Source organism: Lucilia sericata, unplaced genomic scaffold (assembly GCF_015586225.1).
Source record: "Lucilia sericata isolate MDLA Ls3-8-SP2 unplaced genomic scaffold, ASM1558622v1 Contig000028F_arrow, whole genome shotgun sequence".
Lineage (NCBI taxonomy): Eukaryota > Metazoa > Arthropoda > Insecta > Diptera > Calliphoridae > Lucilia > Lucilia sericata.
Window position 1 is genome coordinate 353,868 of NW_023994066.1, and position 144,179 is coordinate 498,046.

The 144,179-nt window shown below is 33.1% G+C and overlaps 2 protein-coding genes across 2 annotated transcripts; both read right to left on the bottom strand.

Moving 5' to 3' along the window:
* Positions 1-21,769: 21,769 nt before the first annotated feature.
* Positions 21,770-115,273, bottom strand: LOC119610506. Its single transcript, XM_037965756.1, has 5 exons — positions 115,176-115,273; positions 78,224-78,669; positions 42,808-42,952; positions 22,331-22,477; positions 21,770-22,113 (listed from the first exon to the last, which is right to left on the bottom strand). Exons 1-5 carry the CDS (start codon positions 115,179-115,181, stop codon positions 21,871-21,873), a joined length of 987 nt encoding a protein of 328 aa, XP_037821684.1. The 5' UTR covers positions 115,182-115,273; the 3' UTR covers positions 21,770-21,870.
* Positions 115,274-139,735: 24,462 nt separating this feature from the next.
* Positions 139,736-140,284, bottom strand: LOC119610411. The gene has a single exon (XM_037965593.1). The coding sequence runs from the start codon at positions 140,282-140,284 to the stop codon at positions 139,736-139,738; it is 549 nt and encodes a 182-aa protein (XP_037821521.1).
* Positions 140,285-144,179: the final 3,895 nt, after the last annotated feature.

Here is a 144,179-nt window from a genome sequence, read left to right on the forward strand (position 1 = left end):
TTGCTAGTATGTATTTGTTAAATGTAATATAATAAATTTCAAATAATAAACAGATATAAAAAACGATCTTTTCTAATGCATATTGGAAAATTTATACTGTCGTGTATTCGAACGTGAACGGTTGTGTTTTCTCTTGTAACTTATTAGTTTTCAAATTTGATAATAAAAATAGCTTTATAGCAAATGAACATTTTACATATTTAAAAAAGTTATAATAAAGATATAATAAATAATAAAAGGAAAGTTGTCTATTAACTATAATTAAACAAACATAAACGTATTAATATTTATTTACAATATAAAAAGATAAATGAACAATCTTTGTATTTACTCAAAAAACAATAACAAACTAAATACATCAACTGAGTTCAAAGTGTGAACAAAATAACAAGGAAAAAGAAAAGAGAATAAGAGTGCCAACAACACTGAAAACAACATCAAAACTCTAATATTAACATCAAAACAAAATAATATTGAAACTAAAACGAGGGTTCAGTGAACTTAACGTACATACTGCTCTCTATAGTGAATTACAAGAACAATAGTCGTTCAACAAGTAATATTTCATAAATCATAAGAATACAACTAACACACTAACTATGGCTGATACTCCCGCACAAAAACGTTTAAGAGAAATAAATAACTCTTTTATTGATAATGCATGTAAAACTCCACGTTTAGCTAATACAGAATCTCCACTCAGGTTTATAACAATCATGGATAAACGTTTTGATAAGCTTACTGAGCAATTACAAATAATGATAGAAACAAAATTTAAGGATTTAGCACGTTAAAGAGTAACTTGGAAGATGTAACTGAAAGAGTTAAACAATTGGAAACAGTCACGGTGGAAAATTAAAGTATGCAGGAGGAAATTAAAACTTTAAAATCGAAAATAAAACGGCAGGAAAACAATACTGTGGCGTGTGATATTCGTCTTAATGAAATTCCTTTTTATGAAAATGAAGACTTATATGGAATCTTTAACAACATTTGCACTACAATAAATGTTTCAGTTCCAGCAATCAAATCTATTTTTCGTTTACAAAATCAAAATAACAAGCATAAAACAAACTCTAAAGATGCTGTAATAATTGTAAAAATGTGGTCTCCATATAACAAAAACTTTTTTCTTAAATCTTTAGCTAATTTTCGCAAATCTAACAAAGATTTTGTATTCAAGCTTAGTCATATCGGATTCGATTCTGACAATTATTTCTATGTCAACGAAAACCTCACTTCTGATAATTTTAACATATTGCGAGCGGCAGTTCGACTCAAGAAGGATAAACTTATCTACAGTGCTTTTTCTATGCGTGGTTTGATATATGTTAAGAAAACCATTAATGATACTGGAATCCAAATCGATGATATCGGACAATTAAATAATTTATTTCATGGTTAGCGTTAATATTATTGTCTTTAGTATTCACTTGTCAAATCTGATTTTAATTATTATTGTCCTTACTGTTAAACTTTTTATTATTCTGTTTCTTAATCAACTTCTTACAAATTTGATCATATTCTATTTTGTACATTTCATATCTCGCATTATATTTTTTTCGTATTATTTGTGTAATTTGTTTGCAAAGGTAATATCAATCTTGTACTCAATTTTGTATTTAATAATGTTTCTTTTCTTTAAAATCATGTATATGTTATCGTTACTTTTGTTGAAACTGTCAGAATATGCGCAATTTGGATAATACTCGAGTTCGTTCTAGAGATGGCGTAGCTAATATGGTGAATATCTTGGCTAAACAGAGAAATGGTAGCAGAATCTGTCACATCAATGCTCAGAGTATTAAAAATAAAACCGATGAATTCCGTTATATTTTTGAAAACACAGAAATTGAGTTTATCTGTATTTCGGAAACATGGTTAGATGCCAGTATCTCTGATGCTTCTATCTCATTAGATGGCTACAATGTATGTAAAAATGATAGGAATGGTTATGGTGGCGTTGCTATTTATATTAAAAAGGGTATTCAATTTAAAGTTATTGGCAAATCTGGTGTTCCCGATAACTCTATTAACACTCATTTAGATGGTGTTATTGATGAAGAAAACCAAGTGGAATATATATTTATCGATGTAAGCAGTGAAGAACGTCATTTACTTTTATGTTGTGTTTATAGACCTAATAGGAACATACGTATGGATCACTTTTTTAGAAAACTGGAATTATTATCAGTGCGATATGATGATGTTGTTATTGCTGGTGATTTTAACTCCAACATATTAGTGGAACGAAATTTTTTGGACGTTATGAAATCGCTAGGACTTAGATCACCAAACTTAAATATGCCTACTCACTTCACCGCAACTAATAATACCCTCTTGGATCTGTTCTTTGTTAATAGACTATCCAAAATATTAATGTATGATCAACTTTCTGCGTCTTGTTTTTCAAAGCATGATCTTATATTTATGACTTACAACTTTCAATTACACATTGTTCCTGATAAACACGTAACATTTCGTAATTTTAAAAACATACATTTTAATTTACTTGAATATGAATTTCAACAAATCAATTGGGATCATCTTTTTTATATGCACTCAGTGGATGAGCAGATCATGTTCTTAGAATCTAACATTAATAACTTGTATGACTTATCGGTACCTTTAAAAACAATAGCTATTAGTCGAAAGAAAAAACCTTGGTTCTCTAATAACATAAAGCAGGCGATTCTTAGCAGAGACTTGGCATATGATCGATGGAAACGTTTTAAAACCACATATCGTAAACTCAGAAACGAGGCTAATAAACTAATTCGAAAAGCTAAATCTAATTTATATGCAAAAAAATTTACAAATGCTTTGAGCGCACAAAAAAAAATGGCAAGTAATTCGTGAAATTGGCATAGGTAAGGCGAACCAAGAATGTACATCAGTTAATCCCGATGAAATGAATGTGCAATTTCTCAATATCCCAATGGTTACGGCTGATCTTAATTACTACCGAGATTATAATAATGAACTTCGTAATAATTTTTCTTTTGCTTGTGTCTATCAATATGATGTTTTGTCTACCTGTTTCTCAATCAAATCGAATGCCATTGGAGCTGATGGTATACATCCAAAATTCATAAAAATAATCCTACCTAAACTATTACCTTACTTGACTTTTATTTACAATAAAATTATTACCACTAGTTGTTACCCTACATGTTGGAAGACTGCAGAGATAATACCCATACCCAAATCAAATTCTGACTATAGACCAATAGCTCTTCTACCATTTCTCTCGAAGGTTTTTGAAAAACTCATTCATGCACAGATAACGCAATTCATCGAAAATTATAACTTGTTAACAGATCGCCAATCCGGATTTCGAAAGAATAATAGTTGTTTAACTGCACTTGTGGATGTCGCTGAGGATATTCGGAAGGATGTTGATGACGGAAACATTACATTTTTAGTTCTTCTTGATCATTCTAAAGCTTTTGATACAGTCGACCACAATATCTTATGTTACAAACTGCAAAATATGTTCGGATTTTCGAGTACCGCCATAAATTTAATTCACTCGTATCTAAATAACCGATCTCAGTATGTCAAAACTCCAACTATTAAAGGTAATCCATTACCGATATGCAGAGGTGTTCCTCAGGGATCTATTTTAGGCCCCCTTTTGTTCTCGCTGTATTCAAACGATCTGCAAAGTAAACTTACAAAATGTAAAATACGTATGTATGCGGATGACATCCAGCTTTACATTAGCTGTAAATTTAGTTCTTTTGTCATATGTGCTGAAACGTTAAACAAGGAATTAAATGATATTTATCTGTGGGCTACATCAAATGGACTAAGCATTAATCCTAATAAATCAAAATGTTTAGTTATTGGTAAAACCGTTCACACCAGTTATGCATCATCTAATGTTAATATAATAATCAATAATCAACCTATTGAAATTGTTAACAGTGCCAAGAATCTTGGTATTATATTCAACAGTAATCTTTCGTGGCCTGATCATATTAGTTATATTTGTGGACGTACCATTGTACCCCATTGAATATTCGTATTTTGCTTGCTAAAACGTATCTAATACCAATTCTGCTATACGGTTGTGAACTTTTCGCTAGCTGTGACGCTGTGAGTACAAGAAAACTAAATGTTACATTTAATAATATAGTTCGATATGTATTTGGATTGAAACGTTATGATCACATCTCAGAATTTTCTTCTAAACTCTATGGAACAAGCTTGGATAACTTACTAAAAATTCGTCGATTGATCTTTCTACATAAAATAATATATACCCAACAACCCTACCACCTATATGAACGACTACGATTTGGTAGATCTAACAGAGGCAAAAGATTAATTGTTTTGAAACACCGCAGTCTCATTTCAAAATGGCACTTTTTTACATCAGCTATACCTCTCTGGAACTCTATTCCTCACAGTTCTCAAATGTTAAGTAACGGGTTTAACTTTAAAAGAAACATTATTAAACTATTCTCGAATTAACTTATCTAATATTCATGATTTTAAATATGATTAAATGTACACCTTATATGCGTGATTATACTTTTGTTATTAGTTTCATACTTTTGTTATTAGTTTCATTATTGTTAAACAATTTATGATCTCTAAAATTTTGAATAACTTTCTTACATAATTTAAATTAATATTTTATACCATTATTGTATTACATTTAATCAGTTCTGTACTGTAATATAAGTCTTGTGTGTGGAACAACAAATAAATAAATAAAATAAAAATAAATAAATAAATTTTTCGATAAATTTGAACTTTTAAAAAAAATTTCAAATTTATCCAAAAAAAAAAAAAACAAAATTAAAAATAAAACGTAGTCTATTGAATCATTTTTATCTGCAGTATCTTGCAATATTTGAAAATATAAATATATTTCGACACAACCTTTGCCTCAAAAATTGTGATTTTGTTCAATTTTAGCTGTAAAAAAATATTAAGGAGAAGAATGAGGCTATTATTTTGTAGACCTATCTATATCCATAGATTAGAACTAGTTGTGTATTAAAAAAATTAAATATATGGGAAATTCTTTTTCTGTTTTAGATTTTAATATTTGCGGCTCTTAGGTTATGCAAAATGTACAATTGAGAAAAAGTAGATATTGCAATTATGCTTCGTTTGATGTATGTACGTATATCTCCAAAATGAGCTCTATAAGGTGTCTCTGCGGGAGAAGCTTAAATATTGGAAAAACTAACGTGAATGTTTCGAAAAAAGGGCTTTTTCGCGAAGCACACTAACAGCGTAACTTCAATATACCCAAAATATCGCGTGATCGAAATACTTTTAAATTTTACATGTTGAAATCATAAAGCCGCGATAAAATATTAGCATGCAAAGACGCACAGTGGGGCAGAATGGAAATTTTTTGGAAATAAATCTGGCATTTCTAAACGGCTGATCCGATCGGGATAAAATTTGGCGTGAGCGTAGCCAAGGAGTATTCGAGTTTAAGTTTTGAAGATGAACCCTGCAGATGCCCCAGGGACGGCGCTGTGGCGGATCTAAGTAGGGTACCTACGACATGTAAAATTTTTAAACTCGTGCCATTTTTTTGTTTTTCACCCAAATACAAAGATTTTTATATTTTGTGAAAGCGCTCGACGAGATCTTGAAAAAACATGCGTGGACATACTACTTATCTCTTATAATATCCGAGTTATAGGCATTTAAAAATTTAGTGATACAAAATTTACCATACCTTGGTCCGCCTTTTTTTGAATACCGGGCGTAATTTTGGACCAAATGGACTCAATTTTTTCTTGTTAGTTAGACAACAAAATTTCCAATAATATACAAAAAATTTCAGATCAATATTGTTTACAGATCCAAAAATATACGTTTTTTAATTTAAAAATTCAAAAAATTTTAGATTTTTGGCGTTTTTTTGCCAAAAATGTGTCTTAACTCTTTTATTAATAAAATAAAATTTTTATTAAGAACATATAACAATTTTATAGTTTTCTAAAAGGTATTTTTACGCAGAACACTTTGGCGTAAAAAACTTGTCCTATTTTTTGAAAATGTTGCCACTGCGTCCTTCCGAATATGACCTATTTTTTATCAAAACTTCAACTTTGGGCGACATGTTCTAAAATCCCAAAGCTGGGATCAGAAAACTGAAAGCAGTTTTGGAAACCTCAATATGTTTTCTATTTACTCCAAAAGTATTTTCCCAGCCCTGAAAGAAATGTGGACCCTATGGGCAAAAAAGTAAAAAATCCCATTTTTGGGATTTTCATTCCTATTTTTGGGAATTGCGGGATGCCCTTTGACCTTTTCAATTTTTTTTTTGCATATTCTTATTTGAAATGACAAATTTAACAAGCGTTGAAAATTTCATTGAGTTTTGTTCATAAATAAAGATTTTGTCATATATTACATATTTGTTTAATTTCTAAAACTATGATTTATATCAATATTTTAATAGGATCGCAGATAGCTACAACAATTTAGTCCATATTTATCCCTTAATATCATTTTTTAGTTAGATATGGAAATTCTCGACCCTTTACAAAAAATTTCAAGCCAATATCTCAATTACATTCAAAAATATGTTCATTTAAACCTGTGTCCTTTAATTTCATCTTTTTCATATTTTAGTATTAAGTATGACAGCACATATTTAAATCTTATATTTACCTATTTTCTATTTGTTTGCTTATCCTTATAATTGAAAGGTCCTATTATGCTTAAATTTTCAAAAATTTATAACTATTTTTTACCTAAATTTTTTCGACAGATCATTTCGTTCTGTTTCGTTTATGATCATGTAGGTAAAAATATACAGGTAATGATATTTTCGATTCATTCACTAATAAGAAATATCAATGACTGAATTACAGGTTATAGTAATATAGTCCTAAATGTTAATAGGTAGACAATTCGTAATTTTTTACTTTGGAATACCTGTATCGGAAATGACAAGAATTGGTATATAAGTAAACTTCTCAGATTTTAAGTACCATATTTAATAAATCTACAATGAAGATTACATTAAAGTACGAAGAGTTGTGTTCCGTTTTATGGAGTATATCTTCAAAAGGGCCAGAAAGAATTGAAGACATTTCAAATTATATAAAAACTACATATAGTAGAAAAGTAGACAAAACAGGCATATCAAAAATTGAAACTTTTTTAAAACTTTTTGATGTAAAAAGTAAGTCTGTGGATGGAAATCAAAAGAAATTTCGATTAAAATTTTGTAGTTGGATGGAAACTACTACGGAAATCTCAACTTACAACACATCAACAGGAGCGCCTTGCAAGTCATACGAAGACTTATGTTCAAGGTAAAAAAAAGTGGGTCACACAAAAACTTTTTTCAATCTCAAATGAGGAAATTGCTGATACATTTAACGAAATGCTGAAAAAGGAAAACCAACATATGGATGTCGTACATATTGCAACTATTCTTCCTAATGCATCACCAAAACGACTTAAGCGAATTGTGGAAAGTATACCAACTCCAACATCATAATCAAATTTTACTGAAGAGGAAGCAATAGCGCTTATGTTGGAACTGGGTCTCAGTCGAAATAAGTACCAAATATTAAGGAAAGCTCTGCATGAAAAAGGACACAATATATTACCATCATACAAGGCGATCCAGGAAAAAAAAAACAAACTATCCTACTAAATCAACAAAAAATAATGAAGAATTGAAAGAACTGAGAGCTGCGGAAAAAAGCAGAATCCATGAAGAATTTAAAGTTCAGATGGGATTAAACATCGACAAACCACTTTCAAGTTGCGGTAGTACAAATGACGGTAATACGTCGAGAAGGTTTTTTCGTGATTTTGAAATTACTTCAAAAATAACTGGAATCGACAAGGAGTTGCTTCGAAGAGTTAAAACTATTTTAATGGCACTGAATAGTAAACATAAAATTAATGAAAATCGATTTGGGGAATACACATCTGAAATTTCTAAATTACTTGTATCTCTGTATCCATGGAGGGAACTAACACCAACAGTACACAAAGTATTGTGTCATGGTCAAATAATAATTGAATCGAATATTCTTCCACTTGGAGAGTTAACAGAAGAAGCCCAGGAAGCGAGGAATCGAGATTTTAAGCATGTTCATAAACAGTTCAAATAAAAAAAGCTATTATACTAACTGATGATATTGTATTAAATTGTGTTTTATATTTCGGTGGGCGGGAAAGGTAATTTGTGTGGGGTGATTTAGGTGTTGTTGTGCGTGGCTCATAATAAAATTATAATTTTTTTTATTTTATATACAATATTATAATAAAATAATTAACTAAATAATTTTTAAAAATTGTCCAAATATTTTATTCAACACCAAATGTATGTTCTGTCATACTTAATACTAAAATATGAAAAAGATGAAATTAAAGGACACAGGTTTAAATGATCATATTTTTGAATGTAATTGAGATATTGGCTTGAAATTTTTTGTAAAGGGTCGATAATTTCCATATCTAACTAAAAAATGATATTATGGGATAAATATGGACTAAATTGTTGTAGCTATCTGCGATCCTATTAAAATTTTGATATAAATCATAGTCTTAGAAATTAAACAAATATGTAATATATGACAAAATCTTTATTTATGAACAAAACTCAATGAAATTTTCAACGCTTGTTAAATTTGTCATTTCAAATAAGAATATGCAAAAAAAAAATTGAAAAGGTCAAAGGGCATCCCGCAATTCCCAAAAATAGGAATGAAAATCCCAAAAATGGGATTTTTTACTTTTTTGCCCATAGGGTCCACATTTCTTTCAGGGCTGGGAAAATACTTTTGGAGTAAATAGAAAACATATTGAGGTTTCCAAAACTGCTTTCAGTTTTCTGATCCCAGCTTTGGGATTTTAGAACATGTCGCCCAAAGTTGAAGTTTTGATAAAAAATAGGTCATATTCGGAAGGACGCAGTGGCAACATTTTCAAAAAATAGGACTAGTTTTTTACGCCAAAGCGTTCTGCGTAAAGATACCTTTTAGAAAACTATAAAATTGTTATATGTTCTTAATAAAAATTTTATTTTATTAATAAAAGAGTTAAGACACATTTTTGGCAAAAAAACGCCAAAAATCTAAAATTTTTGGAATTTTTAAATTAAAAAACGTATATTTTTGGATCTGTAAACAATATTGATCTGAAATTTTTTGTATATTATTGGAAATTTTGTTGTCTAACTAACAAGAAAAAATTGAGTCCATTTGGTCCAAAATTACGCCCGGTATTCAAAAAAAGGCGGACCAAGGTATGGTAAATTTTGTATCACTAAATTTTTAAATGCCTATAACTCGGATATTATAAGAGATAAGTAGTATGTCCAAGCATGTTTTTTCAAGATCTCGTCGAGCGCTTTCACAAAATATAATATGTATTTGGGTGAAAAACAAAAAAATGGCACGAGTTTAAAAATTTTACATGTCGTAGGTACCCTACTTTGAGCCGCCACAGCGCCGTCCCTGGGGCATCTGCAGGGTTCATCTTCAAAACTTAAACTCGAATACTCCTTGGCTACGCTCACGCCAAATTTTATCCCGATCGGATCAGCCGTTTAGAAATGCCAGATTTATTTCCAAAAAATTTCCATTCTGCCCCACTGTGAGATGTTAGAGAGAATACAAAAAAATTGCGAATTTTTCATTTTTTACTTTAGCGAATTTTCGCATTATAAACAAATTTTAAATTCCGAATTTTATCAGTAATCAATCTTTATACAGAAAGAATTGGTTTGCATCAAAAAAAAATTCATCAAGGCCGTTCGTGGACTGAATACGCGGGGTTTCTTTCTCAACTTAAATCGATGGGGACATTACACATCAACCGGTAGCTGACAATGATGCTAATACGAAAATCGATAAGCCGTTCAAAAAAAAAAAACTGCGTTTTTGCATTAAAAAAGTGTAAAAAAGTTCATTCTTGTAAATATATAAGTTCTTTATAAAATTTAAATTAACCGAATAGATTTTCATTTTAACGGTTTTTTGCGTTAATAATTCATTTAAAGTTAATAATGATAAAAGCAGTTAATTGTAGATAAGCTGGGATATGTTAACTGCAAAAGAAATTTCATAAAAAATTCTCTTTCACCGAAAACGCGGTGTTTCTTGTGTTACAAGACAACTCGACGAAGCACATCTAAACCGCTAATTAAAATTGGTAACACTTCACATTAATCGGTAGCTGAAAATGATGCTTATACCAAAATCGATAAGGCGTTAGAAAAAAGTACGATTTTGCATTAAATGCTGAAAAAAGTTCGGTCATGTTTCTCGTGTGCAGAAAACGCAGTGTTTTTCTTTTAAGAAAAACTAGTGAAGCACACCCTTCCCGCTAATTAAAATTAATAAAATTATATTCTTTTAGATTGATATTAATGAGGTCTATAGCAAAATCTATAATGCAATTTAAAAAAATGCATTCGAATATATGCATAAATAAATTAAACCCTCATAATTTTTAATCTACCAAATATAAATGCATAATTTTTTTAGTTAATGATTGTAAAATAATGTATTCATTCATCATGTTAAATATAGTCTATAAAAAATGTTTACTTAGTTTCATAAAATAATATATTTTGAAGAGGTTGAAAAAACTCCTAAAAAGCGAATTAATCCACGAATATTTAAAATATTTGGGTTAAATTAATTTGTATTTTGGATCCTTCGTTGTGGCTTTTGCTAAAAATTATTCACGAGAAGATAATTGTACTTATAAGATTTTAGACAATGTCCACACAAAATATCGTTGATGTGCTATTAAAATAATTTCACCATTTTTTTAACCCAAAATCTTAATTAAAAAGACAATTTCCCATATATGTATTTATTATTCAAATTGTAATAAAGGCGAAATAATTTTATTTTAGATCAAAATTATTTTTTAAATATTTTAAAGTTACGTAACTTTCTCACAAAAATTTGGCTACATATAATTTTTTATATTTTGAACGCATATAACTTATGAACAAGTAAAGATTTTTTTAGCAATTACTTTTTTTGAAGACTCATAAATATTTAATTTATTTAAAAGAGGATATTTCACAAAAATCGGAAAAGGTTGACGCCCGCAATTAAAAAGAAATCGCAATATATATGTGAAAAAAATAAATTAAAATTTTGAAACGCAAATATCTCGAAAACCACAAGGGTTAAATAAACACTATAAAACATTTTGTTGTAGGCCTCTAATAGTATGTAGATGTTATATATTCCAAACATTTTGTAATCGAAATAAAAATGGAACTTTGGAGAGGTTTTTAATTTTACATACATATATTAAAACTGCCCTATTTTGGAGCTGTGAATCGGCCCCTGTAGGACATTTAAAATGAAATTTCATCGAATTGATGGTAGGTAGGTAGGTCGATAGGAGGATGTATACTACATCAAATCCGAAGAAATACACCTAGGCCACTATTGGGCCTGTTGTGCACTCCTTATCAGTGTTCAGAAACTCAGTTTCCTGAACGTAATTCCTAAGAATCTTCCAATCAGTGTTAGTCAGGAATGTTATTTCCGGAATAACATCACTTCCAAGATACTTGGATCTAACTTCGACGAATGCCTGGCAGTGGCAAAGAAAGTGCTCCAGAGTTTCACTGTCTTCTCCACATGCACTACATTCGTCTGAATCCGCACGTCCAATTTTGCATAGATGTGCTCGTAGTCCTGTGTATCCACTCAGAATACGTACCATCATACTAACTTCAGACTTGCTCATTTTGAGGAGATTTTTCGTCTTGCTCTCATCAGGGTCACCCCATAGGATCTTCGTGGTTCTACCCACTGTTTCATTATTCCAAGAGGCCTTATGGGATTCTCTCACCCATATTTTTAGTTCAGCTTTTGTTGCGTCGAATGGTTTTGCGTTTGTCAGGTTAACTGCCTCGAGCTCCCTTCCCTTTAAAGCTATTACATTCGCCCTTTCGTTACCGACTACTCCCGAGTGGGCTGATGTGAACCTTACCTCTGGGAGAATATTCAGTTAAAGCTTTCTTACAATCCAATACGGTCTTAGATTTAGTTCTATCGCCTGATATCGCCCTAATTGCCTTCTGGCTGTCGGTAAATATATTAGGCGCTGTGGGCGCCATATTTATTCTAATCCAATTTACACATTCCGTTATTGCTCGTACTTCTGCCTGGAAGCTTGTGTTATGATTTGGTAAACGGTGGTATATTTCTGTTTCTGGGTCTTCAATATAGAACCCCAGCCCCACTTTGTCCCCCAATTTAGAGCCATCCGTGAAACAACGAATTCCTAATGGTATTTGCTCTAATGTTCCGCTTGACCAAAACATTCTATCTGGGATCAGCGTTTCAAAGTTTCCGACATATTCTGTGTCTGGTATACGATCAGGCACGTCCGATGATTGTGTATAACCTTCCAATGTGTCCAGTATACATTGATGAGGTGTCCTATAACCGCTTTTGGCCAGTTCGCCCAAAGTAAAGAGCCGTTCGGCTGTTAACGCCGCTTCATATCTCATATATGTTTCAATGGGTGGAATATCTAGCAACGTTTCCAGAGCCTTGGTTGAAGTAGTACACATGGCACCCCTTATACCCAAGCAGCATGTACGCTGAACTCCCTGTAGTAGTTTGATATTGCACTTTTTGTCTAAAGAAGTCCACCAGATTATTGAAGCATAAGATAGAATTGGTCTAATTACACTTTTATAAAGCCAATTTGTCATAGTAGGACTAAGACCCCATTTTATGCCTATAGTTCTCCAACATATCGCCCAGCACCGATGTGCCTTGTTGATCCTATCTTCTATGTGGTATCTCCATTTTAATTTCCGGTCGAGGATTACACCTAAGTACTTAACTTTGTCTGTCACTGGTATCTTCTTGCCCAGGAAGCAAGGTTCAGTATACGTAGAAATTTTTGTCTTTCTTGTGAAAAGACAGATTTCCGTTTTTGTCGGGTTAACATTGAGGCCTCTCGATTGAGCCAACTCAAGGCCGTATTAGAGCCACCACAGCTCTTCTACACAAGTAATTTGGATCCTTTCTCTTTAAAAGTATTACGACATCGTCTGCATAGCAGACAGGTCTTAGTCCTTTCTCAGTTAGGGTCCTTAGGAGGCTATTAATCATGGTAACCCAGAGTAAAGGTGACAAAATGCCACCCTGTGGTATACCGCGAAATACCTTTTTCCTGATTGTTATATCGTACATCTCGCAGCTTTTCCATCTGTTCCTTAGCATGTGGTTGATCCAGTTACGGAGCACCAGGTCTACATAAAACTGGTCTAGGGATTGGATAAGAGTATCAGTGTGCACGTTATTGAAGGCGCCTTCGATGTCAATGCATACCGCCAGTGTATATAGTTTGCTATCAAAGGATGCACCTATGTAGTGGACAACTTCGTTTAAAGCGGTTTCCACCGATCGTTCCTTTACATAAGCATGCTGCTTAAATTTTAGGTCTTTGTCGGGTATACTGCTTTTCACCATACTATCAACTATCCGTTCCAAAGTTTTAAGTAGGAAGGACGTAAGACTTATCGGTCGATAAGACTTAGGTGTCGAATAGCTAGGTTTCCCTGGTTTAGGTATAAATATTACCCTTGCATCCTGCCATTTAATGGGGGTATATGTGAATTTCAAGCATGCAGTGAATATCTGAGACAGATGTACGGAAACCAGTCCGCCTCCATCTGCAAAAGTGCAGGGAAAATGCCATCCGGCCCTGCAGCTTTATAGGGAGCGAAGCTCTTGATTGCCCCTTTAACCATATCAGATGTAATTACCGTGTTAGCCTCCCCTTTCTCCAATATCGGTTCATCTATGTTATTCGATATACCGGGTGGAAAATGAGAGTCCATTATTAGTTTCATTGTCTCCTCCATATCCTCCTGCCCGTATCATCGACCATTGATTCTGGTTGGACATGAGTTTTGGATAGGAATTTTTTTATCTTCGATACGTCATTTACGCTGTCTACCTGTTCACAGAAAAGTTTCCAGGAGTCTCGTTTGGCTTTACGAACAATTTTCTTATATTCACCAAGTTTACTACGATACTCATCCCAGTATAATGCGGTCTTTTTACGCCGTGCCCGGTTAAATAGTTTGCGAAGAGTCTTACCAAGGTTCCGGATCTCCCCGGTTACCCAGGGTTTCTCTTGGGCAGATCTCCGCTATCGCAGAGGACAGCTGTCCTCGAACGATTCAACCAAGGCACTTGTGAGCATTTCTACTTTGGCGTCTATGTCCTCTTTATTTCGACGTTGAAAAGTGTTCTGATATAAACGGTTCTTTAGTAAGGAACCGAACACAGTCCAATTAGTTTTAGACTTATTCCGAAACTTTATCGGCTTTGGTGGCGGCCCTAGCATTTTGAATCTTATGTACCGATGGTCAGAAAAGGAGTGCTCGTCCGAAACTCTCCAATCCTGAATTTCGTTTATAAGCTCTTCTGAACATATAGTTATATCTAATACTTCTTCTCTGATTCTATTGACGAAGGTAGCTTTATTACCTAAGTTTGATGTGATCAAGTCTTTAGTATTAAGGGAATCCATAAGGGCTTGTCCCCTGCGATTGGTATTTGTACTACCCCAAGCTACATGGTGGGAGTTGGCATCACAACCTATTACAATTTTCTTATTTTGCCTTTGTGCCTCTTCGACCAGTTTCATCAGCTCCGACGTTGGTGATAGTGTCGGAGAATCGAAGGGCAGGTAAACAGATGCAAGGTATATGTTGCCACGACCTTGCTTCATCCCTTTCAATCGGCACCTCCCCAATTTTGGAAAGGGCAGCTGTACCTTCTTTTGGCGAGTTAGTGGTATCTTCCTCGCTTTTAGGATTTGACTCCTTAACGTTATCAATCGGCACCTCCCCAATTTTGGAAAAGGCAGCTGCGCCTTCTTTTGGCGAGTTAGTGGTATCTTCCTCGCTTTTAGGATTTGACTTTGGAGGCGAAGTAAGCCCTATCTTTATTCTTGGCAAGACTAGCCATATATTTCTGGTCGATACCTATTACAAATAAAGTTCCCTCAGGTTCTTCTTTCCTGTAAAAGACATCCCATTTTTCCACGGCCAGCTCAGCATTTTGACCATCAAGAATTTCCAGTATATGTTCATTAGCCAGTTTACCACCAACTTTCTTTCCACCAAGTTCTTTAGGGTGCTCACACATTGGTGAAATGCCAACCTCATCAACATCACGCACATTCTGAACTCGCAGCTCACGCTCTCTATTGGTTGTTGGTCCTTTGAAGCGATTGTGTGGTCCACTATCTTATTGTTCACCAGATCTTCTACCTTATTCTATTGGTCTATTGGAATTTTGCCTGTCGGATTACCGGCATCGTAAACTGCATAACAGAGATCGTCCCGGTGTCTTCATTTGGCAACTTTGGCGTAAGATGGCGGCTCTTTTCCTTTTCCACTGTCAAGCCTATCTTTCCTCGCTTTTCGGGGTTTCTTTTGAGATACCCTTACCTTCGAGATTGATTTCGCCGACGCACAGTGTATTGTTTTCATATATTGACCGGCCAAAAATAGAAGGAGTTGCACCAGTAGGACAATCTTTAGTATACTTGTTTAAATACATAAAACATAATAAATTCGAAAATTTGGAAAATATCGGTGCAAGGATTTGTGTCCTTCCCATATAACCTAAAAATAATAATAAGCTAAAATGGAAAAAAATCAGTTTCATAAAATTTTTATACGAATTACTTTAAATGTCCATAATTTTACAACAAAAAATTGACTGGTCTCGAGTAAGGACAGGTACAACCCTAAAATGTACTTTTTTAGAAAAATAGAAAATATTTTAATTTTTAATACAAAAACACTTATTATTTATTTTTTTAGATAAATTTTTATTAAATATTAATAAAAGTAAATAGTATTTCGTATACATACATGTATGAACTTAAATTAATCATCGCTTTCATACTCAGAATCACTTTCTTCATATTCACTTAGGAAATTTTCTAACATTAAATTTGGTATATTGTCATCAGTGTTGTCCTGTTCAACTATGTAGCTTTCATCGTCTGGTACTGCTTAACTGATAAATTCATATCCATAAATAGAGCCAATGTTTTATCAACTGAAATAGATGTTCTTATTTCTGGATCTGAAACTCTCTTAAATGCACTTTTCAGAAGCTTTTGGTCTGTTGAAGCTACTAAATCGGTTACTTTCCTCCTTTTAGTTCGCTCGGAGCAATCATCAAAGTCTAGCAGTGGTCTACCCTTTTGACTGGTACTGGGAGCCTTAAAAAAATTTAGATAAAAACAAAAACGAACATAATATATATTTGTACTTACCAAACATAAGTTTTCATCATTTACAAAAAAAGATGTACCTAGCCATGAAGAACATTTATCTTCAAATCTATCTCTCATATAATGGCACTTTTCCCAATTGGTTTTTATTCTTAAAAGAATAAAATTAATTTCTTTAATTTTTTCTTTGGAAAGTTTTATTTTTAAAAGATCTTCCACATAACTTATCACTTCAGCCTTTGCTGCACCATGCCTGCTATGCTTAAGCCAAATATCAAACATTTCACGAATTTTAATTTGGGTTGTCACTGAAAATTTAAAAAAAAAAATTGAAGGGGGAAAGTTGGGGAAGCGAAACTGTATTTTTTTTTAATTTACGTACTTGTGAAAATATTATATAAAAGTTTGAAAAATATATTTTTTTATATTATTTTTTAATGGTCCACTAAAGTTGAGACTTTTTCAATATTTTAGTTTTTACTTTTGTTTACAATCAATGTAACGGTATATCAAATATGGATAAAGAATAGTATTAAAAAATAGTGTAACCATATTTTAATAATAATACTCACATATCGTAAGCAAACATTTACTGCTTTATCGACCTATTCTTTTAAATTAACCCACAAAAGTTTGCAACTTTTATTAACATTTTTTAAATAATAACTTACTTACCATAAACTTTCAACTTTGAATCTTAATAATTCTTTAGAAAATAAAGATTTTTAAAAAATTATTTAAATTTCTTTTTAGCTAAACTGTTGCCTATGAAATTGCATTATTAGTTTTTTTAGATATCAAATTCTTTTTTTTTTATTTTTGGCCGCCATCACTACACTGTGCGACGTGGTCATGTTCGGGATATCTATCTTGGCGTTGTCACCCTTACTCTCAGGATTCTGACTTGAGGTTCCTTTGAGTGAAGTATGGCTTGGCTACGACTGTGGATTAGAAGACGGGGAGCTCTTTTTCTTCTTAGGTTTATTCTCAGTTGTCAACTCTTCGGGAGACCTGATCCTCTTTTCCTCAGATCTTGTGAGAGAGTCCGATTTTTCCTTTGGAGTGTCGTTGGATTGACTAACTATGATTTCCTGAAGCATCTTTTTCAGCTTCCTCCTCTGTGCTCCAGATAGTCTTTTCTTAGTATCATCCTTTTTGGGATTTTCTATAATGGTGTTGTTATTATCTTTTGAGGATTCAGAGTCGGAACCCTCACCTATATTTAAAGGCTGAGGTAGCTTAGAGCTCTCTCCGAGTAAATCCTTCTCTTTCACCCCTATGTTTTTGCTAATGGCATGCTGTACACTTGACGCATTGTCCGCCACGGAGGCCAAGGTACCCACCTCCGTAGTAGTATTTTGCTCACGATTGCTGGATGACGACGACACGTGACTCGCGAGTGGATCAACACTTGCCGTCAGTACTGGATTATTTAGGCCCTGCACCGTAACTTTCATCTTTTAGTTTTATTTTCCATGTTGTTTTTTTCCAGTTTTTGGTCCGCGGGGAATATAATATTCCCAGGTGGTGGACAATCTGCCCTCCCTCATCTTGATTCAAACTAAAACTTGGGGGGGACAGATCGGTCATCGCCACCCGGGGACGCGCTCGATAGGAAAAACAGGAAAACTCCCCCGAGTCATCGAATTGATAATATATAACATTGTTTATTAATAATAAAGTAAAATTCACCATAAAATTACTATTTTCATAAAAAAATAAGACAAATTGATTTTAAACCAATGTGCATAGTCCTAAACTTGTTACCCTGGCATTGTTTGACTCAACATTGCAAAACACCGTAAAGAGCCAAATGGCGACAAAAATCTTAACAAATTAAGCAGAAGAAAACGAGAAGTGCTCCAGAAATATGCGACCCAAATTAAAAAACAACTGCCGAAATTTTAAACTGTCAGGTAAAAAAATATCAAAATTTAATATTTTTAATATTATTTTTTTACAAAATTTTTTAAAGACTTTTTTTACATATTTTTATCCCGACAGTATAAAATAAAAATAATACAAAATATTTAGCAACTCTTGTTGTTCGTTTGTCATAAAATTTTACATTGTTTGATCAGTAGAAGTATTTTAAAATATTTTTTGAAAAATGTACTTTTTAAAACTTTGAAGTCCTTTTAAAAGGACACAGAATCACGAAATGAAAAACTAAGAACGCAGTTTTACTCCATTTAATTTATAGTTTCAGACATATATTATTCGGTTCGTGTCTAATTTTGAGTGTCGGACGGTGTTGCTTACAAAGGACGAGCAGCAAAATCCACATTAGGTCAGTCACTTGAATAAATTTAAATAAGAATAAAAAAAATGTATACCTGATTTTTTAAATACATAATTGTTTTCATTCCAAAAATTGATAATATAGAAAGGAAAATGGGGTTTTTCACAATCCTCGTTCTAAGGGTATATAGTCACGATTTAGGTACATTGGCTTCATTATCACAAATTTAGTACTACTTACATATTTTTTATTGCATATAAATTATTATAAATTCTATCGGCTTCAATTTGATGCACCCAGCAGTTCGGCGGGACAGTCCCGAACTAACCACTTGACATACCACTTATGGTGGCCCCTAGCCACCCGACTACCCAGGTGACCAACCATTTTAACATGGGCTTGTCGTACGAGGAAGTCAATCGTCACTCTACAGTCTAATATGAGACTGTCAAGAGGTAATCAAAAGTAGTCAACGGATGGTAATCTCCAAATGGGTTCTTGTTAGTCGCATTACTAGAAAGTTTATTTTTTCCGTAATCTCTGCCAAAGTTTTTTTGTTTTAACTCATCTTAAATTTGACTATTTTTTAATTAAATTAAAAAACATTTTCTTATTTTAAAATTCACACAACAAAATTTATCGCGAGAACTGTCTTAAGCAACTTATTAAAGTCAACTAACATAAAAATAAAATAACTTAAAAAGTGATAAAATAGTATAACTTTGCACTCAGACAAAACTGATCATGTTTATTCTTTTTCTTTTCACCTTCAATTCTTAAGTTTTTTCAACTGTCCCCTCTCTCGTTTACTCGGATGACAGTTAAGTGACGACTGCCACTCTCTTGCTTACTTGGTGTACAGTAAAAGTGGTATTAGACGACATGTATTTTACATATGTACAGTCAAAATTTCCATCTGTAAAAGTTGTACATATCGTCTGATACATATGAAACATTGCATATTTAAAATACATGTGGAAATACATATGTAATTTATTCGACTAGAGCGTGCTCGTATGACAAACATAAACGAAACAGCTGCTTTGCTTTGAAATAAAATTTTTTGAAAAAAGTAAATTAAATAAAATGATAAAGAACACGAAAAAGTAAGTATTTTTTATTTTTTAATAAACTAATTTATAATTTTAACAATTTGTACACATTAAAAAGACAGCTTTGATTACATTATAGGTTATGTCATACGGAAAAACACAGGCAGGTGTGATAGCAAAAATTATGAATCATATGTAAAATAACAATTTTGACATACATTCGGAATTACATATGGATAAAAAAAAGTGACAGTACATATGTGAAAAACATGTCGTCTAATACCACCTTAAAGTGGCGACTGTCTTCGCTCTCGATTACGAAGAGTACATTCGTAATGAATGACAAAAAACATTCAAATAGGGTACAACCAGTGTTGCCAATTTAGTATTTTTAGTGCTAGATTTAGCAATTTTTAAACTCATTTAGCACCCAAAAATGTAATCTAGCACCTAGCACCTTTTTTAGTATTTTTCAAATGTTTTTTGGCACTTTTTTAGCACATATTTGTACATATTTTTGTATGCCAATTTTAATTGTTCTTCTGTAAAAATATGGTTAAAAATTAATTATTAATTACATAATTATGTACAACATAAAAATTAATGTTTACTGGTTATCTGTAGAAATATCGGTTCGTATTTGATGAGCTTAAGTTACATTTTAAAAGGGCCACTTCCTATATAAAATGACACAAAGCTAAACTAAAATCTTTGCTATCTTCAGATATAGTTCTAGAGAAGCTTTAGAGATTATATACACCTTCTTTAGAACTAGATCTTTTTCCACCGATTTATGATTCAAATTGTTGAGATTGAGATCAATTTTTGGAAACCGTCAATTATAATTAAAATTTCTTACAATAAATTCGAGATATTTTTCTACTGGTTTGATATAGTTGTTTTTATACCCACCATCAAAAAAGATGGGGGGGTATATTGATTTTGTCATTCCGTTTGTAACACATCGAAATATTGGTCATAGACCCACAAAAGTATATATATTCCGAGTCCTTATTAAATTCTAGGACGATCTAGCCATGCCTGTCCGTCCGTCCGTCTGACGGTAGACGATAGAGTCCGAACGGAGCGAGGTAGAGGATTGAAAAAACAAATATTCTCTATAGGTAAGTGGACTCTCCGAAAAACAGCTTTAACGGACATATCTATTTTAAAAATACGAGTATAGCGATGAAATTCGACATAAATAAGTTTCATGTGATCCAAAATCTCCCTACCAAATTTTATGAGGATCGCTCTCCTTGAAAAATGACTTTAATGCTCATTACTGGCTTAAAAATACTAGTGTAACTATGAAATTTGACATAAGTAAGTCGCTTATGATCCAAAACCTCTCTACCAAATTGTATGTTAATCGGTCCATAATTGACCCTACCCCCCCTATATAGTTTCCTTCAGAAAATGACTTTAACGCTCAAAACACGAGTATAGCTATGAAATTCAACACACATAAGTTTTATATAATCCAAAATATCCCTACCAAATTTTATGAGGATCGGTCCATAATTGACCCTACCTCCCATTAAAGGTCCTTTTCAGAAAATTACTTTAACACTCATTACTGGCTTTTTATACCCTACACCACTATAGTGGGGAGGGTATTATACGTTTGTGCTGATGTTTGTAACACACAAAAATATTGGTCCTACACCTTTAAGTATACCGATCGATTCAGAATCACATTTTGAGTCGATTAAGACATGTCCGTCCGTCCGTCTGTCCGGCTGGCTGTCCATGTAAACCCTGTGTGCAAGGTACAGGCCGCAATTTTCAAGATAATTTGATTATATTTGGACCAAGCATGTTTTTTGGCACAAGTCAGCCAAGCCCGACTATACTTTCTTAATTGTTTTTTCTTATTTTTAGCACTTTCTAGCATTTTTTTCAAACCAATATAGCACTTTTTCGCAAGTATGTATGTATGCATGCAGGTATGTATGTATGCATGTATGTATGTATGTATGTAGTTATGTATGTATGTATGTATGTATGTATGTATGTATGTATGTATGTATGTATGTATGTATGTATGTATGTATGTATGTATGTATGTATGTATGTATGTATGTATGTATGTATGTATGTATGTATGTATGTATCTGTAGATGTTGTTTACTTGATTTCCATTTCTTCTTCAGTAGGTAATAAAATGCATACAAAATCATACAAACTTGATCGACCAAAGTTTCAAAAGTTAAACTTTTTTGGCAATTGTTGCAACAAATAAAGTTTACTAAAAAATAATTTATTTATTTCTCTTAAACAAAAATTCCCAAACACAAGTACAGAAAGTTTTTAAAGTTACGAATTATTATTTGAAATATAAGGAATATACCCATTCATTAGTCCTGCATTGTAACGTTTATGTGACTCATGAAAAGCAAGTATATCGCCATAGTAATGTTTTGGCCACATACATTCACATCCAGATGGTATAACTCGAATCTCTGACTCCCAACACTGACTCGATTTGGATTTATTTCGTCTAATTAAATGTATTGTACGATTGAGTTGCATACAAGAAAATCCAGCTTCTGAACAAATCTAAGAATTAAAAAATAAACATTATTTTTCAAATAAGTCAGTCCCGGTTCTGACAATTACACTTTTGTAGCTCAAAATGTTCTTAATTCTTTTTTAATGTTAGTTTTGTTCTTACAGAGAAATTTTTATTTCAGCAACTATGAACTGATTTTGTTTTTATTCTATAAACTTAAAAGTTGAGCAACAAAAGTCGTTCGTGAATCGAAACTTTACTTACCTTGTTTTTATCATCGATATTCGCATGAGAAGGTACATAGCTATGGGCACATGAAACTTCGATATAGTGATTTGGTCTATATTCATATTCAATGGTTTCAAGCAAAACAGATTTTCGCTTAGTAGGACACAGCGATTGATAGCTTATCTGAAAAAATAGCATTTGCAAAATGGTTTAGAATATTGTTGCATTATACTAACAAAATTAGGGATGATGCCAAACGGGACTGGCTTTTACAAATCCCGGGATTCGGAATTTTAAAAACTGCAATACGGGATCGCGGGATTTTTCAGGATTACATAAATTTCATATTTTATATATCGTTAGCTTAGTACGCAAACGTGCCAAGTCCTATTCGATAAATTTTACATTAGACTCAGACTTCGTAAGTCTCCAATGGCACTATTTAAAAATTGTTTCATAACTCGTATTGAAAAAAAGACAAATCAAAGAACATTATATGATAAACAAGCAAAGTTATTACGTTTTGTAGCTTCTCCTCTAAAGTTTTCTGAAAAGGACTTGTTACGATTGCGTACTAAGCTAACGATATAAAAATCTATAATTACCCTTTCTTATGTTAGAAATATTCATGTTCTAAAATTTCATAATTCCTGAATTATGCAACTGATATTTCTTAACTGCTGACTTTTTAAGTAAATAAAAATAAATATTACATTACCGTTGCGAAATTTCACACAGGTAACATTTAAAATCGCATACTTTTCCATGTAAACTAATGACTGATTCCAACTCTTCGAGCATCAATTTCGATCGTAAACGACCCTTTATTTTGAAAGTGGAATGAGTCTACATTCGAAAATTAAATTAATTGAGAATGAAGTTTTATTCATACTAAGAAATGCGATCTTTTTATATTTAAATTTTAAATTTTAAAACAATAAAATAGATGCTGTAAAAAACATATGAAAGTATCTTTGGAATGTAATATCCCAGCAAAAGTTTAACTCCCAAAGTAAAGAATATTAAGAAGAATTCGAAGGAAAGACTACTTCTTTTTCTACTGCAAGAAATACTTATTTTTGTTCGTGATGTCCCAAAAACAAATCCTTTATTTTTTGGCTGCTAATAAGCTGTTTTGTAAGTTGAAGTTCAAATCCAGATCATGTTCATGTTTTTTTTATATATTTAGCCTAGAAATTAGGTGTTATAGCTGTTATTCTAAAAGTGAACATAAAAATGTGCGTAGCATGCAATCAATATCATATAGAGCCATTTTTAACTTCTGAGGTTAGACCTATTAATATGCCGAGTTTTATGTAAATCGGTTTAGTAATTATGTAGTGAAAGAGTGATAAAAGAGTCTCATATATACACTGAAAATAATCCATGCTTAACTTTACGAAAAAAAATTTCGTAACTACTTTTTTCGTAATATATACGAAAATTTCGTGTATAATACGAAATTTTGTTTAATCTACCCCTTTTCTAATTTTACGAAAGTACGAAAACCTGTCGTAATATCATGTAATATTTAACGAAAGTAACGAATTTTTTTCGTAACATGATTATTTAGTAATATACAAGAATTATTTTTGATTTCACTAAAAAAATATTGTTTATGCGCACAATGTATATGGCCAGTTACTGTTCACTGGCCATTCTATGTTTTTAATTCTTTTGCGCTTTTTACCCTTTTTCTCTCTTTTGAAGAAGTTCCACAAGCGACACGGTTGTCGGAAACTGAGGAATATTGTGAAGAACTTTACCGGTCTACTACCTATAGGAACCCCGATGGTCGCTATGTAGTTTCACTCCCGTTTCGTCGGGAATTTCTTAATGAAGTGACATTAGGAGATTCTCGACATAGTGCTCTGTTCCAGTTTAGGCGAAATGAAACTCGACTTTTGAAAAACCCCGATTTAAAATCACAGTATGATACTGTAATTAGAGAGTATTTCGAAATGGGACATATCCGAGCAGTTAACCCCCCGAGTTCAGATGCGACTAATTATTATTTACCGCATCATGCAGTATTTAAACCCGATAGCGTGACCACTAAACTTCGTGTGGTATTTAATGCCTCGAACCCATCCTCCAATGGCGTAAGCCTTAATAATGTTTTGTACCCCGGTCCTGTTTTACAGGCAGACCTAACGGTCTTAATCCTACAATGACGACTCTTTCGTTACGTTTTTAACGCTGACATTGAGAAAATGTATCGCCAAATTTTAATTCATCCCGAACAGACACAATTTCAACGGGTCTTGTACCGCTGTAATCCCGAAGCTGATATAAAGGACTATGAGCTAAATACTGTCACATTCGGAGTGAATTGTGCGCCGTATTTAGCGATTCGAACTCTTTTACAATTGGCCAACGATTGTGAAACCCTAAGTCCGTTAGCATCTGAAATTTTGAAAACCCAAATGTATGTCGTCGACGTACTTGCTGGCTCTCATGAGCTAGAAGACGCTTTTAGGAGACGTATTGAACTTACCCATGTTCTTGAATCTGCTGGTTTCGTTTTGAGAAAATAGACTGCCAATCACATACGTCTCTTAGAAGATTTACCCCGTGAGAATCTGCTTGATGCAGATTTCTTAAAATTTTCAGATGCTAGTACAACAAAAACCCTAGGCTTGCGATGGAATGCAGAAACTGACAGTTTCTACTTCCGACTCATATCGCAGCCACGCTGGGATATTGTGACTAAACGTGCTGTCTTGTCAGAAATAGCTAAGCTATTTGACCCCGCCGGTTGGCTATCCCCAAAAATCATTGTTGCTAAAATTATAATGCAACAAATATGGAAAGACAAGACAGATTGGGATGAATGTTTAAAACCCTTAACCCTTGTGCAATGGCACTAATTTTTAAATGATTACCCCAATATTGAGAAAATTAACATTCCAAGATGGGTTAATTTTCACCCGAGTTATGATATTGAACTTCATGCATTTTCTGATGCGTCAGAAAAGGCTTATGGCGCTGCTCTTTACGTTCGAAGTATTTCTTCGAATGAAATCACTTCACATTTACTCTCTGCAAAGACGAAGGTAGCTCCTGTTAAGCCTGAAACATTACCCCGTTTAGAACTTTGTGGAGCGGCTTTGATGGCAAATATGGTAGAAACCTTGTGTAGTCAATTAAATCTAGACAAGAGAAAGATTTATCTGTGGACTGATTCTACTATAGTTTTATCTTGGCTCAAAAAACCCCCGTGCCATTGGCCAACCTTTGTCAAAATCAGAGTTGCCCTAATCGCAAAGAAAGTTGGTAACGAGAATTGGTTTCATGTAGATTCCAAAGATAACCCTGCAGATCTCGCAAGTTGTGGAACTCTTGCTCGAGATTTAGTTGATAAGCCACTATGGTGGCATGGTCCCTCGTGGTTAAGGCAGCCGCGAGAGTACTGGCCACAAAATATCGTTACCGAACATCAGCATTTAGAAGTTCAATCTTTTTCTGTTCAGACAGTACCAACATTTGACATACTGGAACGTTTCTCAGATTTACCCCGTGCAATGCGAATTATTTCGTATTGGTTCAGGTGTTTACAATATTTAAAAACCAGAAAATGCTTGTACAACACCTTAGATTTAACCCAGTCAGAAATGAAATTTACTCGAGATCGATTGGTTCTAGTATGTCAAAAGAATTATATACCCGAATATTCTCTACTCTCGAAAGGTAAACCCATTTCGTCTAAGAGTAATTTACTCAGTTTGAACCCGTTTATTGATTCAAATGGTTTTGTCCGAATCAATGGTCGATTAACTCGATCCCCTGGCTTAACGTACGATGAGCGTTACCCTAAAATTCTGCCTTATGCAGCCCGATTTACCCGTTTGTTTGTTGAACATGTTCACAAATGCTCTGCCCATGGTGGCCATTCATTAATGCTCAGATTAGTAAGAAATGAGTTTTGGGTCCCCAATTGACTAATTTGTATTCTTTGTTTCTTTTTTCTTCTCTCTCTCTCTTTATTTTACCATAGCAAGATGTCAAGTGTGAACCGACGATTAGAAATCCACCGCAAACCCGTCGAGGCCCCCGGTACGTCTAAGGATGCAAAAACCACCCGTGACGAGATCCTTCGGGACTGTCGCTTATGCAAAAGCGAGCATGCCCTGCGTAAATGCCCCAAATTCCGCAAGATGTTGGTGGGGGAGCGATGGGAAACGGTGAAGAAGTATCGCTATTGTTTCAACTGCCTGGCTCACTCCCACATGAAAGACAAATGCACCAGCAGAGAGCGGTGCATCGAGTGCATGTCAGAGCACCATACCCTCCTCCACCGTCATAAGGTAAAAAAGGGGCACAAACCCGCAGCCCAACAACAAACCCACACCAGCGGCAGTCCCAAGGATCAAAACTCCTCCAAAAGAAGGAGAAATAAAAATAAGAAGCGGGGAACACCAAAAAAAGGTCGCCACACAGCCACAACAACATCATTGCTGCTCACTACCCCTACAACAACCCCAGCATTATGTGCAACCACAACAGCAGCAGTATCAACAACAACAACAACAACCCCAGCATTATGTGCAACCAGCACAGCAGCACTACCCTCAACAACAGCTTCAGCCGTATCAGCAGCAACCACCTCATCCATACGGCCAGCAACATCAAACCCCAGCCACTATTGTCATAAATGTTATGTCTGGCCGTATAGTTTGAAGTTTTTTTATCGAAAATGTATTTTTTCGAACAAGATGCAACACTACGTTGTGTCTAGGATAAGCAAATACGACTATAGGCTATCCATTCAAATTGAATGTTTTCATCGAAGTGATATATTATTGAAAATAAAAAAAGAACAAATAATAATTCTAAAGTTGTTGGCATTTAATAAATAAATTTATACAATTAAAAACGTAAGCTTGTATTTTTAATGTTTATTTTTTAATGTTTAATATTTAAATTTAAAAAAATGTTTATTTTCGTTATATGACAGGATTTGTTCGAAAATTCGAAGCTCAAAAACGAGTAAGCTCAGTGGAAACACCTCGAAGAGGTTTACGCAAATCTGCTAGATTTGAAGCCAATGGAAACATAGCATTAGCTTGAATAAAGTTTACTCCAGATACATTGAATTAATACATTTTTACAGCAAAATAAATTATTTCGAGGAGGACGAAGATATCCCAACATGGCACAATTATTCCAGGGTTTTGAAATTATCAGCATGAGAAAAGTTTAATTTTATATTTTATATTGAATTTGGATCTCACAAATAAAAGCAAGTTAACGAAATAGCAGGAAATTAAAGTTGTTAGAAAACAAAAATCCATCAGCAAATTTTTCAATCCGTCCAGATGTTCAAAATGGAATAACATGTGCGCTTGTATTAGTTTATTGAAATAAAATTTAAAGTAATAATTTCATACATTAATTCAATGGCTTTTTGTCCATTAAGGATGGTACTCTGTTTGAAGTCGTGAAAAATGTTTATCAACTTTTACAATTTCATTTGAAGCAAGTAAGAAATTATAGTCGGGCGAGGCCGACCATATAATACCCTGTTACAAAATTAAAATGTGATTTAATTTTCATAATAAAGCATTGTACAAGCAAGTTGAATTGTACCTTGTCTCAGATGTACTTAAACCATTTATTGTTGAAAAAATTGTGTTGTATAGAGGCAATGGTCAAATGAGACCCTATAATTATAAAATTCATGAGAATCATAAAGGCTAGTATAGAACTTGGTTTTGCAGCTTTTTGTCGAGATATGAGTATATTAAACATAATTATGAACTTAAGAGCCTTATTCGGCGGGTTCACTTGTATGGGGGCTAGATGAAATAATGGACCGATCTTAACCATTTTCAATAGACTTTGTCCCTGTGACAATAGAAGGTCATGTACCAAATTTCATTGAATTATCTTCAAAATTGCGACCTGTAGTTTGATTACAAGGTTTACAAGCCCTATTCGGAGGTTCAGTTGTATGGGGGCTAGGTGAAATAATGGACCGGTGTAAACCATTTTCAGTAGGCTTCGTCTCCGATACTATAGAAGATTGTGTGCCAAATTTCATTGAATTATCTTTAAAATGGCGACCTGTAGTTTGATTACAAGGTTTACAAGCCCTATTCGGAGGTTCAGTTGTATGGGGGCTAGGTGAAATAATGGACCCATCTTAACCATTTTCAATGGACTTCGTCCCAGTGACAATAGAAGGTCATGTACCAAATTTCATTGAATTATCTCCAAAATTGCGACCTGTAGTTTGATTACAAGGTTTATATGGACGGACAGATGGACGGACATAGCTAAATCGACTCAGAAAATGATTCTAAGCCGATTGGTATACTTTAAGATGGGTATAGGGTCAATATTATTATTCCCTACACCACTATAGTGGGAAGGGTATTATGCGTTTGTGCTGATGTTTGTAACGCACTAAAATATTAGTACTATACCCACCTTTAAGTATACCGATCGACTCAGAATCACTTTCTGAGTCGATTTAACGATGTCCGTCCGTCCATGTAAACGTTGTTTTCAAAGTACTGGTCGCAATCAAGATAAATTTGGCATACATGTTTCTTTTAAAACAAGGACGAAGCCTATTGAAAATGGTTAAAATCGGTCCATTATTTTACCTAGCCCCCATACAACTGAACCCCCCGAAAAGGGCCTTTAAACTCATAATTCTGTATAACATAAATGTATCTCGATAAAAGTTCGCACAACTAAGTTATATACAAGCCTTGATGACTTTGCCGAATTTCGAAATGATCGGACTTCATTTGACCCTAGCCCCCATACTAAGCCCCTCTTCGGAAAATGACTTGAATATCCGCAATTCACTTATTAACACTGTTAATAAGTAATTTGGCCAAAGTTGCCAAAAGAAGACACCGGGACGATCTCTGTTATGCAGTTTACGATGCCGGTAATACGACAGGCAAAATTCCAATAGACCAACAGAGTAAGGTAGAAGATCTGGTGAACAATAAGATAGTGGACCACGCAATCGCTTCAAAGGGCCAACAACCAATAGAGAGCGTGAGCTGCGAGTTCAGAATGGGCGTGATGTTGATGAGGTTGGCATCTCACCAATGTGTGAGCACCCTAAAGAACTTGGTGGAAAGTATCCCTCCTCCCTGGGATGGCGCTAAGCTGGGACTGGCAAAGAAGAGCGAGCTTCCGGTGCTCTTAAAGTCCACTGTCTACATAAAAGTAAACTGGCTAATGAACGTATACTGGAAATTCTTGGAGGTCAAAATGCTGAGCTGGCCGTGGAAAAATGGGATGTCTTTTACAGAAAAGAAGAACCTGAGGGAACTTTATTTGTAATAGGTATCGACCAGAAATCTATGGCTAGTCTTGCCAAGAGTAAAGATAGGGCTTACTTCGCCTCTAAAGCTGTCATATTCAAAATTGGGAAGGTGCCGATTGGAAGGGCTGTTACAACAAGCCTCGAAAAGGACAATAAAATACCTAAGACGACAGCATCAGTAGCAACTACTGATAACGTTAAGGAGTCAAATCCTAAAAGCGTGAAAGATACCACTAACTCGCCAAAAGAAGGTGCAGCTGCCCTTTCCAAAATTGGGGAGGTGCCGATTGAAAGGGATGTCAAAACCGGCCCCGATAAGGACACAAAAATCATTAGCAAGAACTGGTAATTTTGAGGAGTCAAATCCTAAAAGCGAGGAGGAAATCACTCACTCGCCAGAAGACAGAACAGCAGTGCTGTCCAAAATTAGGAAAAAGTCGATTAAAAAGACTGCTCTTCCTATGCCTGATAAAGACACCGCAGTGCGATCAATGGTACCCACTGCATCAATAGCCACTTCAGGTTACCCGGAGGAGTCAAATCCAACGAGCGGGGAAGTGATCACTAGCTCGCTGGAAGACAGTTTAAATGGATGACAATGATTGAGGTTATCCAAATAAACCTCCATCGGAGCGAGACAGCTACCAACGCTCTGATGGCTAAAATTAACACAGGTAAGATACATATAGCTTAAATCCAGGAACCTTGGACGATTCGCAACAAGGTTTCAGGATTAAATCACGTAAATTTCCAACTTTTCTGATACAGGGTCTCGACCGAGAACATGTATCTTATGTCACAAGAATTTATGTTTTCTCCTCTCAACAGGATTATCCACATCGGATGCAACGGTACTGAAGCAAGGTCGTGGCAACATATACCTTGCATCTGTTTACCTGCCTTTCGATTCTCCGACACTACCACCAGCGTCGGAGCTGATGAAACTTGTCGAAGAGGCACAAAGGTAAAATAAGAAAATTGTAATAGGTTGTGATGCCAACTCCCACCATGTAGCTTGGGGTAGTACAAACACCAATCGCAGGGGACAAGCCCTTATGGATTTCCTTAATACTAAAGACTTGATCACATCGAACTTAGGAAATATAGCTACCTTCGTCAATAGAATCAGCGAAGAAGTATTATATATAACTATATGTTCAGAAGAGCTTATAAACGAAATTCAGGATTGGAGAGTTTCGGACGAGCACTCTTTTTCTGACCATCGGTACATAAGATTCAAAATACTACGGCCGCCACCAAAGCCGATAAAGTTTCGGAATAAGTCTAAAACTAATTGGACAATGTTCGGTTCGTTACTAAAGAACCGTGTATGTCAGAACACTTTTCAATGTCGAAATAAAGAGGACATAGACGCCAAAGTAGAAATGCTCAAGGGTACCTTGGTTGAATCGTTCGAGGGCAGCTGCCCTCTGCGAGAGCGGCGATCTGCCCAGGAGAAACCCTGGGTAACCGGGGCGATCCGGAATCTTGGTAAGACTCTTCGCAAACTATTTAACCGGGCACGGCGTAAAAAGACCGTAGTATACTGGGATGAGTATCGTAGTAAACTTGGTGAATATAAGAAAATTGTTCGTAAAGCCAAACGAGACTCCTGGAAACTTTTCTGTGAACAGGTAGACAGCGTAAATGACGTACCGAAGATAAAAAAATTCCTATCCAAAACTCATGTCCAACCGGCGGGACTGGTTTCCGTACATCTGTCTGAGATATTCACTGCATGCTTGAAATTCACATATACCACCATTAAATGGCAGGATGCAAGGGTAATATTTATACCTAAACCAGGGAAACCTAGCTATTCGACACCTAAGTCTTATCGACCGATAAGTCTTACGTCCTTCCTACTTAAAACTTTGGAACGGATAGTTGATATAATGGTGAAAAGCAGTATACCCGACAAAGACCTAAAATTTAAGCAGCATGCTTATGTAAATGGACGATCGGTGGAAACCGCTTTAAACGAAGTTGTCCACTACATAGGTACATCCTTTGATAGCAAACTGTATACACTGGCGGTACGCATTGACATCGAAGGCGCCTTCAATAACGTGCACACTGATACTCTTATCCAATCCCTAGACCAGTTTTATGTTGACCGGGTGCTCTGTAACTGGATCAACCACATGCTAAGGAACAGATGGATAAGCTGCGAGATGTACGATATAAGTATCAGGAAAAAGTTATTTCGCGGTATACTACAGGGTGGCATTTTGTCACCTTTACTCTGGGTTACCACGATTAATAGCCTCCTAATGACCCTAACTGAGAAAGGACTTAGACCTGTCTGCTATGCAGACGATGTCGTAATACTTTTAAAGGGAAAGGATCCAAATTACTTGTGTAGAAGAGCTGAGGTGGCTCTGAATACGGCCTTGAGCTGGGCTCAACCGAGAGGCCTCAATGTTAACCCGGCAAAAAAGGAAATCTGTCTTTTCACAAGAAAGACAAAAATTTCTACGTATACTGAACCTTGCTTCCTGGGCAAGAAGATACCAGTGACAGACAAAAAGTGCAATATCAAACTACTACAGGGAGTTCAGCGTACATGCTGCTTGGGTATAAGTGGTGCCATATGTACTACTTCAACCAAGGCTCCGGAAACGTTGCTAGATATTCCACCCATTGAAACATATTTAAGATGTGAGGCGGCGTTTACAGCCGAACTGCTCTTTACTTTGGGCGAACTGGCCAAAAGCGGTTATAGGACACGTCATCAATGTATACTGTACACATTGGAAGGTTATACACAATCATCGGACGTACCTGATCGTATACCAGACACAGAATATGTCAGAAACTTTGAAACGCTGATCCCAGATAGAATGTCTTGGTCAAGCGGAACATTAGAGCAAATACCATTAGGAATCCGTTGTTACACGGATGGCTCTAAATTGGGGGACAAAGTGGGGCTGGGTTTCTTTATTGAAGACCCAGAAACAGAAATATACCACCGTTTACCTAATCATAACACAAGCTTCCAGGCAGAAGTACGAGCAATAACGGAATGCGTAAATTGGATTAGAATAAATATGGCGCCCACAGCGCCTAATATATTTACCGACAGCCAGAAGGCAATTAGGGCGATATCAGGCGATAGAACTAAATCTAAGACCGTATTGGATTGTAAGAAAGCTTTAACTGAATACTCTCCCAGAGGTAAGGTTCACATCATATGGGTACCAGCCCACTCGGGAGTAGTCGGTAACGAAAGGGCGAATGTAATAGCTTTAAAGGGAAGGGAGCTCGAGGCAGTTAACCTGACAAACGCAAAACCATTCGACGCAACAAAAGCTGAACTAAAAATATGGGTGAGAGAATCCCATAAGGCCTCTTGGAATAATGAAACAGTGGGTAGAACCACGAAGATCCTATGGGGTGACCCTGATGAGAGCAAGACGAAAAATCTCCTCAAAATGAGCAAGTCTGAAGTTAGTATGATGGTACGTATTCTGAGTGGATACACAGGATTACGAGCACATCTATGCAAAATTGGACGTGCGGATTCAGACGAATGTGGAGCATGTGGAGAGGACAGTGAAACTCTGGAGCACTTTCATTGCCACTGCCAGGCATTCGTCGAAGTTAGATCCAAGTAACTTGGAAGTGATGTTATTCTGGAAATAACATTCCTGACTAACACTGATTGGAAGATTCTTAGGAATTACGTTCAGGAAACTGAGTTTCTGAACACTGAAAAATAATTCTTTCAGTTTTTTTTTCATGATAAGGAGCGCACAACAGGCCCGATAGTGGCCTAGGTGTATTTCTTCGGATTTGATGTAGTATACATCCTCCTATCGACCTACCTACCTACCTACTAAAGTCTATATTATTTCATACAATTAAAAAAAAATTGCTGAAATGGTGTTAGAAACATTTCACATGTTTTCATCAATACAAACAGAGTACTAATTCAGCAACATTTTTCCATAAAATTTTCATAAAATTTTTTTTGTATGAAGTTGTTAAAAATCACGTGAAATTTTAAACAGAATACCTAGCTTTAAATAAAGAAATTTACTAGAAAAAATAATTCCGATATAACGAATTTCTCGATTCAACGAAAGGCCCTAACATTATAGCATTCGTTATATCGGGATTAACCTGTATCCGAAATTTTGTATTTAATTCATATGGGAGATGTCAAGGTCCCATTGAAAGCACGCCCATTTTTCTCTTAATGTTTACATGGATGTCAAAGTTGTTCATATACAATTTGAATTATCTAGCTCTAATAGTTTCTCCGATATACGAATTTTTGTATTTAATTCATATGGGTGGTTCCAATTTGCTAGTGTATTACCAAAATGTTCACATTAATGTCAATGGAATTTTGCTCTAATAGTTTCCCACACAGAACCAAAAATTTACGTAAATACTGCAAAATGAGATGTAAATATGAAGAAATTTTGTTATTATACAGCCAACGAAAATTTTATTCCAGATTACCGATTTATTCGTTATTTTTTTGTATTTTAGTATATAGTTAATATGAAGAAATTTCTTCATAAATATTTACTAATATCGTTTCGTTGTTTAGGGGTGGTAAATATGAAGAAATTTTAGTTAAATTAACTAATATTTTTTATTCATTATAACAAATTGAGGTAGTTAATTTGAATATATTTTTTAGTTGTTTTTGAAGAAATTTCTTCAATTTAACTAATGAATTTAGTTCTCATTAATAATATTTTTATTCATAATGAAGAATTTTTCTTCATTTTTACTACCATATTTTAGTTAATTTCTAAATCCCAGTAAACATTTTCTTTCATTATCTGAGACAATGTTTATATAAATTATTAACAGTAAAGTATTTTTATACCCTTCACCTTCGTGAGAAGGGTATATATAGTTTGTCATTCCGTTTGTAATTTCCAAAATATATTCTGAATCCTTATAGATAGCGGAGTCGATTAAGCCATGTCCGTCTGTCTGTCTGTCTGTTGAAATCAGTTTTCTGAAGACCCCAGATATCTTCGGGATCCAATCTTCAATAATTCTATCAGATATGCTTTCGAGAAGTTTTCTATTTAAAATCAGCAAAATCCGTTCATAAACAACGGAGATATAAACAAAAATCCGAGACAACCTCTGAAAATTTCATAAAAATAAACCACAACACTGCTTATTCATTACCTTTGTATTTTGTTTTTGTTTTCTTGAGTATTTGTTTCGTATGTTTGGATGGCTGTGTGTTTCATTGCCTTGTGTATATTGTTTTTGTTTCTTGGTACATTCAATTTCGTATGTTTGGATGGCTGTGTGTTTCATTGCCTTGTGTATATTGTTTTTGTTTTCTTGGTGTATTGAATTTCGTATGTTTGAATGTCTGTTGGTTTCATTGCGTTGTGTATTTTGTATTTGTTTTTTATACCCTCCACCACCATCAGTGGTGATAGAGGGTATATATAAGTTTGTCGTTCCGTGTGTAACACTAAGAAATATTCATCTAAGACCCAACAAAGTATATATATTCTGGGTCCTTATCAAATTCTGAGTCGATTTAGCTATGTCCGTCTGTCTGTCCGTCTGTCTGTGTAAAACACGCTCACGTTAAAACTAAGCAAAGGAAGTCAACCAAATTCACCCAAAAAATGTATTATTATCCTAAGCAGTTTGGTATTGAAAATCAGCAAAATCGGTTCACAACGTGAAAAGTTCAGACTACCTCGAAAAAAATTACGTTTTTTCATAATTCTTTTGAAGTTTTCTCAGAAACTACCAAAGACATTTCGATGAATTTTGTCACACATTATTTTTTCATGGCAGTGATAAATTATGTTGAAAATCTTTGGAATCGATCCAATATTTCCCATAGCCCCCATACAAATGTATACATTCCCGGAAATTAGTTTATCGTTAATACCTCCCTCAAATATATCGGTATCAACACAAAATTTTGTACATACAAATATAATATGAACAAAAATCATACCGTCAACGTAGATCTCAGTCGGTCAACAATTGGCCATAGCTCCCATACAAGGTCCACTTCCGAAAATCACCTAAACGCACATATTTCATTGATGAATAAAGCTATTGTGATAAAATTCGACAAAAATACGTTTTGTGTACATTCAAATCATTTCACCAAATTTTCTACGGATCGGTTCATTATTGGTCATAGCTACCATATAAGGCCCACTTCCGAAAATCACTTAAAAGCACATATTTCATTGTCAAATAAAGCTATCGTGATAAAATTCGACACAAATATGTTTTGTCTTTATATGAGTCACTCTACGAAATTTTTTCCGGATAGGCTCACAATTGGTCATAGCTCCCATATAAGATCCACTTCCGAAAATCACTTAAACACATATATTTCATTAAATTCTAAAGCTATAAGGATAAAATTCGACTTGAATATGTTTTGTGTACATATAAATCATTCTACCACTCTTTCCCCGGATCGGTTCATTATTGGTCATAGCTCCCATATAAGTCCCACTTCCGAAAATTACTTAAACGCACATATTTCATTGTCAAATAAAGTTATCTTGATAAAATTCGACACAAATATGTTTTTTGTAAGGTCATAGCTCCTATACATATAAAGTCCACTTCCGAAAATCACCTAAACGCACATATTTCATTAATTATAAAATCTATTGTAGTAAAATATAAGGACCATTTCCGAAAATTACTCAAATGCACATTAACAATCAAAGTTATCGGGATAGAATTCGACATAAATGTGTATTTTGTATATATAAATCATTCTACGGATTTTTTCTTCCGGATCGGTCCATAGGTTGTATTAGCTCCCATATAAGATATACTTCTGAAAATCACTTAATATCACTTAATTCGTAATTAAATGATTATATCCGGATAAAATTCAAAATGAGTATGTTCTCTGTACAGATAAATCATTATATTAAAATGTTTTTAAACTGGCCTATTAATATACATTTTTCTCGACCTAATTAAAATTAGTTTGACATATGCATAAATGTTAGTTAGTACCCTCAATAAGGAAACAAACATTTTGCCAAGTTATCTAAAAATTAGATAGTTAAATGGGTTTCAATAAAAAGTAGCTTGCTGGTGGAGGGTATTTAAGATTCGGCATAGCCGAATATAGCACTCTAACTTGTCTGTATTTCGTTTCGTATGTTTGGATGTCTGTTGGTTTTACTGCCTTGTGTATTTTGTTTTTTGTGTGTTTATTTCGTTTAGCGTTGTTGTTGTTAATTATGTTTTGCTATTGCTATTAGCGTTTAAACCTCTCTTGTATATGACTATAAAATATATGAAAATTTATCATTTTTGTATCACTTTGCTACTAAAAATTGCAGTCATATATATTCGTATTAATATAAAAATTACAACTCGTGTTTACAATTTCTAGTAGGCAGACATAATTGCAGGCCAACACAAATATATTTTTGTGCTTTAGCAGCGCACACTCAAATTTTTTAAACTAATATGGCGAGTATTGATGTTATTTTTGTTTGCGTTTAGTTTTTCCTAGCAGCAATGTAACCTTATTTTAGTTTTGCTTCTGCCAGTTGTAGTTTTATTTATTATTTTTTGGCAAAATTGATGCTGCAATGTATGTATGTATGTATGTATGTATGTATGTATGTATGTATGTATGTATGTATGTATGTTAGTATGTATGTATGTATGCTATGTATGTATGTATGGATGTATGTATGTATGTATGTATGTATGTATGTATGTATGTATTGTTATGTATGTATGTATGTATGTATTTATGTATTGTATGTATGTCTGTATTGTATGTATGTATGTATGTATGTATGTATGTATGTAGTAGTATGTAGAATGTATGTATGTTATGTATGTATGTATGTATGTATGTATGTATGTATGTATGTACTTGTATGTATGTAGTATGTATGTATGTATATATGTATATGTATGTATGTATGTATGGACTGTATGTCTGTATATATGTATATATGTATGTATGTATGTATGGATGTATGTATGTAATGTATGTATGTATGTATGTATGTCTGTATGTATGTACTGTATGTTATCGTATGTAGTTATGTATGTATGTATGTATGTAATGTATGTATGTATGTATGTATGTATGTATTTGTATGTATGTTTTATGTATGTATGTATGTATGTTATGTATGATGTATGTATGTATGTATGTATGTCTGTATGTATGTATGTATGTATGTATGTATGTATGTATGTATGTATGTATGTATGTATGTATGTATGTATGTATAGTATGTATGTATGTATGTATGTATGTATGTATGTATGTATGTATGTATGTATGTATGTATGTATGTATGTATGTATGTATGTATGTATGTATGTATGTATGTATGTATGTATGTATGTATGTATGTATGTATGTATGTATGTATGTATGGTGTATGTATCTATGTATGTATGTATGTATGTATGTATGTATGTATGTATGTATGTATGTATGTATGTATGCATGCATGCATGTATGTATGTATGTATGCATGTACATATGTATGTATGTCGATATTAATATGTATATTTATTATCATCCATATATCGATGATATTCGACCTATAATATCCTGTACTGATTGACATTATTAATTTATTTAAATATAGTTTAAATATTCCCATATTTAAAACTATCATTTGGTTATAAAATTGTTATAAGTATAAGCATATTATCTTACAACTACATTGCTCAAAAATGTTTATTCATTAGAACAAAATAATAAAAACATCTAAAGAACTCTTTTAATTTGAGTTGTGTTTTATGCGGTAGCCATATTTTCAATAACATATACATATTTATTTAATTCATATGGAGGTTCCAAGCCCCCTAATAAAAGTCTGCCCATTTTTTCCCAATGTTCATAATGAAGTTAAAGTTTTTCGTCAAAATTAGAAGATTCTGACTCTAATAGTTTCCGAGAAAAACGATTACTGTATTTAATTCATATGGGAGGTGCCACTATGTATATTTTACAAACTATTTTTTATGTTGCGAAAACTAATTATCCTTAATTAGAGATTGTGGTAACACTGGTATAACTGTTTATTCATAAAATAAAATATAAAAAAAAAACAATAAATACATTTGCAGCTAGCAGTTGCAAAACAAAATTTAATTGCTGCTAGGAAAAACTCAGCGCAAATAAAAATATCATCAATACTAGTCATATTAGTTTGACAGATCTGAGTGTGCGCTGCTATAGCACAAAAATATATTTTTTTCTTGTACAACAAACAAGAGATTAATTCTGTGCTGCTAGAGATTGCAGCACGAATGAATGTTATTTAAATGTTATTTAAATCCGAAAAAGTTTAAATATTTTTAGTATGACGAGTGATAAAAATGTGTATTTTGCGGCAAATGCTGACTAATATATTAGTAAAAGTAAACACTGATAATAATGATATAATCGGGAAAATGAATTTTTAAATACACTATGGTGAAGGGTATATAAGATTCGGCACAGCCGAATATAGCACTCTTACTTGTATTTTTTTTTAATTCTTGTAATTTTTCTTTACTGTTTATAAGTTATATAATATTGTCATTGATAGTAAAAGAAAATGTTTTTTTACAAAATAAAATTATAAAAAGCTAAATTATATAATTAAATTAAAAGTACAAATTTATTATAAGAATTAATATAAATAAGTAAATTTAAATTTAAGCAAATATTGTGAAACAATTTTTAAAGACGTTTTAAGTAATGAGTAAAAAAATACGTTTTTAAGGTTTTATATCAAATGTTTTGATAGGTGTGAACTAAATATGTTTTAAACATAAGACATCAATAATAAAGCTTCGTTGAGAGTCTCGTTGTACACGTTTTTGTTGACGGTATAAAAAGACAGTTGTAAAAGGTTGAAGGTAAAAAATACCAATACAACAACCATCTGGAAAACAAATTAAATTATATTTTTTTAAATTATATATATATATATATATATATATATATATATATATGGATAAAATATTTGAACACTTACTTTCACTCACACAGTGGCCTCCGGTAGGTTAGTGTTCTAGTCTGTTAGACCGGAGGTGGTGGGTTCGATTCCTATCTGAGGAACTGGTTAAGGAGCGTACAGAAGGCCTGATAGTGGCCTAGATGTATTTCTTCAGATTTGATATACTATATACATTCTTCTTTCCAACTAACTACTTTCACTTATGTTATCCTTTTACTTCATATTTTGCGATAAATGCTTACAAGATTGTTCCTTTATGCTATCTGTAAACACGGAGTCAATTTTTAAGGAGAAATTTTCACACACTGTTTTTGGATATAATTGAATTCCTTATCCACCTACAAGAAATAAACAAACATGACATTAAATGTATAAATATGTTGTTGAATTTTATAGAATAACATACCTGTGACCATTTGTTTAATATGTCAGAAGTACATTTCGCATGTCACACAACGTGGAGCCGGTCATGTTTTGTTGCACCCAAATAGAATTTAAATTAGTTTGTATATATCCAGTATTTGAATAAGGCCTCTCTTGGACAACGCCATATTATTTCAGCTTACGCATTATATTCAAATATTTGTTGTATAATTTATCTTGGGGTTTCTTCCAGATTGCTTTATGTAGTAATATTCCTAAATAACAAAACAAATATCAGTGGTATATGTATGTATATTTATATAAAAATACAACGAGGACTTACCAGAGATTTACAATATTTTCAGATATTTTTGTAGATAAATTGACAGAATATATTTTAAAAAAATATAAAACACTTCATATTAAAAAACATTTAAAATTCGTATTTATAAGCACAATATTTACACGTATATATTATATTTAGTATTTTGTGCAATCAAATTTTCTTAACTTTCAATCTTATTTATTAAAATAATTATTTGATAACACAAACACTTTAAAGGGAACCACAATGTGAAATAATGTACACAAGTATTCTTTTAAATTTTTTCTTTTATATTGCGAAAAAAAACTTAGAAATTTCTTCAGTTCTACATGTCTTTATTCAATTTAAATAAAATAAAATAGTTAAATTTAACGAAATTTCTTTAAAGCTACATCCCTCTTTCATTATTTCCTCTTCTTTGTATTTTATTATTTTATGTTTTTTTGTGAGAAAATTTCTTCAAAAAAAATTATTTTAATTAACGATATATTCTTCAAGTTAACCACCTTCAAGGGTGTAAAATTAACTATTTTAGGTGTAGATTTGAATAATTGCGATTTTACTATTTTACCGCTGTTTTAACAAAATTTCTGTTGATTTAACAAAATTTTGGATGTAAATATAAAGAAATTTATTCAAATCAACAGATTAAATTGACTAAATTTTTTAACAAAAATTAATTACTAAATATGAAGAAAATTCGTTTATATGAATAAAATTTCTGTAGATTTGAATAAAAAACATGTAGATTTAACTGTTTTTTTCGTTAAGGGTTTACTAAAAATTTTCGTTAATATTACTTACGATATTTTTTCTATTTAATTCATATGGGAATGTTCAGATAAATAATAAAGTTCTTCGTGCAAAATTTTAGGAAGCTAGCTCTATTCGTTTCTCAAAGAAACAAATTTTTGTATATTTTATTCATATGGGAGGAGCAACGGCACCCATTGGTAGTCCGCCAATTTATTACCCAAAATGTTTACATGGATGTTAAAGTTCTTCGTACAAAATTTGAAGATTCTAACTTTAATAATTTCTCAGATAAGAGAATTTTGTATTTAATTCATATGGGATGTGCCACGCAAATAAATAATCATATTGCCACTAAAGTAGTTCCTACAAAATTTGAGGACTCTTTCTGTTATATTTTCTCAGATATACTTATTTAATATTTTCTTTATATGGAAGGTGCCACGCCCACTATAGCCATTCCGCCCGATTTGTCGGAAAATATTCTTATATATGTCAAAGATGTCCATACAAAATTTGAAGACTCTAACTGTTGTACTTTCTGAGATATGGGACTTTTAATACTAAGTTTGTATGTGGGCGTGTCACCTGTTCCACTTGAAATTTTTAAATAAAAAGTAGCCTATAGTTCCTTCCAAACATACAGGAAGACACTGTGAAAATTTCTGTTCAGCCGTTTAGACGTCTATAAAGCACAAACAAACATACAACATACATACATACATACATACATACATACAGACATACATACAGACAAGACAGACATACAGAAGACATACATACATACATACATACATACATACATACATACATACATACATACATACATACATACATACATACATACATACATACATACATACATACATACATACATACATACATACATACATACATACATACATACATACATACATACATACATACATACATACATACATACATACATACATACATACATACATACATACATACATACATACATACATACATACATACATACATACATACATACATACATACATACATACATACATACATACATACATACATACATACATACATACATACATACATACATACATACATACATACATACATACATACATACATACATACATACATACATACATACATACATACATACATACATACATACATACATACATACATACATACATACATACATACATACATACATACATACATACATACATACATACATACATACATACATACATACATACATACATACATACATACATACATACATACATACATACATACATACATACATACATACATACATACATAACACACATTAATTTTTATATATATAGAAGACATATATGTAAATCATATATGTAAATCAAATCAAAAATACCACAGCAAGACCTTGTACTGCGTGAACAGATGTTAAGGAATATGATATTCTTTTTTCGCGATCGTGAAAAAAGTTCCCGCACCAAAAGCAATGAAATTTTGTATAAATTTTACTTTTTTTTATGAGCGAAATAAGTATTTTTGCCAACATTTTTGCATTTGTATTACGTTATCATAAGAGAACATTGTTCTTTAAATCCTTGTTATGGAAATTTTAACAAATCTCGATAGTATTGCATGTTATAGAAAATAGTATACTTTTATATGAAAATTATTAAAATAATTTTTGAAAAATAAGGATCGAAAGCATTTTAGAAATTGGACAGTATTGGCTATAAGGCAGTGCTATGATATTTTGCCGCCCAAAAAAGTCATTACCCTAATGTACATATTATAATAAAATTCAATTATGTCGACCAAAGTTACTTACATTTTTATTTCGATATTCGCTTGATCGGCGTATTTTACTACTTTTTATATTTTCAATATGATGTATTAAATTGTTGCCAGATTGATAGTTAAAAGTGCTTATATTTGTGTTGACTCTATTATAAACCATGCTTTTATAACTAGGGCTGAAAAGAATGTTTAATGAAAGAAAACTTTATTATTAAGAATTATCGTCTACAAAATATAAAATTGAGTATTTACGAAATATTTTTAATTTCAGTAAGATAATTTTTGAGTATAGAAAATCTGTTAACGTTAATTATTTAAAATAAAGTAGTTTAATAAAAAATATTACTAAAGCCCCCTTCACAAGAGCACACAAGTAATATTATCTGTAAAAATTTGGTGTAGAAGAATACGGATGGGATCGTCTAAACGCAATATGTAATGAAATCACATTATGAGAAAATACGCATGGAAAATGTAACGGTTGTATGGCTCTCTTCATTTCTTGAAATTATTAAAAAAACAGGTAAGAGTTCTATATTCGGCTGTGCCGAATCTTATATACCCTTCACCATGATATGTTAAAAAATAGTAAGTACGAATTTTATTACAAACAAGTAAGAGTGTTATATTCGGCTGTGCTGAATCTTGTATACCCACCATCAAAACATTGGCGAAAAGGAATGCTTCCTTATAAATAAACTTTGATATTTAAGAATCGATGCTTTTGTTATTATGAAAACAATTTTCTCATTCATTACCTCTTTGTATAATTTTACCATCATACATATTATGTATATCGATAGGATCAATTATGGACTGATCCTCCTATAATTTGGTAGAGAAAATTGTAACAAATTTTGTCGCTGAACTTGCATTTTTAAGGTAGTAAAAAGCGTAAAGCGTTACTAGGGGGGGAGGTTTGGTCAATTATGGACCGATCCTCGTCAAATTTTCTAGAACGATTTTAGTTTAGGCTAGTAATGAGCGTTAAAGCCATTTGTGAAGGGGACTTTATATGGAGGGTAGCGTCAATTATGAACCGATCCTTATAAAATTTTACAAAGCGATTTAGGTTCCTAGAAAATATATTTATGTCGAATTTCATCGCTATAGATGCTTCTTTTGGACAGTTATGAGCTTTAAAGTAATTTTCTGAAGGGGTCAGTTATGGACCGATCCTTATAAAATTTTACAATGATATTAAGGTTCCTATAAAATATGTTCATGTCGAATTTCATCGCTATAGATGCTTATTTTGGACAGTTATGAGCGTTTAAGTCATTTTCTGAAGGGGATCTTATATAGGGGGTAGGGTCAATTCTGGACCGAACCTTATAAAATTTTACAAAGCGATTAACGTTTCTATAAAATAGGTTGTAATTTCATCGCTATAGATGTTTCTTTTAGTCGGTTATAAGCGTTAAAGTCATTTTCTGAAGGGGGGCTTATATGGGGGATAGGGTCAATTATGGACCGATCCTTAAAAAATTTTACAATCATATTAAGGTTCCTATAAAATACGTTCATGTCGAATTTCATCGCTATAGATGCTTCTTTTGGACAGTTATGAGCGTTAAAGTCATTTTCTGAAGGGGACCTTATAGGGCGGCTAGGGTCAATTATGGACCGATCCTTATAAAATTTTACAAAGCGATTTAGGTTTCTATAGAATATGTTCATGTCGAATTTCATCGCTATAGATTCTTCTTTTAGACAGTTATGAGCGTTAAAGTCATTTTCTGAAGGGGACCTTATATAGGGGGTAGGGTCAATTACAGACCGATCTTTATAAAATTCTGCAAAGATTTTAAGGTTCCTATAAAATATGTTTATGTCGAATTTCATCGCTATAGGTGCTTCTTTTAGTCAGTTATGAGCGTTAAAGTCATTTTCTGAAGGGGACCTTATATGGGGGCTAGGCGAAATCGTGGACCGATATTGCCCATTTTCAATACCAAACGAACTGCATCAACTAAAAGTATCTATGCAAAATTTCAGCTCTCTAGCTACTTCCGTTTGGACTCTATCGTGTTTTCAACAGACAGACGGACGGACATGGCTAGATCGTCTTAGAATCTAATAAGGACCCAGAATATATATACTTTTATGGGTCTTAGACGAATATTTCAATGTGTTACAAACGGAATGACAAAAACAATATACCCCCCATCTTTTTTGATGGTGGGTATAAAAATCAAAAAATACCAATTGTAAAACGGTAAGGTACCAAAAAGTCTCCTTTTATGGGTTCTCACTTGATCCGGGCTCTACATGCAGAATTTAATATTTCTAGGTTCAATATTATAGGAAATTCAAAAAGTACCCTTTGAAGAACGACAAAGTACCCTTTTATAGGTTCTCACATAATCCAGGATCTACATGCAATTTAATGTTTCTGGGTTCAATATTATAGAAATTTCATAAAGTACCTTTTGAAGAACGGAAATAGTACCAAAATGTGCCCTTTTATAGGTTTTCACATAATCTGGGCTCTTTATACATAATTACATGTTTCTAGGTTCAATGTTATAGAAAATTCAAAAAGTGCCTTTTGAAGACTGAAAAAGTGCCAAAAAGTCCCATTCTATACGTTCTAACTTAATCCGGGCTCTACATACTTAATTTCATATTTCTAGATTCAATTTTATAGAAATTTCAAAAAGTATCTTTTAAAGAACGAAAAAGTACCAAAAAGTCCCTATTTATAGGTTCTCACTTAATCCAGTACCCCGTTTCTGTAACTTTTAGTGAGAAGTTTTCACATCGAGAAGTGTGAAACATAAAATCCATCGTTTCTCGATTTGTGAGTAAAAAGTGTTTCTGTAACTTAAAGTAAGAAGAGGCTACACGATTTACGTTTTAATTGAAAATTTCCAATTTTCCACATTTTAAAACTGTGCGGAAAGGAAAATTTTAATTAAAAAAAAAATTTAAACATGAATTCTCTGAAATAATGAAAAAGTAATGTAATATTTATAATTAATTAAGATTAAAATAAATATTGTTCACTAATTTTTAGAAAATAGGAGGAATTTCGGATATACAGAAGCAAATGCTAAAAAAGTACGTGGGCGTAAACTTAGAATTTGCCAAGGGCGAATTTAGTGGGATAATATTTCGAAAAATTTTCATTTAATTTCTATATTTTTTGTTTATTTATTTTTCGTTTATAAATTTGTTCGGCAATTTCTGTTTTCTTCTTTTAATTTTTTTTTGACAGCAGTTTTATTGGAAATTTCCAATTAAAACGTAATTCGTGAAGCCTCTTCTCACTTTAAGTTACAGAAACACTTTTTACTCACAAATCGAGAAACGATGGATTTTATGTTTCACACTTCTCGATGCACAGTGGTATAGGAAAAAAAAGAGGGAAATAATTCGGTAACTTCTAAACGGTTAATCCGATTTTTAAAACGATCCTATTTCTTCATTTGAGTTCCGATTTCGGGAATATTTGGACCCGCTATTATCAAAAAACTAAAGTAAGGACGGTAAAAATGTTAAAATTTTAATTTCCAAATGCGAATATCTCCTAAACTATAAGAGATAATTTACTGCTACGACGACATTTTTTATAGTGCTCGATGAGGAGATTCTATATACGAAATCGGAACTCAAATGAAGAAATAGGATCGTTTTAAAAATTTAACATAGCCGAGGTTTCCTAATTTAAGGACCCCCCGCCGGGCCCCTGGTTGGCCTATAAGGTCCAAATTCAAAACCTAAACTCGACAACACCTCCTCTTTGTGCATACCAAATTTCATCAAAATCGAATTAACCGTTTAGAAGTTACCGAATTATTTCCCTCTTTTTTTTCCTATACCACTGTGCAGAGGTTGTCTCGGATTTTTGCTTGTTTATGAACGGATTTTGTTGATTTTAAATAGGAAACTTCTCGAAAACATGTCTGATAGAATTATTGAAGATTTGGATCCCGAAGATATCCCGAAGATTATTGAAGATTTGGATCCCGAATAACTAAAATTAAAGAACCAAACCTGATAGTTATTGGCTTATCATTTAAGCCTGTAGCACAAATTTTTCCCGAATTCTATTCCTATCCCTAAAAGAGCTAGTTGAAGGACAGATATCTTTCGCAAACCTAAATGTTTTCTCAGGTTTGCTTTTCTTATCGGTAAACTAATTAAATATCTAGCTGGATCCTTTTCACAAAAAGATGCCCCATTAATAATATACTTGATTAAAAATAAAAATGGTGATAACTTAATCTACAGGTTTAAAATACATTTCTTAAAAGTAATTCCAAACTTTAACCTAATCCCTACAGCCACTGAGAACAATATGTTTGCTTCCCTTTTTTCTATATTTCCAACTGGGATTTCTGTTTTCTCCACAGTTAACAGACTTGGGTTCAGACTCTTACTAAATAAAAATTCAAAAAAGCTTTCTTGGAATTGAACTTTTAAAAGCTTTTATTTTCTTGGAGAGAGCTTATACTTCTTGGACAGAGCTTTTATTTCTGCACAATGAAAGCTTTCTCTAATCTAGGGTCACCCAGTTTATGACATACTGATTGTGCTGCCACTTTATAAAAATCTAATGTAAATTCAAATAAATAATAAAAAAAAACGTTACCTTTATGTATCTTTTGAAATAAATATATATGCTAATTAAACATCTTACTGGTTTTGCACTACCCAATGATGACTCTACGATGGTTTCAAAACTTAGTTCCGGTCGACCAACAATTTCTTCTCGCTTCAAATCTGCTGAATTTTAAGATTTATTTTCAAACAAATGCTCACTTTCAACAAAACAGTTCATGTTATAACTTACTTGTTTTATATTTTTTCTTATATTTTTTAAATTTTTATTATAAAAAATATATAGGATAAATTAGAATTTCTTAAAATGAACATTACTTAACGTCTGCCACTTTAGTATTAATTCTTGCTTGTTTATAAAATTTCTTCTAAGCTATTAATAAATCTCAAAGTTAAAACAACAACAAAAATTATGACAAAAACAAGTAAGAAATTATAGTCGGGCGAGGCCGACCATATAATACCCTACACCTTTGACAAAAATATAATGTGATTTAGTTGCCATAATAAAGCATTTAAGTTGAATTGTACCTTGCTTTAGATATACATACTTAAGCCGTTTATTGTTGAATAAAATTGTGGACATTTAAGTGAAGTTTTGATGGGTACTTTTCATAGGGGCTAGAGTTATATGAGAACCTATTATTATGGAATTCGTGACGGTCATCAAGTCTTGTATACAACTTGGTTTTTGCAGTTTTTTGTCGAGATATGAGTATATTAAACATAATTATGAACTTAAAAGCCCTTTTCGGCGGGTTCAGTAGTATGGGGGCTAGGTGAAATAATGGACCGATGTTAACCATTTTCAATAGGCTTCGTCTACGATACCATAAAAGATCATGTGCCAAATTTCATTGAATTATCTCCAAAATTGCGACCTGTAGTTTGATTACAAGGATTACAAGCCCTATTGGGGGGTTCAGTTGTATGGGCGCTAGGTGAAATAATAGACCTATCTTAACCATTTTCAATAAGCTTCGTCCCTGCAACAATAGAAGATCATGTACCAAATTTCATTGAATTATCTTCAAAATTGCGACCTTTTAATCAAACAGGTTTACATGGACGGACGGACAGACGTACGGACATAGCTAAATCGACTTAGAAAATGATTCTGAGCCGATTGGTATACTTTAAGGGTATAGGACCAATATTATTGTGCGTTACAAACATCAGCACAAACCCAATATACCCTCACCACTAAAGTGGTGTAGGTTATAAAAACATATACCCTCCCCACTAAAGTGCTGTAGGGTATAAAAACATATACCGGTGAATAACATGACAATACACTACACACAAGTACACGAAGTAACATAAAAACAAAAGGTCAATATATTTTTCTGATGGCCTTGCATTTTCCAAACCTTGAGAGAAATTTTTCATACTAAAAACTGCTAAAAAATACAACCTTACCAATTGATTTCCAGTCTGCAAATAAAAACTTGTTTTTTTTTTTCTTTTTGACAGCTGGACATTATAATACTCATAAAACAAGCAAAACATAAACAATACAAATAAAAATTTTTAAAACAAACTAAATCAACAATTTATCACAAGAACAACCGCCTTCTACATCCAAACACCACAAAACAAAGTAACTCACAAGGACACAACCACAACATCAACACCAAGAACAAACCAACACCAGCCAAGAACACAACAACAAGCAACAAAACTCCTGGAGCAGCACAGGAAAACAACAAACGCAACAAGACACCACTCTTGAGACGATGCCTCCAGAACACCGTGAATAAAACACCGGTATTTTGTCCAATTATCCTAATTTTTCTCGACACACAACAATTCACTCCACCAAACGAAAACCATCAACACGAAGGCAAATAATCATCTATAAACATTTCCACCATCGCAACAAAACTCCGGATTCGCTGGCATTAGCCAGAGGAGACGGTGTGCGACTCCATATTTGCTTTAAAAAGCCCAACGTGGGGAATTCTCATGGCCTTGAGATTAAGGGTCCCCTCCTACTACAAAGTTAGCCGGGCAATTCTTAGGTAACTACATTGTTATTCTCCAAACATACAGCAGTTTCCCCTTTTTTTATCTACTATGAACCTCGCAACTCTATATGCAACTAGTTGATGCACTATTACTAGTTTCCCCAAACACACAGCACTCTTCCGAAATTCTTTCTTGGTGGAAAGAAATCGTAGAGGCAACCCTTAACAAACAATTTAAAACTAAATTTCTTGTTACTGAACTTTAATCAGTAGATCACAACAGTGTACATTAAAACGAACGCCCATTAGGCAAAATAAAAATAACTAATAAAAAAAAAAAACAATTGGGTTACGCCTCCATTAATTTTCCACCGTTCTTCACTTTGTGTCCAGAGCTAGTAAGACTCTCTGAATTCTTTTTATTAATAAAAAGTTCAGAGATTTCATCAATATACCAGCGACATTTTACTTAATAGTTACGGGAAGTATTTTAATTTTCAACCTATATAAAATAAGCGTTTACTTTGTAAAAATATCTTCTTTACAGGTAAACGTCACTGAGGAATGGATTTTCGTAACATCGATAGATAACCTACATTGCACCGCCCCTAAATTAATCTATATAAGACAACACCAGGGAGAGACAACAGATTTTATCACAGGTTTTGTATTACACATTTTCTATTATATTTTTTACGTATACTAATAACATAGCTAAGACACTTATGGTACTAAACATTATGGTGTATAATTGGAAAAGTTTATCACAGCCAAAACACGAATGGGACAAAGAGAATGGTGTATAAATAGGAAAATAATCAACATAAAAGGACGAACTCAGCTTATAATCTAATGATGAAATAAAAAAAATATTGCACATGTGAGTAAAACTAATCCTAATATTGCATGCTTTGCCATTACTTCAAACCATTTGATACTGTTCTTTTTCTTTCTGACATTATTGTCGTATATCTTTGGCATGATAAACTCCAAGAGGTTTTCCATTTAGTGTCTCTAGCTCATACATGTTGTTTCCCAGGACTCTTGATACTCTACATTTTGAGAATTTCTCACAAAATTTTAGATTTCTACTAAAGTTACTCAATACGAAATTTCTCTTAAAAACTTCTTGTCCTGGGATAAAACGCGTGATTTTAGCTCCCTTATCATATTTGAGAGAACTTTTCTCATATTGTTTGTGTATATTCTCCTTTATTGTTTCTCGTATTATTCTTAATCTATCCCTATTCTCTAATAACACTAGTTCGCTATCATCTAAAGATTTAAGTTTCCGAGCTAATTTATAATCAATACCGGATGTGAACATATTTTGACCAAATAATGCCAAAGAAGGGCTAACCCCTATAGCTGAATGGACTGAATTTCTTAATGCCAGTTCTATTGACGGTAAATTCAAGTCCCATTCTCTATGGTCTTCTTCTAGGTGTATTCTTATCGCCGATAATATGTTTTGAAACTCTTTAGACGTAAACTGTTGTCCATTATCTGAGTGGATTGTTTCCGGTACTCCGAAATTATGGAACACTCGTTCTTCTAAAAACTTAATGACATTTTTAGCTGTAGGTTCTCTCAAACTTTGTTAAATGATCTAACACTATAAAGATATATGCGTTTCCTGTTTTTGATCTAGGATATTTACCTAGAAAATCGATATATAGTTTTTGAAAGGGACGATCAGTGACAACTTCATTTCCTATTCCTGGAGTTAATCTTACATTTACAGACTTACATTCTTTACATTTAACACAGTTATTTACAAAATTTTTAACCCGTAGAATCATATTCGGCCAATAAAACTTACTTCTTAAGGATTCCAACGTTTTTCTTATTCCTCCATGAGATTTTTCGGCAGATTCCTGTGCAAGCCTGATTAGCTCATGTGTCAAAGAACCTGGGACCCAAAGTTTCCATCGAAAATCTTCTAAAATGTCAGAATCCGATGAATAACTCTGTTTTTTGAATACCATTCCATTTTCCACTTTAATGTCAGGGAGCTTATCAATGTTTGCTAAAATAGTGTTTCTGAATTCTTTATATTCTTCAGTTTCAAATTCTGTTGTTTTAAACCCTAATAAATCTTTTGGGGAATAATATATTTCTTCAATAGCTCGAGACAAAGTATCCGCTACTATATTTTCAGATCCCTTACCCTAGCCACTTCAAACTGGGGTGGTCGGTGATGACCGTGAACGGTATTAATTCAATGTACGGACGGAATTTGTTCACTGCCAGAACTGCGGCTAAACATTCTTTTTCCGTAACGCTATAATTCTTTTGCGCCGGATTAAGCTTTATAGAGAAAAAAGCTATAGGTCTCTCGTTATTAGCCTCGTCGTTCTGAAAGAGCCTTTTTCAAACATTCAGCTACTTTTTGTAATAGAACTAGATGTTTTTAAAAATCAGCTGAGATTACCAGTAGATCGTCTAAGTAGACGAATACGTTAGATTTTAGTTCCTCTGGAATCACTTTATCCATAAGTCTACACAGCCTTTGTGCCGCGTTACATAAGCCAAATGGCATTACTGTATACTGATATAACGGGCGACCTGGTATCGTGAAGGCTGTGTAGGCTTTAGATTTGGATTCCAAAGGAATTTGCCAAAAAGCAAACTTTAAATCAACACTACTGATATAAAAGGTTTCATCTAGCCTGCTTAGTATCGCCTCAATGTTTTGAATAGGATAGGCGTCTTTAATGGTTCTCTCATTCAACTTCCTAGCATCAAGACATAATCTATTTTTGCCTGGTTTTCTGACGAGAGTACATCGACTACTCCAGGGGCTTTGACTCTCTTCTATCACAACTAATCTTAACATCTCATCAACTTCTGCAAAGATTAGCTCTTGTACCGCAGGCGATACTGGGTAATGTCTATCCTTTACCGGTGTAGCTCCTTCGACTAGTTCAATTATATGCATTTCTGCCTCAGTTCTACCTAAACCATGTTCTTCAAAGGACCTAAACTTTCTCTTTACTTCCTCCAATTGTTTCAGTTCATGATCTGATAACTCATGTTCTACATTTTCAGTTTCAAGAGGAAAATCTTCCTTCAACTTATCTATGTTAATTTCATCACAATTGAAGATTTCAGGTGCCAAATTAAATGTTTTCCAGAAGTCTACTCCTAGATAGGCTTCTTGGACTAAATCTGGACATACATAGAATTGCACTGTCTTAATCTGATTCTTATAATCTACCGGTATGCTTATTCTCCCTAACACATTATATTCATTGCCACCTGCTGTCCTAATGCTAACATAAACTGGATCCATATCTAAATCTAAGTTATTTATAATTTCATGACAATTATGACCTAAAATACTAATCGATGCACCTGAATCTAATAATCCTTTAACTTCTATTCCTTCTAATTTAATATTGGTAAATGCTCTTGGATCTTTTGTGATTCCTTTTTTTGCTTCATTACACATTTTAATTGTTTATCTTATTTTTCCACATAGTTTCCGTTTCCGGCGAAACATGTTTCTTACTTTTCTTATCCTAATTAATCTATTTATCCCTATTTCTTCATTAAATATTCTATTTCTTACTATTTCATAGTTTCTTAATCTTTCCTCATACGACTTATACTTTCTATTCTTGCCTAATGATTTTCCTTTTTCTATAACATCATTTTTCTTCCTATCACTGGTATCTAACATCATATTTTCATAGTCTAGTGATTCCCTTACATTGAATTCATTTGGCATAACCTGTACTCCAGCATCTCTCAATTTGAGAGAGTTGAGTTTTCCAAACATTTTGGACATTTGGGTGTATTTATAACAAAATAAATTTCGTTGAACTGATGGACAATCCATGAAAGAATGACCTGGATATTGGCAGTTCCAACAAATCAACGACGCTTGATTCGATCCCGTTTAGCAACCTTATTCCTATTCACCCTTATTTCCTCCACCTGTTCCCAATCTTTAACTTCTATCTCATTTTCATAGACCTCTTTTATTCTTCTTGGCCGAACAAATTTAGAAGCTTGCATAATATCTAGTTCTCCTCTTAATTTCTATACATTTGTCGCACAACTGTTCTACGGTATAAATTTTCATCGGGTACAAAATCTGAGACAAGTTAGTTCGTAAGATTCTCTTTATTATCCTTACGACTTCAAGCTCCGGTAGAGGTGTTCTCAATCTTGCCCTTAATTTTATCATTGCAGAAAAATATGCATTTATGGATTCTCCTGATCTTTGGCGACGTTATTCAAAATCTCTCATGAATTCGTATTCACTACGGTTAGATCGGTATTGTTGTAAAAGAGCACCTTTCAGATCGGACCAATTCCTAATTTGCTTTTCCCTAATCACAGACCAATACCATTCTTTTGCCTCTCCACTTAACAACCTATGGAAGTCTCCCATAACTTCCACCCAAGGACATCCGTGGTGTTGTTGCAGGTACTCTATCCTGAATATGAAATCTTCCACGTTCATTCGTCCATTTGTCGATTCTTATTGAGGAAACTGGCCTATTATTGTTTGGCAAAGGATTATTAGGAGCGTTCATATTCGGATCTGTTTCATATTTAGTGACACATATTGAAAATTTAACCTCCTAGGCATTATATGTTGAATATCAGATTCTTCTTTTTCGATGTCTACCTCATTGTTTCCGTCGCTTTTTCTTCTCTCCTCATTCATGTCGCTCGAACCTTCAGAAGATCTATTTAATCTGGCTATTTTTTGTATTTCCTTCAGCATTTTTGAAAAACCTACTCTCAAACTATCTTTTATTTTCAGCTTAATTTTTTCTTCTAGATCTGATCGATACTCTGAGTTAGATTCTCTTATCAAGTCCTTAATCAGATTGGCGTATTCCCTGGCATTTTTCTCCGTTGGCGGATGAATTTTCGGAATTAAGGGAGGTGGAATTGAAAAATTTTGGAATTGCTGTGGATTGGTGGTCTTTGGAATTGCTCCCCTAGATGTTGTCGTGGCTGTTTAGTTTTTCTGAGGTGGGTTATTAGATGGAGTATTAATTGTCTCTGACATATCTATAATATTCCTATCCCTTTCCTCTCTTTCAGGTCTATTATTTGAAGGCTTTTTTGCTGAATGACCAACGAACATGTTGGTCATCAATTCAATACTAAAACTAAACTCAAATTTGTCAAATCAAGTATTGAATTATATAGATTCAGATGCAGTTAAAAACAAGTAAGAGTGCTATATTCGGCTGTGCCGAATCTTATATACCCTTCACCATAGTGTATTTAATATCAATTTCATAAAATTTATATTTATTTCATTTTCCCGACTATATCATTATTATAGCAATCGCAAAACAAAATGAACAACTACACCGCTAAACGTAATAACCACACAAAAAACAAAATACACAAGGCAGTAAAACCAACAGCATCCAAACATACGAAACTGAACACATCAAGAAACAAAAACAATATACACGACGCAATGAAACCAACAGACATCCAAACATACGAAACTGAATACACCAAGAAACAAAAACAGTATACACAAGGCAATGAAACACACAGCCATCCAAACATATGAAACGAAATACTGTTGTTGTTGTTGCTTATATCAAAGCATGAAAAAAATTGTCTTTTTTATAAAATTTTCAGAGGTTGTCTCGGATTTTTGCTCATATCTCCGGTATTTATGGACCGATTTTGCTGATTTTAAATATCGATCTTCTCGAAAGCATGTCTGACAGAATTATTGAAGACATCTGGTGTCCTCTAAAAACTGATTTCAACAAACACACAGACGGACAGACAGACAAACAGACAGACATACGGACAGACAGACAGACGGACATAGCTTATAAGGATCCAGAATATATATACTTTATGGGGTCGGAAAATTATATTATAGAAATTACAAACGGAATGACAAACTTATATATACCCTTCTGACGAAAGTGAAGGGTATAAAAATTGAATTTTTCTGCAATTGTGTGCTTAACAGATAAATTTCAACTATATTGTACATACAATTAACACACAATAAACAAAACATTTATACAAAATTCTAAACACAAACAATTACTACATTTATATGGATTTCAGCTCAATCTTGTTCTTAAATAATGGTCAAAATTATTTTATACATTAATTTAAATTTTTGTTATTGTAAATTGTTAGTAAACATTCGACGATTCCTAATTGTGTTTGCTCTGTTTGGTGTACCATACTAGTAAAAAAAATCTTTTGGAACTACTATAAAATTTATTTCATAAGATTCCACTTTCGGTTGTAACATTAAGATTAAGCAAACTGATTTCATCGTGTCAGGACATAACCATTAATATTGTCATTAACTTAAATTTTATTGTTAATGCAAACAAGCGATATTTGCTTGGCCACTAACTATAAACTTTCTATTGTTCAGAAACTATAATTTTACTGATTTGGGTTTATCTTCCTGAGATACTCTTAATATGCAATAAGTATAAAGCAATTCACAATCAGCACTATAAGTCTGTGCTAAACTACTAATTATACTATTACATACTAGGAGACATTGTTTATTTTCTATGGATTTCCGGTCTATAGTTTGGGCGCCATTTACTGTTACGAAACCTCCGCTTGGGCTTGTATGTGGGTTGCTGGCTAGCTCAGAATCTATCCAGGGGTGGTCTATCGGAACCCGCACCACATAACTGCTTCACACAATACAACAAAACAACAAAAAAAAACTACCAAATAAATACAAATGCACGACTATTAAAACACCCTACAGTACACCAACTGGAAACACCAATAACCTGGGACGGATGTGATACCCAGACTCGTCGCTGCCCTAGTCCCAACCTATGTCATCACGTTAAATTTACATGACCCCTTTATTCGGATAATGTTTACCAACAACTTACCCTTTATACCCTTTTGACCATCTTGAACCAAGACGGCTAAAATCCCTTTTTAAAATTTAACGAAACATAATTTATTAAATCTTACAAAACTACATTAAAATAACTTAATACTAGAGTGGCTTTTTATATATTGAATTTATATTTGTTCTCTCTATATTTCCGTTTCCGTTTTCCTGATTATTGTACGAACAAAGATATTTATGTCTCGACTATTTGCTTCTTAAGAAGCAAATTAATACTGACTTTAATGAAATTGTTTGATTATCATTCAATACCAAAAAAAAACTCAACTTATAAAAAAATAAATAAATGCTAAATTAAATCTATAATTATAAACTATTATTGATTTACAACAAAAAAACTAAAATTAAAGTACCAAACCTGATAGTTATTGGCTTATCATTTAAGCCTGTAGCACAAATTTTTCCCGAATTCTATTCCTATCCCTAAAAGAGCTCGTTGAAGGACAGATAACTTTCGCAAACCTAAATGTTTTCTCAGGTTTGCTTTTCTTATCGGTAAACTAATTAAATATCTAGCTGGATCCTTTTCACAAAAAGATGTCCCATTAATAATATACTTGATTAAAAATAAAAATTGTGATAACTTAATCTACAGGTTTAAAATACATTTCTTAAAAGTAATTCCAAACTTTAACCTAATCCCTACAGCCACTGAGAACAATATGTTTGCTTCCCTTTTTTCTATATTTCCAACTGGGATTTCTGTTTTCTCCACAGTTAACAGACCTTTTTTTTTCTTCACTTGGGTTCAGACTCTTACTAAATACAAATTCAAAAAAGCTTTCTTGGAATTGAACTTTTAAAACTTCTTGGACAGAGCTTTTATTTCTGCACAATGAAAGCTTTCTCCAATTTAGGGTCACCCAGTTTATGATATACTGATTGTGCTGCCACTTTATAAAAATCTAATGTAAATTCAAATAAATAATAAAAAACGTTACCTTTATGTATCTTTTGAAATAAATATATATGCTAATTAAACATCTTACTGGTTTGCACTACCCAATGATGACTCTACGATGGTTTCAAAAATTAGTTCCGGTCCACCAACAATTTCTTCTCGCTTCAAATCTGATGAATTTTAAATTTTTTTTTCAAACAAATGCTCACTTTCAACAAAACAGTTCATGTTATAACTTACTTGTTTTATTGTTTTTCCTAATATTTCAAAAAAAACTTGTTTTTTTCTTTTTGACAGCTGGATATTATAAAACTCATAAAACAAGCAAAACATAAACAATACAAATAAAAATTATTAAAACAAACAAAATCAACAATTTATCACAAGAACAACCGCCTTCTACATCCAAACACCACAAAACAAAGTAACTCACACGGACACAACCACAACATCAACACCAAGAACAAACCAACACCAGCCAAGAACACAACAACAAGCAACAAACCTCCTGGAGCAGCACAGGAAAACAACAAACGCAACAAGACACCACTCTTGAGACGATGCCTCCAGAACACCGTGAATAAAACACCGGTAAGTATCCTTTATTTTGTCCAATTATCCTAATTTTTCTCGACACACAACAATTCACTCCACCAAACGAAAACCATCAACACGAAGGCAAATAATCATCTATAAACATTTCCACCATCGCAACAACACTTGCTTGAATAATTAGTCGGTGTTTTTATTAAAACAAAACGATCCACACACATACATAGAAATTTATTTTCCCTTTGCAACACTTAAGCAAAAAGTGTCCGTCCTTTTCTAATATATGCGATTTTTTGAAATTTGTTGAAAGCTATGGACTACAGACTATTTAACAATTTATACAATTTTTAAAATTTAAACATAGAATAACGTTAATTATATAGATTTTATAATATATTTCTTTTTATAACATCAACATTTAAAGAAAAATCAACAAAGTTAAACATTTCGTTAAAACAGCAACATAACTTTCTAAACGGATCTGCCATAGCGATATTTGGATTATTAAATCGTAATTGACGTTGAGGAACATTTAAAGAAATTTTACTTAATAGTAATTCAGAACATACAGTTCCATTTAGAAGATTCATCATAAATGACACATTAAGCATCGTCCTACGACTTTTCAGTGTTGGTAGATTTATCAAAGCGAGTCTTGCTGCATACGGTGGCAGTTCAGATTAGTTCCCATATATGCTCTTTAAGCAAAATAATGAAAATTGTTTTTGCACAGATTCAATATGATCAATATGCACATTGTAATACAGGTCCCATACAACTAATCCATATTCCAATATCGGCCGTACAAGAGAAGCAAATAGTCGTTTAGTTATAAGTGGATCATTAAATTCTTTTGCCCATCATTTAATGAAGGCTAAAATGCTACGGGCTTTATTAACAATCATTGTTATATATGTTGAACAAAAGTCAATTTTGCATTCAGCAAAATTCCGAGATCCAGAATGGTGTCAACAGAATCCAATTTGGAGCCATTAATGGTGTAAAAAATTCTAGTATCAAATTTTCTTGAAAAATTTATGTGTTTGCACTTTGTTAAATTTTGCTTACACCAGACGTAAAAATTATCTAAGTCGTTCTGAAGGTAAATACGATCTGATGGATGTTTAAAGCTTGCAAATATTTTTACATCATCCAAACAAACATTAATATTTTAGAATATTTGATAGCTTTTGGCTTGATAAAGATTAAGAACAAAATTGGGCCAAGATGACTTCCTTGAGGAACACCAGATGTAACCAAAAAAGTTTTGCAGGTTGACGTTTTAAATTTTACGGATTGTTTTCTAAATAATAGATACGATTTAAACCAGCTTAGATAACTATCCTTAAATCCTAAAGCATCCATTTTTTTTTAGCAAGAGTAGGTGATTTACTTTGTCAAAAGCTTTGCTAAAATCGGTGTAAATAACATAGGTATGTTGACCATTTACAAATCCTTCATTAACTAAAGTTGTTAGCTGTAGAATATTTGTCATATCAGAGAATCCTTTGCGAAAACCATGTTGAAGGGGTGTCAATAGGGGAGAAACTTGGTGAACCAGTGAATCGGTTATACATTTTTCGAACAGCTTTGGGATTGCGCTAAGTTTAGCTATGCCTCTGTAATTCATTACATTTGATTTGTTTCCAGACTTGAATAGACGGATTTTAAAAGATTTTTTCCAAATTCTAGGAAAATAACCATATTTTAACAATTTATTAAACAAAATGGATAAAGGAAAAGCCAGAGAATGTGCGCAATTAGTAATATGCAGCTTGGTATACCATCCGGACCATATGCGAATGATTATTTAAATCTTTTTAAACATTTAACGATGTTGGTAGTGTCAATTAAACATGATGATATTAGTTGATTTGACTGAGTATTAAGTGGATGCATAGTGCTATCATCGTATTGGGCATTAGAGTAAGTAGTGGCAAAATAATCCGCGAATAAATTGCTGATTTCCAACTCATTACTAGACATGTTTTCCTTTTTGAATTAACAAAAGTGAAAAACGATCGAGGATCCTGTTCAAAATTTCGTTTCATCTTATATAAATAATTATTGTACAATTTAACATTCAGCAAGTTATATTTCGCCCTGAGGAGGGAGTATTTAGTATAATCGAGAGCCGTGCCAGATTTTTTGTATTTCTTATAGAGTTTGTTTTTTCTATGAAGCTGTAACATCCAGCATTCAATACTCCTTTTTTGATTTTAAGGAATGTGAATCGCCCACCGTCAAAGACATTTTCAATATTCTAAAAAGTTTAATAATTGAAAAAGGTATTCCATTTCAAAATTTAATGCTAATTCAAATGATACACCCAATGTAATGTTTGGACAGTATAATTCGGTAGCTAAATTGTTGAAAAATGAAAAGCCGGACATAGCATTAATAAAATGTTCTTGTCATTTAATTCACTTAGTAGCTTCGAAAGCCTGCTTAAAACTATCCACATATTTAGAAGATTTGTTGCGCAACTTGGGATCTTATTTTAGTAGAAGTTATATTCGTCAAAAAAAAAACTTGAAGAATTTCAGACGTACTTCCAAACTGGAGTACATAAAATATTAACACCAGCAATTACCAGATGGCTTTCGATACATTCTTGTGTAAGACGAGTTTTGGAGCAGTTTGGTCCTTTAAGAAGTTTTTTAAGGCTCGAAGTTTTTGAAGATCCTTCAAAAGTAACGGAGTCTATGCTACGTACATTAGACGACCCAAAAACCAAAATTTATTTAGAATTTTTGTCATATGCTTTAGGTATTCTAGTTTTATTTAATGTCCTTTTTCTATCAGAAAAGCCAATTTTATATAAAATGAAAAGTGAAGTTTTTAATATATTGCAAATATATTCTTCAAATTATATAAAAATGGATGAAAACCTATTTTCAAACATAAATGATATTTATATTGGAGTTGCTGCATATGAATCATTAACTCAGATATCTGCATCAGAAAAAACAATCATTCTTCAAGATTGTAGAGAATTTAACATGGAGGCAATTCGACAAATAAAATCAAGATTTGATTTAAGTGATCAAATGTATTCTATTGTAGATATTGTATATCCAAAAGTTGCTCAGTCTTTTGAACCAAAGACATTATCCCTATTTAAAAAAAGATTTCCGTCATTCGACACAGATTTACAACAACTTGATAATGAGTGGCGACAGCATGCTCTATTAGACTTTGAAAAATTTGAACTTAATGCAAGTCTACTGGCCTAAAGTTTTTAAATTAAAAAATTCTTTAGAAGAATGTTTGTTTCCCAATCTACAAAAAGTAATTCAGTTTATTTTAATATTACCCTTTTCAAATGCTTCTGCTGAAAGAATTTTTAGTAATTAGAAAAATTGCAAAACTGATTTAAGAAATATAATGTCTTCTGAAACAATTGCATCAATTTTTTTACTAATGAAGGAATTTCAAGAAACGGTAAAGAAAACTATGAACCTAGTCAAGAAATTATCAAAAAGAATAGGAAATAGTGATCGCAGTTATAACTATATATGTATATATAGAGATATTTTAATTATCTAATTTTATATTTTGTTTATAAATGAATTAATTATAATTATTTAAATATTCGTATAGAATATTTATGATTTATTTTTGTTTCATTATTTTTTATGTTTAAATAAAAATTAAAAAAGGGCATGTGTATTTTTTTTAAATGTGTAATTTAGGAGTCGATCAAGTGGATTTTCTAAATTTTTTGGTGGTAACACTTGTTGAGAAACTTTTGATTTTGTGGGTGAGAGAAAGAGATAGTTGATATAACTTTCTCTTTCTCTCACACACAAAAATCAAAAGTTTCCCAAAAAAAGTTTTCCTGTGTGAACCGGCACTAACACGTAGTTTCTGAAACAAAAGTTTCTATGTGAAGATATTAAGGAATCTTTAAAAGAGAATTATGAAAAACTTTCTCAACTAAAGTTTCCGTGTGTGGACCGGCAGTAAATAAATCAAAATAATTAACTACACTTTAATTAGCAATAAAATTATAATAATGCTCAGATGTAAAATAAAAATTCAGGTCGATGCATCCACTATCAAATAATTTACCCCATCAACGTTTTTTATATTTTCTTCCCATGCTCACTATCTGTGGGCCCATTCATGCCTAGAACAGTCAAATATACAGAAATAGATTTGTATAAAAGCATATTTTTTTAATAAAATTTATGAGCTAATGGCTTATCCGGAAATTACAAAATAATTTCATAAAATTTGGCACATCTTGGACCAATAAATAAATTGTAAGCGATTTTCGGAATATAATACTATATTTGACCGCGGTTTAATCAATCATACTGAATTTCATATATTTGTATATCAATAGTTACATAAACATCAATACTATTTTCGAAGTAGTGCATTCAATGGGGGTAAGAACATTTATAGACCGATCCACATAAACATTGGTAGTAATATTTTGGTTTCTTTAATATTTATTTATGCCGAATGAACCGAATGAACAACATTTTTAAATCTGTAATGAGTGTTAAAGTTATTTTCTGTAGGAGGTGAAGGTCCTATGGGCGTAGTGTCAACTATAAACAGATCTTCATAAAATTTGGTAAAAAGATTTTGGTTCCTACATAATTTGTTTTTTTTATAAGTTAATTATATCTCGATCCTTTCGGTCTCTATCATGCTTTCAACAGACAGACGGACGGACATGGCTAGATAGTCCCCCATTTTTTCTATGTCTGATTAACGATAAATTGACAGTTTACAAATAAAAAAAATTTTTATAATATGTAATCTTATAAAAATGAAAGATCTGGCAACACTCTTGTTGTTCGTTGTTTTATCTTGTCATTTATCTTATTTATTAAGATAAATTAATTTATCTTTTCTAATAATCATATTTTCATTTTTCCGCCATATTGGGCCCTTTTCATATAATATTCTTGGGAATATTATATTAATATTATTATGGAAGATTTAAATATTATAGTAATTAACATTACAAAATATGGCTTTGAAGTTTGGTGTTTACAAGCGAAGGCGCTGTTGGAAGGTATAAATGCTTGGAGCATTGTTGATGGTAGTGAGGTGAGGCCGGCATGTTGCACAAAAGGATTTTGATATAAGATGTGGTATAGCGAAAAGAATTCTAGTTACTTCTTTGAAGCCTTCAGAGCTAAGAAATATTTTAAACTGCGTTACATTGTACCAGCAAAAATATGAAAAAATTTTTTAAGGTTGGAATTTTCAAGCAACGTTAAAATTTTTTTGGCAGACATCGAATATCTATTTGCGCAAATAAAAGCACAGGGCGAATATATAAAAGATACAATGATTACACTATGCGACAAAAATAAATACCTGGGAAGTGATACTATTTTTCTGAAAGATGGATCCGAGTAGAACAAGAATATGTTTTTGAAATTTCCCAAACACCTCCAAAATCTGGAGTTACGGGTAAAAAACCGGGTTTTCGTACCTTTAGTCACTTATTAGTCAGTAACTTAGTTAAATCTGAACCGATTTTAAGTTTCTCCACGGATTTAGAAAGCAGAAGCATCCTTCAGAAAATCAGTTTATGAACAAATTTGTATTAAGAAAATGATCAATAACGTCGTCAATTGCTAACGGATTTTTAAAAACAAAGTTGCGTTTTTCTCATGAATAGACATGGGTTTCTAATCAATTAATAAATAGTACGGTTCCTATATAAAATACTTTCAAAAAACATCTCCATACTTGGACAACGGTGCAAAACTAAATTAAAAAATATGTTTGCTGATGAAATTCACACATATCTCTCCAGGTTACTTAAACGTTATATACATCATTATAAAGGCCTCAGCTTCTGCTTTCTAAATCCGAAGAGAATCTTAAAATCGGTTCAGATTTAACTATGTTACTGACTTATAAGTGCCTATAATTTCAAGTCTTCCTGCATCATATTCAAATTTCAGATTTAACTATGTTACTGACTTATAAGTGTCTATAATTTCAAGTCTTCCTGCATCATATTCAAATTTTAGTACGACATGGGAGAGCAGCTGAGAGAAATTTCAATAATTTAACCAGCCGACTACTTAAGGTAGAAAAAAAATTCTGTAAGTGAAAATGGTGCTTTTCGATCAAGTTTGCAGTGATTGTCCTGAAATGAAAAATTTTCAATGTTTCAATTGCAATAAATTTGGCCACTTATCAAAATAACAAACAGCATGGAAACTACGGTGGCGGTAGCAAAATTAGTGGCGGCGGCGGCAGAAATGGTGGTGGTGGTAATGCTAATTGTGCTGATATTAAACCCTATTACATTCAATTGTAAAGTTGCTGAAGATGAAGGTAGTGAAGCCAAGGTTACAATGTCAGATACATTTATTTTGGATTCTGGAGCATCAAATCATATGGTGAATGAGAGGTGGTTTAAACATATGAATTATGTACGGAATTTATAGCAGCCATCCAAAATAGATATTGCAAAAAAATTTGCAAGACCAGAGGAAATTTGTTGCTGAATACCGAAAGCGGGCCAATATATTTAACAGACGTTTTAATGGTGCCAGGTTTGGAAAAAAATTAATTTCAATAAAAGAAATAACTGAAAAGAAATATACAGTAAATTTTTCCGGTAATAATGTTAGATTATAAACGAGGAAGGTGGACATATTTTCAAAATAAAATTTTCCAATACTTTTGAAATTGAAGCTACACCAGGCAAAGAACATCTACATCGAAAATTTGGGCATACCTGTCATTATAAGAACGACAGTGTTTGTGAAATTTGTTTAAAGACTAAAATGACAAAAACTAATGGAACCAGAAAAAAAGCAATACGTTGTGGACAAAAAGTTCATAGTGATTTAGTCCGACCCGTAAACTGTTTAAGCCTGGATAATAAAACATATTTTGTCACGTTCATCGACGATTTTTCACATTATGCTGTTATTTATATTTTACATAGCAAGTCTGAGGTTTTTGCAGTGTTTAGAGACTATGCATAGCAAGTCTGAGGTTTTTGCAGAATTTAGAGATTATGAAGTTTTACCACCATCGAGGTACCGAATATAAAAGCAACGAATTTTCCAGTTATTGCTCAAAAAGTGGTATAGTTACTGAAACAACGATACGTTATTCATCACAGCTTAATGGAGTCGCTGAAAGGTTCAATAGAACTGTGGCTAATAATGCCAGATGTGGTTTATAAGATTCTAATTTACCAAAGTATTTGTGGAGTGAAGCAATTCAACATGCTACTTATGTCATAAATAGGCGTCAAACAACAGCAGTAGAGAAAAATAAAATGCCAGCAGAATTATGGTATGCAGAAAAACCTGATTTAATAAGATACATCTAAATATTCCTAAACAAATCCAAAAAGGTAAATTTAAGGCTCGATCCGAAAAAATTAAAATGGTTGGTTACACAGTGAACGGTTCTAGATTTTATGATGAGAAAAATAAAAAGGTTATAAGTAGTCGAGATGTAAAATTCATGAATTATGAAACATTTAAAATGCCACACTTTGAAGTGGATGAAAATAAAGAAAATAACAACAATGAAAATGTGGGAGATACAGACAAATTTGTTGCCGAATATAATGTGGATGAAGATATCGTTGAAGTAACTGATTAGCCTAGAATTACGCGATCGAGAACAAGACCAAAATATCTAGAAGATTATGAAGTATACGATGCTACAACCTGCGATTACTTAACATCGTCTGATATTCCAAATTCGTTTGAAGCAGCTTACCAAAACTCAGAATGAAAAGAATCAATAGATGAAGAGGTGGCAATGATGAACAAAATGAAAACGTGGACGGTTGTTGAAGATGAAGGCCAGAAAATAATTGATGCAATTTGGATTTTTAACATAAAAAGAGGTAGTGATGGCAGTATTCGTAAAAAAGCAAGATTAGTTGCTCGTGGCTGTAAGCAGGATCTTGCTTAGGGTTGCCAGCCTGGCTGGACTTGGCTGGATTGTCCAGCTTTTTTGATGCTTGTCCAGTTTCAAGCTAAAATTTAATTTGTCCAGCTAAATAAAATATTTTTAGTACACTGCAATAATTTTTATGTTATCTTTGTCAAATCATGTTAGCCAACATTGATTGTACATTTGTTATACAACTAAGTTATGATTTCCCTCTTCTATCATCATGTTTCAACACTTGAACAGCTGATGTCCTAATAAATATTAGGTCTGTTCGCGTACTCGATAATTTGTAACAATTTGCAACAATTGTTATTGGATTCCGTTCACGTACTTTCGAAAACTTGCAACGAGAGAGTAAGAGAGCGGTAAAAATTACAGTTCGTTGATAGAGAATTTTTGATTTCAAAAATTTGGTAAATTTTAAATTTTTTGAAAGAAATATATAAATTAATAAAACACGAATAATTAAAAATTATTTGTAATTAGAATTCTTTTAATTTTATTTATCATAAATTAATTTTTAAAAGAGTTTATTTGTCATGAAAAATCATAACAAATATTGTCAATGCGATTTTGTGTAAATTTTTATTTTAATAATATGTTTGTATCATGAAGTTTTAAAACAATAATATATTTTTAATGATACTACATGTTTTGTTAACTTTAAATATCCATTTATTTATAGGAAAAATCAAAGTTTCAATTATTTGTTTTTTAGTGTTCTGTTAGCGATTGAGATTTCAGCAAAAGGGCATTACCAATCTTATAAACAAAAAATTGGTTTTCGCGTATTTTTTTGGATATTTTTTTGATTGAGAGTAAATTAAAAATTACTCTCTATCATAAAGTTTCTGTATATTTCTTACAGGAAAGTACGCGAAAAGACCTATTATTGCGAGCGATAGTCAATTTCTTTACGTACAGCTTACGTACTTATGATTTTTTAAAAAACTAAGTTAACGAAGTGATCGGGGAAAACTAAAAATATATTCGTACTGTGTGGACTATAACAAAACGGAATTGGTATATGAGAACCCCTGCATTTTTTTGGTATATCACTGTGAAATTATTTACACAAAACCAAAATTAGCATTTTCTCAGTATTTTTTTATGTCCAGCTTTTTTTGTTTTGTCCAGCTTTTTAAAGCCCAATGTCCAGCTTTTTGCGAATCGGAATCTGGCAACCCTAATCTTGATTCTTTTTGTTTCGTATATGCACCAGTAGCTAATACTATAAAGGTACGTACGTACATTCATATCAATGAGGATGTTTTATATTAATGCCTCCTCCATTTGAAGGTAGGTAAATTATGTACATTAAATAGGTCAATTTATGGCCTGAAACAAATCGCTTTCTGCTGGAATAATGAATTTAATACAAAGATCTTGGAATATAGATTTATAAGAACAGAAAATAATTATTGCTTGTATAAAAAGAACAACAACTCTATGTTGATGACATTCTTATAACCGGAAATGATAAAAATGAAATTAAAAACCTAATATATTATTTGGAACAACAGTTTGAAATAAAACATTTAGGTGAACTTAAACTAAAAATCCTTCGCCTGGGTAACAATCTTGTAGCGATGCGAGGGCTTACGTACACTCTGTGGTCAGGGCATTCTAAGTTTATTGGTCATGTCGCTTTATTATCATGACATAGATGATACGTGATTGCCCATTGCAGGTTCGCTCTTGGTTGATAAGAGTTTTACTATTAGGGTATTACGTTATATAAGCATTTTTAAGGTCAAGGTGGTTGGAAGCAGTGCCGAGAGCCTGAAGGGCTAATTAGTGCATAAAAAAATTAGCTGTTAACAGCTCCATTCAGCGTCAGGGTACAGCGCTGTTGTAAGATAGTTGCGGATGCCCTTACTGCGTGGATGGTCCGTCCGAGATCAAAATTGAATCTTTAAATAAAAACAAGGTAGTAGGAGTAGCGGACAGAAATGATGAACTTAGTGACGAAATGGTAGTAGGGGTAGACACAGATGATAGAGCTCAAGAGAGCAAAACAGATATCATGGAAGAACTACTGTGAATCTGTTGGCAACGTAAATGAGATGTCTAGGTTTCATAGAATTTTAGCCAAAGACCCCAAGGCCTTAGGTTACATTCAACGCGAAGACAACTCATGGATGGAGTCCAGATCAGAGACACTCTCTTTGCTTATGGAAACTCACTTCCCAGGTTGTGCCGACATAGATGATAGATGATAGAGCTCAAGAGAGCAAAACAGATATCATGGAAGAACTACTGTGAATCTGTTGGCAACGTAAATGAGATGTCTAGGTTTCATAGAATTTTAGCCAAAGACCCCAAGGCCTTGGATACTGACGTATCCAACATGGATTCTGGCACAGGTGCCGGGGTTTATTTGGTAGATGACAACATAAAAGTGTCCTACAGACTTCTGGATGAATGTAGCGTCTTTCAAGCGGAGATCCTGACTATATGGAAATCCGTGGACATTATTAAGACACACATTACTAGGGGGTCGGAAGTGACGATTTATGTTAATAGTCAGGCAGCTCTTAAAGCTTTACCCCCTTATTCACAAACAAAATTTTTATTTTATAAACGGTTTATAAATTAGATTTTGTATGACAATTTTGTTTTATAAACCTTTTATAAAATAAAAATGTTGTTTGTGAATAAGGGGGTTACAGTGTAAAACGTTACATTCTAGCATGGTAAATAGCTGCAAAAGGCACCTGGAAGGATTAATCAGGTTATACACATTAAGGCTGTGTTGGATACCGGAACACTGTGACGTACAGGGTAATGAGATTGCAGAGGAATTGGCTCGACAGGGCTCCGTTTTGGAGCTCGATAGTAGGGTCGGTTCGGTAAAACCCCCCATTTGTCATTATTATAGGCTAATCTGCGAATGTTTCAGAAACTCCTCCAACTGGATTGTAGGGTTTCTAGGACGCTATGTCCGAAGTTAAATCCAAAAGCAACCGAATGCTATTAGGAATGGACAGGAGGAGTATAAGGATTTTAGTAGGGGTAATGGGGTCGGTAACACACAGGATTTTTGCAGGTTGTGTGAGGAAGAAGAGGAACTGGAGACAGTAGGGCATATTTTTTGCCACTGTCCCAGAATACAGAGTCTGAGACTGAAATGGCTAGGTAAAGGATTCCACGACAAAATAGGAGATGTAGCAGGGTGCAACCTATGCGACATTATGGGTTTCATCAGGGGAATATTTTGGATTTTTACATAACAGACAATTAGGGATTTCTCTACCATGACCACTCTCTTTCTTAGTTCTCTTTTTGGAGGGAAACTCTCACTCTTCTCATCTCTCTCGTTTCTTCTTTCTTCTTTATATTTCTCCTTGTTCTTTATTAAAGGGATTCACAATGGACCTTTGGGTCTCCGAGTGGATGTATACATTGGTATACAACTATTTTAAACTAAACTAAAATACAAATAACTTGGAATACAAATAACTAAAGTCGAGGATCAAAGAATAAAATTAGCACAACTCGATAATATTATTAATATATTAAAATGTTTCTGTTTTGAAAATCCTAACTTTAAAAATACTCCTATTGAAAAGAATTGGAACATTGGAAATGAACAAAATTAATATTTAGAATGGAATCAACAAAAATATCGCCAAGCTATTGGCAGCCTACTATATGTAAGTATTTGGACGCGACCTGATGTAGCTTACGCAGTAAATACTTTGAGTAGATTCCAAGAAAACTTCACTGGTGTTCATATAAATGTTGTAAAGAGAATATTACGTTACATTAATTGTACTGAAGAATATAGATTAAATAGAATATATGAGCAAAATCAAAAATTTTTAAGAATTGGATAAATTTTTTTTGTAAAATTGTTTTTTTCTAACAAGAACTATATTTAGTGGTTGAATTGTATAATGATTACACATGATAAATATGAAAACGTTAATTACTTACAATGATGCGCGCAAAAGTTATAGCGGTTTAAAATAATATAATTTAAAAAATTAAAAATACGGGTATTAGTTTTTTGCAATTTCTTTCCAAACTCAAAATTCTGCAAATTAAAAAAACTATAAAAATTGTCCTAAAATACGAGATGATTTTCAATGCATTGCAAAATTAACCAAGCTATTATCTCAGTTGGTTTGAAAAATATAGGCATTTGAAGTAGCTTTCTCGCATATTTTTATATCGAATCAAAGTACATGTCAATACTTTTTATAGCCTTCGTGAGAAGGGTATATCGTCATATGAAATCCAAAAAGCCCTAAGTTACATTGAACAAATTTTTCAGGAGAAACAAAAAACCGTCTAAAATGATAAATAAACCAAAAATGTTCAACATTTTCTCAAGTTAAGCTTATTTCTTATTGACAAATTATTATTTGAAGAAAAATTTGCGGTTTTTGTTTTACTTACGGAGATATGAAACTTACGCCCTTGAGAATTTTTTCTGAAACCAAAAGGGCGTAAGTTACATTAAAATGGCAAGTTTTAACATTTTCAACTAAATTCAAATCGGTTTTTGTTGGTTAAATAGGCTGAAACATAGAAGACATAAGGCTTCTTTGTTTTCATAAAGATTTTCGGAAATTGGAATTTTTCTTTGAAAAAATTCTAAAACTGTTAAAAAATTCTCTAAATTACAAGGATTTGCTAAAAGTGTCATTTTTGTTTTATTTGATGCCAACTTATAACATTTCACAGTTTCGAAGTTAAAAATTCAAAAGAATTTTAAAATTTTCATGAATGTTAATGTAATTTTAGAACAAAACCTTTAAGGATTTCTTTATTAGAGACGTTGATTTTAATTTTAGGAGTGTAAAAATTTGCAGGAACATGTATTTTGATACGGAGCATCATAATCAATCAAAAAGTCGATTTTGATTTTTTTGTAACTTAGGGCTTTTTGGATTTCATATGACGATATATAAGTTTGTCATTCCGTTTGTAATTTCCAAAATATAATTTTCCGACCCTATTAAGTATATATGTATATTCTGAATCCTTATAGATAGCGGAATCGATTAAAAGACAATTTTGTTTCATGCTTTGATAAATAAGCAACGACAACAACACTGCTTATTCATTACGTTGTGTATTTTGTTTTTGTTTTTTTTAGTATTTCGTTTGGAAATGTATCAAAACATTTACTTATTTTAAAAGGTTAATATTTTAATTCGGTTTCATCGATTCTTAAAAATTTTTGATTTAGCTCATAAATATATGTATGTATGTGGATATACTTCGATGTGTTACAAACGGAATGACAAAACAATCCTTATTTTTTTTGGAGGTGGGTATAAAAATACAAAAATGTGCTGAAAAAGTGGGGAGAAACTAAAAAAGTCTAGTTCATTTTGACAAGGTGTCACAAAAAGTGGCAAAGCACTTGAAAAAGGATCAAATTGCGACTTTAGTCTCACAATGGTAACGCTGGTGAGACTATCAAAAGCTAGTCAAAAGTAGTCAATGGATAGTTTATTCCAAATGGGTTCTTGGGAGTCAGTCACATTACTAGTTCTTTTACTAGTTACCTTACTAGCTATGGACGTATCCTAAGAGAGTTGCAAGTATCAACAAATAGCTAGTCCCATGGACAGGTATTGCAGTACCTACCCAGTAAAAATTGGAGCTTACATGCAAGCAGGTTTGTAAGGGAACGAAGCTATTTTCTCCCTTACAAACCTGCTTCGATAAGGCATGATTTTTATATAGCGAATTCCCACTAGTAAGCTTAAATATAATTTAAATACTTCACTTACAATCTGCTTCTCTGTAAGGGATAGTAGTAAGCTTTTAATTTTTTTCAGCTTACATTATAAAATTACTCCTATCATTGGTATTCCCTTATTTCCTGCTTATCAGTAAGGCTTAATAGTAAGCGAATACAGATGCAGTTACTTCCCTTTTTAGCTTCCTAAAGTCGAAAAATTTTTTACTGGGTAACCGGTACACTTAAAATTTTTTTCCATTGTACCTTAGAATGTAGATATTTTACACAACTATTGGAAACACAATTGTTATTTTCGACTAAAGTTTAACCAGCTGGTTGTACCATATTTGAAACAAAAGTTGTATACTTATGTCAAAAATAGTATATGTATGGTCTTTTTAATATATACCGTAAATAAAGAATATTCCATATGCAAAAAATTTCTCTACATTAAACAAATATATATTATTACAACTAAAAATTTTAAAATATGCGTACAATTGGTGAATTTGCTATAAATACACCATTTATTATCATGAAGAAGTCATTATAACACAACTATAATTTATACAGTAATACAAAATTAATATTATATTAATCAAAATGCTTCGATATTTAGAGAAAAGTAAAGGCAAGTATATATTGAAAGTACATAATTAGAATAATGATGAATAACACCATTGAAATCGTGATTATTTTAGAAAACAGGACAGATGAGGAAGATGCTGGTACTTCAAAAAAACTGTCATCAGTAAATATTTTAAATAGAAACAGTAAAAAATGTTTAATAAATCAATTAGGTGGACAACAAGAAACTGAAGGAAGACTGGATAGATTCTAATATGAAATGCTGGGCAGAAACGCTTAAAGGAAAAACAGATTTGTTAGGACATGCACAGACAAACAAACATGTAGCAGCTTCTAATGTTATTTCAATGAAAATAAATACTCTACAAAAAAGGCTGAAATAAAAAGGCTTTACTTATTGTAGAGCACAACCTCCATTTATGGTTGCAGACCATTTGATAAACGTAAGTATGTCAAAGCTCATTTTCTGACTCGGATATTGCCACAAATATGTGTATAGGACGCACAAAAGCTAACGCCGTTGGAATAAAACAATATTTAACTGTTTGTGAGCATTTATGCGTGGATGAATCCACTGATTTATCTAATACTAAATCTTTATGTTTGGCTGTTCGAGTGTGCTCAGATTTTAAGATCCAAGATTTATTCTTTGGATTGCTTAAAGTTCAGGAGTGCGACGCTAAAAGTTTGTATAAATTAATTGTAGATCATTTTAATGAAAACAACATAAACAACAAGATGAATATGGTAGGATATGCTGCTGATGGCGCTGCTGTTATGACTGGCAAAAATAATTCAGTTGCAAAGCTGTTAAAAAATGATATACCCGATTTGTTTATAATGAAATGTGTTTGTACTCACTTGCTTTATGTTTATCTTACGCTTCTCTGCAGCTTCCTTGAAGTAGAAACCCTGATTAGAAACATTTATAATTACGTAAAATAGCCCAAAAACATTCGAACAATTACTAGAAATTAAACCTAAATAAACATTTCATCCTAGCCAAACCAGATGGTTATCCCTTAGAAGCAGTGGTGGTAAGAATTTTAAATTTGTATGAACCATTAAAAATTTATTTTTCATTCGCTGCTAATGTTGATAACATTGATACTGCAAAAAATATAATCATATATATAAATCAGTCAAGAGCAGAATTGCGATTCGAATGCTCGCGTGTATCCCAGCAGTTCGGCAGAAAGTCAATGCATACGTAAATGACAGTCATTTACACTAATGTGTAAACACATTGTTGACACTAATTTCTATATATTGGGTTATTCGTCACCAACGTACTCTTCGTTAGGGTTCTATAGTTGAAACGAAAAGCCGACTTTTCGACTTTTTTCATTTAGTTAAAAGTCGACTTTCCGACTTCTCGACTTTTTGCATTTTATGAACAGTCGATTTTTCGACTTATCGACTTTCAGACTTTTAGACTTTTATTAACAAAGTCGACTTTTCGACTTTTTTCACAGACCATAGTCGAGTTATCGACTTTTTTGGAACAAAATAGTCGACTTCGACTTTTCGACAAAAAGTCGATTGTTCGATTATTTGAAAGTCGATTTATAGAACCCTACTCTTCGTTAACGAGAGTGAAGACTTGGGTTGCCAGATTCCGATTCGCAAAAAGCTGGACATTGGGTTTTAAAAAGCTGGACATAAAAAAATACTGAGAAAATGTTAATTTTGGTTTTGTGTTTTGTGTAAATAATTTTACAGTGATACACCAAAAAAATGCAGGGGTTCTCATAAACCAATTCAGTTTTTTTAAAGTCCATATAGTACGAATATATTTTTAGTTTTCCCCGGTCACTTCGTTAACTTAGTTTTTAAGAGCAAAATATGTGAAAAAGCGTTACTTTTGAATTTTAAAAATTATAAGTACGTAAGCTGTACGTAAAGAAATTGTCTATCGCTCGCAATAATATTTAATACGACATTAGCTGTTCAAGTGTTGAGACATAATGTCAGTGATGATAGAAGAGGGAAATCATAACTTAGTTGTATAACAAATGTACAATCAGGGTTCTATTTAGCTGGACAAATTAAATTTTAGCTTGAAACTGGACAAGCATCAAAAAGCTGGACAATCCAGCCAAGTCCTGCCAGGCTGGCAACCCTAGTGAAGACAGTCGTCACTTTAATGTACCCTAGGTAAACGAGTGAGGGGACACTTAAAAATTGTTTTTTTCCATTATACTTCAGAATGTAGATATTTTACACATCTATTGGAGACACAATTGTTATTTTCTACTAAAGTCTAACCAGCTGGTTGTACCCTATTTTAAGTTTTTGGTCATTCATCACGAATGTACTCTTCTTAATCGAGTGCGAAGACAATCGCCACTTTACTGTACTCAAGTAAGCAAGAGAGTGTCAGTCGTCACTTAACTGTCACCCGAGTAAACAAGAGAGGGGACTCTTAAAAAAAAACTTAAGAAAAAAATGATAAAAAAAATGTTTTTTAATTTTATTAAAAAAATAGTAAAATTTAAATAAGATATATTTACAATTTGGAAGAGTGAATTCATTTAAGATGAGTTAAAACAAAATACTTTAGCAGAGATTACGGAAAAATAATCATTCCTTAATATAACAAATTCCATTCTTTCAGAGTCATTTATGCGTAATAAGGAATTTCAAAGTTTAAAAGTCCGATTTTAGTGAAGATACAAATGAGCAGCAATATTAAAAATATTTATTTCAATATCTGTTTAATTTAGAAATAAAAGTATTTTTTGGAAGTTTTTTAATTTTTCATAAGTTTTTATACCCACATCGAAATATTGGTCATAGACCAATGGTCCCTTATTAAATTCTAAAACGATCTAGCCATGTCCGAGTCCGACAGGAACGAGATATAGGATTGAAATTTTCCACAAATATTCTCTATAGGTAAGGTTTGTTTGGTATTGAAAATGGGTCCACGTTTTCGGATAGCCCCCATACAAGTGGACCACTGAAAAACCGCTTTAATGGGCATATCTGTTTCAAAAGTACAAGTATATAAAATTCGACATAAATAAGTTTCATATGATCCAAAATCTCAATACCAAATTTTGTGAGGATCGGTTCATAATTGACCCTACCCCCCATATAAGGCCCTCTTCATAAAATTACTTTAACGCTCATTACTGACTTAAAAATACGAGTATAGTGATGAAATTCGACACACATAAGTTTCAATATAACTAAAATCTCTCTATCAAGTTTTATGTGGATCGGTCCATAGTTAACCCTACCCCCATATAAGGTCCCCTTCAAAAATTAGTTTAACGCTCATTACTGGCTTAAAAATATTAGTATAACAATGAAATTTGACATAAAAAAGGCTCAAGTGACCCCCTGAAAAACAGCTTTAATGGGCATATCTGTTTCAAAAGTACGAGTATATAAAATTCGACATAAATAAATTTCATATGATCCAAAACCTCTCTACCAAATTTTATGAGGATCGGTCCATAATTGACCCTACCCCCCATATAAGGTCCCCTTTAGAATATGACTTTAACGCTCATTACTGGCTTAAAAATACGAGTATAGTGATGAAATTCGACACACATAAGTTTCAATGAAGCCATAATCTCTCTATCAAACTTTATGTGCATCGGTCCATAATTGACCCTACTCCCTATATAAGGTGCCCTTCAAAAAATTACTTAAACGATCATTACTGGCTTAAAAATACAGAATACAGAAAAGCGATGAAATTCGACACACATATTTTTTATACGAGTTAAAATCTCTCTACCAAATGTATTGAGGATCGGTCCATAAGAAAACAAGTAAGAGTGCTATATTCGGCTGTGCCGAATCTTATATACCCTTCACCATAGTGTATTTAATATCAATTTCATAAAATTTATATTTATTTCATTTTCCCGACTATATCACTATTATAGCAATAGCAAAACAAAATGAACAACAACAGCGCTAAACGAAATAACCACACAAAAAACAAAATACACAAGGCAGTAAAACCAACAGCATCCAAACATACGAAACTGAATACATTAAGAAACAAAAACAATATACACAACGCTATGAAACCAACAGACATCCAAACATACGAAACTGAATGCACCAAGAAACAAAAACAATATACAGAAGGCAATGAAACAAACACACAGGCATCCAAACATACGAAACGAAATTCTCAAAAAAAACAAAAACAAAATACACAACGCAATGAAACCAACAGGCATCCAAACATACGAAACTGAATACACCAAGAAACAAAAACAATATACACAAGGCAATGAAACACACAGCCATCCAAACATATGAAACGAAATACTCAATGAATAAGCAGTGTTGTTGTTGTTGCTTATTTCAAAGCATGAAAAAAATTTTCTTTTTTATGAAATTTTCAGAGATTGTCTCGGATTTTTGCTCATATCTCCGGTATTAATGGACCGATTGTGCTGATTTTAAATAGCGATCTTCTCGAAAGCATGTCTAACAGAATTATTGAAGATTCGGATCTCGTCGACATCTGGAGACCTCTAAAAACTGATTTCAACAAACACACAGACGGACAGACAGACGGACATAGCTTAATCAACTCCGCTACCTATAAGGCTCCAGAATATATATACTTTATGGAGTTATAGAAATTACAAACGGAATGACAAACTTATATATACCCTTCTCACGAAGGTGAAGGGTATAACAAGTAAGAAAGTATAGTCGGGGGTCAACGACCATATGATACCCTACACCAGTTATGAATATTAAATGTGATTTATTTTTCATAATAATTCATTGTTCCGATACATTTAAGCAATTTATGGATGAAAAACTAATTTTCTGAAAGAGGCGTTATATGAGGGCTAGGGGCAAATATGGACTAAGCCCGATAAAGTTTTGTGAATATATTTATATTTACATAATATTTTATTGTGCTGAATTTCATCCCGATATTTGTGCTTATAAGTTAATTTTGGACATTGAAGTAATTTTCGGAAGGGGACTTTGTATGGGAGCTAGGGTCAAATGAGGCCCGATCTTTATGACATTTGGCAAGGTCATCAAGGCTCGTATAAAACTTAGTTGTACCGCTTTTTATCGATATACAGGTATATTTAACATAATTATGAGCTCAGAAGCCCTATTCGGGGGGTTCTGTTGTATTGGGGTTAGGTGAAATAATGGACCGATTTTAACCATTTTCAATAGGCTTCGTCCTTGGTCCAAAAAAGGGTGTGTTCCAAATGTCATCCAATTATCTTGAAAATTGCGACCTGTACCTTGCGCACAAGGTTTACATGGACAGCCAGCCAGCCAGACGGACGGACATAGCTAAATCGACTCAGAAAACGATTCTAAGCCGATTGGTATACTTTAAGGTATGTATAGGACGAATATTTTTGTATGTTACAAACATAAGCACAAACCCAATATACCCTCCCCACTAAATTGGTGTAGGGTATAATTACTTTAACTATCTTTGCTGACTTAAAAATAAGTGAACAGTTATGAAATTTTTAATAAGAAACATTTATAGGAACGTAAATCTTTCTATCGAATATCATGCGAAAATGTCGGAAAGTGATATTCGATGTAAAGATGTTTTCTATGAACCTAAATTGGTGTAAAAAATTTTATGAAAAACGGTCAATTATTAACCCTATCTCTCATATAAGGTCTTCTTCAGTTAATTTGATGAGTAATATCACCATGATGTTTATAGGTGAGCATTCCTTTTAAGGCATACGGTTAAATGGTGGGTATATGAGATTCGGCACAGCCGAATATAACACTCTCACTTGTCAGATTTTTACTTCGACGGACCGGTTATATAACCCTACTGCAATACCTGTCCATTGGACAAGCTACTTGGGGACACTTGACTTTCCCCTAGGACACGTCAATAGCTAGTAAAGTAACTAGTAAAAGAGCTAGTAATGTGACTGACTCCCAAGAACCCATTTGGAGATTACCATCCGTTGACTACTTTTGACTACCTCTTGACAGTCTCATATTAGACTGTAGAGTGACGATTGACTTCCTCGTAGGACAAGCCCATGTTAAAATGGTTGGTCACCTGGGTAGTCGGGTGGCTAGGTGCCACCATATGTGGTATGTCAAGTAGTTAGTTCGGGACTGTCCCATCGAACTGCTGGGTCTACTTGAATTCAGATCTCTGCTGTTTAAGTCACACAATTATATACTTGATAGAGTGTGTTGCCCAAGCCTAGTGTTAACGCAAAAAATACAAATCATACGATTTTTATTGTCTTTTTAAAAACACGGATTGAATTTCAATAGATTTAGCATACGTAAAGTCACATAGTCTAAAGACACTTTAATCTATAAGTGGATTTAATCTATTTGTTTAAATAAAAATTTTCTAATTACCTTGTATTGTTGTTGCTATTTGTACCTTTAATGGATTGCGAATCAGCTACAACGATATGATTTGCTTTAAATTTACTGTATATGTTATTTTCATCAGCACCATTTTTAAATTGTGTCACTGGTAGGGGTTCATTTTTAGGGTGCTCAATTTTTTTCGTGTAATCATCTTCTATGACAGATACGTGAGATCCTAAGGAGTTATTCTCATCGTCTTTCTCAAATTTTACATATTTATTTAACAGTATTTTGTGAAATACGTTTTCATCGTGCTGTGTCTGCTTAACTCCAAATTCAAAAAGGTTTTCAAATTTATTGTATTCATATTTAGGAATAACTGTTAATTTATTTGTATACATTTTATCATAAGTATTTCCAATTTCGTTGTGTGATACATGTACAACAGTTGAAGCTAAGCCACTTACGAAAAGTAATGCAAATATTTGGATCTGAAATAAGTAATTTGATTAAGCTAAACAAGTTTTTTTAAAATTTATTTCTAGGACAAGCTTTTAAGTCTTTAAAAAATGTTAAAACAAAAAATAGTCTGAAAATTTTTGACTACGTGCACATTGGTTTAAAATTCGATTTTTCTGGCCAAAATGTAATTTTTTAATACTTTTTTTTCGCAAATTTTTTATGACATCGATATAAAAAACATTTGTAATTATTAAAAAATTAAATTTTCAAAAGGTGGTGAAACATTGAACTTTTTAGTATTGTTAAAAAATCTAGTGCATTTATTGTAACTTAAGTATGTAATTAAATGATTCTGTAGCTTACAAATAAAAAGATTTGAACAAAGTTTTTTATGAATTGTAAAGCTTATGGTATACATTTATTAAATGTAATATAATAAATTTCAAATAATAAACAGATATAGAAAAAAGGATCTTTTCTGATACATATTGGAATATTTATTTTTCGATAAATTTGAACTTTAAAAAAAAATTTCCAAATTTGTCCAGCGAAAAAACAAAATTCAAAAATAAAACGTAATCTGTTGAATCAGAATGTGATATTTTTTTCTGCAGTAACACAACCTTTGCCTCAAAAATTTTGATTTTGTTCAATTTTAGCAGTAAAAACATTAAGGAGAAGAATGAGGCTATTATTTTGTACATAGACCTATCTATATCCATAGATTAGAACAAGTTCTATACAAACATATAAATATTTATATGTATTTATTATTCAAATTGTAATAAAGGCGAAATAATTTTATTTTAGATCAAAATTATTTTTTAAATATTTTAAAGTTACGTAACTTTCTCACAAAAATTTGGCTATATATAATTTTTTATATTTCGAACGCATACTATAACTTATGAACAAGTAAAGATTTTTTTAGCAATTCTTTTTTTTGAAGACTAATAAATGTTTAATTTATTTAAAATAGGATATTTCACAAAAATCGGGAAAGGTTGACACCCGCATTTACAAAAAATCGCAATATGTATATGTGAAAAAAAAAAATAAGATTTTGATACGCAAATATATCGAAAACCACAAGAGTTAAATAAACACTATAAAACACATTTTTTTTGTAGGCCTCTAATAATAGATTTTATATATTAAACAATTTCTTTAATCGGAATAAAAACGAACTTTGGAGAGGTTTTCAATTTTACATATATTAAAGTGCCCTATTTTGGAGCTGTGAATCGGCCCCTGTAGGACATTTAAATGAAATTTCATCAAATTGACACTATATAACATTGTTTATTAATAATAAAATAAAATTCACCATAAAATTACTATTTCCATAAAAAAATAATTTTGATGTAAAGATTTGGTCTTTGAAAAAATTTGTTATCTGAGCTCGTTGGCTTTACGCTCAGTGTACGCGTCTTAATACCTTCAAAAAACATAAAATCTTTGGCTCTTTATAAAGTTTTAATGTCGGTTTTTTGAAGGTACAAAGTCTAGTATAGTGCCCAAATGAGAACGCACTTGTAGTAAAAAAAACACACAACCTTTCGTTTCAATATCATACCTTATTCTAAATGCTTCTTAAAAACTAAGAAACAATCAATCCCATCTTAAAGCTAGGTCATGAAAATGAAAAGGATATATGGGGAATTTAGTTTCAAGTGACCCAACTTTTAAAATGGATGAAATTTGCACCAAGGTTAGAATTTTGGATACTAAACTTGGTGACTACCCTTCACGAAGGGTAGTCATCTTGTCCCGATGTGAAGGCTTAAGTGCGATGGATCTCATGGGCCATGCTGACGGAGACAGCTTTGCTTGAGCTGGCTGCCTCCTAGGGTTCACCCTTGCCAGACGGGTCATGAGACGAGCACGAAACTATGAACTACCCCTCCCACCTAACAGATGTCTGTTTCCCACATTGGGCGGTCTGTTAGAAACGATCTGTTGATTTGCTTCTCCTGTCACTGAGACAGGGCAATCAACAGAAAGTCCGTTCTGAATCCTTTGGATTCACGCACTTAAGTGTGCAAGTCCTGAAATCCATCAAGCGTCTGTTCCAGATTGGACGGTTTGATGGTCTGTCCGCTCCCAGTGGGACGGCAGTTTTTAGTCCTGGCAGTAGGCCAAAAATGCAACAACCCCCTCCCCCAAGAATGTCAGAGAAGAAAGTATGCCCCTCGTATCCGGTCCGGGGCTTGATAATATCCGGAGACCCTATTCCCACAGCGGCGATACCGGGCTGTGGTGAATCGAATGCGACTGGCGTCCGGACTAGTCAGGTGGTAGCACCAGGCTTGACTACTCCGCGAGGGCTCCGATCCTCCAGCTGAGGCAGAAGTGGTTAGACCTGCTGCCGAGGCGCCTAAACGGCAACGATCTGAGGAGGAGACCCTTTCTTCTATGCCGAACGACCAGCCGACTAAACGTCAAAAACAGGCGCAAACCATCGTCATCAGTGAAGTTGCTAGAAACCCAATGGTAAGGGCTATTGTTGACCGAAGCAACAGCGACGGAGCCATCTCCCAGGAAAAATGGGGGGACCATACGTCAGAAGATGCTAGGCGTGTACTGGAAGATCCTAAAGGAGAATCCAGGACCCGCCCCCAAAACAATGACGACATTTTCGCATGAAATTCGATAGAAAGATTTACGTTCCTATAAATGTTTCTTATTAAAAATTTCAGTACCTTGGGGAGGTGTGGCCAGGTGCAAGGTTGGACGTGATCCCGGTAAGCGAAATTCCTGGCAGACCGAGATCAATTGCCACCATCCCATCTGAGCCACATGACCCGGCGGAAATTCTGGCGTTCCTCAAAAGCGGAAATCCTCATTTACCTACCTATGATTATGAAGGTGGTGAAGGTTTCCGCCCCGATGGGAACCGTCAGAAAGGCGACTGTTGTCCTTAACAAGGAAACTTTGGCGCCATTGCGTGAATGCGGAGGTAAAGTTTACTATGGTTTTGATAGTATCTCCCTACGCATTTATCGCAGTGACGCCAAACGCCTGAGGACGTCGACGTCACTGAACCGTGGACCCACCACGGTAAAATCCTTGGACTATCTCTCAGAGGTTACAAACTTCTGTATTCAAATCCTGCAGGTAATATTAAAAATATTAGAGCCTGTATTCTGGCCAAAAACCACTTAGATATCTTCATCTTATCTGATTACAGTGAGGAGGATACGGTAGCGGCGGCACTTAAGACCGGAAACTCCACCATCTGGCTCCTTAGCTGCTATATGGCGCATGACCATGGTGACCAACCACCAAATGACCTGGTCAGAGACTTAATGCGCGAAGCAAATAGGCGTCACGTTCCTGCGATAATTGGCACTGATGCAAATGCTCACCACAATGTCTGGCGCAGTTCAGGCGTCAACAGTAGAGGTGAGTGTTTACTTGACTTTTTATTAGAATTTAATATGTCAGTCGTTAACAGAGGTTCAGAACCTACTTTTGTTGTGTCAAACAGAAAAAAAGTTCTGGATATTACAGCTATTAGTACAAACTACATAGAACTGATCAAAGAGTGGAATGTTTCCAATGACTGCTCCTTCTCTGATCACCGCTACCTGGACTTCGACATAGTGGTCCAGGTAAAAGTTTCAAAACCCTTTCTAAATAGAAGGAAAACAAATTGGGAGAAGCACAAAGCTTCTCTGAGTACTATTCTTCCCTCTGCTCCGACGGTAGAGAGTAGAAGGGATATTGATTTGGCTGCAAATTGGATTGCTAGTTCTCTGAGCGTCGCCACGAAGAGAGCGTGCAAACTATCCAGTGGCCTAAAAAAGGACAAACCACCGTGGTGGAGTCCTGACATAGCGAGCATAAGAAGGACATGCCGCCGGTCCTTTAACGAGGCTAAGAGATCAGGTAACTGGTCCCTTTATAAGGCAAACGTTAATAAATTTAAAAATTTGGTTCGGAACGCGAAACGGAATTCGTGGAGGGTTTTCTGTAGCAATATTGAAAGCTCTTCCGAAACCAGTCGTCTCCGTAAAATTGTATTAAAGTCCCCTTCTACTCCTAGCTATATACAGAAAATGGATGTGAGCTGGACTTCAGGTAGTCAGGAGACCTTAGAGCTTCTCCTTAATACTCACTTTCCCGGTTGTATCTCAATAAGTGATTTGACTAGTTTCTCTCCAACCTCAATGCGCACTGTAACACACGTGCCTATTGAAGATGACATTATCCGATGGGCACTTAAAAGCTTTAATCCTTACAAAGCGCCCGGCCCTGATGGTATTATTCCTGCAGATCTTCAACACAATATAGATCTTGTAGTTCCTTGGCTGCGGAACTTATGCACAGCCTGTCTCTCTTGGTCATACATTCCTATTCAATGGACCAAGTGCAATGTGATTTTTATTCCCAAGGGGGATAAAACTTCACACACTAAGGCAAAAGATTACAGACCAATATGCATCATTTATGCGGAAAACATTGGAAAGGATAATCGATATTCACATAAGGACTTCGATAGACAAATCCTTTCTCTCTTCCTCTCAACATGCATATACGAAGGGCAAATCTGTTGAGACGGCTCTTCATACACTCGTTGGTCATATTGGAAAATCCATGGGGTATGGAAATTACCCACTGGTTGCCTTTCTTGATGTAGAAGGCGCTTTCAATAACGTCAAACCTGCTTCTATCTGCCAATCTCTATCTCGGGCTGGGCTTGGTAAGTCAGTTGTGGGCTTTGTCGAGAATCTTCTCTCAAATAGGATCATTGAATCCTCCCTAGGAGATACAGTAATCTCTAGAAAAGCTTTAAGAGGTACTCCACAAGGGGGAGTACTATCACCACTCTTATGGAACATGGCCATAAATGATATTCTATGCACTATGCTTAGCAGACTAGCACTATGCTTAGCAGACTGGATATAGATCAGTTCTGCGGTATACCACTACTTGCAATAAAGAGGTAGATCGCTGAAAACTGCCTCTGCATTGCTCGCGACAAATGGTCGCTTGAACACACATGCTCAATATGTAGAGTACTGTGGCCACAAATGGATCCACACAGGTGTAAATATCTTCTTGGTCTCCAAAGACCGCAGTTAAGTAGGCTGATATCGATTATCACTGGCCACTGTAAATTTGGTAACCATGCTAGACGCATTGGTCTCCCGTTCAACGATTACTGTAGGAGTTGTCAAAACGGGGATGAAGAAGAGACTATTACTCATCTTCTCTGCGATTGTCCTGTTTTGGCGGAGGCCTGTTTTCGGACGCTTGGATCGACCTATTTTAATGATCTATCCGAATTGTCAAATATTCAATTAGAACGTTTTCTAGAGTTCATTAATTTGTCAAAATGGGTGTGAATCCTATTACTCACACTATTAGTCCACGGCAGCTGCCCTGGCTTTCTTATTTCTCATCCTCTCCTTCTCTTTGCTACTGTCTCTGTTCTTCTACTCTACCCTATCTCTCCTTCTCTTTTCTTTTTTTTTTTCTTACAGGTATTTTTTTTACAAAGGGATCAACATGGACCCAAGTAAAGCCGAAACCGGCTACCTGTGAAACCTAACCTAACCTAGTATTTTGGATAGTAGACCAGACACAAATTTTCTATCGGCCAAGAAATGGTGGACTTAGAGGTTGGACACTTTGATCAAATGAGTGTAAGGCAATATTCTAAGCTTTTTTTTAGCAAAAAAAAAAAAATACAACAAAAACGTCCATCTTAAAAATTTGGGGAAAATTAAAAAAAAATCTTATTCTTAAGTTAAAATTTTTTTGATAGCTATTTTTTGGAGGACCACTTGTATGGGGGCTATGCGAAAACGTGGACCGATATTGCCCATTTTCAATACCAAAAAAACTTATCTTATATATAACTATTAAAATATTTTTTAATATAACCAAACCAAAGTGATTTGTGATTTATTTTTGTTTTTCTAATTGTGTATTTACAATTGCGATTTAATGTTTTGCTTTTAAACATAAAAATCATGCAGACCTTTTCAAAAATGTTTACAAAATAAAAATCAATTTCAGCGAGTTATTTTGTTATTCTTTTCGGTTTCTCTCAACCACTTATCAAAAAAAAAAAAAAAAAATAAAACATAAAGGTTTCTCTCAGTGATAAACTGCAAAAACACTATTATAAATGGTGATCACAGCAATTAACCTTATAAAAACAACCCGTTATTTTCAGTCTCTGCTTTTTTATACCCAACATCAAAAAGGATGGGGAGTATATTGATTTTGTCATTACATTTGTAACACATCGAAATATTGGTCATAGACCCACAAAAGTATATATATTCTGGTCCTTATTAAATTCTAAGACAATCTAGCCATGTCTGTCCGTCCGTCTGTCTGTTGAAAGCACGCGAAAAAGGTAGAGAGCTGAAATTTTCCACAAATATTCCGTACAGGTTTGGTATTGAAAATCGGCAATATCGGTCTACGTTTATGGATAGCCCCCATACAAGTGGACCCCCGGAAAACAGCATTAACTGGCATTACTGTTTTAAAAATACAAGTATAGCTATGAAAAAATCACTCCCTACCCCCATATATGGTCCCCTACTGAAATTTATTAAGCCCTCATTAAAGGCCCTCTTTCAAATATTACCCTGATGTTCATATTGACATCGATATATGATGATAAAATATAACACTCTTACTTGTTTTATTATCCATTTCTAAAAGGGAAATTTTTTAAATATACACTGCATACTTATACTAGTAATTAAAATTTTTCTTACTGGACTGTTTATGTAAGGCCACCAGATTTTGGAAATGAAAATAGATGACATTTTTTTAATTAATTTTTTTACCTAGCAAAAATAGGTATTTTTATATTTTTTTCTCAAATTTCATCCAAATCGGAAGACATTGATTTTAAAAATTGGGTCACTTGACACGAAATTGTCCACATATACAAATATGTATGTATATAAACTTACATTTAGAGTGACATACAAATAAAGTAGTTTCCCGGTTTAACGAAATATATAATGTCAGGCACATTCGAATAAACGAAAACTTTTTTAAACCCAATAACAATAACTTTTCTATGATTTAAAGGTATTGAAGCATTTTGACTTTTATGAATACGATTTTTGTGAATTTTGCCTGAAATTGATTGATAAACTTAAAATAATTTAAATGTTGACAATGTAATAACCCTGTACTTATAATAAGTTCATAATAAGAAAATAAGTGTTAGCATTTATTAGGTCTGTTCGCGTACTTTCCAGTAAAAAATATCCAGTAACTTTATGATAGAGTGTAATTTTTAATTCTCAATCAAAGAAATATCCAAAAAAGTACGCGAACGCAAATTTGTAAAAAAATTGCAAGTTTTTGTTTATAAACAGAGATTAGTAATGCCCTTTTGCTGAAATCTCAATCGCTAACAAAACACCAGTTAGTTAGTTAGTTTGAAAGGAGGATGTATATTCATCAAATCCAAAGAAATACACCTAGGCCTAGGAAATAGGTTTTAAAAACGCTAGATTGACAATATTTGTTATGATTTTTCACAAACAAACTAGGGTTCTATAAATCGACTTTCGAATAATCGAACAATCGACTTTTTGTCGAAAAAAGTCGAAGTCGACTATTTTGTTCCAAAAAAGTCGATAACTCGACTATCGTCGAGTCGAAAATAGTCAAAAAGTCGTAAAAAATCGTAAAGTCGAAAAGTCGGAAAGTCGGAAAAAGTCGAAAAGTCGGAAAAAGTCGAAAGAGTCGAAAAAAGTCGAAAAGTCGAAAAAAGTCGAAAAGTCGAAAAAAGTCGGAAAAAGTCGAAAAGTCGGAAAAAGTCGACCATTTATAAAATACTAAAGTCGAAAAGTCTAAAAGTCGACTTTTAAATAAATGAAAAAGGTCGAAAAGTCGAAAAAATCGACTTTTCATAAAATGGAAAAAGTCGAAAGGTCGAAAAGTCGACTTTTAACTAAATGCAAAAAGTCGAAAAGTCGACTTTTCGTTTCAACTATAGAACCCTAAAACAAACTCTTTTTGAAACTAATTTATGATAAATAAAATTATAATAAATCTATGTTCATGATCACTCTAGTTTAAACCTTTAGCAGTGAAACAAGTGTGAATTCAGTTTAAAAAGTAAAAACAAAGAATTTATAAATTAATATTAAACAAAAGGAAACAAACAAAACTATTGAACTCAATCAACAAGAAAACAAGACCCAAATTTGAAAACAGCGACTCAAATAAAGAAGACCAAACAACAACGAGTAAGTACAAAAAATCAAATACAATAAAGAGAAACACAAACCCTTTAGTGTGTGGGTTCGCTCTTAAGGTGAAAGTACACAACACGCGTTGTACACAGCGCGTTATAGGCTTCTGTCAAAAAGTTGAAATAGTGTATTTTCATTTAACAAGTTACACACTGCAGTTTGTAACGCGTCTGTCACGAAAAGTTCAGCAACTTCCAACTTTCCAACGCGTCGGCAGCTAATCAGGGTTGTATTTTGTTTTGTGTAGATTAATAATAAACTAAAATGAAATAAATTTCACCAACAATGAAAGAAAAATATTAAACAAGTAAGAATGCTATATTCGGCTGTGCCGAATTTTATATACCCACCATCAAACCGTATGCCGTAAAAAGAATGCTCCCCTAAAAACATCAGGGTGATATTAAGCATCAAATTTACTGAGGAGGGCCTTATATGAGAGGTAGGGTAAATTATTGACCGTTTTTCATACATTTTTTTAGACCGATTTTGGTTCATATAAAACATGTTTACATCGAATATTACTTCCCGACACTTTCCGCATGAAATTCGGTAGGATGATTTACGTTCCTATAAAAGTTTCTTAATTTTTGGATTAAAAGTAATTATCTGAAGGGGACCTTATATGGGGGGAAGGGATAATTATGGACCGATCCACATAAAATTTGGTAGAGAGTATTTTGCTCGTAAGAGATTTGCTTATGTCAAATTTCATTGCTATACTTATATTTTTAAGCCAGTATTGATCGTTAAAGTCATTTTTTGAAGAGGATCTTATATGGGGGTAGGGTCAATTGTAGACCGATTCACACAAAATTTTATAGAAAGATTTGGGCTCGCATGGAACTTATGTGTGTCCAATTTTTAAGACAGTAATTAGCGTTAAAGTAATTATCTGAAGGGGATCTTATATGGGCGATAGCGTCAATTATGGATCGTTCCACATAAAATATGGTAGAGAGGTTTTGTCTCGTAAAAGACTTACTTATGTAAAATTTCATAGCTATACTCTTATTTTTAAGCTAGTAATGAGGGTTAATGTCATTTTCTGAAGGGGACCTTATAAGGGGGGGTGGGGTCAATTATTAACCGATCCATATAAATTTGGCCATTTTCTGAAGGGGACCTTATATGGGGCGTAGGGTCAAATATGGGCCGATCTTCATAAAATATGGGGAGATATTTTAATTCCCCAAAAACTTGTTTACGTTGAATTTCGTTGCTTAACTATCATTTTGAAGCATGTTATAAGAGCTAAAGTCATTTTCTGAAGGGGAGTTTATATGGGGGGTAGGGTCAATTATGGGCCGATTTCCAATAAATTTAGCAGAGATATTTATGTTCCCCTAAAACTTGTACATGTCGAATTTCGTTGCATTTTTATCATTTTGAAGCTAGTTATGACCGTTATAGTCGTTTTCTGAGAGTGACCTTATATGGGGGTCAAATATGGGCCGATCTCCATAAAATATGAGGGACATATTTTAGTTCCCCAAAAACTTGTTTACGTTGAATTTCGTTGATTAACTCTCATTTTCTGAAGGGGAGCTTATATGGGGGTAGGGTCAATTATGGGCCGATTTCCAAAAAATTCAGCAGAGATATTTAGGTTCCCCTAAAACTTGTATATGTCGAATTTCGTTGCATTGCTATCATTTTGAAGCAAGTTATGACCGTTATAGTCGTTTTCTGAGAGGGACCTTATATGGGGGGTAGGGTCAATTATGGACCGATTCTCGTAAAATTTGGTAGCGAGATTTTGTTTATGTAAAATTTCATTTACATACTTATGTTTTTAAACAATCTATGATTGTTTACAGTGTTTTTCGGGGGGCCACTTGTCTGGGGGCTATGCGAAAACATGGACAGATATGGCCCATTTTCAATACCAAAAAACCAAATATAAAATATTTATGAAAAATTTCAGCTCCTTAGCTTTTCTCGTTCGGACTCCATCGTGCTTTCAACAGACAGACGGACAGACGGTCGGACATGGCTAGATCGTCTTAGAATTTAATAAGGACCCAGAATATATACATTTTTTGGGTCTGTGACCAATATTTCGATGTGTTACAAACGGAATGACAAAAACAATATACCTCCCATCTTTTTTGATGGTGGGTATAAAAATAAACAAAAACTTAAAATTTTGATATTTAAAACAGTAATAGTCTTAAAAAACATTAAAAGAAAGATCAAGATGGCGCGTGGTTTGTAACTTGCAGCTTGTAAAGCGCGAAAAGTTTGAAAAGCGTAAAATGCGTTGCCGCCTCAACGCGTGTTGTGTACTTCCACTTTTAAATTTTTTTTGTCGCTGTAAATAGGAAGTAGGAAAACAAACAGGGTTACCACCCATACTTCTTTTAATAAATTACTGGGGAAACAAAATAATTAGTAATTAATTATTATTTTTTATTGCTCTTGCTGTAAAATCGCTAGCAGGGAATTTTTTTTGACCCTTATTTTTATCGGTTTGAATTTTAAACCATAAAAACAATGGCACTCGATAAATTTTTAAATTGTACAAATGTCCTTTTGGATTTTGAAATAGAGTTTACCCAAAGCGCGGCCGAAAACAACATTCACTCCCTTGAGGGTCGAACTTGATTCTCTATGGTCACAAGTCAAAAGGGCGTATGAAGAGTGTAGGGACACAAAAGAAGATTCGGCAGAAAAATCCATCGATAAAAATAAGCTTCGCGAACGTTACAGAAAAGGTCTTTCTGCATATAAAACATGCATAGGGTCAATCAACGCTGAAATTCAAGCAATATCAAACCCAAGCAAAGAAGAGCGGATTTCTGCTGTTGGAAATCAAACAATAGAAAATAATGACATTTCTTTTGCGCGGCTACCACCTTGTGATACGGACACATTTTATGGAGATTTTGTGACATGGCCTACACAAAAGAAGATTCGACAGAAAAATCCATCGATAAAAATAAGCTTCGCGAACGTTACAGAAAAGGTCTTTCTGCATATAAAACATGCATAGGGTCAATCAACGCAGAAATTCAAGCAATATCAAACCCAAGCAAAGAAGAGCGGATTTCTGCTGATTTCAATCGGATTTCAATCAATAGAAAATAATGACATTTCTTTTGCGCGGCTACCACTATGTGACACGGACACATTTTATGGAGATTTTGTGACATGGCCTACTTTTCGCGACCTTTTCACCGCGTTATATATAAACAATTCTAGACTTAGCAAAATTGAGAAACTTTTTCATCTGATACAAAAGACTGGAGGAGATGCTAGAAAAATAGTTTCAAATGCCCCATTGACCAACGAAGGTTTCGACAAAGCCTGGAAAAATCTTGTAGCTCAATACGAGAACAATCGGATCCAAGTCAACGAACAATTGACAATTTTATTTGACTTTCCAAACGTTGCCGAAGACTAAGGTTCTTCAATCCAAAAACTGCAACGAACAGTTAATAGTTGTATTCAGGCATTAAATGCATTAGGTGTAGAAACCAGCACATAGGACCCTTTTCTGGCATACCTTTGCTCAACAGAGCTCCCTCGGACCCTTCTAAAGGAATTCGAAAACTCTCTTCAAGAAATTTCAAAAGTTCGACTTGGAAACAATTCAACACATTCTTGACCCATAATTCTATGAATCTAGAATCTATAGCAGCCATCACACAATTAAATACAAAATCCGATCAACCGAGAAAAGATAATTTAAAATCTAAACCAAAACGAGTTCACACTTTTCAAATAAACACGACCCAAAATGAAACTGGGTCGAAAAATAGAAAACCTTTAAACACAAATAGAGCATAAAAAATGACTCAAACTACAAATGTCAACATTCTAAGGAGTCTCACCATTTGTGGCCTTGCCCCAAGTTCTTAGAAAAAAATATTATGTCATGCTACAACTGCCTCTCAATTGATCACAGTGTCAAAGACTGTAAAATTAAATTCAGTTGCAGATTATGTAAACAAGGACATAACACTTTGTTACATAAGGGATCAGAAACCTAGACCTCAGTTCAGAATTGTGACGCGACCCATCCAAGCACGAGCACCGCAGCACAAAACCCCAACATACAGTCCACATCAGCATCAAACGTTTCAATCCCAAATATCACTTCCTTGACCCTACAAGCGAACAAAAATTTTAATCAATCTCCCAACGAGAGAGAGTCCTTGTTATTTACTGCAGTAGTACAGATCGAAACTAGAGGCGAAAGATATCAGGCTAGAGCCTGATTTAAAAAAAATTTACCCACCAAACGAAATTTAGTTCATGTAACAGGCTTTAGTCAAACAGTTTCGGAGACCTCAACCAAAGCTTGTTTATTCAATCTTTGTTCTAAGGTGGACTCACAGTTTAAATTAGAAGTCTGGGCACCAGTCCTGAAGACACTTCCATCTAATTTACCACCTCAGACTTTAGACTTGCAACATTTCAATGAGACTGCTAAATTAGAACTTGCAGATTCTCAATTCAATCAAAGCAGACCCATCGACTTGCTTATAAGCATCGACCTGGGCCCCTCAATATATTGCATGGACACTCCGATGCGGTCTATTGGATCCCTTTTGGCACAGTATTTGGCTGGATTGTGGGGGGACCAAAATCAACAACGACACAACCTAGAACAACAGTGTCACTTCTCAACACTTCGCCCCTTGACCGAATCCTCACACGCTTTTGGGAGGTGGAGGATACCCCAAAACAGGTTTTGAGGTCAGATGAGTACACATTTTGCGAAAACAATTTCAAGTCGGCGACACGTAGAAACGACTCAGGAAGGTATACAGTTACCCTACAGTTTAAAAATAGCGAAGAAATTGGAACTCGCGAAACATAGCGATGGCCCATTTCTTGAGAATGGAGCGCATGCTTAGCCAGAAACCCGAACTCAAGCAATATGACCAAGTAATTGTTGAGTACCTCGAGTTAGGACATATGAGGAAAGTTTCTCCCCTGGAAATCAACTCGAACCCAAATTATTACCTGCCGCATCATGCAGTAATAAAACCTGAAAGGCTGACAACGAAACTTAGAGTAGTTTTCAACGCCTCGAGTCCGTCTTCAAACAAGAAGAGTTTGAACGACATTTTGTATGCAGGACCCATACTACAACAGGACTTAGTGCTTCTTATACTGAAGTGGAGATTCTTCCGTTTTGTGTACAATGCAGACATCACAAAAATGTATCGACAGATACTCATTGACCCGACTCAAACCAAATATCAAAGGATATTATTTCGTCAGACAGTAAATGATCCTCTTGAGGATTATGAACTCCTGACAATGACATTTGGAGTCAACTGCGCCCCGTTTGTGGCCATTAGAACCCTACTTCAACTAGCTGAAGATGTAAAATCAACTCATCCACTCGCGTCAAAAATTCTTCAACAAAACATGTACGTGGATGATGTTTTAGCAGGTGGACACACATTAATCGACGCCATCATATCAAGAAAGGAACTTACAACAGTTTTAAAATCCCCTTGATTTGACCTGATGAAATGGACCTCAAATGATACAAGACCTACCTACTACCTCTCGATTAGTTAAATTTGTCCGATAACACCAGAACTAAGACTCTTGGAATCAAATGGAACATTTCTTCAGACTCATTTACATTCACCGCACCAGATGTCGAATTAAAAGAAAACTACACCAAAAGAGAAGTTTTATCTACAATTGCCAAATTCTTTGACCCTTGTGGATGGATAGCCCCAATAATAGTAGACGCAAAACTAATTATGCAACAGATTTGGTGATACAAAGTCGATTGGGATGACATGATAAAACCTTTGACTTGCCTAAAGTGACAAAAATTCATAAAAAAAACTGCCCCACAATAAATACTCTGAAAATCTCCCGTTGGATCCAATTTAACCCGAATTGCAATGTACAAATTCACGGCTGATGCTTCAGAAAAGGCCTATTCAGTGAACCTTTATGTTCGAATACAATCGGAAAACTCAGTATTCACGTTTCTTCTGACCCGTGTAGCTCCCATTAAGCAAATGTCGTTGCCCCGCTTAGAACTGTGGGAATCCGTATTATTGGCAAACCTTTCATGTGGACTTATATCAAATCTTCAAATTCAAAATGTCAAGACATATTATTGGACTGACTCGTGCTATTCTGGTTTAAGAAACCCCTTTGCTATTGGAATACTTTTGTGGGAAATCGTGTATCAGTAATCCTAGACAAGGTTGGAAATCAAAATTGGCAACATATCGACTCAAAAGATAACCCAGCAGATGTGTCCAGTCGAGGATGTACTCCCCAAGAACTGGAAAACCACAACCTATGGTGGTCTGGACCCTCCTGGTTAAAATTACCTAAAAATCAATGGCCGATACCAGCACATGTGACACCAACTTAGAAGCTAAAACAGTAAAAGCATTTACAACCACAACACGCGAAGACCCATTTGATCGCTTCCCAGATATATCACGAAATATATCATCATCAAGAAATATAATTCATAAAAAATCGACTTATCATATGGACTTAACAAAATCATTTCTCAGATGATCACAAGCATTTGAAACTCAAACAGAAAATCTCCCCAAACAACAGTCTTTGACCTTAAAACCCTTCATGGATCGCAATGGCAATATCAGAGTCAATGGTCGACTCGCTCAATCACCAGCATTGACCTATAATGAACGCTACCCAATATTGCTGCCTCATAACTCAAAGCTATCTCGGCTTTTAGTTGAATTTGTACACAAAATTACTCTTCATGGAGAAAATCAACTAATGACTCGAGTCCTACGAACAGAAGCGTAATTCACAACTGTAAAACTTGTGTTTTGTACAAAAAACAGACACAAAATCAAATCATGGCTTCATTACCACCAGAACGCACAACTCTATCCAGACCCTTTGCAACAACAGGAGTAGACTACGCTGGACCTTTTGACATCTAAAATTACAGAGGCCGAGCGTGTCTTATCACAAAAGGGTACATTTGCATATTTGTATGCTTCGCCAACAAAAGCCGTACATCTTGAAGCAGCAAGTGACCTCTCGACCCAATCGTTCCTAGCCGCATTTTCCCGCTTCATAGGAAGACGTGGATGTCCCGCACTCATTTACTCAGACAATGGAAAAAATTTTGTCGGAGCAGCAGAACTCCTCAGAAAAGACCGTCTAAACTTTCTAAAGTGTCTTCAAAATCAAGTGACCCCTCATTTTAGCCATCAAAATATCGACTGGAAGTTCATTCCCCCAGGAGCGCCACACATGGGCGGCCTTTGGAAAGCCGGTGTAAAGTCATTCAAAACTCACCTCAAAAAGATGATACCAAACATGAAATTCACTTTTGAAGAGCTATCTACAATTCTTACTCATATAGATTCGTGCCTTAATTCTAGACCTTTAAGTCCTGCTAGCGATGACCCAAATGACCTTAATCCATTGACCCCTGGACACTTCCTTATTGGTAGTGCATTATTGACCCAAGCTGAACCTGATGTAAGCAGTGAAGATCTGACTCTCATCAACCGTTGGAAACGCTTAAAGGTCATCTACCACTCATTTTGCCAAAGATGGAAGTCCGAGTACCTAGTTGAACTCCATCGCAGATACAAATGGAAGACTCAGAGGGACAACGTTAAAGTCAACGATCTGGTTGCCATCAAAAACAACAACTTGCCGCCCAACGAATGGCAAATGGGCCGAATAATCAAAACCTACCTTGGACCTGACCAGAATTGTGGAGTTGTCAACATCAAGATAAAAAATGGAGTCATCACCAGACCAATTACAAAAATTGTGGTTTTGTTTACACATTAGTATACCCCCTACTTATTTACATACATTAATATTGTTCTAACTTATATTTACAGGTATGGCATCCCAACAAACCCAAAGACCCGACTACTGGCAATTTTCATGCCTAAAAGATCATCCTATCCGTACGTGCAGGAAGTTTTTAAGTTATACCCCAACAGAGCGTTATGAACTCATGGTGGTTAAAAAATATTGTTTGCTGTCTTGCACGATCCCACACAACTCAAGCATGCAAAAGTGACCACGAATGACATATCTGTCGACACAGCCATAACACGTTGCTACATGGCGCAGAACAATTAAAAGGAGCCGAAACAGCCGACCCACAACCATCAAGCAGTGCCAACCCACAACCATCAGGACAAGCCGACCCACAGCCGTCACGACGAGTAGACCCAAGAAATAATGACCCAGAAACACCATTTTTCAATTGGAATTTGATCTTTATTCCAACAGCATCTGTGAAAATCATAGGCGAACATGCTAACACCTGGATCAGTACTAGAGCCATAATATACCGCTCTTTCACAATATCAAAAATTTCTATGTTATTCGTCAGCAAATACAAAATCAAAACCATTTTGAAATATGCTCATGAGTTTGCAGTATTGGAAATAAAGTCATATAACTACAAAAACAAGTGGTCTAGTACAACGGTTCCCAAATGGGGGTCCGTGGACCCCTAGTGTTCCGTAGTAAAATCCTAGGGGGTCCGCGAAGACAAACGAAAAAAGCCATGAATAAACAATATTCTGCTTTTATGCAATAATCCCAGATTTTTTGGTAACTTTTTGAATTTTATTTTTTCGGTTGTTTATCAGGAAGAAGTTAGGCCCTAAAAACTTATTGTATCACTTTTATAAAGTAAGATATTGCCTGATATGTAATTTTTATTTCCTGTATATGAGCGTGTGCCAAATGATAGCAAAGTTCTATGGTGGATTGTAATTTTCTTATGGTGGGAACATTTTTACATTTTGCTGTGCCAAACGATATCTTTTTTGATTACATTAAATTTTTATAATTGTCACTAATTTCACAAGAAAATCTGCATTTATTTTAATAAATGAAACACTTTTATTGATTTTTTTATTATTATAATAAATTTCTACAATCACAAAAATATTTTATTTTTTGTATTTTCAAATTTTTAATTTCATTTGTCAAAAATGTATATAGCCCTATGAGCTAGTAAAATTTTATTCACCTCATATCTATCAAAAATTTACATTTTCAAGTAAATTGTTACCGATTGGCACACACTCTATGTAGTGAAACAATGTTTTTTATTTCTGACGGATAATGATCTGTCTTACAATTAAATAAGGGATACTGGTATTCCGGAGTATGAAGTTAGGCCACATTTCATAATTCAAAGACAAGCTTATACCAGATTTAAGTTTGTCAAATTGTAAGCAAAAGTGTTCTTGTTTGTAAGAACTAAAATTATATATTTCAAAAACTGAGGTGACTCTTTATACACCTTCAATACGTTAATTTAGTTAATTTTAAATATAAATATTCCCTTCCGACGTGATACAAAGAATTTAACTTGATTTTATCGACCAATATTATTAAATTAACATCAGAAAATCCATAGCGTTTTGCGTAAATATGTAGGCAAAACCATGCAGTAAAAGAGTTCATGTCATATATTATACAGATAACGCATTCCGCAACAACATGGAACAAGTCCAACTTTCTTATATTATTTTCCCGAAAACTTAGCTCACTTTACCCCTCTGCAATCGCAATAAATTTTTGAAACGTGACTCCTTAAGCACATGTCGACAATATTTGATAAAGAAACCTTTTTGCTACCTTGAAGAAAAATGAACATGAAAGATCTCACGATCATAAAATTAAACATCATGTTAACATTTTGTGGATGCTTAGCTTTGGGTCGTAATAAAGTAAAAACGAGTTGATTCTTTTGATGACTATTAACAACTAAAAAACTTTTTATTTATTAACCAAAAGACTTGTATCTATCTTACATTTACATACATATTTTAATTATAGCACTACTACATTACTACCTAAATGCAAATAACAAACATATTACATTGTTGCAATCGCAATTACATCGATGTAACAAACCGTATAGTAAAAGATAAATTTAACGACAATAGTGATATTTAAATTATATTTAAATACTGAAGGAACTGCCACAATACCCCCCGGCTAGCTTTTGCGTTATCCGTAATACTCTGGGAATTTGATGCGCCTTCCATATCGGCTAACCTTTGGTGTTGTTTCGGATTTTGTAACCAGTTGTGGTTCTTCGACGGCAGGCCGTACTTTCGATAACTCATCGGAATATATCTTTGCTGGTTTAATTCTATCGATGGTAATTTTATCTTTAAAATTGCCTCTTTTTACTATAAAGTATTTTTGATGTCGCTTTTCAACTTCGAATGGGCCTTCAAATGCAGGTTCTAATGGTTTTCGTACTCGATCTACTCTTACGAAAACGAATTTGCATTTTTGTAAATCTGGGTTAACATAATGATTTTTTGTAGTATGCCAAGTAGGCAGAGGACATCGCAATTCACTCATCGCCTGTCGCAACTGTCGTACAAACTCGGTTTGGCAGTCTTTGGCTTTACTTTTCACAAAGAATTCCCCCGGTAAACGCAATTGAGTTCCATAAAGCAATTCAGCTGGACTCACACCGATGTCCAGCTTGACTGTGGTTCGTAGTCCTAATAGTACTAACGGTATGACAAAAGACCAATCTTTGGTGGCGTAACATTTAATTGCGTTTTTCAGGGTGCGATGCCATCTTTCAATTATCCCATTCGCCTGAGGATGGTACGCTGTGGTTCTTAAATGAGATATACCAAGGGTTTTTGTTAACTCATCGAAAAGGTTTGATTCGAACTGCCTTCCTAAATCTGTTGTGATCTTTTCTGGAACTCCATAAGAGGCTACCCAGCCTGTCATAAAAGCTGATGCGACTGTATGTGCTGAAATATCGGAGATTGGAATTGCCAATAAGGTCAATATTTACGTGTTGGAAGCGCTTGTCAGTTGTATTATAGTTGCTTAATGGAGCAGAAGTATACCTGCCAACTTTCACTTTTTGACACTGTAAACAACCACGAACGAAATCTGCGACATCTTTTGATATACCTGGCCACACATAGCGCGCCATTACCAACTTTCGTGTTCCCCTAATACTAGGATGTGACAGACAGTGCAGTTTTCGCAATACAATATCTCGATAGTTGGCAGGAACGTACGGTCTTATATTCGAGCCGTTGATATTACAAAATAAAAATTTTGTAGAATCTGGAATGGGTAAACGTGTGAGTTTGAGCGATAGGTCCTTACCTGGCTTATTAAGCAATGACTTCAATTTGGTGTCGTTGCACTGTTCTACAGCCAAGCTTTCGAAATCTATCAATTCTGTTGTTATATTGTTTATCCGTGACAGCCAATCTGCTGTATTATTTTCGCTGCCCTTGATATGACGGATGTCGGTGGAAAACTGACTTATTAAATCAAGCTGTCGGACTCTTCTCGGTGGTGCCTTTTCACTCCTTTGTTGAAATGCGTATACCAGGGGCTTGTGGTCCGTATAAATTGTAAACTTTCGGCCTTCTAAGGCATACCTGAAATGTTGGACGCCCTGATAAATTGCTGTCAACTCGCGATCGTAGGCACTGTACATACGTTGAGCATCGGTGAATTGTTTTGAATAAAAACCAAGTGGTTGAGCTTTTCCATCGACGATCTGATGCAACACTGCACCAACTGCCAAATCGGATGCATCTACAGTTAATGTTAGTTTACCGTGAGGGGACATGTAGCTTAATAAAGTAACAGAAGCTAAATCGCTTTTGCATGCTTCAAATGCTGCCAAAGCTTCAGCAGTCCACACAATTTCGGTTTTGTCGTTCTTTTTATTTCCGATTATTAATTTTTGAAGGACATTTTGATTTTTAGTGGCGTGAGGTAAAAAAGGCCGATAAAAATTAATCATACCTAAAAATCTCTTTAGGTCTTTCGCCACAGTAGGCTTTTGAAAATCACGTACGGCATCGACTTTTCTTCTCAGTGGGCAAAATCCTTCACTTGTAATTTTATGGCCTAAAAATTCCAGTTCCGATTGTCCCAGTTTACATTTGTCGGCATTAATTGATAAATTTCCTTTCCGCAATCTATCAAACACTAAACGCAAATCTTTTTCGTGCTGTTCTTCGTCAGCTGAGGCCACTAAAATGTCGTCGATATACGCAAATTTAAAGTCTAAGCCACGAAGTAAGTCATCAATATAACGCTGAAACGTTTGGGCTGCGTTTTTTAAGCCAAACGTCATGTATACAAATTCATACAAGCCAAACGGCGTTGAAATGGCTGTTTTGGGTATATCGGTCGGTTCCACTGGTATTTGGTGATATGCGCGTTGCAAATCGATTGCTGAAAATACCTTCTTTCCGTGCAAAATACTGGTTACGTCGTGAAGATACGGTATCGGATATCTGTCGGGAAGTGTAACTGCGTTGAGACCCCGGTAGTCTCCACAAGGCCTCCACTCGTTGTTGGACTTTATTACCAAATGCAGTGGGCTTGCCCACTGACTTTTGGATGGTCTACAAATCCCTTTTTCCATCAAAAACTCGAATTCTTTCTTGGCTGCTTCGAGTCGTTCGCCTACAAGTCGTCTTGGACGGACGAAAACCGGCGGGCCAGTTGTCACTATATGGTGTGTTGTGTTGGTTGTAATTGGAGGTTTATTTGAATTGAGGATTGTTAAATCTTTGTACTCACTCAAAATATGCGAAAATTTGCAATTTACTTGGTATGTTAGAACTTTAATATCCGGATTTTGTATGAAATTGCCCTTTGTTTCTAATAATGTTTTTCTGTCAACAAGTTTACCTCTCTTTATATCAACAAGCAAGTCATATGTTTTTAAAAAATCAGAGCCGATAATTGCAGTATTAACGTCGGCAATGAAAAAATTCCATGTTAGATTACGGCGCAAGCCAAGCGATAAGTTAAGACGGCGTTGACCAAATGTTTTGATAGGTGATCCGTTGGCTGCGTAAAAAATTGGAGTTGAATGTTTTTTATTTTTATCGGCTGCATTGGGCGGAACCACTGACACATCGGCGCCAGTGTCAATTAAAAACTTAATACTTGTGTTGTTATCACAAATAACTAAGCGAGCTATTTGAAAGGATTGATCGTCAGCACCGCCCGCGAAGTCTGACGAACTTTCTAGTTTTTTGTAATGTCTGCAGAATAATTACATGGAGGTCGACATTTCCTTGCGTTACTACCAAATCTTTCGTGATACCAGCACTTACCAGTTGCAATTTGAGTTGTGGGTCGTCGTTCCCTACTTTTCGAGCTGCGATGAGCGCTTCTTTCACGAAATCTCCTTCCACTCATATTTACAAGTTGATTTAATTGTTGTTCGATGCGTTGTATGCGTAGATTTGTTTCAGTCTCCTGGGTTTGATTGTTTGTCACTGCTGAAATTTGTTGATAGTCTGAAACTTCCAATATTTTGTCCGCTAGTTTTGCAAGCTCCGGGAGATCTGCGTTTGATGCTTGAAGTATAGCTCTGGTTTGTGCTGGGAGTCTCTGCAACCATAGAGATTTTAAAAATTCATTGCTGATTTTACCTTTTGCTAATGCACTGAGCTCATTCAATAATTGTGTTGGTCGTTTGTCTCCCAAATCTATTTCGGAGATCAGCTTTTGAATTTTTTTCTGTTCGCTGTCACAGTATCTTTCTATTATGCATGACTTAAGATTTTTATACTTATCTCTCTCAGGTGGATTTAAAATTGCATCAGATATCTGGGATAAAACTCCACTTTCAATGGCAGCCACCACGGTATTGAATCTTGAAATATCGTTGTTAATTCCAGATATGTTGAACTGGGATTCTACCTGAGCAAACCATATCTCAGGTTGTTCCGGCCAGAATGGTGGAACCTTAACGGATACTCTGTTAACAAGGGTACTGCTTTCATTGCCAGAAGGTAAAGTGTTAGCTGGCGCTGCTGCTTGTGCAGATGTTGATGCATGATCTTGCACTTGAGGTTGTTTTCCTTCGTTCATATTGGTTTTCGTTGTACAAGATGTCGGGGTCACCAATTGTGGATGCTTAGCTTTGGGTCGTAACAAAGTAAAAACGAGTTGATTCTTTTGATGACTATTAACAACTAAAAAACTCCATTTTTATTTATTAACCAAAAGACTTGTATCTATCTTACATTTACATACATATTTTAATTATAGCACTACTACATTACTACCTAAATGCAAATAACAAACATATTACATTGTTGCAATCGCAATTACATCGATGTAACAAACCGTATAGTAAAAGATAAATTTAACGACAATAGTGATATTTAAATTATATTTAAATACTGAAGGAACTGCCACAATTTCAACAAAGAAGTCTTTCTATCTTCAAAACCATGCAATTAAAAACCTATCGGGAATATTTTATAGATATGACATCTCTACATTTATTTGACCTAGGGATTTATGGACTAGGCCAATTTTCGAACGAACAATTGTTTAGAACAATAAGATATCAAAATATGTATAGAGGTCCGCGAAATTAAATAAGTTCCTCAAGGGGTCCGCGAAGTAAAAACCGGTGGGAACCGCTTGTCTAGTAAAATCAATGCGCTCATTACAGACGAGCTTCCAAGAAAGCCATATTCTGTACCCATTAATGTTCACCCGACAGATGATTTTCCATCAACCTCATTAGCAGGTATTGACCCTCAATCCAACACCATCGTTGAAATCGAAATAGGCAGTGACGTCTATTCATCATTACGTCGGGACGGAGTAGGTCAAGTTGTGGCCGAAAAAACTGCCTTGGGCTATTTATTTTCAGGACCCATTCAAAACCTGTGGTAAATTTCACCAAGTCATGGGGGCCGGAATGTTCAGTATTAACACAACTTAATGAAACACCCTTTAATATAATAACGGTCCTTTTTTATATATTTACTCCCTATGCTTTTGTTTTGTGTTCTTTTATTTTTTGCATTAATATTGCTAACTAGCATTAAAATATTATGTTCATGATCACTCTAGTTTAAACCTTTAGCAGTGAAACAAGTGTGACCTCAGTTTAAAAAGTATAAACAAAGAATTTGTAAATTATTATTAAACAAAAGGAAACAAACAAAAACATTGAACTGAACAAAATATCTATAAGAATAGTGAACAAAACCAAAATAAAAAAAAATTAAAAACATAAATTGAACTCAAAAACAATTATAATAAAAAAATAAAACAATTTTGTAAACAAAACAGAAAAAATGCATAAAAGCAAAACATTGAATTTAACAAATAAAATAAATTAAAATTATAAAATCAAAAGTGTTTTATTTAAAATAAAAACAAAGGAAAAGAACCAGCGCAACTCAAACAACAAACACTAATAATTACATATAATTTTTTAATATTCGTGTGTTATTTATTTAAATATTGCTTTCAAAAAATTTAAAATTTACCAAATTTTCGTTTTTTTTTTTTGGTTTGTTTACGTATTCATATTTCAACCATATGTTGGATATTTTTTACTGGGGAAAAATATCCAAATATCAAAAAATTCTCTATCAACGAACTGTCATTTTTTAACGGAATCCAATAACAATTGTTGCAAATTATTACAAATTATCGAGTACGCGAACAGACCTATTATCAGAGTTCAATAAAAGTATGAACAAAACAAGCCATGCATGACATTTACCATACTACTTGACAGAAAATCCCGGTAACCAGTTTTAAATAAAATTTAATTTACAAAAATAAATATTGATGAAGGTTTTAAACATAGAAAAATAAATAGAACTGAAACTGAGAATAAGAAATATTACTCTCTCACATGTATAGGTTCTCTGTGAATTTAATACAATTGTATGAGTATTTTTATTTTTGTTTACATAAAATAACAAAAATATGAAAGTACAAAATGTATCCGAATACACCATACCCTACCACATTGCGAGTAAGTAGCAATAAGTTATTTAGTATTTTTTAATGTAGAAGTTATATTCAAGAGATTGATGTTTGCTTAATTAATGAATGTACTACTCATTATAACAATATATAGTCAAAATTTCGTATATATAAAATTTGTTGAGTCGAATTTTATAAATACTCTATTCTTGTATAGCATGTACCGCTTACAAAAAAGTTCAATAGGCTAATTTATGGGCGGATTACATCATTACATCGACGCAGGTGTTACAAACTTTAAGACGTAAACAAAATACCGTTCCCATTAGTGTGGTGTAGGGTGTATTTTGACTGCATTTGGGCTGCTTTGAAATTAACAATAATCGTTCATATCAAGCGTTAATTTTAGCATTAGCACAATTCCTTTGGCAAAATAGCCCCTGCTGCTGCAATAAACACTGCTAAAAGTTATGTTTTCCCATAAAATTATTGAAAACATTTTCAGAAAAAAAAACAAATTTTTCAATCGTTTTTATTTTTTAATATTATTTTCAAGTGTCAATATTGACTCAACCCAGCAACCACAAAGAGTTTATTTAAAATTAAAAATAATTTTTAATGAAGATCTTTCTTACATTGGTCAACTGATATTGAATAAAAATGGCTAATTCAAACCATTATTTCATAAAATATCGAAATATAATATCAAACAAAAATATAAAAACTTTTTAAACGAAAGAGTTTGTGTTTGTTGGGTTACATATTTTTCAACTAATACATTCTCACGACTTAGGTTTTTGACAGCAGACTTAGGTTTTGTCATACTCAGTTTCAGTTCTATGTATACCTTTTCTATGGTTTTAAAAATTAAGATGACATATTATGTATGAAGTAGATGACATAAATTTTAAAGATGACAGCCAGTTAAAATAGATGATTGTCCTCTAAAAAAGAAAAATTTTAATATATGTATTTTAACTTGTTTTAAAATATCTCGAACTTTTTTATAAATTTTGGACAAAAATGGTTCTGTTTGCTCTGAAAATATGAATATGTACATTAAAACAATAAAAAGGCTACAAATAAATGATGTAAAAAACATACATTTGCGTACTGATTTGGGTGTTGTGAATAAACCAGTACAATTGAAAAAAATCAGTACATGTACTGTTAAAAAAAAGTACGTCTGGCACCCCTACTTTCAACAGACAGACGGACGGACGGACATAGCTAGATCGTCTTAGACAAAGTATAACAAGTAGTCCGACTCTTTGACAACAGTACCTAACTCTAAGCATGTATTAGTGAAAAAGTACCTAACTCTAAATACCCAGCTACCATTTGGAAGATTGTTGGATGATTAATCAGTAAACTGAGTAATTTTTGACTTCTTTTGATGACCTAAAAGTGATTAATAAGTTGAGCGCTTAAAAATTGACTCGAAAATGATCCCGATATATGATTGAAAACTGAATATTTGAAAAACAATAACAAAATGTATAGCAATCATAAATTTATCATCCTGGTGTTTAAATTGTTCCTTATGTAATTGTTTTTGTTTGTAATGAAATAGCAACACTTACACTTAAAAATGACTCAAAAACTATTCAAAAATAAGTCGAAACTGATTAGAAATGGGGCTCAGAAAAGACTCTTTTGGAAGAGTTAGCAAAACATTTTGTGTGGCCTAAAATGAGTTGATATAATTCTCATTTCGTTTATAAAATTAAATGTATAAGTATTTGAATTTGTGTGATATTTATAAAGTCGATTTTCTGTCAAGGAAATTGAAATTATATTATGCTTTAATTATAATAATTTTCTGTGTTTAATGATCTTCTACGGAAGATAGTTGGGCGACTAATCACTAAACAAAGTCTAAATAGCCCAATTAATATTTGAAATCTGATTTATTTGAAAAACAATAACAAAATGTATACCAATCATAAATAGGTCATCCAGGTGTTTGAAATATGATTGTTTATAAATTTAGTTTGTAGTTATATTTCGCGCAGTCGGAAGATCAAAAACTGTTTTCCGTTGTATTGTATTTGTCTTCAACAAACATAAAAATTACTCAGAAAAGACTCAAAAATGACTATAATATGATTCGGAAATAACTCAAAAACGACCATTTATTTGGCTCATTAATGACTCAAAAAAGACTAAAAAATGAGTCATAATTGATCAGAAGTGGGGCTGATAAATGACTCATTTAGAAGAGTCGCGGGTAGGGTACCATTTTCTCCCGACGAATGTATCATTTATGATCAGAAAATGAGCGCATATATGATCATTTTAATCGTGCAGAAGAGTCATAAATGACTCGAATGTGATCAAAAATTTCAAAAAATGCTAGCTGGGTATGTGTTTGTAACAAAAATGTATATGTATTGGTGCATTCTAAACACACAGAGTTTTATAAAAAAGTTACAATTTTAAATTTGTTCGAATTTTAAATACCAAAAATTTAAACTCTGTAAATTAAAATTCAACAACAACAAAAATGAAATGTCAATAATTAGAAAAAAATATTTTTTTCTAGTTTAGGAAAATTAAACAAAATTTTGTGTGAAAAGTGAGATAAAATTATTTAAAAAATACAGATTTTCTGTGCACAACCGTAATTTCGCGTACAATCCTTAAAAGTGGCCAAAAAAGTAAGTTAAACATTTGAGTGTTTTGACAAGTTTAAATTTCTCACAAGAGAGTCGAATTCACACGACACTCGTAGATGTGAGAGAGTAATTTCCTGTGTATGAGAGTCGGGCTACTTGTTATACTTTGGTCTTAGAATTTAATAAGGACTCAGAATATACAGTGCTGTGCAAAATAATGGACTTATTGTTATTTGTTTAAAATATTTCATAATAAATATTATTTGGAAGTTTTAATTATTACTCAAAAACTACACCGAAAATACAATATTTACAATAGTTCATATTATTACTAAAACTTTAGTGAACGTAAAAAATTGCAAAAAATATTTTTTTCTTATTGTATAGACTTTTTGAAACTTCTTTAAAAGAATATTTTTTATTTCATGAAACAGCTAAACAAAATTACTTTTTTTATTCATATTATACAAATTTGGAACCAAGGTGCTCATCATTGGTGTTTAAAACGCATAGAATACTTCTCACTAAGGAGAACTACCCGGTTTTCTTCGACCGGTTTTTTGCTACCGAGTTTTATTTCGGATGTTAAAAAACAAGGTTGGCTGCAGTCGAATAATTCAGTATATTATAAAAATGCATTTTTTAATATGCGGTCCTTAATTTTTAAAAATAAATATAAAATAATTTTTTTATTAGTCGCGTGAAAAATAATTATGAACTTAATTTATCGTTAATTAATTCATAAATATTTATAAAATTTATAGACGGCCACATTTTCTGAAAGAAGTCTATAGGAATTTAGGTTTATATTGAGTGCGATATTTATAAAACTATAAACATAAAAACAATTTTCTGAAATGTGCGTTATATGGGCATTGCACACAGGGCCAGAGAAATTGCTTTTTGGCCATAATTAGAGCATTGGATCTACATAATAAATAAATATCACATATAAGCTTTTTAAGGACGCTGATTAAGATTTTGTGAGAAAAAATTAAAAACTTAAAATGGCGGATCCAAAATGGTGGTCAAACATTTTAAAAATATTCCTAATGGAATTTTTAATGAACACATTTTTAGTTCTTTAGTTACTGATTACGAATGCGAATTAAAATTTTCAAAATTTAACAAACTGAATCCCATATGGCGGATCAAACATAGACAAAAATTACATTTTTGGAAATAAGTAGAGCAATGGAACTACGTAATAAATAATATTACATATAAGGTTTTCGGGGATGCTGGTTAGGACTTTGCAAGAAAATTAAAAATTTAAAATGGCGGTCAACATTTTTAAAATTGGCTAAATAGATTTTTTAATGAATATGTTTTGTAAATCTATGGCCACTGATTACAAATGCGAATACAGATTTTCAAAACTCAATAAACTGAACTCAAGATGGCGGATGAAACATAACCAAAAATGAAAAGTTTGTTTCTTAAAAGTATTTAATATTAATAAAGTAAAAAATATTTGCGTAACGTATATCGGGGCATAATACTAAGAATCTTAATTAAAAATCATAATGACGGATCACAATGATAAAAAAAATTTAAAGCCTCCAGATAGAGAATGCATAACTTTTTTCCTCTCCACCTGAATTGGACTTTTGGTCCAAAAATTGGTTTTCTGGGCCAGAGTGTGTAGTTTGATTTAAATAAAATTTGGTGGGAATATTTCTTTACATACTAAGATAATATCCACAAATTTTTTCAAATTACATTGACAATTAGTGACCCTCTTTCTAATTTTTAAATTCTGAGAAAATCTCCTAATTATAGAAAGCGAACTAAACACGAAATCGTTATTAGTATGTGAAATTCATATGATAATACAGTTTTTAATATAATTTTTTTAATTTTTGTATTAAATAGATCGAGAAACACTTTTATAAACCTTTGTAATTTTGTCATTTCTATTTGGGCAACTTTTTTTAAAGACATCTTCCTAATCTATAAAAAACATCCACCAAATATGTTCCATCGAACTGAGGATCGCTGAGGATATCTTTCGCATAGCCTCAATATAAAAAAAAAATATAAACAAATTCTTATAACTATCACAAAAACAAATTATTTTCATTTTTCTAATAAAATCATTTAAAAATCCTAAATTATATGCACCAATATACATTTTTAAATATTTGTTTTTTAACTTTAAAGAGCTACCTATGAAAATTGAGCGAATAAATTTAAATAAAATTTTCACGAAACATGCTTCAAAATTTGTTCAACATATTGGTGTGAATGGTTTAACGACTTTTGGCCAAAAATCAATTTTTGTGGCCCTGTGTGCATTGGGTCAAATGTGGTCCGATTTAAAAAAAAAAAACTGATCAGAATTATTTGTTGATCCTTAAAACATAATCCTGACTGTGATTAAAAAGCGGGATTTTGAAGGAAATATGTTGAAAAAGAATGATTTTGAAAATTGCTATTCATTAAATTGGGATTCAATAAAACTTAACATCAAAACAAGTAAAAGTGTTGTATCCAACCATATATCGATATTAATATGAGCATCTGGGGAATTTTCCATCTCTTTTATGGAGGTAAAAATTTAATAATCAGAGTTTTAGTTATTTTTTATATAAAAATTTTTATTGGTGTCACAAAAATTTTGAAAATTATGTTGAAATATTCTTAAATCTTGATGAATAGATGTCGGAAAAAATATTAATGAGAATGATATACTCAGATCCATAAGTTTGTAATTCAGAAATATTATGTCAATAATTTTTTCGTAATTTCTTTAACGTATCGAAAAAACCTCCTAAAAATCAGTTAAAAACAAAAAGGACGTCTAAAATGTGGGTTAAGAAATTTCATATTATATTTGCTTTCTGAGTAGATTGTTAGATTCCCAATTCACTACTTCATTCGCAAAAATTCTCTTTGTTCGAAATTATGTGGAATTGATATTGCAGAATAGAATACAACTCATTTGAATTATATAACACCGTCGTTAAAAATTATAAATTTAATGGCGAAAAACTGCGTTTTTAGTTTTTCAGTTGTTAAATTTTATTGAACGGTATAATGACTGACGACAATAATCATAGTCATTTCAATTCTGTATTCGTTAAAAAAAAAACAAATTAATATTGTTAATATGTATAAAATTTTAATTGAAAATAAAGAATAATACTACTACTACAAATTTCATAGACATAAAGTACATTACATAAAGAATAATACTACTACTACAAATTTCATAGACATAAAGTACATTTTTCAAAAAATATTTTAAAATACTTCTACTAATCAAACAATGCCAAATTTGATGTCAAGCGAACACGCAGATTTGGGAAATATTTTGTATATTTTTATATTATACTGTCAGGATAAGAAGATGTAAAAAAAGTATTTTAAAATTTGTAATTTTGTTATGATCCTGACAAAATAAAATAAAAATAACACAAAATATTTAAAAATCGTTCTTGTTCGCTTGACATCAAATTTGGCATTGTTTGACCAGTAGAAGTATTTTAAAATATTTTTTGAAAAATGTACTTTATGTCTATGAAATTTGTACTAGTAGTATTATTCTTTATTTTCAATTAAAATTTTAGTTTTTTTAAACAATACAGAATTGAATTGAATATGACTATTGTCGTTAGTCATTATACTGTTTAATTAAATTTAACAATAACAGATTTGTTTTTTACATTAAATTATCCAACTAAAAAGTCTCTATATTTTACACATGATTTTATATATTGTGCCAATAATTTCCAATTAAGTATTTTACCATCTAATATCTCAACAATTTCTACATCGCTTAGTAGAGTTTTACCTAAATTCTCTAAGTGCATAACAACGACCTATCAAATTTTCAATATCCTCTTTTTCCTTTAAATTACATAGTGAACAATAGTTAAAGACGTTGATATTATAATTGCTTCCATTTAGTTTAATCAAATCACTTCTTGCCTTGAATATCCATGTTATGTCATCTATTTTTATTTCATCAACAATATATCCGCTTCCAACGTAATGGTTTAGCTTTCTATAAATTCGGCTTTTTTGACTTGCTTGTAACAATGCCATTTTTTCTTTATATTTACTTTTTAGATTTTTATCTTATTTAAGTTTTGTTGCGTCCATGTTATACCGAAGGGTAGCGCTTATTTTGTTTATACCTTTGAAACAAAACAGTTGTTTTTCTATTAAGATTTTGGTGAGCTGGTATGGGAGCCCATCTTCAGGATAATCATACATGGCTTTCGTAACATATCGTAGGTGAAGGTCTAAAGTGTCCGCTTTCCATTCTAGTTTTAAGCATTGAAACTGAATGAAATTTGTATGAAAATATCAAAGAGACCAAGCTATACTATTAAGAATTGAGTTTCGATTAATAAATGTAAGGCAAACATGACACGAAAACCTGATGTTATAAAAAATTTTGAATTTTGAGTGGCAATCCTACTTTTCGATTTTTTTAAATTATTGTTGGCCTGTGTTATTAAAAAATTAGTATAAATAAAACATTTTATACAGCATATTTCATATGTTCCTCGGGAATTCTGACTAAAATCTGAATAGTCAAATATCAGTTGGAAAAATAAAAAAGTGAATTTCTTAGTTCTCTTGTTTGTTAAATATTAGTGTGTTCTGATGGTTCTAATACACAGTCACTTTAGGTGAGGATACATTAAATTCACACTGGTCATAAAATGGGTTTGATGTTTTTCTTGTAACTCACTTGGCAAACAGCACAACTTTATAAGTTAAATGTTACGGGTCCAAACATTTATTTTTCACTTGTCACAAAAATAATATGATTATTATATAAAAGTGAATGTCTATATTAACTGTTATGTAACAAAAAGCGGGATTGAAATCTAAGTCAGGATCAAGCTTTAAAAAGCGTTATAATCCCGCTTTTGGCGGGATGTCTGGACATGTTAGGTATAATGTAACATTAGCTTTATCCGTCTTGTCTATACCCGAGCATAATTACGTACATCAATGCCCAGCATACCCGGGTATGTCATACAATTTATATGGCCATTTCATCTTTTTATAAATTTCTAGTGTATAATTTAGATAAATTATTAAAACTAATTTAATAAAACGCCTGTGCAAACAGTTTTTTATTACATACCATTAAATTTTAGCCATCTCTTTAAGTTTTCTCATTGTTTTACTATGAACAAAAATATCATGTGCAAAAAAGTAAGAAAGTATAGTCGGGCGTAACCGACCATATGATACCCTACACCAGTTATGGATATTAAATGTGATTTATTTTTCATAATAAAGCATTTATCTTCTATTACCTTGTTCCGATACATTTAAGCAATTTATGGATGAAAAACTAATTTTCTGAAAGAGGCTTTATATGGGGGCTAGGGATAAATATGGACCAAGCCCGATAAAATTTTGTAAATATATTTATATTTACAAAATATTTTATTGTGCTGAATTTCATCGCGATATTTGTTAATTTTGGTCATTCAAGTAATTTTCTGAAGGGGACTTTGTATGGGAGCTAGGGTCAAATGAGGCCCGATCACTATGAAATTTGACAAGGTCATCAAGGCTTGTATAAAACTTAGTTGTGCCGCTTTTTATCAATATACAGGCATATTTAACATAATTATAAGCTCAGAAGCCCTTTTCGGGGGGTTCTGTTGGACCGAAAAAAGAGAGTGTTCATTCAATTATCTTGAAAATTGCGACCTGTACCTTGCGCACAAGGTTTACATGGACAGCCATACGGACGGACGGACAGACGGACATAGCTTAATCGACTCAGAAAACGATTCTAAACCGATTGGTATACTTTATGGTGGGTATAGGACGAATAATTTTGTATGTTACAAACATCAGCCCTTTATTAGAATAATATTATTAACCCTTTATTTCCTGGCGTTGCCATATGGCAACGCATCGAATACTAACTTTAAATGGGCATTAAAAATATATTTATTATTTTAAAATATATGTATTTTTTTAGTCTTTATTCATGTGTTGCCATATGGCAACGCTAGGCACTACACTGTGTTTTGTTTTTAATATGAAATAAAATTTTAAATATGCACGACATCCACTTAAAATATGTAATTTCATTTGAATGTTATTATAACCTTAATAAACAAAAGTAAAAATCCAAATTTTATTACGAGATTCTTAAGAAGTTAGCGGCCCGTCCTTGCTCTTGCGGGAAGAGGATAATTTTTTTGAAAATAGCTATTAGTTATTTAATGTACCTAGATACGAAATTAATATCAAAATAAATTACTTTCTTAAATTCAACGAAAAATTATTACCCGGTCATAGAGGGTTCAAAAGCACTACGCGAGATATTATACATACATATGTCAGAAAAACTATATCAGAAATTACCCTTAGGGTACACGAGTTGAAAAATGTCATTTTGCGAAATATTATGAATTTCTTAATAAGATATTTGCACTTTTTAGTATAGATATGTACTTTAATATATCATAAGAAATCTAATTTATACAGATCTGAAGATATTATTGATTCGTTAGATATCATCAAAGTTATTTATTCGTCATAATTAATAACAAATTTCTTCATATAATGGTTGGAATTTGTTTAAATAGTTAATTTTTTATTGAATTAAATGACAACTTTTTACTAATATCTTGATTGTCTGAAATTGTAAATCTCCATTTTGTATACATAATATATGTATGTTTAACATTTCCTAACATTTGTTTAACAATCTTAGGTCTGTTTTCATATGCACAAACGGAAAATAATGTTTAGAATTATCTATCCAAAATTTTTAAAGATCACAATAAAAAATCATAGAAAACATACAATTTTGTACTAAAAATTAGATTTTTTTGAAAACGGATAACCCGGTTAACCGAAAACTAATGTTTAAAAACCGGTTTTTCGGTTAACCGGTTATAAACACTACCTTTCGGGCTTTATAAGCTGCAAATTACACATAACGCGTCATTTCGATCGTTATGTTCTCAAAATCCACTATGTTAGGTATTTTTTGACATAAGTCTGCAACGCGTTCCCGCGTACAACTCGATGCTTTGCGATGCGCGATACCTTACGCCAACCTCCATTTAGCTATCTAAAATTTAGCAAACTGTTTATTTTTCCAACAAAATTTCCAAGAATATTTTTTATTTCACAAATACAAAATAAGTATTTGAAACATTTCAAATAAAATATTAAATATTATTTGAGGAAAAAATATTTTAATTCAAAATAAAATACATATTTTCTTTTTATACCCTACACCACTTTAGTGGGGAGGGTATATTGGATTTGTGCTGATGTTTGTAACATACAAAAATATTCGTCCTAGACCCACCTTAAAGTATACCAATCGGCTTAGAATCGTTTTCTGTGTCGATTAAGCTATGTCCGTCCGTCCGTCTGGCTGGCTGGCTGGCTGTCCATGTAAACCTTGTGCGCAAGCTACAGGTCGCAATTTTCAAGATAATTGGATGAAATTTGGCACGCACGTTTTATTTGACCCAAGGACGAAGCCTATTGAAAATGGTTAAAATCGGTCCATTATTTCACCTAGCCCCCATAGAACAGAACCCCCCGAAAAGGGCTTCTGAGCTCATAATTATGTTAAATATACAGATATATCGATAAACAACTAAGTTTTATAGAAGTCTTGATAACCCTGCCAAATTTCATAAAGATCGGGCCCCATTTGACCCTAGCTCCCATACAAAGTCCCCTTCAGAAAATTACTTGAATGTCCCAAATTAACTTATAAACACAAATATCCCGATGAAATTCACCACAATAAAATATTATGTAAATATAAATATATTCGCAAAATTTTATCGGGCTTGGTCCATATTTGCCCCTAGCCCCCATATAAAGCCTCTTTCAGAAAATTAGTTTTTCATCAATAAATTGCTTAAATGTATCGGAACAAGGGAATATTGATGATAAATGTTTTATTATGAAAAATAAATCACATTTAATATTCATAACTGGTGTAGGGTATCATATGGTCGGCCACGCCCGACTATACTTTCTTACTTGTTTTATTTTAATTTTAAACAAATTTATTTGAAATAAGTCACAACTCTGTTTATTTGCAAAAAAAAAAAAGATTGTTAAATCATGGTCAAAAATTAAAATTTGAAAATTCAAACTTTAATATTTTTGGTTATATAAGAATAAAATTATTATAATAAGCATAATTTTACTTAACTAAGTCATATACAATGAAAATTTTTAATTCATCAAAATCGGTCCATATTTGTAAATGTTACAGGGTCCTAAAGATATTTCACATTCAAATTTATGAACAATGACACATTTTACTCTGTATTTTAAACAAAATTTGTTGTTTAGTTCAATTTTTTTCATAATGTACAAGAATATATATAATTCTACTAATAAAACTGAAAATTTATAACGATACTTAATTTTTGTCCGAGAACAATAACTTTTTTCATTGAACACAGCTAGAAGAAGAAGTTGTGTCAAAAAAATTTAATTGAAATTACAAAAATATTAAATTTTTTGTTTAATTAATAAATAAATCATCAACTTGGCCATTATTATAAATTGCCAATAGCTAAAGTTAGGAAGTTATCGTACAGATAATGTGTTTTTCGTTATTGCAAGTCAATTTTAAGCTAAAAGTGTCCGATAGGCTAACGGGAAGATTACCTTACCTTTAACTTTTAACGTAAGCTATAAGAATTTTTGTAAAAATATGAAGTAAAAATAAATTCAATGTAATTTTTTATATGAAAAATATTATTAACGGCTAAAAGTATGCTATGGTTTTTGTATATTCCTCCTCTTTATTCCTCACTTTAATTAAAGTTACCTTTCACTATTACGAACATTAAAGGCAAGTTGTAATAATTAGGCCCTTAGTGTAATTTAAGTTAATTTCTAAATTCTTTTAAATAAATCATTTAGATGGAAAAACATTTCATAGCAGAAAACATGATAATTTAATATGTAAACGGTTGTGTTTAAACTCATTGTGTTTTGGAAAAAAACACGATAAAAATATCAGCTTAATTACAATTTGGACCGCTGTCGACAAACCACACAAAAAGACCGAACGACGAATTAAAATTAAGCGACTGTCTACAGACCACAAAAAATCAATGCAAAATTAGGTTTTGTTTAAAATTATAATTATTTTTTAAGAAATAAATAGGAATGATTAAAAAATTATTCAGAATAAAATACGGGAACAGATATAATATGTTTTCTCATTTTAATTTATTTCATTTAATATCTTCCATTAATAATAAAACATGGCGAGAAATGCGCATTATAACAACCCTGTTTTTGCAATTTTGCATTATTTTTAGGAAAATATTATGAAAATATGGCAACGCTATAACATAAAAATAAGTACACAATGAGAGGATCGATAGAAAGCGCAATAAAAGTAGAATAGAATCTATATCAACCGCAATATCGCCAAGTACAAGACGATATTTTGCTCTCCACAGTGCCGGTTCACACAATAAAACTTTTTTTGAGAAACTTTTAATTTTTGTGTATGAGAGAAAAAGAAAGATATAGCAACCACACAAAATCAAAAGTTTTACAAAATGTATGAAAACTCATTGTCGACAGCGGTTGTGGTTCCAATTGTAATTAAGCTGTATGACTACGAGAACTTAGTGTTAATTTATATCAAAACGGGTTATATTTCCAAAGCATTTCAGAAAACTTCAAATATTTTTAGCGTGCCTAAAATAATATAGATTCATACATTCTGAAATTGTCTTCAAATTATTAAATTTAGAGTTTATTCCTTAATTACAACAAAATTTGACGAAGTAAAAAACGTATGGGATTTTTTTGAGTGTAGAAAAAATTTTTTCAATCAAACATAAGATAGTATCAGAATAAAATCCCGCTTTTCGCAATTCGGCTTAGGTTTAAAAACATGTGGTCATGTACACGTATGTACGGAAAACTTAATATTAAAAATAATTTTATTACCTCCATTTCTCGTTTAATTGTACGTATGATTTAAAAATTCATGTTTTAATTCTTTTCTGTTCTCACAATATTTAATTTGAAAGCGTCCGGTTTTTTCGTATGAAAGTAAAAACGTTTGTGAGCTAAAATATTTGAATTAATGTTCTTATATAATGTAAGTTTTAATTATATTTTTAGAATATATCTATATTTAACTACTTTATTTTTCGTACTGTTATCTATCATAACGACATGATAAGCAAAACCAATAAGAGAGCGTTTAATACTTTTTAGATGTTTTTAATATACATATGTAGATATGCATGTACATATGCATGTTTAAAAATCTCAAATTTCAAATACCGTTTGACACAAAATGATGTGTCCAATATAACATTCTGACTTACCAAGTAAAGATTTTGCTGGGCACTTATTAAAGATTACTCAAACCCTCAAATGTGTTACATTTTTAACGATTTAAAAATAACAATTGTCCAATTCATAACCATCTTGTATCAATGTATGTATCTTGTGTATTTTCGCTTTACACAGGTTTAAAAATTAATTGTCCAATTCACAACTGGTCATGCATTTTGAATCGTGGGTTCAGACAGCTCTTATTAAATCCGAGGAAATAAAGGTTTAAAGGTCAAATATTGTTAGATATAGAAAAAGTTACCCAAATAATTTTACTTAAATGGACACGGAAAATGTGTGCTGGAATTATTCAAAATCATATTTTTTTGAAAGGCATGGAATAATAAATACGGCGCTACATACAGAAAAAGTTGTGTAGAATTTTTGGTGGATAATTTTCTAAAAGTCTGAACAATTTCTATTAATTTAAACTTTTCTAATTATTTTAGGACATTTAATACGATCGATATTTGCTCATTTCGATCAAAATTGTATATCGAAGTCATCCAAAATTTACGTGAAAATTCATTGCATTTAATTTATAAAAAAGTTCACTCTAAACAGAACTAATTAAATTAAAACTGTTCCCTTAATTTTGTTGTACAATCAATCAAATAATTATCTTTAAATTCTAATTTTATTACATTTTAATAAAATGATTTTATATCAAAAACACTTTTCCAAAAAAATTAAAAAAGGCAATGTTGAATTTATTACAAAAGATTGTTTAAATAATTTGATAATAATTTCAAAAAATTAATTCATTGTCACGATTAATTAATAAAATATATAAAATAAAAATCATCCATTCTCTTCACCATGATGTGTTCAAAACAGGGACAGAAAATATTGATTATTCTTAAAATTTAAAACAAAAAAATCAAATACAAGGATTAAGAGTAAAAGTTAATTGAATATGTCATTAAGTTTTATTTAAAAAACTTAATTTTAATTATTATTCTTTGAGTTTTATATATTACTCAGAAAATAATTTTTCTTAAGTTTTTTTTTTGTTCAATAACGATTATTTTTGATTTTTATAATTTTCATTGAAAAATAAAAATCAACTTTAAGTTTAATTTTTTACTTGAAAAATAAAAATTATTCTTGAGGTTTATTTTATTTTTTTCAAAAATAAAACTCAATATGAAAAAATGTTCTTTTATAAAATGTTTAGAGAAATGACTTTTTATAATATTAAATGTAGTTTTTAAGCTTTTCTTAAGAAATTTTCAAAAAAAGGAAAGTATGCATTTTAACTCTTCACTATCTGAAACGCATAGCTATGATAATATTGATATTTATAAAATTTGCAATATGGAATATGTGCATCCAATATAAGGTTTAGTTTCCAATTCGGATTTTTATGTCTATGTCAAAGTTTTTTCGGAGTGCATAAACACTCAGTTATGGATATATTTTTTCTTTTTACGGGTATATTGTGGTAAACTGATTTTGTCATTTCGTTTGTAACTCATCGTAGTCGTTGACTCACATAAGTTCATACATACATATATTTTGGATCCTTATAATATCACGTAAATTTCCAACTTTTCTACGCTGACACAGGGTCTCGACCGAGAACATGTATCTTATGTGACAAGAATTTATGTTTTCTCCTCTCAACAGGATTATCCACATCGGATGCAACGGTACTGAAGCAAGGTCGTGGCAACATATACCTTGCATCTGTTTACCTGCCCTTCGATTCTCCGACACTACCACCAACGTCGGATCTGATGAAACTGGTCGAAGAGGCACAAAGGCAAAATAAGAAAATTGTAAAACATGGTGGGAGTTGGCATCATTCCCACCATGTAGCTTGGGGTAGTACAAACACCAATCGCAGGGGACAAGCCCTTATGGATTTCCTTAATACTAAAGACTTGATAACATTGAACTTAGGTAATAAAGCTACCTTCGTCAATAGAATCAGAGAAGAAGTATTAGATATAACTATATGTTCAGAAGAGCTTATAAACGAAATTCAGGATTGGAGAGTTTCGGACGAGCACTCCTTTTCTGACCATCGGTACATAAGATTCAAAATACTACGGCCGCCACCAAAGCCGATAAAGTTTCGGAATAAGTCTAAAACTAATTGGACAATGTTCGGTTCCTTACTAAAGAACCGTTTATGTCAGAACACTTTTCAATGTCGAAATAAAGAGGACTTAGACGCCAAAGTAGAAATGCTCACAAGTACCTTGGTTGAATCGTTCGAGGACAACTGTCCTCTGCGAGAGCGGAGATCTGCCCAGGAGAAACCCTGGGTAACCGGGGAGATTCGGAACCTTGGTAATACTCTTTTAAACTGTTTAACCGGGCACGGCGTAAAAAGACCGCAGTATACTGGGATGAGTATCGTAGTAAACTTGGTGAAAAAAATTGTTGTATTGGTATTTTTTACCTTTTTTGTTCGTAAAGCCAAACGAGACTCCTGGAAACTTTTCTGTGAACAGGTAGACAGCGTAAATGACGTATCGAAGATAAAAAATTCCTATCCAAAACTCATGTCCAACCGGAATCTATGGTCGATGATACGGGCAGGAGGCTGGAGGAGACAATGAAACTCCTAATGGACTCTCATTTTCCACCCGGTATATCGAATAACATAGATGAATCGATATTGGAGGAAGGGGAGGCTAACACGGAAATTGTAATTATATCTGATATGGTTAAAGGGACAATCAAGAGCTTAGCTCCCTATAAAGCTGCAGGGCCGGATGGCATTTTGCCGGCACTCTTACAGATGGAGGCGAGACTGGTTTCCGTACATCTGTCTCAGATATTCACTGCATTCACATATACCCCAATAAATGGCAGGATGCAAGGGTAATATTTATACCTAAACCAGGGAAACCTAGCTATTCGACACCTAAGTCTTATCGACCGATAAGTCTTACGTCCTTCCTACTTAAAACTTTGGATCGGATAGTTGATATTATGGTGAAAAGCAGTATACCCGACAAAGACCTAAAATTTAAGCAGCATGCTTATGTAAAGGGACAATCGGTGGAAACCGTTTTAAACGAAGTTGTCCACTACATAGGTACATCCTTTGATAGCAAACTGTATACACTGGCGGTATGTGTCGTCATCAATAACGTGCACACTGATACTCTTATCTAATCCTTAGACCAGTTTTATGTTGACCGGGTGCTCCGTAACTGGATCAACCACATGCTAAGAACAGATGGATAAGCTGCGGTATACCACAGAGTGGCATTTTGTCACCTTTACTCTGGGTTACAACGATTAATAGCCTCCTAAGGACCCTAACCGACCGTCTGCTATGCAGACGATGTCGTAATACTTTTAAAGGGAGAGGATCCAAATTACTTGTGTAGAAGAGCTGAGGAGGCTCTGAATACGGCCTTGAGCTGGGCTCAACCGAGAGGCCTCAATGTTAACCCGGCGAAGACGGAAATCTGTCTTTTCACAAGAAAGACACAAATTTCTACATATACTGAACCTTTCTTCCTGGGCAAGAAGATACCAGTGACAGACAAAGTTAAGTACTTAGGTGTAATACTTGACCGGAAATTAAAATGGAGACACCACATAGAGGATAGGATCAACAAGGCACATCGGTGCGGGGCGATATGTAGGAGAACTATAGGCATGAAATGGGGTCTTAGTCCTACTATGACAAATTGGCTTTATAAAAGTGTAATTAGACCAATTCTAGCTTATGCTTCAATAATCTGGTGGACTGCTTTAGACAAAAAGTGCAATATCGAACTACTACAGGGAGTTCAGCGTACATGCTGCTTGGGTAAAAATTATATGTTTAATTGAATAGATCTAATGACTGCAGCTAATTGCAGTTATCTAATTATAACCCTTGCATAGGAAATTTTCTATAGAAACATATATATGAAAATTGGCTGCGATCTTTTGCAATCTTCAGAGATATTCAAAATAATTAGAGTGTCCTATAGAATTTAATGTTTTTTTTTTTTTTTAATTAAGTGTAAACTCACGTTAGGGGTATACATAAATTTTGGCCTTGGCACCATGTATTAGCCTACAGTTAGTGCTCTTAAAAAAAATTACTTAAGCCAATCAGGTGTCATAGCTTTATTTAAAAAGTAAAATTTTCTGTTTATTTCCAGATTTAAATTCATAGATTATAAATTTATTGTGTTCTTTGTAAAAACCGCGGAATTTATATTTTATTTTAAATTTTAATTAGAGTATAAATTGTTTGTTAATGTTGCATTCAATTATTTGCAAATATTTGTACAATTTGATAAAAATTTCTAAGAGTGCCAACCCTAATATTCATTAGGGTGGCATGTTTTTAAAAATTATAGAAGAGCATTTGAGACAAATCGGATAATACTAACCCGTTTAAAACAGTATCTAAACGGTGAAAATGTGTTTAAATAGGAAAATGGGTTTTATTAACTTTTTGCAGAGACTGTGCTACAAATATTTATATTTTGCATTTTCTTATAAATAAATAGCAGTCTGTATAAAATTGTCTTTCTAAAAATATATAAAAATTCAAAATCGATTGCAAAAGTTTTGAGATATATGCGACCAAAAATTTAATTTTTATTCAATGTATACTTGTAAAAAATGGGCGTGGCAGCAGTCTTATCGTGTTGATTATTATGTGGAGCGTTTGGCCAATTGTTTGCTAACTGTAACTAAAATTAGAACTCAATATCAGTAAGATTTGATTAATGTCGTTCTAAAAGTGCCAAATGTCTCACTGTGCTCTGGAAACGTTGCTATATATTCCACCCATTGAAACATATTTTAGATATGAGGCGGCGATTACAGCCGAACGGCTCTTTACTTTAGGCGAACTGACCAAAAGCGGTTATAGGACAAGTCATCAATGTACACTGGACACATTGGAAGGTTATACTCAATCATCGGACGTGGCTGATCGTATACCAGACACAGAATATGTCGGAAACTTTGAAACGCTAATCCCAGATAGAATGTCTTGGTCAAGCGGAACATTAGAGCAAATACCAGTAGGAATCCGTTGCTATACAGAAACAGAAATATACCACCGTTTACCTAATCATAACACAAGCTTCCAGGCAGAAGTACGAGCAATAACGGAATGTGTAAATTGGATTAGAATAAATATGGCGCCCACAGGGCTTAATATATTTACCGACAGGCAGAAAGCAATTAGGGCGATATCAGGTGATAGAATTAAATCTAAGACCGTATTGGATTGTAAGAAAGCTTTAACTGAATACTCTCCCAGAGGTAAGGTTCACATCATATGGGTGCCAGGCCACTCGGGAGTAGTCGGCAACGAAAGGGCGAATGTAATAGCTTTAAAGGGAAGGGAGCTCGATGTAGTTAACCTGACAAACGCAAAACCATTCGACACAACAAAAGCTGAATTAAAAATATGGATGAGAGAATCCCATAAAGCCTCTTGGAATAATGAAACGGTGGGTAGAACCACAAAGATTCTATGGGGTGACCCTGATGAGAGCAAGACGAGAAATCTCCTCAAAATGAGCAAGTCTGAGGTTAGTATGATGGTACGTATTCTGAGTGGACACACAGGATTACGAGCACATCTATAAAAAATTGGACGTGAGGATTCAGACGAATGTAGAGCATGTGGAGAGGATAGTGAAACTCTGGAGCACTTTCTTTGCCATTGTCAGGCATTCGTAGAAGTTAGATCCAAGTATCTTGGAAGTGATGTTATTCCGGAAATAACATTCTTAACCAACACCGATTGGAAGATTCTTAGGAATTACGTCCAGGAAACTGAGTTTCTGAACATGTGAGGCACTTGTTTGTTGGGAAACCTGTTTTTATATTTTGGAATTTTATTTTTAAATATAATTTTTTTTAATCAACTTGGCTTTGGGAATATTTTCATTTTTTTTATTGATTATGAAAATTTTCTGATAGTTAATTTGAAATTTGATTCATATTGTACAAACGTTTGTAAGAAGGAAAGTATTTTTTTCAATTCTGTGTTTTTCGACCTGGGAGGATTTGTATTGATTTTGTGTCCAGCCTGCTTTGGCTGTTAATTTTTTTTGTTGAAAATCTGCGTGAGACTGATTTCTGGGTGAGCATTTATGAGAAATTTTATACTTTTCGGATTACTACAATGGAAATTTTCATGTTTTGGTAGATTTTCTTGCTTTTGGTTGTGGATCCATTGTTCCAACAGGGACTAGGATCAGGAGGACTATTTGCTAGTGGTTGTGGAAAAACTCAGTTCCTTTTGATTAATTATAGCGTGTAACGACGAAATTATATTCCTATTATACATCGGTTACATTTTTTTTTGAAACGGAACTGTCAATTTATTTAGTTCCAACATCTTATCCCTACATTCAAGTGTCCAGTTTACGTAAATCAATTTTCGTTGTCCATTTTGTCTATGGTGAACATAAATATACAATTAGTCAACACTTTAATTGCCCTCAAGAATCGATTTTAATATAAAGAATTTCTAATATCCTAACAAGAATTTCCGGAATCATAGTCACCTAAAACTAATTCATAATTTGGAAGATCATATAGTCATATAATTATCCTAAGTAATATAATTTTTCATCAAAGAAAAATTTAAATTTGTTTTGAAATCCATGTTATTTTAATTTTGACATTTCTTCAATTTTAAATTCAATTTGTTTGATTTATATAACAATTTTTTTTTTTCGTTTGTATTTGTTTGTTTCCAAAAGTTGAGTTTATTGTCTGTTATTAACATCACAAATTTTATACCATAATTACACATAACACTATAAACTGAGTGAATATTTAATATATCTTTTGTTGACAAAATCTCAAGGGACAACAGGCCTGGAGTCTTCGCGGGATAATAATATGGTGAGTCAAACTTATTTTATTTCACAATTTTAAATTTTCACTCTGTCAGATATGAAAACAAATTTTTTTTTTGTTTAATTGATGTTAATAACATTTATTTTGTTATATTGTTATACTTGTGTTGATAAAACTAATATTTAGTTTTAGTTTGATTTCATAATCTGTTAATAACAGATTATTTGTTATCATGTGTTAATTTGTTCTCATATCATACTTTAAACATAACATGATTCTTTGATATACATACTTTTATTTTCATAACATAATTTCCCTTTTATTTTTCACATACATTAACATGAGCTCTTCATGTTAAAATATCGAATGTTCTGTTAATAACATAGTTTTGTTACCCAATTTTAAATTTACACCTGTTATCAACAGGAAATATTTGTTTATGTTAACGAATTGCTTTTATGTTAATAATGTAGTTTTTCCTTTTCTAAGAAGAAAAGCTTAATTTTTAAATTATTTATGTTAATGTTAAAGGAAATATTTAGTATAGCATATTTTTTGGCTGTTTATATAATGGAAATTTTAATACTATATTTGGAAACAAAGAAATACTTTTTTAATAAATTTTAATGATTTTCAATAATTTTAATGTTATCAACATAATTTATTAAAATATAAATATTATCATTAACATTTTTTTTTATTTCTTTTATTATGTTGTAAATATGAATTGTGAGGGAATATTTTTTTTTATTGATTAATTGATAGACTGAAGTTAGAACGGATAATGTATATTTTTATTTGCTGTGAATATGTAATAAAAAAATTTGTTAATTGCAATATGTATTGCTAAATTTCTTTTATTATAATTTCATGAAAGGTTAAGGAATTATAAGGGTAGATCAATAATGGGCTATCTAAAATTTAGATCATACGATAGCATGGTATAAGGTGGGTATAGATCAAAGAAGAGGAAAATTACATCTATCCCTCTTCAACCTAGCTTCTCTCCTATCTTTTGTATAGTTTTTCTGTTGTTTTATTTTTGTTTATATCTTTATTTCTCTCCCTCTCTCTCTTTCAATTTTATTTGTTTTGTTTTCTGGTCGATTTGGTATAATGCTACCTATTTTTGAATATTGTGTTTCGAACTGCAAACGTACTTGATAGGGGCAAGAACCACCCCAATTTCCACGAGCACGGCCGGTATTTTAGGTAGCAGCCCCTTGAAGGTTACGACCCTGGCGGTTAGGTTCGTTACATAGATTTAAATGGCGCCCAACGTGGGGCCTCAGCTTACATAGCTTAACATTTTATTGTTATATTCATCTTTGTTCTCATTAATAACGTTGTTATGGCTGATGCATTCACATATAATATCTCAATTTTCCGTGTTATCGACTCATTTTAACCTATTTATTTTATTTTTTTTATTAACCCTTATTTGAAATTCTGGATTTTAGTGTTCTGTTTGGGAACATTTAACCAAATTTTAAAGGGGGCAGATTATGATTTTGTTTTGCTTTTGTTTCCGTGTTACTATTTTGTTTGAGATTTTATATTCTGATTATTAAAATCTGGAATCTTGCTCATAAAATATGACATAATATTTTGGTTTTTGTTTATTTTGTTTTTTTTTTTTTTTATTTTCAAAATTTTTCTTTATGGTGAACTGTGATGAGATTTTTGAAATTAGTTCATGCTGATTTCCTACTCTCACGATAGCTTTATTGTATTTTAAATTATTTATAACCTTTTAGGTATGAAAATTGAGATTTATACATTAAATTTCTACTTATTTAAAGTATACTTAATTTTGATATCTTCTATTTTAGTTTTTTTTTTATTCTTTTGGTTTGAAGCTAGGAATTTATAAGTTCTTCTTTTGTTTTATTAATTTTAGTTTTATTGCTACCTGTTATACAATCCTTAACCTAGTAGTGGAATTTATAGTGTTTTATAGATTATTTGAATTAATTATTAACTTTAACGATGCCACTTACAAGAAGTAGGGATAATTTATTAATTTTAGAGGAAGGAGCGAATTGTAGTTTTACAATTCCGGTTGATGAGTCCAACACTACTCAAATTACAACTCGTAGTAGAGCACAGGCGATAGGTAGAAATGTTCAAACTGAGAACAATCGTTCTAATACCGACGATAACCCTGAACAACAACAAATTATACAGGGGAAAATGATGGATTTAATTAGGAATGAGTTTAGAACTCTTTTACAAGATAGAAATTTAGGTGGCAATGTGGAATCTAGCAATTCACAACCACGAGATAACATTGATTCTTCCAATTCTTCTCCAAGGACTAATAATAGTCAGGAACCTTTTGTGGGAGAAAAGGTATCTAATATTATTCGTAATTGGAGGATCAAATTTACCGGATGTGACGACCAAATGACTGTTGACGATTTCATTTATAGAATAAATGTACTGACGACCAATAATTTGAACGGGGACTTCGAACTTTTAACTAGACATGTACATGGACTTTTTGAGGGCAAAGCCTTAGACTGGTACTGGCGTCACCATCGACAGGACAACGTACTTGACTGGTTTGTGTTGACAAGGGCTTTGCGGGAACAGTACAAGGGTGACTACACAGACTTCGACGTAATGGAGGACATACATAGACGGAAACAACGTACTACAGAGACTTTTGATGACTTTTACGACTCCATTTCGGCTATGACAGACAGATTGAAAAATCCTATTTCGGACGCTAATTTATGTGCCATACTAGTACGTAATATTAGAAACGAAATAAGACATGAACTAATTCATATGGACATAACGACTGTGGCCCACCTTCGGCGTGAGGTCAAACGACATGAGAAGTTTATAAGTGACGTTCGTGGACATGAATCTAAAAGACCAGTAAGAGGACATATTTCTGAAATTGACTTTACGAATACGGAAACGACTATTTTGGAAAATCCTGTTTCAGACATTTGTGCACTTCGTACAGATACTAAGTGTTGGAACTGTGACAAGACTGGACACAATTATTATGACTGCTTAGACGTACGACGAGTGTTTTGCTACGGATGTGGCGCAAAAGACACTTACAGACCAACTTGTCCCAAATGTGGTGTTGAACCACAGGGAAACGGACAGAAGGATGTCCGTCGCAATTAATACGGACATCCGGGACTGATGACAACTCTGATTCTACAACTTCAACCGATTATGACAATACTATTGCAAAACCCGATATTAACACTAATAAAGATAAACATCCGCTAATGAGACCTTACCATGAGCGATTATTGGAGTATAATAGGACTCGGGAGAGAATTTTTAGGGATTTTCAAGCCCCTACAACACCAAAACGCTCATCGTTGCGTATACGCGATTTTTATCGTAAATTAAAATCATTACGTTCTATTGTTATATCACCCATTATTTCACCAGATGACGACTCTAGACCTTTTATTAACTTGAGAATAGGTAACGATAAATATTTAGCATTATTGGATAGTGGTGCCAATAAGAGTGTAATTGGTGGTGCTTTTGCTTCTGAGGTACATAATATGGAAAACTTTAAAAAATGCAATGGGAATGTTAAGACAGCAGATGGACAGAGACAAAACATTTTAGGGACAGTAACATTGACAGTGACTTTTCAAAAACTTACAAAACAGATAAACTTTTTAATAGTTCCAACTATCCAACAGGATATTATATGTGGATATGATTTTTGGACTGAGTTTGGTCTGAAGATTTCAGTTCCAGAAATCGCGGCACTTGAAGTTGAAGAGCCTGATCCTGACAAGCTAGTTTTGACCCCTTTACAAAAACATCAATTGGACAACGTTATTGCTTCTTTTCCAAATTCGGAGACTGACGGTTTAGGGTGCACCACTCTCATTGAACACCAGATAGACACGGGCACGGCAAAGCCAATTAAACAGAGATATTACCCTATATCTCCTGCTGTGGAAAAAAAATTGTATTTAGAATTGGACAGAATGCTCTCCCTAGGTGTCATCGAAGAAGCTCCTAGCTCTCCATGGTCTTCTCCGACAGTTGTTGTTATAAAACCAGACAAAATAAGGATGTGTGTGGACAGTAGAAAATTAAATTTCGTGACTGTAAAGGACGCTTACCCCATACCGAACATTGACGGACTTTTATCGAGACTTCCTTCAGTTTATTGCATTTCAAAAATTGATTTGAAATTAAGAAAGGCAGGTTTGACCATCAACATCAAAAAGAGTAGTTTTGCTCTTAATATAAGGTCAAATATCTTGGATATGTTGTAGGGAACGGCAGTTTACAAGTGGACGACGACAAGATTAGGGCAATACAGGACTTCCCGGTACCACAATCTATTCGACATTTACGACGGTTTTTGGGAATGACAGGGTGGTACCGACGTTTCATTCAGGACTATTCCGCATTAAATTTCCCACTGACAGAACTATTAACCAAAAAGAAGACCTTCAAGTGGACTGATGAAGCCCACTTGGCGTTCAATCAATTAAAGACTAGACTGACGTCTGCGCCACTACTCGTGCACCCTAATTATGAAAAGCCCTTTATTTTACAATGTGATGCAAGCACATATGGCATAGGTGCGGTATTGGCGCAGAAGGACGGCGAAGGGACAGAAAGACCCATTGCATACATGTCCCAGAAGCTAAACAAAGCACAACGCAACTACACTATAACAGAGCTTGAGTGTCTAGCTGTGGTTATGGCAATTAGGAAGTTTAGGCCATATATAGAAGGTCAGGAGTTTACGGTGGTTACTGACCATGCGAGCCTGAAATGGCTCATGGGTCAAAGGGATCTTTCTGGTAGGCTGGCTAGGTGGTCTTTAAAGCTTCAGGGCTTCAATTTTTGCATTGAACACCGTAGAGGAAAGGACAATGTAGTTCCGACACATTGTCACGTGCACACGAGGGTGAAACTTTCGTGAATGCTATTGAGATTAATTCCTTACCCACTATTGACTTACGATCAGCTGCTTTTGATAGCGCTGAATATGTTAAATTGCGTGACGATTTTTCTGCATCCGGATTTCCGGACTACAAGGTCATCGATAAATATATTTATAAGACAGTTGATTTTTCATCTGGTGAATTAGACGAATCCGAATCTTGGAGACTGTTAGACGATATTTCTTTTGGCCAGGACTTGCGACGGACGTAAAGACTTATGTTTTAAATTGTGACTCGTGTAAGACCTCTAAGACTCCGACTTCGATATTAAGACCACCATTAGGTAAGATGATAACGACTGAAAGACCTTTTCAACGACTTTATATTGACCTAATAGGACCTTTACCTAGGACTAAATCCAGACATATAGGTATTTTGATTATTTTGGACCATTTTTCTAAATTCACATTTTTGAAACCTCTCAAGATGTTTATTTCAAAACACATAATTGACTATTTACGGACTGAAATTTTTACCTGTTACGGTGTACCTGAAACCAATGTCTCAGATAATGGTTCCCAGTTTAAAAGTAAAGAGTTTGAGACATTTTTGAATAAGAACGGCGTAGAGCATGTTTTGACAGCTGTATATAGCCCTCAATCTAACGCTAGTGAACGGGTCAACCGCTCTATTAATGAAGCGTTGAGGAGCTATGTCAGGGACAATCAGAGGGAGTGGGATGTTTATTTACCAGGAATTAACTGTTCTTTACACAACAGCGTACATCAATCAGTTGGCAGGACACCGTATCAAATAGTTTTCGGACAAAATATGTTGACTAATGGCAAGAACCACCCCAATTTCCACGAGCGCGACCGGTATTTTAGGTAGCAGCCCCTTGAAGGTTACGACCCTGGCGGTTAGGTTCGTTACAAACATGGAAAAATAATACATTCAGTGAACAATTTTTTTTTCTTGAATTGGAGCGCACAACAGGCCCGATAGTGGCCTAGGTGTATTTCTTCGGATTTGATGTAGTATACATCCTCCTATCAACCTAACCTAACCTAACCTAACCTAACCTTGAAACGCTGATCCCAGATAGAATGTCTTGGTCAAGCGGAACATTAGAGAAAATACCATTAGGAATTCGTTGTTACACGGATGGCTCTAAATTGGGGGACAAAGTGGGGCTGGGTTTCTATATTGAAGACCCAGAAACTGAAATATACCACCGTTTACCAAATCATAACACAAGCTTCCAGGCAGAAGTACGAGCAATAGCGGAATGCGTAAATTGGATTAGAATATATTTGGCGCCCACAGCGCTTAATATATTTACCGACAGCCAGAAGGCAATTAGGGCGATATCAGGCGATAGAAATAATTCTAAGACCGTATTGGATTCTAAGAAAGCTTTAACTGAATACTCTCCCAGAGGTAAGGTTCACATCATATGGGTACCAGCCCACTCGGGAGTAGTCGGCAACGAAACGGTGAATGTAATAGCTTTAAAGGGAAGGGAGCTCGAGGCAGTTAACCTGACGAACGCAAAAACATTCGAAGCAACAAAAGCTGAACTAAAAATATGGGTGAGAGAATCCCATAAGGCCTCTTGGAATAATGAAACAGATAGAGAGCAAGACGAAAAATCTCCGCAAAATGAGCAAGTCTGAAGTTAGTATGATGGTACGTATTCTGAGTGGACACACAGGACTACGAGCACATCTCTGCAAAATTGGACGTGCGGATTCAGACGAATGTAGAGCATGTGGAGAGGACAGTGAAACTCTGGAGCACTTTCTTTGCCACTGCCAGGCATTCGTCGAAGTTAGATCTAATTATCTTGGAAGTGATGTTATTCCGGAAATAACATTCCTGACTAACACTGATTGGAAAATTCTTAGGAATTACGTTCAGGAAACTGAGTTTCTGAGCACTGAAAAATAATTCTTTCAGTTCCCCTTTTTTCATGATAAGGAGCGCACAACAGGCCCGATAGTGGCCTAGGTGTATTTCTTCGGATTTGATGTAGTATACATCCTCCTATCAACCTACCTACCTTATAATATTCTAAGACGATGCACAGTGGGGTCTCCCTGAACAAAACTTGGCATTAACTAAACTACAATGTTTTGGTATAAATTATGGGTATCGATGGATAGAGGAAGTCCTCTAGATACCAATTAAAAAAAGAAAAAGTTGCACTTAATGCAATTTTTTTGCATAATTTTCAAAGCAAAATTTTCCAAAATTTTATTTAAGAAGTATTTTTATTACATTTATAAATATCCTAATTACTTTCGCGAAAGACTAAATTTAATGCATCTTCTGGAAGATTTCTGGATTTTTTAGGGAAAGTTCTTTTTACAGTTATAAAGGGATCCGAATTAATTAATAAAAAATTGAAAATATCTTTCATATTTTGTATTCGGCTGCATTTACGGGAATTCTGTTCTCGGTTTTTTTTTTTTTGAATAGTTTGTTCGTGGCTTCTTGAGCTTCTTCCGACATATCTGCTACGCTTAATTTTGAATTTTGTACAACTTTGCTGCTGTGAATTAAAAGGATTATGCTGTGAATAGTGAACTTTAATATTTACATAGTAAAGATTTATAGTTTGAATTATACGAAGAGTAGTTTTATTTTCTATATTTTGTCACTAAAAATCGCTAACATGATAATATGTGGTTTACATACCGGTGTACTAGTCTTTAAAAACTTTTAAAGTGATACCAAACCCTCATGAGAGTTACTCTTCTTATCACGGATTTTTCCGTACAAATAGATTCCGTCTAATAATTTTGCAAAACTTATTTACAGGAATGTAAGACCAATAATGCATCAATCAATAGCACGTTCAGCAATTATTTTACTAGTTTCTATTTACCATTTTACTTATTACTTAAATCAATTCATTTTGCATTCAATAATTAGATTTTAAATAAAATATAAATATTTTCATAGCATGGAGTGTTAAGAAAGAGAGCGTAAATGCCGCAGAGGCAAAAAGAAGCAAACATTTTTATTTTGGTGTTATTGAGGAGATTTCAGAGTATCTTTAGCATATGGTCGCTTAGAGGCCATCAGTGGCCAAATTGTACTTTTTCACTTTTAAAAATTGAAAAAAAACATAAATATCTATAAAAAATTGCATTTTAAGAAGTCGTTAATAATTAAGTCTCTGGCTGTAAAGATGATTTAAAATAACACCTTTTCATACATAACAATGGTATATTTGGTATCGAAAAAGAAAATTTTATATTAAATGGTAGATTCGTACAAAAAATATTAAGGTATTAAATTAAATAAAAAAATTTATTGAAAAATATATATAAAAACATAAACTTTGCTGCATCATCTAAAGGCCTATACAATAAAAAATGGGAAAACTAATGATAGCGTTATATAGAAATCTTAGCTTTCCAGGCATATTAAGTTTTTATAAAAAAACTTATTTCTAAATATTTACTTTATACCAAGTTTACTTAAAGGAGACCCGATGTATACAAATACGAACGTCCGTCTGTTGGATGCACTGTATAGTGCAAACGGGAAAAGCAAGAATGCTGAAGTTTATTCTAAAAAGTCCTTTCAGAATAAAGTTTAAACTCTTATAAAATGTTTATTATATAGCATTTGTGATCAAATAATACCCAAGAGTATAAATAGTCTGAAATCACATGTAAAATGTGGCGAAAATTAGGTCTCATTTGAAAAGTTGAAAAAGTTAGTTTAACGCAGAGTTCGGTACATAAATAAAAGGCACTCTTTCGAAAATCGCCCTAATGCTCATATTGTTTCGATATATCATAATATAGTAGGTACTGTGTTAATCCAATAAGTGAGTTAATCGTAATAAAGAATTCCGAATAGATCGATACACAATTATCTTCTTAAGACCTCCTTCCAAACTCACTTTAAGTTTATTAGATACGTTTAGATGGTGACAATACATATAAGATTCGGCTTGCCTGAATATAACACAACTACTTCATTCTAATGTTATAATAACATTTTAATATATTTTCATATTGAGTTTTATTTTTGAAGAAAATAATATAAAACTCAAGAATAACTTTTATTTTTCAAGCAAAAATATAAAACTTAAAAATGATTTTTATTTTTCAATGAAAATAAATATTTAAGAAAAAATTTTTTAAGCGAAGCCGTTGTTGGATATACCATAGAGTAGAAAGTCCTTGCGCCCGACCGCAGGCCGGCTATTATGGGAATCTTTATAAGCGATTAAACTGAAATGTATTAAACTTTGAAGCCCCACTCGAAAGTATGAGGGACCTACTTTTTTTAGAAATGTCACTAAAACAGATTTGTTCCATAATTTGATATTTTTAAATGGGAATTTATTTCATTTTAAAATTAGGAATTTGTTTCATATGAAATAAATCCCCAAAAATGGAGCGTTATTTCATGTTAATTTAGGAAGTTAGTTCATTTTTCATTTTTAAATTGGGGAATTATTTCATGATGAAATAAGTCCCCAAATTTGAGGACTTATTTCATTTTTGTTTTGGGGAGTTATTTCGTGGGGAATTATTTCATGACGCCGTGAAACAATGTCCCAAAAATCGAATTTAATCCCCAAATTTCGTTGCTTTTGCTTTCTGAACAAATTTTTAGGGAGTTATTTAATTTTTGTTTTGGGGAGTTATTTCATGACGCCAAAAATTTTATTATAAAGTAATTATAATCGAGTAGGTAAAATTTTCATAAATTTTGTTAATATTATTAAACAAAATATATGTATATTGAAATGGGCGTCATGAAATAACTCCCCAAAACAAAAATGAAATATGTCCTCGAATTTGGGGACTTATTCCATTATAAAATAATTCCCCAATTTAAATATGAAAAAAGCCCCAACGAAATGAAATAACTTTCTAAATTAAAATGAAATAACACCCAATTTTTGGGGATTTATTTCATATGAAACAAATCCCTAATTTTAAAATTTAAAAATAACAAATTATGGAACAAGTCGGTTTTAGTGACATTTCTAAAAAAAGTAGGTCGCTCATACTATCGAGTCGGGCTTCAAAGTTTAATACATTTCAATTTAATCGCTTAATAAAGCTTTCCTTCATAGCCGGCCTACGGCCAGGGGCCAGGCGTTGTTGGAAACAACGGCTTCGCTTAATAAATATTTCCTAAATAGCCGGCCTACGGCCGGACGCAAGGATTTACCACTCTATAATATGACCAACATCGGCTTCGCTTCGTAAAGATTTCCTAAATAGTCGGCCTAAGGCCGAACAACTCTTGATACAGGGAGAGTGTATTCTTAGCGAAGCCGGTGTCCAATGTACCCCAGAGGATAAAACCCTTGAGCTCCGCCGAAAGCCGGCTATCTGACATATATTTTTTATTTCGTGTGATAAAAGTAATATAATGAAATAACTCCCTAAAAATATTTTTAGGGATTTATGTATTTCATTTTTGAATTTTGAGGAATTATTTCATAATGAAATAACTCCCCATTTTATGTGAACTGTGAAATAATGCCCCAAAAAAATAATGAAATAATGCTTTCTGAACAAATTTTTAGGGAGTTATTTAATTTTTTAGGGAGTTATTTCGTGGGGAGTTATTTCATGACGCCATTGAAATGATCTGTATACTTACTTTTGTGACGTAAATTTTGCACCTATTTAACTTCACCTTAAATGATAACTCAAATAACCAAGATATCTAGAAAAAAATGTGAATAACTATATATATATATATATATATATATATATATATATATATCTTCTATATAAATAAAAATTAAGGTGTGTTTGCATGTTTATATATTTGAAGTTTATAGACTTCTAATCGGCTGCACCGATTTTCTTAAACTTTGTGTGTATTCCTGTATGTCGGGAAGAGGTTATAGGCTACTTTTTACTTTGAAATTTCAAGTAGGCGCGAAGCCACACCCACACACAAAATAAGTATTAAAAGTCGCATATCTCAGAAACTGCAACAGAGTACTTAAATTGTTTATGGACAACTTTGACATCCATAAAAATATTTGTGGACAAAATGGGCGGAATGTCTATAGTGGCGTGACACATTCCAATCCCCCCATATTAAAAAAATATTAAATCAGTATATCTGAGAAAATAGAACAGTTAGAGTAATCAAATATTGCCGGAGACACTAACTGCCAATATGATTATTTAGGACAAAAAGAGAGCGGACTTGCAGCAGGGGACGTGGCACCTTCAATTTGGGTAATAAATTGGCGGACTACCAATGGGGGGAGCGACACCTCCCACATATGAATCTATATATATAAAAATGAATGTGTGTTTATTTGTGGGTTTGTTTGCTTATTTGTTTCAAGTCTATGGACGGCTAAACTGCTACACCGATTTTCTTGAAATTTTCACAGTGTCTTTGGAAGGAGCTATAGGCTACTTTTTATTTTGATATTTCAAGTAGGCAAAATGTCACGTCAACTAACAAAGTAAGTAGTCTATTTCAGAAACGACTACAGCTAGAGTCCTCAAATTTTGTATGGGCAATTTTGACATAGATATGAACAATTGTGGGCAAAATGGATGAACTAGGTATAGTGGGCGTGGCCCTTATATACAGAAAATATTGAATTAGCATTTCTGAGATAATATGTATATGTATAAGTTAGAGTCTTCAAATTTTATGAGAGATACTTTAGTAATAATATGAATATTCTAGACAAAAATGGTCGGACTAGCAATAATGGGGCGAGATACCCCCATGTGATTTAAGTACAAAAATTCGTATATCTGAGAAACTATTAGAGCTAGAATAAAATTTTGCAAGATTAGCGGATTAGCAATAGGGGGAGTGACAAACTAGTTAATAAAAAAATATGTTACTTTTTTGTTTTTGGAAAAAGTAATATCCTTATTTTTGTGATTAACAGTACATAAATATGAAGATTTACAATTTCAGAAAACTAAGTTGGCATTTAAACCAATAACAAGTTAGACCTGGTTCACATTGGAAAGCTTTTGTTGAGAAACTTTTGATTTGGTGTGTGAGAAAAAGAGAACGTTGATATTTGTTTCTCTTACACACAAAAATCAAAAGTTTCCTAAAAAAGTTTTCCAGTGTGAACCAGTACCTCGTTTCTGTAATTTTCTCGAATCGAGAAAAAACTTAAAATATAATAGTAGTCCAGTTTTTAACAGTGTGACTCTGATTATTTTTGAACTGTACTCATTAAAATTTAATAAGAAATTTTTAAATTTCTTGTATTCACCCTGTTTTACACAAGATGATCATGAATTTTTCGACAAATTTTCTCGATGCGAGAATTACAGAAACGGGGCACAGGTCTTAACATACATATATGTACAGTGCTGTGCAAAATAATATACTTTTTATTTGTTTAAAATATTTCGTAATAAATGTTATTTGGATATTTTAATTATATACTCAAAAACTATACTGAAAATACAATATTTACAATAGTTCATGTTTTTTTGTCTAAATTATTGAACTTAAAAATTTGGAAAAAATAATTTTTCTATTCTTCAAAATAATAGACTTTTTAAAACTTCTTTAAAAGAATATTTTTTATTTCATGAGAGGCCAAAACAAAATTATTCTTTTATTCATATTATAGAAATTTAGAACCAGAGTTTTCACATTGGTGTTCGAAACGCATAGAAAGATTCTCATAAAGAAGAACTACCCGGTTTTCATCGACTGGTTTTTTGCTACGGAGGTTTTTTTCGAATGTTAAAAAACGGTTTGTCGAATAATTCGGTTTATTGAAAATTTATTTTTTAGTATGCGGTTGGGTTGGCAAAATTAGTACAATTGTACTTTTTGTGGTACTATTCAAACCTCAATAGTACAATGGTACACCAATGACCCATTTTGTACAATTTTAATTATATTTCCTTATTGAAATAATAAATGAAATGGTACTTCTGACACAAAATTCAAATGCTACCTACTTCGGTAAAATTATATACTAAACTTCAGAAGAGGAAATATATAATTATTATTTATATCCTCTCAAATTGTTAATAAACATGGAAGAAATTACAGCCAGGCGAGCAATAATAACTTTTAACAACGAGTCTATAAATTATAAAATTTATAGACGGCCACCGATTTTCTGAAGGAGGTTTATATGAATTTAGGTTAATATCGATAGTCATAAAGTTCAGTTTATGACATAAGTCCATATATTGCTTATTTAAGACGATTAAGTGCTATTAAAACTATTTTCTGAAATGTGTCGTATATGGGCATTGCCCAGTATCAGATTTTGCAATTTTAGAGGGACTAAAAAACTCGTCACTTTGAAATTATTAAACATAAAGATATGAAAACGTCAATAGGTTACCTATATCATTTTTTATCTTGGACCACAAAGGCAAAAAAGGGGGAAATACGGGTAAAATTAGTTATTTTTTATATAATGTTAATTTTTTATTCTAACGTGGAAATATTTTTGTGTTCTCGCTCAAAACTTTTTAAATATATGAATGTATGTATTAGTAATATGTATGTATGTATTAGTGTAGAATCCTGGGTAGACTTGGCTTAATTAGGGGTTAGAGTTCCAGTTTAGGTAAGGTTTAGAGTGGACTGTAGGTAAGAGCAGATTAAGTTAGATTAAGCCAGCTTCCCTGTTTTCCGCAAGCTCTATAATTTCTGATCTTCGGCAGAACTTATAGAGGAGTTAGATTTGAGGTTAGATATAAAAGAAGTGAAACAAAGATTTGGGTTAATTCAGTTCAAGATTATACAGAGTTTATTAATGCTCACCGTTGGGCGTTTTCCTGACGAGTGGCTTTTCTTATTCTTGTACAATATTGAGGAAAACTAAGTTCAATTTTTTTTTCATTCGAAATTGGAAAATGGATTTTAACAATTCACAATAGTTTTAATCGTTACTTTAACATTTCAATGTAAATTTATGTAAAGCAAATACAAATTTAAAAAATGACGTTAACTTTAATTTAAATCAGAAAATACATTTTGGTTTAAAATACAATTTTAAACATACTGACCCCCTTGCACTTGTGCAACCTTGTTGTTTGATTGGACACAAAGCACTTGTGCAAGGGAGCGAATAGCTTCCGAAATGACTTGTTGGTTAGGTAGAGCTGGTGTGTTTGAAGGAGTTGTACGTTGTTTGTTCTTAGTTCGTCTGGTATTACTAGACCTATTGTCGGAACGCAAGGCTTGGGTTTTCCGACTACTAATTTGCCCACGAGCATCATTCTGCCTTCCACGAGCAGGATGCAGAAGGGTGTGATGAAGATGGTCACATTTGCGGCACGTGGCTAAGGACGAACATGATCTTAAATTATGGCTTCTGGCCAAGCAGTTGCCACAGTAGTTGTAGCGACGAACCATACGGATCCTCTCTTGGATGGTCATGTTTAGAAAACGGCGACAGAATCTTAGTGCATGATATCGTTTGCAAACCAGGCATAGATGTACCGCGGGGTCCCTTTGGCGTTGATTTTGTCTCCTAGATAAGTGAAAGGAAAAGGAAAAAACCAAAAAAGAGAAGAGTAAAAAATTTATTAGAAGGGTTAAGTAAATGTGAGTATGAGCTAATGGTTGGATGAGAAATTAGATTAGTGTGTTAGTTTATTGAGTATCATTTTCATTGAGTAATGGTAAGTAGCAAAGTTTGACTATCGGTCGTGTTATGACACCGGTAGCAATTCGTACTTCAGCCACTCTCACATTGTTATCAGAACCTGTATGTGTGTTTACTATTCGACCTAGCCGCCAATCCGAGGGGGGCAATAAATCATCAATAACTACCACAAGATCACCCGTCTTGAGATTTGAGGCTGAATTTCTCCACTTGTATCTTTTGTGTAGAGCTTTTAAATAGTCCTCTTTCCATCGTATAGAAAATTGATGGTGTAGAGCCTTTAGCTTTTCCCATCTGTTGATAATAGATATTTTCTCGAATACTGGTTCTGGAAACGCCATTATTGGTTTTCCAGTTAAAAAATGTCCTGGTGTCAGAGCTGTTAAATCAGGTGGATCTTCAGATATTGCAGAGATGGGGGGAGAGTTCAATATGCCTTCTATGTATGCAAGAATAGTGGAGAATTCCTCGAAATTGAACTTATGTGCTCCAGCAATGCACTTTAAATGAAATGAAATGCAGCCTCCCATAGGCCGCCCATGTGTGGAGCATGTGGAGAAATGAAAATCCATTCAAAACCCTGAGTACTATATTTTTGGGAAATATCTTCTGAAGCAGATTTTATAAAGGATGCGAATTCTCTGTTTAATTCTCTACTTGCACCGAGAAAGTTTCGACCATTGTCCGAGTGTATCCTGTGAGGGAGCCCCCGCCTCCCAATAAAGCGAGAGAATGCCCTACGGAATGCTGCTGTAGATAAATCGGTACAAGCTTCTAAATGAATTGCTTTGGTACTAAAGCAAACGAAAACAGAAACATATCCTTTAATAGATGGCGAATTTCGTATCGTGGAAGTTTTGAGATCAAACGGGCCGGCGAAATCAATACCGGTAGTTTGGAATGGCCCTGAGAGGTTACACCTATCTGGTGGTAATGGAGCCATTATTTGAGCACAACTTCTTTGTTTATATATAAGGCACGTCTTACAATGACGAATAACTTTTTTAACTCTTGATTTTAAACGAGTAATGTAAAATTCAGTTTGAGTTATTCTACACATTTGGTTGCATTCTGCATGAGCCAGGGTTATGTGTAAATAAGTTAAATATAAATGGCAGAACCGTGAGTTGCCAGGTAAGATTATTGGGTAACGTTCGTTATAGGGAAGTGATGATTCTGATAATCTGCCATTAACTCTCATGATTTTATTGGAATCTAGAAAGGGATTTAGTGTTTTCAGAGGACTTTTATTTGGAATTTGTTGGGAATTTAACAAACATAAATAATCTGATTCATGAAAAGATTTTTGAGCGAGAATAATGAGCTTAATTTTTATAGAATTTACTTCGGTTTGGGTCAGATTAACAGTAGAATAACTTGTATTAGATATGCGTTTCCTAAAACGAAAAACGTAACATAAAACTCGCAACGCTCGATGGTATGAGGAAAAGTTTTCTAAGATATCATTGTTACGAATAGGATTAGTGAATGTTGCCAACGAGTGCTGTAAAGGTTGTATATCTACTTTAGCTAGCCACGTTGAAGGGGGATTAGTAAGCCGTGCCACCATAAGGAGTTGTTTACTAAACCCTGAGGTCTACAGCCTCGTGTACCCATATCGGCTGGATTATCATGAGTAGGAACATGTCGCCATGTTGCTTTTGGTGTTAATCTATGAATCTGAGATATGCGGTTTGCTACGTATGTTTCCCAAGTCACTGGAGGTTTAGACAACCAATTTATAACAATTGTCGAATCTGTCCATAATATGATTTCAGATTGGTTGAGATTGAGAAAATTAAGTATATGATTAACCAGGTTTGCCAATAAAACAGCACCGTTAAGCTCGAGACGAGGTAAACAAACGGTCTGTAGTGGCGCTACTTTGCTTTTTGCAACCAACAGATTTGAGTAAGAGATATTTTTTTGAGTTTGGCATCTTATGTATACTGTGGCGCAATATGCATGCTTAGAAGCATCAGAAAAACCATGAACTTGTATGATGTCAGATGGTGTATATTGGATCCATCTTGGGATTTCAATATTTTCTATGTGAGGAAGATCGCATATGAGATTGTTCCAGGTTTAAAGGGATTCAGGTCCGACATTTTGATCCCAATCTAGACCTTCTAGCCAGAGCTGCTGCATAAGCATTTTTGCTCTGATAACTATAGGATTTATCCAACCTGCAGGATCAAATAATTTGGCAACTGCAGATAGTATAAATCGTTTTGTGATATTGGAGGATTGAGGAATCGGATTGAATGAGTAGGAAAAAGTGTCGCTAAGAGCATTCCACTTTATTCCTAATGTTTTGGCAGTGCTTGCTTCGTGAAAGCGAAGAAAATCTGAATCATACAAATCCTCGGGAGGGATATTAGAGAGTATTTGAGAATCGTTTGCCGTGATTTTCTTTAACGGAAGTAAGTTTCATTGCGTAAAATAAGGGCTGCTTTAGGAAATTGTTTTTCAGAGTCTTCGGCTAGCTGAAGGAGTGTGCGTATTGCCAAAAATGGAGCGCAATTCAACCCGAATGTTACTGTTTTAAGTTGATAATCGATAAAAGGGGCATTGTGTTCTTTTTGAAACAAAATACGTTGAAAAGGTCTGTCCTCAAGGTGTACTAAAATCTGACGATACATTTTCTGTATATCGCCACTGAAAACATAACGATATTTTCGCCAGTTGAGAATCACATTCATGAGGTCTTGTTGCAAAGTTGGACCAGTGTATAACACGTCATTTAAAGAATATCCTGATTTTGTTTTTCTGGACGCATTGAAAACTACCCTAACTTTGGTGGTTTTGTGTTCAGGGCGAACGACCGCATGATGTGGTAAATAGAATGAGAAATATTAATTATCAGAGGAGATTTCACGGAACGAACTTTTTTCCATATGTTGAAGTGATAAATATTCTTCTAAAACAGCATTATATTGAGCTTGGAGGTTAGGACTTTTGGCTAGAGATTGTTTCATGCGCGAATATTGGCCAAGAGCCAATATTCTGGATGCACCAAGAAATATAAAATTAGGGAATTCTTTTTTAAAGGGTAATCGCACCACATATTTTCCATCAGCTTGGCGGATTGTGGTTTCTTTATAGAATTGTTCGCAATACTGATCTTCTTTAGACAAGTGTTTAGGAGATGGCAACTCTTCCTGTTCCCAGAATTTTCGCAGATGATCGTTTAGAATGGAAGTTTCAGAAGGAATTATGGTGGTTGTAAACGAGTGTATAGGGTTGCCAATAATGGGACCACTAAGGACCCAACCAAATATTGTATTGTATGCAAATGCAAGGCCACAAACATTCTTCTTTATGCCATCGATGTTTATATATCGTTCTGAATCGTTACCAAGGATAAGGTCAATTTGAGAGCATTGGTTGAATGTGGGCTCCATTTTTGGCAATATGCACACTCCTTCAGCTAGCCGAAGACTCTGAAAAACAATTTCCTAAAGCAGCCCTTATTTTACGCAATGAAACTTACGTTGACGATATATTATCTGGTGGTTATTCAATATAAGATGTTTTAAAAGCTCAATCATCCATATCACTGGTTCATATCCGGTTCGAAGGACCATGTAGAATCCTGGGTAGACTTGGCTTAATTAGGGGTTAGAGTTCCAGTTTAGGTAAGGTTTAGAGTGGACTGTAGGTAAGAGCAGATTAAGTTAGATTAAGCCAGCTTCCCTGTTTTCCGCAAGCTCTATAATTTCTGATCTTCGGCAGAACTTATAGAGGAGTTAGATTTGAGGTTAGATATAAAAGAAGTGAAACAAAGATTTGGGTTAATTCAGTTCAAGATTATACAGAGTTTATTAATGCTCACCGTTGGGCGTTTTCCTGACGAGTGGCTTTTCTTATTCTTGTACAATATTGAGGAAAACTAAGTTCAATTTTTTTTTTCATTCGAAATTGGAAAATGGATTTTAACAATTCACAATAGTTTTAATCGTTACTTTAACATTTCAATGTAAATTTATGTAAAGCAAATACAAATTTAAAAAATGACGTTAACTTTAATTTAAATCAGAAAATACATTTTGGTTTAAAATACAATTTTAAACAATTAGTAATATACTTTTGCGACTGCCCGTTTATAAGGCATTCTGCATTCATTTGTTAAAAAGATATTTATAAACTCAAAAATTTAAATATGACTGAAAAATTACTTAAAATAATATCAATCACTGGTTTTTAAGTATTTTTTTAAATTTTCATTGATGGATGTTATCCCGTAAAATAAAATACAAGAGTTCATGTATTTTTTATATGGCATCGAAAATGTACAAACGCAAATTTTGCGAGTTCATGTTGAACTTTTGAAAAAATGTGTATGGGGTATGCGAAAAGGTGAAAAAATTGTTATCCCAATAGATTATAACTACCTTATTAATAACAATTTATCAAAGGTTTATTGAACAAATTTTGTATGAAAAATTGCCTTATAAACCTGTGATAAATGAATAAGGTATTCTACGTTTTTGAGTCCATTAAAAAGTCTCACTTTTTAAATATATGTACTTACAATTAACGGTTAACTTTAAAAGGCGTGGAGTCCTTATTTTTAATATTTAAAAAAGTTTTTGTTATTATTAAACATAATAAAGTCTTAAAAAAAGACAAAAAGAGGAATTATAAAATCTTCAAAAACAAAAAATTATAATAGTTCAAAATTAGGGACATTCAGCAGGTAAAAATGGATTTTAGTTTTCTGTAACACAACTTTCGGAGTACCCTTATTCTGTTTTGGATCACATTTCTTCACTTTTAAATACATTTTTTTACTATTTTGCCAATTGTCTCTCATATTGAATTCAAACTAAGCAAAAAATCAAAAACTTTTGAGTTTAGTCCTCCTAAATTGGCAAAACCACACACTGTCAAATATGGTCTGATTTTAAAAAACTTTACAGAATTATTTATAGATGCGTAGAACATACTCCCGATTAATTTTATAACGATTGCTGCATAATCGAGGCACTTAGGAGTATTTAAGCGGAGCTATGTGACTAAAAGCAACCAATCTCCATCTTTCTTGGTACATATATGCCAAATTTATCAAAAATATCTTTAAACTTGTGATCTGCAATTTAACATTAATAAACTCGGGAAGTGGTTTTAAGTATATTAGAGTCTTTTAAGCTCAGTTTTACTAACTCAGGTTCAGAATCATTTTCTGAGTCGATTAAGCCATGTCCGACCTATCTGTCTGTCCATGTAAACATTGTAATCAAACTACAGGTCGCAATTTTAAATATAATTGGATAAAATTTGGTATACGTATTACTTTTGACCCAAGGACGAGCCCTGTTGATTTTGGTTAATATCATTAACCATTATTTAACTTAGCCTCCATATAACCGGACCCCATATATTGGGATTTGGAGCTCATAATTATGGCAAATATACTAATATCCTTACAACTAATTTTTATACAAGCATAAATGATACCGTAAAACATCGTAGTGAGCGGCTCTTATTTAACCCTAGCCCTCTTGTCAAATCCCCCTTATAAAGACGTGTATTTCAATGAAATTCGACATAATTAACTTTAATGTCAACAAAAATCCCTCCATCTAAATTTGTTAGGATCTGTTCATATTTGATCCTAGCCCTTATACATAGCTTCTATCAGAAAATAAATTGTTCATCAAAAATATATCGAAATAAAGGCAGAATTCAACATAAATGCTTTATTATTAAAAATAATAATGCACATTTTAGATATACATATGTACATACTCATAATTGGTGTAGGACAGGGGTCGGCAAATTACGGCTCGCGAACCAAATGCGGCTCTTTAGATGTGGAGCTGCTCTTTAGTTCCACACACACATTTTATTTATTTTGTTAAAAAATATTTATATATTTGAAAAATTTTTTTGAATCTATTAAAGAACAGAATTTTAAAACTAACAAAACAATTCGCAAACGTTTCTACAATATACATAACTTTTCAACTTTGTTTAATCGTTCTGTACATGAGCAAAACGAAAACAAATTCTTTTTGAGTGAGAAAGAACGAAAACAACACCATTAGCTTTCGCTCATCTCATTGCTTTTTTTGCCATACATTTGAGAAAAAATTCTCATTGAGCCATTTGGAATCGGTACCGGATCTAGAAATGCAGTTGATCATTTTAAAAAGTAAAGCTTTGTGTAGTGGAAAATTGTGGAAATTTAAAAGCAAGTGGGAAGAGTTAGGTAAGAAGCCAACTAACAAATAAAAATTTATATTCGTTTTTGAAACTTTAAACAACAGGTTGTGATCCAAACTTTCTAAAGCTATACAAACCTATAATTCTTTAAATTTTTAATTGAAAAGTACCCCATATGGGGTATCATATGAGCGCTCCTTCGAAGTAAACCATGGAATTGAAAATATAGTAATTAATTAATTAATAATATGGAAAGTTTGGATACAGTAAAATACTAAAAACTTGGTGTCAAAAAATTTTGCACGTTTTAGAAATGTTAATGACAGATGTTTATTTTTTTTTTATTTATTTATTTAAGTCTATGGAAATACTCCTTACAGACTTTCTAAAAATTTGTACAACTTTATAATATAAAATGTATTTTAATTATTTAAAATATATAAAATGTTTCGTTTTATAATATCAACATTTAAATTAAAATCTATAATATCGAACATGTCGTTAAAACAGCAACACAGCTTTCTAAACGGATCTGCCATTGCAAAGTAGTAGTCGTTGAGGTACATTTAATGAAATCTTACTTATAAGAAATTCAGAGCAAACGTTTCCATTTAAGAGATTTAAAATAAATGAGACATTAAGCATTGTTCTGCGACTTTTCAACGTTGGGAAATTTAATAATGCAAGTCTTGTTGAGTACGATGGAAGTTCACTATAGTTCCGATATATGTTTTTAGGCAAAATATTATTAACTGTTTTTGAACTGATTCGATGTGGTAAATATGAACGTTATAGTACGGGTCCCATTCAAGTGACCCATATTCCAATATCGGTCTTACAAGTAAAGTAAATAATCGCTTAGTTATGAGCGGATCATTGAATTCTTTTGACCAACGTTTAATAAAAGCCAATATTGTACGAATCTGCCGTATCAAATCTCCTAGAAAAATGTATATGTTTACATTTTGCCAAGTTCAGTTCCATTAGATTTAGTTTACACCAGCCGTAAAAGTTGTTCAAGTCGTTCTGAAGATAAATATGATCAGACGAATGTTTGAAACTTAAAACAAGTAAGAAAGTATAGTCGGGCGTGGCCGACCATATGATACCCTACACCAGTTATGAATATTA

Excerpts from the sequence above, each read along its gene's own strand:
- LOC119610506 (XM_037965756.1), bottom strand. Across the intron at positions 22,478-42,807 it reads GCGAATATCGAAATAAAAAT|ATAAGCTATCAATCGCTGTG; the intron begins GTAAGTAACTTT and ends CTATTTTTTCAG. Across the intron at positions 22,114-22,330 it reads ATATCGATGATAAAAACAAG|ATTTGTTCAGAAGCTGGATT; the intron begins GTAAGTAAAGTT and ends TTTAATTCTTAG.
- LOC119610411 (XM_037965593.1), bottom strand. The coding sequence starts at position 140,284 with ATGGAGCCCACATTCAACCAATGCTCTCAAATTGACCTTATCCTTGGT.